The following is a 134,039-nucleotide window of genomic DNA, read 5'->3' on the forward strand; positions in this document are numbered from 1 at the left end:
GAATACTTAAAAACAAATAAAAATAGGCTATAATGGCTTACCTGGATGTGACTGTCTTGTAGTCTGATATAAAAAAAACTCCGACAACGAGCAAAGAAAGTATTTAATTTATTTAATTGCTTTATTTCTTCCAAAAGAATTAAAATGAGGAGAATAAGTCTTTGTTTGTCCATTTTCCCGCTTCTTGCTTGGCGCTGTCACGGTTGCTAGGCGACAGGATATGAGTAACGGGTGAGGGAGGGAACTGAAAGAAGGGTAGGCTGTCCAAATTCACAAACACCGACTTCCGGGTTTTGCGGACTTCGGAGGATCACTCCTCCTTCAACCGGGTAGGAAGGATCCTAAGGAGGATGCAGACCCTGAATTTGGACACAGCCCTCTTTACCTTTTCAGACCAATATGAGACCCCTGCATCGTTTTGAATGTTGAACAATTGTATCAATATATATATATATATATATATATATATATGTATATTCTATATCCCGCGATCCAACAGAGGATAAGAGGTACGGAGAATGGATCAGTTTGCATAGGGAAAGACAGCCTAGTTAAATGTTTAGCCAGGTCACCTCTGATTTTTGAACTAATCAATCATGTTAACAACTTTACAGCACTTGTTGTGAATTTCACTGACACTGTAGTAGGGTTGCTTTGTGAAAATCTAAATCTAAATGGTTAATTCTAGATCTAGTAAGACAGAAACTCACCTGTTCCCCACTCATATTGGTCTGAAAAGGTAAAGAGGTGTTTCAGGTCTCGGGAGACTAGCGTAAATTGACCTACAGCGCCATCTGCTGTTTTGGAAAAGAAAGTTGCTCAATTGCACTCGTGTGAGAAAATCAGCCTGTCGCATTTGTGAGAAAATCAAGCCAAGTTTCCTCATAAAAAGGCAAACGAGTCTCACAGTTGTAATACACAATACATATATTTGTCCATACCTCTGCATTTTCTCTCAAATAGAGTTTTGTATTTGAAAATCACCTTGCGTTTGTTTGAAAGTCGAGTTTTTCTTTGCAAAGCAGATTGGGTTTATTTGCAAAACACTGGATTTGTTTGATAAATATTGGCACAAAAATCGCTCCATATGACTGTCCCTTCATCGGTGCATGATAACCACTGTGGCCTGGATGCTTGTTAACCTGGATGCCTGAGAGATCCCTCTGCCTTGCCATTAGCCTGTCGGAATTCAAATCGATGCTCAAAACTCGCTTGTTTTCAGAATGTTATCTTTCTTTGTTAACCTCTGTTTATTTTGTCTTTGTTGTATATTACTTGATGTTTTTTTGATTTTGTTTTTTTCTCCCTGTATTATAGTAAAACTTATTATTATTAATTTCCGACTAGGAAGCTGGTATTTACGATAATTCCGATAGCATGTGAATGCAGCAGTACTTTTGGGATAAAAGGAGTCCAGCTCCCCAACCACTGCCTTCAAATCCTCAAGTTCTCTCTTCCGGAAACATTATTGCAATGAAGACAATTCCTGTAACACTATTGGTCAGCACTAGATGGCAGGCTTACTCAAATAATGCTTGTCCACGAATATTAGAAACATCTTTGCTTCTATAGTGTAGGGAAGGTTACTTTGGAAATGTAACAGGTTACAGATTCCAAGTTTCCCTATTTAAAATGTAATAAATAGTGTAACAATTTCAATCAAATCCAAATAGGAAATAAAACAGTTAGCAGTCAGAGCAATTCATGAAAGAAATCAATTAAATCTACGTGAATACAATTCAGATGTCAGATTTTCATAAGTAACTGTAATTTAATTACACTTTTTTTCCAGTAACTGTAATCGATAACAATTACATTTATTTTGTAATTAAATTACATAATTCTGCTACAACTACTCCCTAACACTGTCTATATAAAATCATATCATTGCATACTACATCCTAAAATACGACGAGTAGTGCATAGCATACACTCTCTGGAAAGAAAGAAAGAAAGAAAGAAAGAAAGAAAGAAAGAAAGAAAGAAAGAAAGAAAGAAAGAAAGAAAGAAAGAAAGAAAGAAAGAAAGAAAGAAAGAAGCTGTCAGTGGGGCGGTACCTGTTTGTACTTTATTTACCCCTCAAGGGTGCATATTAGTACCTAGAGCTACAAATTAGTAGCCTAGTGTACATATATTACCTTTTGAAAGGTTATGGCTGAAGAGACAGCTTTTGTAGTCTACCTTTGTCTCTGAGAGTATAGCCTAGGCTATATAAAGTCCAGAAGTTCTTCGTTAAATGCAGCATATCATGTTTGGTCGCTTATAACACTAGACTTGCTAACGTACTGTCATTTAAATGGTCTTTCTGCCAGTTTGGGGCGATAGATGGCAGCAGTTAATGCTAAATGAAACCTACCATCCTCACACTACTAAATAATTTGATTAAACGCTTATTAAAGAGCATAACTCCTTAAATATGTAAAATATACTGATTTGACTGTAGCTTAAATATGCTCATTACAGAAGCGCTGAGGTTCTGCAGTCGAGCGCAGTAGATGTGACCGGGATCAATGCGATCCAATGACTGAGTTCAGCGCACGTTCCGCCCTCGTCTGTTTATTCGCTCCATATGATCACGAGATAACGAGCTGATTTGTGTGAAACGGAGAGATTCCTCAGCTCTTGAGTGGATTATGACGCATGTCTGAGTGTAATGTCACGCGCGGCGGGGCTGCGTGGCTGGGACAGGTGTGTTACCTGTGGCTGTGAACGGAGGGAATGGGCACGGATCAGCTGCATGCCGATGAAACGCATCGCTTTCCTTGAACCGTGTTGTTGTTTTCCGAGCAGAAGCGTGTTTGGATAGTAGTTTGGATTGATCGCGAGCGGTTCGTGACGCCTTTGGAACGGGTGAAGACACGCAAACCACTCCCTGAGCACTGGACGCGACCAAGCTCGCTGTTTGATTGTGCATCCAGTGTGAACGGGGATTGCGCGCAGTTCTGACGCATTAGCGAACCGGGTTGCGGTAGTGTGTGCGAGACGGTGATGGCCGTGTCTCAGCTGGACATCGAGCCTCATCCACCGGAGAACGGCTTCGTTACCCCCGAAACTAATAAATCGCCCGATTTACTCTCGCGGATCGACGGCGGCGTTTTGCCGAGCGTGGGCGGCTTCGGGAGATATCAGAAACAGCTGATCGTTTTCACATGGATCCCAGCCATTTTCATTGGCTTCAGCCAATTCTCGGACACTCTTCTCCTGGCTGAGCCGACTTGTGTGCAAGTGCAGCGGAATATCAGCGATCCTTCGCCCAATGTTACGCTGCCGATATATAATATCAGCGTCAACAGTGCTCTCACCTCCGCTGATGCGTCATCACAATGCAACTGTATGCAGTCGGCATGCGAACTGCAAGTCGGACTAGAGCAAAATGTTGTCACCCAGGTAAGTGTATTTGTGTGTGTTCAACTCAGTTTGCCCTCAGTTTCTCAGGGATAAACTTGAGCATTGGGCAAGCAGACAGTTTCAAGCTCCCCTTATGATTGTACTACAAATAAAACCAAAAAAAAAACACGATTACTATAGTTAAACCACCATGGCACCATGGTCTTGCTACACTAACCATAGTTTAACCAGGGTATCTCTACAAATGGTAATAAATGTGCCAAAAACTTACTGTAAGCCACGTTTAATATTGGTAATTGACTTGTATAGTAGACAACCATGCAGTTGCATTTCACACATTCTTGCCATTTCCATCAGAGCACCCACATGAATGCATGTGGAAAGGTGAGTTTGTTTACAAAGCATCCAGGGGCCTGCATTACAGCGTAAAGGGACCGGCGCTCCGTACAAAGAATGGCATTGCTGACTGAGACGAATATGAGTCATCTGCATCAACAGCTGACAAGGTGCCAGCCATCACGGGTGTCATGTCACTGGGTTCCCTCATGCTGACCAGATGACATAACTGCGCTTAAAAAAACAACAGCACCCTTTTAACCATCTGCGTCCTGCCCTTCGGCCTCCATTAGCCTGTCTGTGCATTGTGCAATATGGTGAATATAGGTCAACAAACTCTGAGGATTACCCAGTCATTCTGAGCAGCCTGCCCTACAGAGATAAGAGAGCCACCGCGGGCCTTTTGAGTTTATCATATTAGTGTCACATTATGTCCTTCCCTGCTAATCTGGTATCTGGAGGAATGTTCCCTATTAATAACAGTTATGGATTCTGTAAGACTCAAATCTTCATCTGGTTTTTTCTGTTTAGATGCGTGTTTTATGACGTGATGTATCATGTACGAGCAGAGAGGCAGATTAAGTGCTGCTTCATACCATATATGCATAAAACGTTCGTAAAAAATAATTAGAAAAAGGCCCACAGACCTGTAAGCAGTGCACAGAGCCTGCCATGAGAGTGAATCAGCAGACTTGTACAAAAGCATCAATTTACCCATGGCTTTGCTGTTCTCTCTGAAAGGAAATCCTGTAGCTGTGTTGGCATGCATTTCCAGCAATCAAAAGTGAGCCATCATTATTATTTATTTATTGGAACTATTGAAAAAAATTTGTTTTTATGTTAAGGCATAATGTCCAGCATGCCATTTCTTTAGCTTTGTGTCGGGGTTCTGATCATTCTGTCAGGTTTACGTTGTGCATTTATCCTGTTTTTTTTATTTTTTTATATATATACATCTGGTAGAGGCACAACAATAAATGCTACCACAAGTTTGGGCCATTTAAAAGTCTTATGCTCACCAGGGATGCTTTTATTTGATCACAAAAAATACAGTAAAAATGGTGATATTGTAAAGTATTATTACAATTTAAAATATCTGTTTTCAATGTGAATATAGATTAAAATGTAATTTATTCCTATGGTCAAAGCTGTATTTTCAGCATCATTACTCCAGTCTTCAGTGTCACATGATCTTCAGAAATCATTCTAATATACTCAAGAAACATTATCAATGTTGAAAACAGTTGCTGCACAATATTTTTGTGGAAGCTGTGAAACCGTTCTACAGAAGGCAGCAAATTTCATGCATTTCAAGTCAGTTCAATGTTGTTTTAATTGAGTTTAGTACCAGTGTCGATGTTGTGATAGCATTTATTTTAAAGTTTTGTTTTTAAATATTGATCATAATGTTGATCAATTTAATGCATCCTTGTTAAATAAAAGAATTCATGTATTCAAATAAAATCTCATTGACCTCAAACTTTTGATGGGTAGTGTAAAATAAGGAAATAAATGGGAGATCATTTATTCGTATAAAATTGTTTAAAACGCAAAAACAATAATTTTAGGTGAATCTAGGCATCACAGCATTGAATCCCGAATCAGTTTTTATTGATGTATTTGGATTTGATAGTTTTTGTCAGTTCAGTGTCCTCATCTTCCACAGTTTCTTTGTGTTCAGTAGATGAAGACAGTAGATTTGTTAGAAGTTCAGTGGATTTGTTTAAGGTTGGAAACACTGCCATACAGTAGTCTTTGCTGGAAAGGGCATCTGTGAAGTCCTGAAATGACCCAATATCTTACAGATTCTTGAACGTGTGTCATACCATTGTGGCACCAGGTCTCATGTTTTACAGTCCACTAAGAGAAGTTGAGACAAAAACCAGTCTATCACCTTAAGGCCAACCTTGTCAGGCACTTTGTTCTGAGTGCATGCTTGGAAAGCTGAAACTCTTCATGACATTTCTAAAAACCAGTCTATCACCTGAAAAATTTGACTGAGTCTGTTATTTAAATGATGTATCTCATTGCACTTAAAAATAACTAGTAGTTCAAATGAAATAATGCATGTGACACCTGTAGACACTTAACGGTTTCTCGTTTAAACTTTCTTTTAAAAATAATCTAGGCTATTATAAATCTTGCACATCTGCTCAAAGCAATAGTCTTCCCTGTATATGAGCCATGGTTTCTGGTGAAGACATTCACTGTGCTCCCCACAAATCCCCCATGCAGCCAGGCCGCTAAAGCTTCTTCTTTCGAGCCTTTAGACAGTGTGATCTTTGGGAAAGTGAGCTGTTGCAGACATCTACTTTTGTTTTAAGACTTGCATGCTGCATCTTGTGTACGGATCGGTTATTGAGCATATGTGTGATTGTTGTAGTAGTTCACCTGCTTTAGCTCTAATTCAACGCATGCTTTGGATTTCTCATGCATTTCATGGATAGCAACTGGTGAAAGATTAATGTGTGGTGGCTATTGGTGTTTTTTGTCGACTTTACTGACGGTATCTGCTGGCACCATATTTTTAAGATAGGTGATCGCGTCGGTTATTTCCGTGTGCAGTTTTGAGCTCCTCTCATAAGGCGTGACGCTTGCAAATGCCAGAATGATCAATATTTGTTCAGATAGGTTGGCTTTGAGGTGTGCTTTTGTTTGTTTTTTTGAGGGAGTTTGTTGTCATACACTGATCATATGTAGGTTTTTATGGTGGTGTCTCAGATGTTGGTACACATTTGTGGCATTGTGCCGTTTAAAAAAAATAAAAATAGAAAGGTCAGATCTTGTGTGGGGGAAGTTAGTACAGCCCTACATATACATCAAGTGCTTAACATTAGAATAAGGTGCAAATTGGTAGAAAATTGGCGTCATTCCCCTCAGTAAACTGGATTGGTTTAGTTATAAGTTTATAGTACCCAGCGCTATATGTGACCCTGGACCACAAAACCAGTCTGAAATCGCTGGGGTATGTTTGTAGCAATAGCCAAAAATACATTGTTTGGGTCAAAATTGATTTTTCTTTTATGCCAAAAATCATTAGGATATTAAGTTCATGTTCCATGAAGATATTTTGTAAATTTCCTACTGTAAATATATCAAAACTTAAATTTTGATTAGTAAAATGCATTGCTAAGAACTTCATTTGGACAACTTTTTTTTTTTTTTTCTTGCACCCTCAGATTCGATATTCAAATAGTTGGATCTCGGCCAAATATCGTCCTATCCTAACAAATCACACATCAATGGAAATATGATCTATTCAGCTTTCAGATTATGTATAAATCTCAGTTTAGAAAATTTGACACTTATGACTGGTTTTGTGGTCCAGGGTCACACACACTAACCGATTACATGTAATCTGTATTACATAACAGGTTCCAAAAATGAACTGTTTGTAATTAGATTATATTACACTTTAAAATGCTCATAATCAGACTACAGTTACTTTTTTTTTATTGATTACACAATTACATATACACATAATTATCCTATTAAACCAAACATAATCTCAAAGTAATCAAAAAGTAGTCTGATTATAATACCGGAAATGTTTACTTACTACTAATTGTGTCATGTATTTGGAATCAGTAACAACTACAATTGGTAAGTAATCTAGCCAACACTGATAGTACCATCATGGAAAGATCATGATGCCTCACAAAGTCTCATTAGGTCAATGAGAGAGATTAATAGTATAATAACTCTAGAAGGGTTTTACCATGCTGACTGTTAATACACTAAAGTACAGCAAGCTATCAGCAAACTCAGCAACTCGGTCTGCATTTGCACCATAATTAAAAGCACAGCATTAAACTCTGTCGACCTCATAGTCAATCCTGGCACGTTCCTGAAGAGAAGCAGGACTTCTGGGACGATTTGCACCATGCAGATGAGACTGATTTTGACTTGTTTGGTCACAGTGTCAAATGTCACACTGGGAGAAAAGAAACTGATGGCTGAAAGGCGTGATAATGACCCAAAACAAGCAAGCAAATAGATCAGAATAAAGAAGTTATTGCTTTGAATGGTTGACTGGAGTCTTCTGCCCTGTGAAAGAGAGAAGTCCCTCTGATCGAGTTGAGCAAGTCGGAAAAGACCCTGAAAAATAATCCTTGTTCTTCTCCGATCTCTTCAGACAGCCTCCGAAAGTAATTTTCCATCGGGAGAGCCCTTTCAGATTTTGAGGACTATTCTAATTGCATTGGAGGCCCCACAGGCTTTTATTTTAATAAGATTAGGTAAAATGAATAGGAGAATGTCATCACTGGGAGACACAGAGCTGGGGAATCGTGCACATTTGGATCTAGTGTTGCATTCTGATGACAAGGTCAGGATCAGGCCTGAAGGGTTTTGATTCAAAAGCAAGAGAGTAAATAGGATGAAATTGGTCTCATGAACCAATCATCTTGATGAATGTTACGCTATGCATTTTTGATGAAGCTGATTCATTTTCTGAGCCATTTTCAATGTCTTTATCAGTGTAGGATAAAAATACAGTAGGTGCTGCTGCTGATCTACTGTACCTGAAGCTTTTTTTATTTTGTGAAAATATTAATGAACTCTGTGTGGAACATTCCAGCCATCCATAACTCATACAGGCCCATAAATGAATGTGTAATCAAGTATATTAAATGGAATTAAAGAAGTTGTTTGGATAATAGAAGCAAAGATCCTGTCAGTGTTGCCAAAATCTAATTTCTTATTAGCAGCTGTTTGATTAAATTACCTCTACAGCATGATAGATTTTCAACTTAAGTCAGCAAAGGAAACTTGAGGCCTGTCTTAAGGTGCACAGATTTAAGTGTGCTAAAGAAAATTCCACATAATCTGCCATTTTGAAAGATCTGTTCTTTCTGCGTTTACACTGGCACAAAAAATCTGATTTTTTTGCTCACATCTGACACCGATCGGAATTTGTTGCACACGTGTAAACACAAAAACCTGCGCGAGATCTGATTTTTTTTCGCATCCGATCTGATCCACTTCCAAATGTGGATTTTAATCGGATACACATCCGATATCTGGACATCCGACCTACGTCTAAACACACATATCCGATTCTCCACAGAACTCCCAATGTGACATTTTTAATGGCGTTTTAATGCCGGCGTGCTGTAAGCGCTCGCATTTTGAGATGGAACCTTTTTATAGGTAAGAAATTGCACATTCAGGTGCTGGTTTTCAACCCCTGCCCCGTGAATTTTGAAAATACAACCGCTAAAAGCTACACTATATTTCTCCACAATGAGGGGATAAATTAGCCATTTTTGTAAATAAACCGTCAAGCTTGTTCACAATGCTTCACAATCACTCACTCCCTCTCACCTGGGTGCATGCGTTTGTTTGTTCGTTCTTAATTAATGTAAACGCAGATATCGGATGCCAGTCGTGTCTAAAGTGAATGTAAGCAGACGGGCCAAAAAATCTGATTTGTACATTAAGACTTGCAGTGTAAACGCAGCCTAATAAACTGGAATAGAAGTTTTTATGCACAAAGCTACTACTGATTATGATAGTCATGGCTTAAAACAAATTCTTGCCATTTGCACCAAGCAGTTTAGTCATATATGGAGAAATTAAGAACCTGTCTATCAATATGCTTGATCAAAAATAGATTTGTATTAAAATGAATGACTATAAATTTGGCGTTTAGAACTAGGCTATATATTCAGGATTTATGAATGTATATATTCAAATGTGCATTTATATATTATGACTTATATTGCCTAAAGTGCTATATAAAAATAAAGTGGACGTGACCTAAAACTATGTATTCAGGATGTACAATTTGGATTGACATTTATCTCACATACACAATTCAATTTATATATTTTAGATTTTTATTAAAATATTTGATTAATTTAAATGTACTTTTTTTTTTTTTTTTTTTGTAAACTGAGACTTTTTCCTCACTAACTAGATCGAACGATAGATAAAAAACATTTGGCTATAATTTGCTGGCCTAAATATGATGATTTTACTTGCTGATAGTATGTAAAAGTTACATTTATTGCCCAATATGATATATATTATACATTCATATTCCTAGTTGTAATCTAAAGTATACTAAGCCTAAAACCTTGTTCCAGAAGTTGCTGAAATATTGAAATTATTCCATTAAAACAGCACGTCAAACTAGATTTTTACATTTTCTGAAGAATATATGAATATTGCTTGTCCATGCAAAACTACTGTGCTATTGGATGTGAGCTGAAATAGGTTTATGGCATAATCACTGATCTATAATGAGGTAAATTATTGTATGGGGTAGTGTTTTAGTGTGTTCAGTTCAGTGTTTTCAAGTCGTACATCTCGGGCATTTCCCAGATGGCAGCGAAGACAAAAGATGACGATAGGGGTGATTCGCATCTTTCAGAATGCTGCTGGTTCTACAGAAGTACCTGCATACTTTACGGACTGGAACCTTTCTTTGCGTTTTGTTCATTATTATAGATTTTGTGATGTTTTTTTAAAAACACATTAATTGCAAACTGAGCATTTAGTAAGCCAGATGTCAATGCTAGATCACCACTGTAACATGACACCGATCGAGTGGGCTTTTTGTTTGTTTGAGCTAGTGATACACATGGAAATGTGAGCTTTAGTTTTCTGCAGACACATTTGCACACATGCAGCATATGCATCTACCCACACACGTTGTATTTACCCAGCTGTCCGGCCTGAAGTTATTCAGGTCAACTCACTGTTTCTGTATCAGCTGGCGTGACTTGATCTTTTAGACGGAAACTAGAGCTGCTTATTCACAGATTTCCTTTCAGATTTATGAGCTGGACTCAACTGACCTTACAGAAGTATTTGACAGTATAGGTGTAACTAAAAGGTCTAAATACAGAATTATCAAACCTATAACCCAGCCTATTTGGGATTTTACTGATTCTGACAGTATAGAGTGGTGCTGGTGTTTAGTCAGAACAACGTTGGTTCCTTCAAGATTTTCCTAGGGGGTTTTATAATGGAGTTTTGCCAATTTATGTGTAAAATAAGGCCTGTGGAAAACATAACTTTGACGTTTTGTTCTACAATGTAAACCGCTCACACTCACACCCCAGACGGTCTTATCTACTTACTTATTAGAAACATACTGTTGGTTTTCAAAAATATATATAACTCAAAATTCACGTTTTTGGTATGGGTTCACATTTTAGAACGTCAAAGTATCTTCAAGTTCTGTTTACCAAAGGTTTTATTTTACTCATAAACGGAAAAAACCCATACCACTGCTTTATTTAGTAATATTCCCTTCCCTCATGATACTCTCATATAGAAATGATAACTATTTAAATAATTGCTTAAAGCTGCAGTCTGTAAGTTTTGCCCCTTTGTCACCATCTCTGTTTGAAAACTTGGAATTGCAGCTCTGTGCTTGCGTTGGCTGGACTCCGGCACGGCTTCAGCGCGGATGAATCTAATGGTTTGAGATGAATGTGTAGTTGTCACTCACTGCACTGGTGTGGATACTTGCTGTACTTAAAATTACAGATTCTAGCCTATGTCTTGGAATATATGACCCAAATAATAATTTTCACCGTATATTGCTATCTGAACAAGTAACAAGTCTGCCACATTTGTTCTGACCAACTGAGGAAAAAGCATTACAATAATTTGCACTACCAATGGTGATTTAATCTAACGATCAGTTAGCTCAAACCGTGCAAATTAATGTTAACAACATCAGCATTGCGTGACTGAGTATAGTGTGTATTAGCGTGTAGATTTCAATTTCTATACAGTCTCATCTCTAATTGTCATTCCATTCGAATTTCATATTAAGAAATTATCTTAACCCAAAAGGCAAACTATGCTCCCTTCAAACTGGTTTTCTTTAAAATGCAAATCTTGTGTAATCCCAGGCTATCTGTAATCGGAAGCACATTTAAAACTGGAATATAATTTAATTTCATTCACATGTTTCATAAACACAATCCTTTCTGGATTACAATCCGCCATCAAAATGATACATTTAATTGTTCTAGCTGCTGTGAGAAAAGGCTATAAACGATCCACCACCTGCAGGATCCTCACAAGTGATATAGTCTACTAGCCGGGACAACTTCTTTGTTTACAGACATGACGCAGTGCCATGCTCGAATTTCCCACGAAAACCTACCCGTACCACTCAAATTAGAAAACATTATTATAAGCTGCGAATCGGGCTAAAGGCGATAGTTTTGAACACCGGCTGGTTATGTACTTGCTCAAATATTGATTTCGGATCATTTTTAACCAAAAAAAGTTATGGACTGCAGCTTTAATTTAATTATTTCTTTGATTCGTTGGATTTTAAGTGTTTTTTTAGTTTTTTACTGACAGTAATCCATACAACTCTATGAACAGATTCAACTTTTATTTGAATCAACGATTTATTTGCGCATTTACAGTTATTAATCTCACTAAATGCAATGGTTTCTCATAGCACTATTGTACTTTGAGATTTGTACTGTGGCGTAGTAACACATCGTTACAATCAAAAGACAATGGGCCCTTTTTGCCCTCATTCTTGTTTCACCAGAAAAAACAATTCACCTTTCAACCCTTCACACAGTCGCTCTCTCTCTCTCGCTCTCTCGCTTTCTTTCTCTTGCTCTCTTGAAGACAGAGTTATGCATAACAAAGGCACACATTCCCAATCCCACATGCAGTGCAACTGTCCAAGTGCCTCAATGATCCCCTTATCTTTGTCTTTAAATACAGCAAATAAAACTTGATTTTCAGGTTGTTTTTTAATGTTTTCTGAAGATTTTGAGTAACCGTGCAAACCGTATTTGTCATAACCAATATGTTAAACCATGTTAGAAACATGCTAGTAATGTTAAATCATTCTAGCAACATGTTAAACATGCTAACAACTTGCCAAAACGTTATAAATGATGCTAAAAACATGTTAGCAACACAATGTCTCATCTTAACTATGTGCTAAAACATGTTTTATTTAACATTTGATTGTCTTTCTCTGACCCCCTATGAGGAAAGTCTTCAAGCATAAAGCTTTTCAAAGTTATTTTACATTTTCAGACTTGGCTTTGTCAAGCTAAAATCAAAGTTTGTCGTCAAATTTTATTCGTAGTTGTAAAAAAAAAATCTGATGCATGAAATCGGATTGTAATTTTTTAAAATTACGTAAGCTGCTTTGAAGCAATCTGTGTCGTATAAAGCACTGTACAGATGAATGTGACATGACTGGAGTGCCGAATTGCATATTCATATGATCAGATGCTTTCTGAGCTGCTCTTTTCTCACTGCCGTAGCGTGCAGCACATATTTACTGTAAAGCAGCAGCGTGGCTAGTGTTGGGATGTTTGCTAATAGTAAACCGCTGCTCAGGTATTTCAAGCTTCTTTTCCCCCTAAACAAAGTATGAAAAGGAAGAAGTTTGTTGTGAGTAAATCGGGGCCTTTAGGTTAGCAGTTAGTCCTCTGCACATCTCTACCAGTTCCTGTCATTGTATGTGCTTCCTCTGGTTGGCCCTTCATTGCTCTTCCCAGGACAACATCAGGTCCAGCATGATCACACCACTGTTTTAAAGACAGAGCCATTTGGTCTGTTTCATCTCTTCAATAAATTGGAAATGTTATGCAGTGTGTGAAGTTATTTGAAAGCTTGTCGTGTGTGTGTGGTGGGGAGAAGCGAGGGTTTCAGATTTCTGCACCACACTGGTCCATTACTTCAGATGATCCCAGACAGTCTCAGCCACCGACACCACAGACTTTAGAGGAACTGAAGCTTTCTCTGAACTGTTAATGAGGATCACAGAGCACGGCATCTGTGGTGTTTGGTTCACACCAAACTCATGCAAAAGTTTGTAATCGAGTTAATTTGTTATGCATGGAACGTATGAATGCAAGTACGTGATGGTTGAAAAATGCCCTGTTTTTACTTTGTAACATTCACATAATGCCAAACATTCTTGTTAGAGTTTCACACACAATTGATGACACTATTTTGCCATTTATGTCAAAAAATAAATAAGATTACATTTATTTTAATAAGCCAATTATTTTCTGGAGACAAAATATACTGCTATAAAGTACACAGTCAAATAAAGCTTGTAGATTTAATCAGACTGTATATTGTATTATATACATTACAATAAGGTTCCATTTGTTAACATTAGTTAACAGGAACTAACAAAGAAAAATACTTCTAAAGCATTTATTAATTTTAGTTAATGTTGACTCCAACATTTAATAATGCATTATTCTGCATAGCCTTTAGCATCACAAATTACAGTATATATTTCTGCCTCTCATGTGATCAGAATCCACATCCGATTGCAAACGTTGGCCGAAACATTTTCTCATATTTGAAAGGGTTTTTAAATATTAGCTGCCAGCAAAAATGGGAAGTGACCACTGGTAGAATTGACTATTTCTACAGTCCAGAATGGTGAATGTTGGTCTCTGCGTCCTGATCTCACTCTTATAATATAGTCGCGTGCCGCTCACATTACGCACATGCTCTCTGTCACGTGTGTCTGGCTCACTTCCTCTGCTTTCATTCCCGCTTTCATTTTGTTCTTTCCTTTGAACTATAAAGTAATAAATACTGGTGGAGCGAGGGCTGTGTGTGTCTCACACTGCTGGTCTGTTGCTAGGCAGAAACTATGCGGCAATCTCTGTCTCTGCCTTTCATTTTCTCTCTGGCTCTGATTCTCTTCTGCATGCCTTCCCTTTCCTCATTCACATAGCTGTGTGTAAGAAACACTCAAAGCATGCTGACCTTCATATACATACATTACTGTATAATATTATAAGGTCATCTCATGGGAAATCAACTCGTCGTTCTCAGACTCGCCGTGTTCAAGGTCGCCGTAATAATCATTTATGATCGGATGTCTCTCTCTGGAACCAGTTCTCAAAATAAAAATCAGTCCTTATTACTTCCCTTTACCATGACAGGTAGTTTACACCAAAATATCATAGTGAGTGTTTCCTTCCTTCCTATTACTGGTTGCACAAAATATATCTGCCATTTATTTCAACATAAACCCTTCTCTCTGGGTCACTCTTGTCAATATATAGATTTTGTGATTATCGGCACAGTAATGCAGTTATTGCTTTTCTTTAAACATTATCATATGAGCAAAATCCAGTATTGATTGACCTCTAATTTGTATATATTGATGTATAAGACGATTAACCGTTTTCAAAACATATGCATGTATTGAATAAAACATGTCTTTAGTATTTTAAACTTGTTTAACCAGTATTAAATCGATTATTAAGTGCTTATTTCAGTTCAGTTTTAGTTGTTGAATATGTGCTGCAGCCTGTTGAATTAAACAAGAATCTGAGGTACATGATTTAATAATAATAATTAATTTTACTTGTGGGCGCCTTTCAAGACACTCAAGGACACCTTACAATGATAAAATACATAATTAAACAGAGGGAAAAAACAACACAATAAACAGTAATACGACAAATCAATACCCAGTAACATCTAAAATCACTCAGGATAGGCTAATCTTAAAAAAAAAAAAGAGTTTTAAGACGTGATTTAAAAATTGAAAGACTAAGACTATTACGTATATCTTGAGGTAAAGTATTCCAAATCGTCGGAGCAATACAACTAAAGGCTCTACTTCCCATGGTAGTCACATGGTACAACAAGAGTCACAGAAGCAGAAGACCTGAGGGATCGGGTAGGTACATACATATAAGGCTCTTTATAATCTAGCACCTTCATATCTGAGTGAACTTCATAAGTAAAAAGTAAAATCTTAAATTGAATTCGATATCTGAGTGGAAGCCAATGAAGGTGCCTTAAAACTGGAGTAATATGCTCATTCAACGGTGTTCGTGTAATGATCAGAGCTGCTGAATGAAGTTTATGAATAAGTTTCTGTGAACACCACTGAGCAGAGAATTACAGTAGCCAATTCGAGAGGTAACTAATGCATACACAAGGACAGCAGTACCATTAACAGAAAGAGATGGTCGAAGACTATTAATATTTCGCAGATAGTAATATGCGGACCGTGTAATATTATTTACATTTGCCTCAAAAGACAGAGTACTGTCAAGGATGACACCCAGACTCTTGACCTGAAAAGGAGGAGAGATAACGGAGTTGTCGATAGTAAGTGTAAAACTTGCACAATTACACAGTTTTGATTTAGTACCTACCAATAAAATTTCAGTCTTCGCACTATTAACTTTCAGAAAATTGCATGTAAACCATGATTTAATTTCAGAAAGACAAAGCAAAAGGGAGGAAGACGGCAATACTGAATTAGGCTTCGAAGACATATAGAGCTGGGTGTCATCTGCGTAGCAGTGAGAATTTATATAAAATTTACGGAAAATCTGTCCTAGAGGCAGTAAATGAACAATGAATGGAAGAGGGCCCAAGACTGAGACTTGAGGCACACCACTTTACTGTATAGTTTCGTTCTCGACATACAGTATGCATTTTATTTCTCTTAAAGGTCCTAAGTCTTATATTGGATACTGTGTGAATGTTTTAATAGTAAAGTCTAGTTTTTCAGTCCCTACAAAATATTTATAAAGGATAATACGCTGAAATGTAAGCAGTGTGTTTGCCAGATTAGGTTTTTGTCCTAATGTTGTTGAATAAATTTATTCTTGATTGACTTGCCTGATTAACTAACAGTTAAAACTGCTGATTAGCTGTTTGTGTATGACTAGTTAATGTTTGTAAGGTTGGCAGCTGACATTGATCTGAAAGCATGAGTGATACTGAAGCATGTGACGGGAGCGGCTCAATCATCACACAATAGAGGAAACAGATCCTGGGCTAGTTTCAGTCTGTGTCTGAACACAGCAGGGGAAACCCAGGAAACCTTAGAGCTCATTCAGAAACCCTGATTAGAAAACAATACAACACAATACAACTAGTAGATTATATTATGTCCCTTTAGAAAATGTGATGTATAATTCATCGTGCCTAAGTTTTGTCTGTTTTGTCTCTTTGTATTTCCTGCTCTGAAAGTGTTTGTTCAGCATAATAGATTGCATAATAGATTTTTTGTGTTTGTGCTCTGATAGCACATTTTTACAGCTTAAAGTGCAGATTTGACAGAGTTTGACCTATAGAGTTTTGATAGTGGTTTTCAGATAGAAAGCGGGAAATGGTGTAAAGCATGATTTATGATTCACATTTACTTGAACACTTACTGGACTAAACAAACTTTGCCTGGTTATGAGTCATTTTTAGAAAAATCATGTTCAAACGTCTCAATTATGATCATCAGGCTTTTTAGGAATGGTTATTTATTCATCTCTGTGACACACATTTTATTGCATTGCAATATATGTTTTGAAACTACAGAGCTTTGATCAAATTAAACATTTTTCAAATATCATCTTACTTAGACATAATATTAGGATAAAGTGGCGACGATACTTATATATGTATTCTGTTATAAAAGCTTATTAATTTACATTACAAACTATCAGAAAAGGTCTGAATAAAAGTGAGTTGTTTGTTTTTCCTCCTTGAATGTGAGCCCCGTATTCTCAGGACACATTTAAAAAAATAAAAATAAAGGCAGATTTGTCCAATATTTTGTCTAGAGGTTCAGCTGTTCTTGATCCTATTGTATGGACAATCTTCACTTTTTTTTTTATGAAAATGAAAATAATCATAACCACTTTGCTAAAATCACATGCCCAGCCAAAGTCTCACCTTATCTTGAAAAAAAAAAACCCATTATCAAACTGTTCAGAACAGGTGACAAATACACCAGTGAAATTTCCCTTTTTCGTGATGCTGCATGATCCATACAGACAGTTTAAAATGTCAAACCCCATAATCACTGCTTTTTGTTGAGAACGGGGGTTTTCGAGCCATTCTGTCCTCAGCACTGTGCAGTATGGATGTTTCCCTCACTGGACACACACAGTTCAGGTCACAGAGCTCACTTCTCATCAGCTGATGTTAAATAAGGGAGATGTCCAAAATGAGCTGCGCTAGGGAGACTCTATAGGAACGGTTTGGAAATCCTGGTTTAGAAAAACAAATTACAACATTTACAACCCATAACATCTATCACACACAATAAAGAGAGGGGGAAAAATAGCACGTTACAAAGTACAGCAATACCAATGTCTCCACAGCTTTGACTGAGAGCATGTAGTACTAACATGTTAACCCGATCAAAAACTTTTTAAATGCGTTAATAATAACTCTCTTCTTTCATATGGTGACAGAAAAAGTTGAAATATGTCATATATTAATTAAAAGGCCTCTGTCTTTCTGTCCCAACAGTGGAAACTAATGGGTGACTCTGCCTGGATGGTTCATATTGCCAAATTCTCCCTGTTGGTGGGCTCCATCTTTGGATATTTGGTGTTGGGAATTCTGGCAGATTGGTGAGTATATGTCTAAAAATGTCTTACTTTCCCACATTTCTGAATCAATACTAATCACGTCACTGATTTGTAATTATTTTTCAACCATGAGATGATTACTTTGGGTCCCTCTGTGTAAATGCAGCAGCTTCATGTTCATGAACACTAGTGTGTATGTCAGGCCATAAATCCTCAAGAACTCTGCACAGATGTTTGCTTCGGTGTTGCCACTCATCGTAGTCCCTCTTATGAATCCTTTTCTGGATCCGATCTTGCTGTGAATGTCTGTGTTAGCTTGAAATCTGGATAAGTCTTGTTAAGGACTTGGTATGGATCAAATCCAATGATCAAAATGTTTTTGTGTGTGTGTTTTTGTATTCATCAGCATTACTTTATCTGATGGTCATAATAAAATATGGTTGATGTCATGTCTCTGAGCTAGATGTTTGAGTAAAACACCAACATGCCCTCTATAGCTTTCAACATGTATATTACTTCATCACAGGGAGCCATACTAGAAATTCATGAGCCCTGGCCTAAAATATTCAATGGATGTAACATGAAACCCATGAATTGACAGATAATTATGTGAGCCTTGTATGTGTGTGTGTGTGTGTGTGTGTGTGTGTGTGTGTGTGCTCTCTCTCTGAAGTGCTCTTAATGCATGCAGCTGTGCATGACATGCGAGCAGTGAAATGCTCTTGGAAATAAGAATACTTGTATAATGCAAAATTGACGTAAACACAGTCATCTTACAACAGAGGGGACAACACATCTGGTAGTCTGTTAGACAGTCTATTAGACCCGCTGCTGTCTGTGCTGTTATAAAACAGCAATAATTCAGAGGAAAAAGACAAATCACTCACTGCTCTTTTCTGGAAAACTTTTAGATACCTAAAGCACTCTTTGTTTATTGCTTGTGATTCTTTGTTGATCTTTATTACTGACTATTTACTTGTACGTTTCAAACTTTCTACTATTCTAATTATGTAAGTGCATAAATAGATCAAATATTTAAAGTAGCTAGACGGTTAAAAAGCAGTGTTCATGTTTTTTCAATTTGATATCAAGAATTATTGAATTTCACTTCATGTGATGCATCAAAATTTTTGTATTAAATTAAACCTTTGAATCATAGTCAAATCAAATCTTGGTAGTCATGAAAATAAAATGCTAACTTTTCTGATTAACTAATGATTATTTTAGCATTAATTGCTTTAAATGTCAAATTTTTCCATTCAGTTTATAGAGACTGGTTACTTGTTATCACAGTCTTGCTGCAGGACACAATGTAATGCAGTTCATAATATGGATCAGTGGTTCTGAACTGGTACCCAAAATCAGGTAAAACGGGTCTTTCTTATCAGTCCTGGGTGTTGCAGCTGGGGGGGGGGGGACTAAACTTTGGTATAAGCAAATGATAAAAGTGGATCTATATAATGATATTATTAAATTTTAACGTGAAGAAGAAAATATTCCATATGTTGACGTTGTTGAATCAAATTCAGTATTTTGGTGCAAATTCATCTGTTCATTAGTAAAAGCTAGCCAAACGCCAAAAATCTGGCCAGATGCCAACATCCCTGAACAAAACTACAAGGTAAAAGACTACATGCCATAAGGGTTCACATTCGATATGGACACACATTGGGTGTCATTCATTAACCATGCATGCACACGAACCTGTGTGTGTGAAATCAAACATTTTCATACAGATGAAGACTTCAGATGCAAAAACCTGTAAGTCTGTCTTAAATGAGCTTTGTTTTTTAGGCTCCTATGATTAGGAGTAATTTCACTTTAATTGCAAAGAAAGAAAAACCTTAGAGGTTTTTGCATCTGAAGTCGTCATATATAAATCGAGAGGAACATACAAATATACCTTTTACACAGAACTAGAATATAAATGCATAGCATCATGAATGCGCAGAATGATGAATGGCTGTAAAGGAAAAGTTACGCAGAAAGCCCTTATATGGGAATGTTTTGGGTGTGTTTTCTGCAAATTACTAACCTCGGTCACTATTTGTTTGTGAGAAGTTCTCTTATGCGTATGAATACAAAAAAATCCACTCAGTTATTACTGAACGAGTCGTATTGTTTGTGCCGAGCACAATGGGTAATGTGTGGTGAGGATAGCAGCTGCTGAGAGCATGAAATCGTCATGTCGATTCTCCTCTTCAGCATATGTCATGTTTATACTGTAATATTACCGGTCCCTATGCAGTTCATAACAATGTTAATGCATTTCAGTTGTAGCGTTTTTTTCCAGGAATTGTTCAGGACTTGTTTTTATATTTCTCCTTTAGTGAGCTGAAAAAGAAAAAAGGTCACAGCTTTAGAAAAACAAATCATTTTTTAAGTGACCTATCACTTTAAGGACTTGTTGGATTGCTTTTGTACTATAAACAATGCCACTGTGTTGACTCCCTTGATGTCTCATTATAATATAGCACACACGTGACCCTGGAGCACAAAAGCAGTCTTTAAGTCGCTGGGGTGTAGCAATAGCCAAAAATACATTGTATGGGTCAAAATGATCAATTTTTCTTTTATGCCAAAAATCATTAGGATGTTAAGTAAAGATCATGTTCCATGAAGATATTTTGTAAATTTCTTACCGTAAATGTATCTCAACTTAATTTTTCACTAGTAATATGCATTGCTAAGAACTTCATTTGGACAAATTTAAAGGCGATTTTCTCAGTATTTAGATTTTTTTTGCACCCTCAGATTCCAGATTTTCAAATAGTTGTATCTCAACCAAATATTGTCAGATCCTAACAATACATAACCATACATCAATGGAAAGCTTATTTATTCAGCTTTCAGATGATGTATAAATCTCAGTTTCGAAAAATTTACACTTAAGTCTGGTTTCGTGGTCCAGGGTCACACATAATATAATGTAAAAACCAGTTGAGAATCACTGCTATAGAGCATTTTGTAAATTGGCCTTGTTTTGTGTTTTCAGGTTTGGACGACACCCGGTCCTGATCCTGTCAGTCATCTTCATGTTAATTTTCGGCATGACGGTGGCCTTCTCCGTCAACGTCCCGATGTTCAGCACCCTGCGCTTCTTTGAGGGCTTTTGCTTGGCAGGAATCACGCTCTCGCTCTATGCTCTGAGTAAGTATAACGTCTGAGATGAAATGGCTTTGGTCCAGAAGACATTTACTGAGGCTTAATCCATCATTATTTGTGCATCAAACTTGAATAAATTGTTTCAAGGGAATACATTTACTTGCAATTGCAAAACAAATAAAAAAATATATATGCACAGCAACATTAAATATACAAAATGATACACATATTACACTATATGTACAAGTACATTAACAGACCAAATGCTCTAAGATAGAGATGCAGTTTGAATTTTTTGCAACATTTATCATTAATCACCTGTCTTTGCATATCAGCATTACAGTTCAACGCTTGATGCAATCAGCTTGAGTCTCTTGATCCTTGAGTATTACAAATACAGTCCTCTTCCTGATGTGGGTCATGTTTGGGAACCATGAAAAAGGATCAGGTTGTAGTTGTGTACAAAACACTGGGCTTGTGGATGGAGAAAGAGAAGTGCTGTAACGCAGATCTGGCTTTGTGAAAGTCACATGATGCTGAACACACTCGGTGGATTTCTCACAATGTTCTTGATCAGACAGTCATTGCTGCTCTAGAGGAAAGGCTGAGGATGTTGTTTTGGATTCTGAGAGCTTTGAATGGCAGTAATGACTGATTTACTCAACTCGCTCCAGTCCAGATGTGCTATGACTGATAACAGTTTTTTCTTTATATTTGCTCTTAATACCTAATAATGTTAAAGTGCTCAAAGTACAGTAGATATGCTGAATGTTTAACTCTTATTTGGTGGTCGTGTGTAATGATCAGGCCTATTTATCTAACGATTGTTGGGGAAATTTGATTATTGGCATCGGGTGATGATCATTCCTACTCAGAAGTTTTAGTTCCCCTGGTATTGATTCTGAAATCTACCATCAGCCTTCTCTGTAGGTGATAAATATTTCCTGATTTCAGTGTTTTTTTTTTCACTAGGTAGTGAATTTTGAGTAAATACATTGTGTTTGTTTGATTTCAGTAATTGTGTGTACATTTGCACCTCATTTGTTATTATTCAGTTATTTTGTATACAGTATATTAGTATTATATTATTATTGGCCACTCTTCTCATTAGAATTAATCTAGATCTTTTTGACAACCCAGCTCTGAGTCAAAAAGGGACAAACAAACCCAGTGCTTTATATGTGTGTATACAGATACAGATACACATACTAATATATATATATATATATATATATATATATAACGTTTTGTTTACATAATATATATCTGTGTACTATGTATATACAAATATACACATGCAATATATATTTTGAAAATATTTACATAGATTTACAAGTATATATTTATATTAATATAGTTTATATTATATATAAATATATTTAATATATAAACATAACATATTTTTCTTAAATGTATACGTGCATGTATGTGTATTTATATATGCATAATACATATACACAGTACACTCACATATATTATGTAAACAAAAACTTTTATTTTGGATGCGGTTAATCGAGAATAGTCGTTTGACAGCACTAATAAATATATAAAATATATAAATAAAATATATAGCGTTGGTTCTGGAAGTTTTTTTTTCCCCATAGGATTTGTCTTTGTTCATAAACTACTGTTCATAAAATTATTTATAAAAAAGTTGTTGATTGCATCTATGGAAATAATATAAGTTTATTGCAAAATATGCATATTTATACAAATATTAAATTTCGATAACATAGGGAGGCTGTGTCAGTTATGGCATTTGCGTAGTAGAAGCGGAGCTAAAAAGCTCTTTTGGCACACTTTGTTCTCTTTGACTGTAATTGGTGGAATTTTCTGAACAGCATTATGGGTAATGTAGTTATTCATTTCTATTCTATAAATAAGTTGAATCAATACACAAATCACTTTATCAAACGCATATATCATTACTTAACAACCTCAGAGCTCACAACAGGTCTGGCAGTTATTGTTAAAAATCAATTTCCCTATGGAGAAAATGAATGAATGAATAGTAGAAAATATTGCAGTCAGTTTCTCTCTCCTTTCTGCTTTGATTCGATTTAATTTATTTTCCACACACATTCCTGTCATGAGTGGATGGCAAAGTGGTGTCGGCACATACTTTGCTTTTGAAGCTGTGTGAAGTTCATGCTCTCTTTCCACGACTGCATTCCCAACCCAGCACTGTTGGAAAACTGATTATAAATGATTATCAGCCTAAATTGGGTCAAATCAACCCAGCTTCCTCACCCAACAGTCTCAACCCAGTGATGGGTTTGAGAAAATCATCCAGCCTGAATGTGTTTGGTTTGTGTCTCACATGAAGGTCTTGCCCTTAGAATGTCACAGAGGTTAATTGTGGTCTCTCAGCTCTATCGTACTGTCTTCTCAGTTTGTTAGAGTCATTCAGATGGATTACCCACAGACTAACAGTGACCTTCTACATGCTTAACAGGGAAGACATTTTCTGATGAGTGATAATCCTCTTTAGGTGATCGCTGCCATTGCCAGCAATGCCTCACCTGACTTTGTTTTCCTCCAAAAGCTTTAACTCCATCTTGTAATTGCCTTACAATAGGTACGGTGGGCCTTCATTTTCTCGACCCCCATCTACCTTGAAAAGCCTCCCCAGCACTCCCAAAAATTGACCCGGCCTGGACTATTGGTGTGCATTAAATAACTATTGTTGTTTTGATATGCTGTGCGTTGGGTCTCGTTTTATTCCCTCTAATCAAACTTTTAAAGGGATAGTTCACCCAAAAATGGAATGAGTAAATCTTCATTTACTCACGCTCATGTTGTTCCAAACCAGTTTCTTTCTTCTGCTGAACACAAAAGAAGATATTTTGGAGAATGTTGGTAACCAAACAGATGACGGCACCCATTGACTTCCATAGTATGGAAAAAATACTATGGAAGTCAGTGACTACTGTCAACTCTTTGGTAACCAATATTCTACAAAACATCTTCTTTTAGTAGTAAAATACCTTGGGTATAAAAAATGACAGAATTTTTTTTAATTCAAATTTAGCCAACTCCTAGTCAACTTGAAATAAAAAATTTATTAAATGAAGTGCATCTACTGTTATATAGTAGATTTTATTTATAAATAATATATTGATTTTTTTTTTAATAGACATAAATAATTTCATGACAGCAGGTGTCAAATGTTTGTTTTGTAATTGGAAGCATTGAATTTTGTATTTTTTGGGGCTGGATTGATTTTATTTCATTTCATTTTATTGATTTATTGTGCAACAGTAATGTCAAATTTGCCAATATGGTGTAAAAGCTCAAGAAACCTCTGTGCAGTTGTCTGACAGACACACACTGAAATGCAATGACTGTTTGCATGTATTCCTTATTGTTCATATTACTTTTAAATATGTTTTTAAGAATTTTTAAAATATCCTAAAGTTTTAGTCATTATTTATTACCCTTGTGTCATTCAAATTTTCTTCTGTGTAAATGATGCATAGAAAAAAATATATATATATTTAGGCTGCCCTTTTCATACAACAAATAGCACAGGGTGCTGTCAAACTCCAAATAAAAGCACTATAAAATATCATATTTCACTTGTGCCTTAAATTTGAAGTCTTCTGCAGTAATTTGATAACTTGGTGATGAGCAGACCATAATTTATTCACTGATAATCACCTTCCTCCAGTGCTCGTATATTGTTATTCAAACTTGGTGGGTGAAGAGAAGCCTCACCATTGGTTCTTACACTCGGGGCTGTTGCTATGCAAATTTCTTACTGGGCTAAAGCCCTGGAAACCCCAACCTCTGATCCGGATGCCACTGCATGAGACCAGGATGAGATTAAATACTGGAGATACAGATGGAAAGCAGCTGTGGAGAGTAGCCAAAAAGAAATTACAAAAACTTTTCTCTTAACACTTTTATTTTTTTTTAAAGTGAACTATGTTTCATGTGTAAACACGGTTTAGAACCTCTGAAGAAAAATATCCACTAGCATTCCCATTCATCTCAGTGACAGTTTCTGACGTGCATGCTGCCAGCTTTGCCCATGGTACGTTTTTAAGCCAATAACCTGAGCTGTAAATGCCATGTGACTGATTACTCTAGAGCTGCAGGACAATTACATCACGACAACACAAGAATGCACGCTTAACTAGTGACTGTCCTGAGATGTGATGCAAAAATCATACATAGTACACAGCATGAATTAATACACATTGATATATTTTTATTTCTTAATGATCATTATTGGAATTGATGGGAAGATGAAAAACTTTAAATGTATTAAACAAATACTAAAAACACAATAGAATGTCATTCCCTGCAAAACTGGGAAGTACAATAAATGATTTAGCTTAAAGAGAAAGATTGCAAAAATGAGCTTTGATTCAATTCAACAAATGTGAAATATAGTAGGGCTATGTGATATGTCCTCCATAATTTTAAGTATACTGTTCTGACCCTTCTTGGCATTGAGTGTACAAATTCACAGCAAACTGTCACATCTGTCCTGTTTAACTCCTGGAGGACGACCTCCTTAAATACCCTGATCATTAATGAGGAGTGTTGCTCAGCTTGTCCCTACAAAATGCCCTACAGAGTCCATACTACACACTGCAGGATTTCCCCTTGGGAGATTTATAATGTCAGTGTCATGTTGAGAAAAATCAGGGCCGGCGCTAGCTATAGGCAGAGCAGGCGATCGCCTAGGGCAGTGGTTCCCAAACCTGTCCTGGAGGACCCCCTGTCCTGCACATTTTGTACGTCTCCCTAATCGGACTCACCCAATTTAGTTCTTGCAGTCTCTACTAACGAGCTGATGACTGGAATCAAGTGTGTTAGATGAGGGAGACATACAAAAGGTGCAGGGCAGGGGGGCCTCCAGGGCAGGTTTGGGAACCACTGCCCTAGGGCCTTGGGCTTTGAGGAGGGGCCTCCATAACCATAACATCCCCTATACGCCAGTCCACCAGTCAAGACGGGCAGAAATACTAGCCTCATTGTTCATTGGATATAGTTGAATTGTCACTCATCTGCAATCAAATCAATTAATGTCGCGTAACGAACACATCCTTCGGATGCTGAAGCAAAAGGCTAAATAGGCACGCAAAGAAACACAGCTCCTAGGTGTGTGAGTGGTTGTCATCCAGGGGCGTAGTTTGTGGGTAACCCCCCAATAACTGTTGAATTGTTGATCTGTTGAAGATCTGTGTGAAGATGGGGGCCAGCTGGTCAGCACAGGATTTCAGACAGGCTGGTGACACACCGTCTGGGCCTGGTGCTTTCCTTCTTTTGTTCTTCCCGAAGACCTGGCACACATCATCTCCGCTGATTTGAATCGTAGGTGTGGGGGAGAGGAGGGTTGCTGGAGGTGTTAATGGTTGTGTGGAGAGGTGTTCAGGGCGGGTGTGGGGTGATTTTTCAAAACTACAATAAAACTCGTTCAAGTCGTCTGCCAGGTGTTGATTCTCCAGAGTGCTGGGGGATGGTGCCTTGTAACTGGTGATATCCTTCATGTCTTTCCACACTGAAGCAGAATCACTGGAAGATAATTTTTCCTGAGCTTGTCAGAATAATTCATGTTTGCCACTCGGATCTCCTTTTCCAGTGTGTATTTGGCCTTGTACAAGACTTTATCCCACTTTCTGTAAGCATCTTCTTTGGCCTGACGGAGCTGTCTGAGTTTTGCAGTGAACCATGGTTTGTCATTGTTGTAGATTAGATGAGTCCTGGTAGGAATGCACATATCCTCACAGAAACTGATATAAGATGTTACAGTCTCTGTGAGCTCGTCCAGATCGATGGCAGCGGCTTCAAAAACAGTCCAATCAGTGAGAGAGAAACAGGCTTGTAGATCCCACTCTGTTTCATTAGAATTACGAGATAATTTTTCATGAAAAAAGTTTTTGCTCTGTTTTTCTGAATTAATGACTTAATTATCTCAGAATTACGTCATTAATTCAGAAAAACAGAGCAAAAACGTTTTTTTTTTCATTAAACATTATCTCGTAATTCTGAGATAATTAACTCGTTAATTCAGAAAAACAGAGTAGATTTTTTTTCCTCAAGTGAATGCAATACGCTTCTGTAATTATGTACATGCAGTACCGGTCAAAAGCTTGGACCCATTAGTATTTTTAATGTTTTTGAAATAAATTTCTCATCCTCAAGCCTGCATTTATTTGATCAAAAATACAGAAAAGGCAAGGATGTGTTAAATGGATAAAAAGTGATAGTAAAGACTAGGGTTGTGCGAAATGACGATATATATCGGATGGACGAAATAAAAAGTCTAGCGTTTCATATTATGTTCTATCGTTTTTTTCGTGGTGTCGCAGAATACATTGTTTACGGTAATACTTTTTCATCATTTGGATGACTGTGATCTTTACACGCCACCACGGGGCCTGAAGGGGAGACAGAACCAGGTGGAGAACGACCAGAACAAAACGAGGAGCTCGTTCCTAAACGAGGGACTACATCTGTAGCATGGACATGCGTTTTTAAGCACTGCAGTTTTAAAACAACCGATTTTAACAACAGAGCTACATGCATGCTCCGTCTCTGTTTCTGTGTGAGAGGAGCGTGCGTTTTTTTGTTTGTTGTTTTTGTCTCTTTTTAGGCTTGTATTAGTTTGATACTGACATTGGTGACAAGGATTATGAAAATTCTGTGGTATTAAAGATTTTAATATTGTAAAAACATTTTTAAAAGAAAAAAATGACTATATCGTGATATATATCATTATCGTGATATAAAATTAGATCTTGGAAATAAAGCTTCATGTCTTTTAAGTCCATACGCAGTCAGCGTTGTTATGATGTATGCATTTTATTCCCTGATTCAGATTCCCTGATCTATTTCAGACTCTTCAAGACCATGCAAATTCTGTGAAGTTTTACTAGAATAACAGATTCGATAGGAGTTAAGTGTTATGTTTTTGAATAAATGTATTTAATAATTAACTGCTTCAAAATGCATGCTGTTAATAAAATCATTGTTGAAACATTTGCACTTATCCTATGGTATGAATAAAAACAATATTACAGGACAACATTATTAGACAAACACTGTAAATAACTGCAAGGTGAATATGCACATACATTACATCCTTATTCAGATTTCAGAATGCACACTTTTGCATTTGTAAGATATGTTGAGATGTCTCGTCCATCATCTGTTCTGATGTTTACTACTGGGATGAATATGAATGTAACATTTTAATAAGCAGGTCAAATTCCAGACTTTAAACGAATAAGCATTTACATGCTTAGCGCATTTGAAAGAATGTACAGGGAGACTTATGTTTTCTCATTTTAATCATGAGATTTCCTATTAATTCAGAATGCATGAAAATACTAGGCAATAACAATATGGTGGTGATAAATGAGCAATCCAGTTCTCTATTATAGATCAGTGGTAGCAACGCTTTTATGTTTGGCCTATGAACATCATGTAGCATAATTAATACTCATGAGCCTTGAGTGAGAGTTATTACAGCTTAAAGACTCAAACCATGTGTGAGGTGTAATGTTCTATTTATAGAAGTTATGTTGTTAATGCTTTAATAACATTAAGAAACATTATGTAATGCTTAACAGATCATTAGCAGCATGCAGCTTAAATGTTTGATTAATCATTTCATATTCATGAAAATTAGAATTTCATATTTGAATGTTCTGTTAAACTTAAAGTTGTTGTGGTGTTATGAATGCATTATGATGCATGATATCCCAGGATAACGGAATCAGTCACAAACTTGATTATTTGTGGTGCCTGAGACGACTGCTAGCTGTATTTCACACATCAGTGTTAAATTTCTCTCATGCTTGGAATCGTTAGCTAATGAGTGCACTGATTCAATCATGTGTGCATGCGCACAGAGCTCTCAATGTACATACAGTGTCCTAATATCCATAATGAGATGCCCTAGATAACAGCTCAATGGCTAGGGTCAGTGACAGTTTGAATCGTTGACGACAGTCTTTATGAGATTAGATTAGCAAAGACAGATGCTCGTGAAACAAGCATGCCTGTGCCCTTTGAAGACATCCAGATTTCAAGACTGCTTTTTCTATAGATTAACTCGCAGATTAAATCACAAATCATGATCCAGTGAAAATGCTTTTTAGATACAGAGCTACTGTAGATTTTGAGCTCTTGCTAGAAATGACTGGCCTTTAATTCAGCTCCCTGCATAACTCATAAATCGGTGTTGTGCATGAATTATTGTATTCCTAGAGAATACACATCTTCAATTAAAAATAAGTCTAATATATGACTTTTAAATGGCATCATTGTGCTCACAGCTGATTAGCTATCTGACCTTTATTAGAGCAAATCAGCCATGCAGCAAAGTTCTTTGTTATAGCAACAACCCAGAATTGTCTCAAAATAAACTCAGACTTACCTGGCTACCTGCTTAAACCTGCTTTTTGGGTCATTTTAGAAAACAAACATCTCTGATGATAAATGGTCAAATCTAAAAATGAAACCATTACAATTCAGTGCAATCATTTATGATTTATAGTTTTTGTTGCTTTTGTAATTAAAGGGATAGTTCACCCAAAAATGGAAAAAGTCCTCTTAATTTATTCACCCTCAGGCCCTCCAAAATATAGGTGATTTTTTTTTTTCCTCTCCAGTACAGTAAAGAAGATTTTTAGCTGAAACCGTGGTCCTCTTTTATACCATCACTTTGAGAGTCAAAAAAGCATCTCACGTTAACCCGTGGCTCCTGACGATATATTGAGGTTTTATGAAGCAAAATAAACAGTTTGTGCAAGAAACTGAACATTATTTTTAACATTATTACCTGTAATCCAGAGACTCAGGCAAACAGGGAAGTTCTGATTCTTTTCTGTGAACTGGTTCTTTCGGACAGTTCGTTATAGTGAGCTGGTTCAAATAACCGATTCGCCAGTTTGTTTACATAATCACACAATGATGTAACGAATACCAATTGTTAAAGCCCCCAGTAATGACGAGAAACATGGATGCTTTGCATGTCTAAGGTATGCATATAAAGTGAAGAAACTAGTCTTCATCAGCTCAACTTTTTACATAAACGGTGAGAAACCATAAAATCTTTAATATCACCCCTTCGTTCAAGTGTTTGGTTCACGCATGCGCATATCAGCGGCTCATCGGTCTTGGGTCCGAGTTAAACTGTTTTCTCTGAATCCGTTCATTCATTTGGAGTCGGAGTGACTGTCAGGCGTCTGAAAGTGAGGTTTGATCGAGTAACTTGTAGATCTGTGCTGCTCGAGCTGCAAACTGGCTCAGTCTGATTCAGTGAACTGAGTTCACCAAAAAGAACCGGTTCAAAAGAATGATTCATTTGATTTATATCTTTTTCATTCTTTGTTTCTTTCTTGTTTGTTCTCAAATCTTTAGCTCTGTTGTAACGAGAGAAGATGTGCCGTCAGTGTTTTGTATGCTGACTGGAGTAAAGTTCAATGGTTGTGCTGAGATTGTGTTCTTCAGAGCTGCATCAACAGCTGTTTATCCGTGACCTTTGACCCAGACCACCACATCTAACAGCAGGTGTGACACTGTCTCTCTCCCTTTCCTCTCTTCAGACGCAGACACACTGCTAAAACATTGTAAATCTGCTTACAGATACCAATAACTTCGCTTATCAGTCCATGCATTCCCTGGGAATCAGACTCATGGCCACGGCATTACTAGTGCCATTCTCTACTGTTTGACACTGATGGGGAAAGTATAAAATCAGTAACCCTCATGTCATTCCATGACACAGAAAGCCAGCAGTCCTGGCATGGAATGCATTTGAATATGTGACATACTGGCAGGAAGCCATGAGTGACTCATGTGACAGGGGAAGGTCATAATGTCAGCCTCAGGCTCAAACAGACAAACAACCCTGATCCCTCACGGCGCCCTCTGCTGGTGGACAGAAAACCAGTCAGCCACAGACTCCAAGTTCAATAACAGACAACTGTTGATATACCATCATGGTTTGGATTAGGATTATGTGTAGTCATTAGCTTTATTAAAACAATAGAAATGTATTGTATTTCCTCATTTAGCTAGTTAAGAGTGTGTGGAGCTGCTGAGCTGTGGGAACGTGCATGAGGGATTTGGATCAGATGGGTTAAGAAGCTTAAGGTTCTCTCTCTCTCTCTCTGGCTTTATTCCAAAACCTAGTAAACAGCCTTCATAGGCAGCATTTTAAGGGAGGATAGACGTGAAGGTTTTCCAAAAGCAAGAGAAAAGAGGTTCATTTAGGAGGTTCAGTTTCAGTTGAGACACTGACTTACAGTACTTGTCAAACATTTGCAAATAAATATGATTTTTGTTTTTAGTGAAGCCTTGCTGAAGGTAAGCTCACCAAGGCTGCATTTATTTGATCAAAACTACAGTAAAGCAGTGATATTGTGAACGTGTGTGGGGTGTAATGCATTACGAGTTATGTAATCAGATTACTTTTTTAAAGTAACTTCAGTTCCTTTGTTTTCCCATGTATTGACTGACAGCTCTGTTTCTGTGTTGAGAGAAAGTGCCGTAGCATTGTGTAAACATGATATTGTAGTCCTCTCACTTGCACAAAAACAGATTCAGTATTACTCCAAATTAATAAAAACAGTCAAATGCAAACTCAGATATGACACAAACCTGCAATAATTAAAAAGGTTAAATAACACTAGTGCGTTTTCATTTAAAAACGCCTAACATTTACACTATTTCGCCATTTTCTACCCTCGAAAGCGGAGACTTTTGAAAACGCTGCAGACCACGTTTTAGTTTGAAAACTCTGGGGTTGCGTTTCAGTGTAAACGGAATAAAACGGAGACTTTTGAAAACGATGGCGTAGCTGGCCACCGTGTAAACAATAACAGCATGCACATTATTGTACCCATAGATATGTATGGGCAGATTCCCCATTTGACCGCTCCAAGCACGCAGACGCATCCACCATCTAAATAATAGGGGGTCTACCTATACATGTCTGTGGTTGTACCTGCATGAATGGTCACGTGACATGCGTTTTCGGTTGTGTAGATGGAGATCGTTTCTGAAACGCAGTGAAAACACCAGTGTAGACGAGGATTGTTTTCATTTTAAAACTAGTGCAAACAGGGCCTAAGTAACGCAATTAGTTACTTTTTTTAGGGAGTAACGCAATATTGTAATGCATTAGCCTACTTTTAAAAGTAACTTTCCCCAACACTGATTCTAAAATATTATTACAATTTGAAATGCCTAATTATTTTAATAATTTTGCACGCAATACTTTCAAATTTGTTGCTCTTTCTGTCGTCTATTTGCTTCTCCCAACTTATTCAGTGATTTTCATATCGCATATGGTTGCAGTGAGGGCATTACTGATTGCTATTTCTGATATTTTATTAAGATTTATTGGTTACACATTTATTAATTAAGCAGACACTTTTTTCCAAAACAACTCGGCAGTGAGAAGTATAACTTTTCCCCCCACCGGTGAAAAGCACTTATGGCATACACATTTCCTCATTGCCATTTACACATTTGCACATTTCCAAGAGTGATGCTTCATCTGTAAGCTTCCTTCACTCTCAATAAAACACAATTTGTGGCCACACTTTAACATGCTTATAAATTGACATGATGGTAATTTATGCACAAACCTGCCATTTATTCTGTCACATAAACATGCTATGTGGCTATAATTGTTTACAAGCAAATATGAATTTCATTGTTTGTCTTTTTTGTGTGTGTATCATTTAGAGATTACATTAAGCCATACACTTTCAAGTCAGACCTTCCATTAACCTTTATTTTATTTTCAGAAAATGTTGTTGAAGTCCTTCACTGGGAATAAAAATGATGACAAATACAGATTTTTGTGTGTGTGGTGGTTTTTTCTTTTCTTTTTTTTCCACTGAAAGTGGTACTTGAGGCTCACCATTAACCATTAACTCATCTACAAATCCTCTTACCAAATCTGCAAAACCACATGCGCATTATCTGCTTTACACTTGCTTTGCAAAACTAAAACAAACTATTTGCAGTAGACAAACTATTCAGAAAGAACAGCTCTTTTATTTAGCTGAAATCACAATCTGTTCACTTAGAAATCAGAGCTATAAATAGGCTTCAGGATGCACTCAAATTCATTTTTATTTTTTACTTCATTACAGTATAAAGGCTGTTTGTTTACAGTATCCCTACAGTATGACCCTAACAGGGCTCCATACATTCATATCCTTCAGTTTTCTCTAGTGTGTAACCCAGGAAAGCAGTTTGATGAATGCATATTATTATCAAAATGACAACGAAAGATTGACAAGTCCTTTAAATGTTTGAAGATGCAGTTTTGGGGATGTCATATTTTAATTTCTTCCACTTTAATTTGAACTTTGGAAAGCAATGTTACTGTTCTCGGGCTTGTTATTGATAATATTTGCTTGTTGGGAATATTATGCATACTTGATGTGCTAAAATAACTTAAACTAAAAATGTAATTAAAATAAAACAAAAACAGTTCAAAATAATAATTATTGTAATAATTATACTAGCACTGCTGTGGACAAAGGTGTTCTGTGAAGTCTTTTCCACTTTTAAATCTATTAAAATTGTTCAGATTTCAGATATTTGAAGAAAGTTAATCTAAAATACCTTTTTGTAACATTCAGAGCATCACAGTTTTTCATGTTTCTATGATTCAAGCTCATACATTTAAAATAATTAATAGTTACACAATTTCAAACTTGGAAAAAAAAATATATATATATTTTGTGAAATGATTGATTAGAAAAAAATGTGATTTTTATTTTTACAGATTGGGTTCTGAGTTGGGATGTGTTAGTAATGCTGCTCTTCATCATTTGGCTGAGAAACAAAGTGCTTTCCCTGTCAGCTTCACGTCTTTGAGCACAGAGCATGATTCAGTTCCTGTGGGAAGTGCTGCTCATTGATATTCTGGGCTTTTCTGAAGGATTGTGCAGTTACTGTGTTCACGCCGGAGTCCTGTCACCTTGGAAAGCTCAAACCCAAAGCGCTCACCCATGTCAGGCCTGCTGTCTGTTCTGTGGTTTTGCTATCATTTGATATTGCAGTATTGGTCTGTTATTGAAGACCACCCGTGCTGTCTGCCATGCGCTTCTGCGTTATGAATACTAATGAGTCACTGAATTAACTGCAGACAGATGACAGGCCAGATGACATGCATGCATTACATAGTTGTTTTAAGGTCCCTTAAGTAAAGGAAAATCTCTGAAACCGTGTCTGTAGAACACTGAGCAGTTTTGGGTCTTTTACAGAAAAAGACTGTAATTTAATATGGCTTTGTTTCCATCTGTGTTTTAGGATACTGCATAAAAACGCTGAATGGAAATGATCATTTCCTTGATGTGCAACAAAAAATGTGACTTTGCCTCAACAGATCATTTGATTGGATGATTTATTGTGTAGGAAAGTATATAGGTATTAGCGCCAACTTTCGTTTTTATTGTTAATACTTTGCACCAGTGACAGTTTTGTTCTCTTGAACACATGGGATGGAAACAGTGTTTTATTTGCAAATGTTTTACGCAATGTTATAATTTTTTACACAAGTTAAATTTGCAACTTTGGAAGGAAACAGGTAATATGGCTCAAACTGACTAATGTTACAGTGAAATATGGCATTTGCAATGTGCCTTTAAGGGATAGTTCACCTAAAAATGAAAATGCTGCCATCATTTACTTGTTCCAAACCTTTCTTTAGTTTTGTTGTACACAAAAGAAGATATTTTGAAGAATGTTGGAAACTGTAGCTGGTACCATTTGACTTCCGATGTATTTTGTTTTTCCCCATACTATGAAAGTCAATGGCTAGCATCAACTGTCTTCAACAGAAGAAAGAAACTCATACAGGTTTGGAACAAGTGAATGATGACAGTTTTCATTTTTTGTGAACTATCCCTTTAAGTCATAAAATACACACACACACAATTAAAATCTTATTTTGCTTTGCAATCGCAAAAAGCGGGTGGTTTTAAGTAATAAACTATACTATTTGGAGAAGAATTATGGTGATAGTTGATAATTATAACAATAGCATTTAATACATTGGCATCTTTTATTAAATCATTATTTCATTTTTAGATTTGACAAAAGCTCAGTTTAAATTCCCAACACCCCTTCCCTTTAGAAAAATTACTTTAATTGTTGCAGTTATTAAGATCTGTGTATGAACTGATTCTATGTTGGATGTGTTTTCTTGTCTGCAGGGATAGAGCTGTGTCTGCCGGGATGGCGTTTCTCCATGACCATGGTGGCGAGCTTCGTGGCGTTGGCGGGGCAGTTGCTCATGCCGGGGCTGGCAGTCCTCTGTCGCAATTGGCAGATTCTGCAAGCAGTCGTAATCTGCCCTCTCTTACTCATGCTGTCCTATATCTGGTAAGCAAGTGAGATTTTTGTGTTTGGCTGTTCTCAAATCCAAAATTTGACTTGTTGACGATGATAGCGAGTTTACACTGACTCTGAAATTGCAAGTGCAATCTGAAAAAAGACATTGCACTACTGTTTCCACACTTTATTAAGCGGCAGAATCATTTCCAACTGCACAGATAATGCAGAACCACATTAACACATCAGAAGGATTATATAACACAAGGTTTTTATAGTAGTCTGGAGTAACGACTGCTGAAAATGGGCTTTGCACCACAGATAAATGGTAATAATAATCATAAAATTACATTATTTCACTCAAAAGCAAACGTTTTTGCTACTGAGGCACTAACTATTAAGCATGATTAATATATTATGTGAGCAATATTGTCTAAAATCAGGTTATCATTGTGTAAAATAAAACAGCTTAATAAAACCTCTAATATGGCATATCATCTCATGTCAGTATGCAAATTTACTTTTATATTACTAACAAGTGGTAGATGGAATAAGATCATTGCTTTGACAATATGCTATATGAAATAATCGTAGTATAAGAAGGTTTTTTAGTACTTTCACATCTAAACATGATCAAGTTGTTCTTACTAGGTGGCGTTTAGGTCATTCTTACATATGGTTTTTTTATGTAACGGCGAATAACCACCATCATGCCTTTCCTGTCAAACTATAGAATATATATATATAATTTTTTAATTTTTTTTAAGTATCCCCTGAATGTATTTTAGAATTTGTGTCCTATAATCTGTTAATTGTGCAGCTTGTTTCACTTTGTTTGTGCCGTGAAGTTCGCCTTGCTGTTGACATGGCATTATAAAATGAGCGAATAATATCAGTGTACATCATTTAAATGTACAGTACTATATGTAACTAATTTCTTATGTTTAATATATTTTAATTTCCAAAACATGATTTGTCTCCATATGAGGTGTGAAAAACTACTGCAAATCAACAAATGATCACATTATTCTTTAAACTTTATTCTAATCATTTAAGTTGCTTTGTTTCATTGTTTTAATTCTTTATTTAGCAGCTAACTTTCAGTGATAATGCTCTGTTTTCTGCTAAGTGTTTAGCCCAGAACAGATTAGATTAGTCTCTGTAGTTTGATATGATGTTATCATAATATAGTAAAGCAGCTCTGTTTTCGTTCATCAGGATTTTTCCGGAGTCTCTGCGCTGGCTGCTTGCGACGAAGCAGTACAATCGCTCCAAATGGATCATGGAGCGCGTCGCCAAGAAGAACAACATCAACCTAGAGGAGGACGCAGAGGAGCTCATGACAGGTCGCCTATACAAGCAAAGAGAAAACAAACACTGGACTTTTAGAAGCTTTATAATGTGAAAAATATGATTAGGTTTAGAACTAGTGACCCCAACAGCTTACAGCTTTAATAGGTTTTAGGTAAGGTAAGGCATGCTGCAAAATATTTGAACAAAAACTGAACAATCGCAAAATGACTAAAACATAATTTACCTGTCGGAGAAAGCAATCACAACCCAACCTGCCGTTAAAAAATCAATCTGTGTAGAATTTTTCTAGATTTAGTTACTGCAATGCAAACGAGTTTTTGACATCCTCAAAATACAAACTGTTCAAGGGTTAGTTCACCCCAAAATGATGTACTCACCCTCATGTCGTTCCAAACCCGTAAGACCTTGGTTCATATTCGAAACACAAATTAAGATATTTTTGATGAAATCGGAGAGCTATCTGACCCTCCATAGACAGAAAAGCAACTGAAATGTTCCCAGCGTGCGAATGCATTGTGGTACTCTCTAAAATGACAGAACATGTAACTCGGGGGAGAAGAATGGTTGAGTAAATTGATATTTTTTGTTTTCTTTGCGCAAAAAAAAAGTATTGTCGTAGCATTGCAAAACTGAAGTTGAGCCACTGATGTCACACGGACTGTTTTACTGATGTATTTACTACGTTTCTGGACCTGGGAACATTTCAGTTGTGTTGCTGTCTATGGAGGGTCAGAAAGCTCTCAGATTTCATCAAAAACATCTTAATTTGTGTTCCGAAGATGAACAAAGGTCTTGCGGGTTTGGAACAACATGAGGGTGAGTACATCATTTTCATTTTGGGGTGAACTAACCCTTTCAGATTCTATGGCCAACAAAGTGCGGCATATTCAGCTCATGTTTTCATTTACTAAATAATTCTGAAAGGTTTTAGGATTTTCAAAGAAAGGTTGATGGACTAGTCTGTCTTATTTTCCCAAAATGGGACAGTTAGTGGATGGTATTTCCACTACCGTGAAGTTAGGTGTTTTGGAAGGTTTTTTCACTTTTTTTGAATGTTTGTTTTAAATTCCTTGTTTTTATTGCTGTGATTATTATTTTTAATGACCATTTCACTTCCTTTATGTAAAGCACGTTGAACTACCACGGTGTATGAAATGTGCTATATAAATAAACTTGCCTTGCCTTACCGGAGAAAAATAATTGCTCAAGTGCCCGTGTGGTTAATCCGCACAAATTAGTGTAAACTTCATTTAGAAAATCCGTATATAATAAAAACAAAATTGCTTGTGATTCAAAATTCTCAGCGAAATGTGGCGACTGCACAACTGTTGAAATGTTGGCATGTTCCCTGTTTTTCATAATGCATTTAAATGTCAAGTGATTCACCATTATTTATATTCTTCATGTTGTTCAACACTGGTATGATTTTCTTCTGTGGAACACAAAACCGGTTTAGCTAACCAGACATCTGTCCCGTATCCTCCATTTCTTAAGACCTGAGTCACCGTCAGACAGAGGCATGCACAATCTAAAGTCAACACTTAGTTGTGTTCGTGGCTCTTACTGCTGGCAGTGCAAACATTTCAGGAGAAAAGTGCCCTACAAAGGCAAAACCTAGTAACTACACCTTGATTTTTGTCATTCAGCGTGTGAAAGCTGCAACCATTGATTGCATTAATTTCAAGAGAGTTTTTGACTTCATTCGGTGACAACCAATAGGAGCTGAAGTCAGCATTAAATCAAAATTGACCCTATTTGTTTTCTTAATGCATGTTAATGGGCTTATTTTAATGCAGTTTAATCCATGCATATGACCTCATTATCTTTGATCAAAATGTAATTCCTGTTATGTAACTTCAATCTGCTGACGTTTTCCAGAGTGCGCCATAGCTAAGCCAGTTTCATTCATAAGTGTATTCATTATGTAGTGCTTGCTTGTCTCAGTCCTATAAGCAGCAATGAATGAAACCGATTTTTCTTGTTCGTCACAAATGGTAGTAAAGTCGGTTATTGTAAACTTCCTTTTCATGTCTAATTTAAGACCGTAGAGCACACTGATGCATATCCTGTGAGATACTGGCCTGTAAAGCCATGTTAAGTGTGTTTGATTAATGCTTTGGTGATCATTGCACATGAAGTGATGTATTATGCATAGCTGCAATTAATATACAAAACTCTTTCTCCTCAAGAATGTGGTATTTTAATGTGAAGAAAACAGACTTCTTGTCAAAATGACTGAAGGCAATGTCATCCCATAAACCTATTTTTCTTTTTGAAATGTTTGATTAAGCTGTTTGTTTTCTGCATTGATTTCAGAGCTGAACCAAGCCCTGCCAAAGCAACCCAGGAAGACATGCATTGTGAAGATGGTTGGCACAAGGACCCTGTGGAAGAATATAGTAGTGCTCTGCGTCAACTCGTAAATATCTTTATGCATCTGTGTGACTGTGAAATAGGATGCTTATTAATTATTAAAAACATTCTGCTGATTTTAAATGGGTAGTTCACCCAAAAATGTCAATTCTGCAATTTCCTCACCCTCATTTCCAAAACCAAAACTTAAAAAATCTGAAAAGGTCATAAAATTATCCCTTATGAACTGAGCTATTGAATTAAAGTCTTGTGAAGAGATTCGCTTTATTTGATAAACTGTTTGATGACCCTTTAGGATCTTGTGAGTTTTAGTTACATGGTCTTTCAGTGGAGGGACAGAAACCTCCTAAGGTGTCATTAATTCTTTATTTGTGTTTTAAAGATGACATTTTTTGGGGTTTGGAAAGGCCGAGTGAATGATGGCCGAATTTTGATTTTAGGGAGAACTGTCCCTTTTAACTCTGGCATCCAAAAACCTCTATTGTCTCCGTCTTTCAGACTGACAGGTTACGGGATACACCACTGCTTTGCACGCAGCCTGACGGAAGACCAGCCGACCTCAGTGTTCTCTAATTTCTATGCCAAATACTACACCATGGGGGGCACTGCTATGGCATCATGTGTGGCGCTCTGCCCTGCTGTAGGCATGATGGGGCGGCGCGGGGGACTCCTCGTGTTTATGATCATCACAGCCCTGGCCTCTCTCCTTCAGCTCGGCCTGCTAAACCGTGAGAGAACACACAACTCACAAACACACAGGACGACCCTCTCCAAACAAACAGAATCACTGTCACACCGTTTAAGTGTTTAAGCGCTTTAACACATCAGAGTTTCTGCTGGAGAAGCCGGCTCGTGTGGCCATGTAAACATACTGTACATGCTTCATTCTTATGTGTTTTTAAAGAGCATGCATATGCATGGAAAAGACAAGTAACGGAGAAGTTTGGAGAAATTGTATGCAGATTGCATCTAATGTATGAAATAATGGTTCCATTTAAAAAAAAAATCTTTTTGGACAGTTTATTAAATCTTTAGGTAAAAAAAAGCATATTTCATACATCAGACTTTTATGGCTCACACAGTATAGTATGGTATATGAGACAACATATACATTTTATTCAGAGGCCCAAACTCAGCAAAAATGTGCAATTTGGTGCAGATGCTGATATTTTTATGACCAAAAAGTAAGATGGAATTGTGATGCTTTTAATGTAAATCAGTGACATCTTTATATTAGTACAACACACTACTTACATAAAACGATCAGTAAAATAAATATCACAATAGTCGTCACTCTGTATCTGCAATAATGGCTTAGTAAGATGATATTTAAATGCTTAGTTTGATCAAAACATATAATGCAATGCAACACAGTGATGATTGAGAGATGAACAAAGAAATATTTCTTAAAAGACTGATTGATTCACATTACTGATGATTCATATTTTAACGTGATTTTTCTAAAAATGATGTATCCATAACTATGCAAACCTGTTGCTTCAGTCCAGTAAGTGTTCATCTTGAAATATTACTAACAATATTAATAAATCTTATGTTTACTTTATAAAATTCAGTAGAGATTTCACAGCAAAAAGACACGAGAAGCTGAAGGTGGACGTTTTACTTGCTAAAAAGTGTTAACTCTCAATCAAACAACAGAAGGCATGAAGCAGATTTTGTACAACAGGTTTTCCAGCAGAGTTTTGATAATGTTGATATGTTAGAGGCTTTAGAAATGTGTGTATCAAATATGAAACCGTGGGATCTATAGGGTTAAGCAGTCTGTCTGGTGTGCATGTAAACATTGTGAATGCATCATATGCTCAAAAGCTGATCATTGATTTGCATGCTGTGCACATTACTATCCCGAAAGAACACAGCAGTCACGTGACAGCATGGAGAGGTAGTATGTCTGTAGTGAGTTCATACTACACATGCATTCTTTATAGAACAAACCTTTTTAATGGTCACTGAGGAAGTTCTTCATCAACTATAGTACTTACTCTACTCTACTTTTTGCTACAGAATTGCTTCCCTTAAAATTGCTCTCCGGTACTAAAATGCTGTTAAACCTGTTGTACCCCATCAGACTTATGGTTTATAAATGACAGAAGAGCATATTAGTGAAATGGCTTAATTGGATTTCATCCCTGATAAATTGAAGCATACTGAGATTTATATTCATATTTATAAGCACACATGCATATATTTCATTACTAGCCTTGTGCTGCAAACTACTTTAGTTTTTCATTTGTTGTTTTTTTGTTTTCTTCCTCCCTCTATGTGATGCGATGAATGAAGTGTTGGAGAAGTACAGTGTTCACCTGAAAATTGGTAAAGTATAAACACTATGCTATTTATGCAGGTTTCTCTTTACTGCTGTGTATGATAAGTAATAAAACACTATAATAATAAGTGTAAAACACTGTTGTGCTCTCAAAACCTTGCTCTTTGTTTGAGTGTGTGTTTGTTTTTTGACATGCATGAACTCAACCAATGCATTGAGTTTGGGTATAGACTATATGTACTTTGACCAATGGCAGACTTTGAGAAACCAGGTGTTATTTTTGCACAAGGCTACTGGTTCACGCTAAACTGGACAAAAGAAAATAAGTGTCACTTTGGACCAGATGTACTGAAGCATTTAGTAACAGCAATCAGCAGTTTTTCAAATAATATTTTTGTTTATTCACAAAAAAAAAAAAAATCAGTACTAAGTAGTTATTCGTTCAGTTATCAGTCTGCACAATTAGTACTAACCCTAATTTCAAGTGCATAGCAATGAAGTGACAAATAATAAAGGCAGAAGCTATTTGCACACAAGGACGCCACATCCAATTATATTAATATAAATTATTTGGCCATGCAACACTTTATTCCTACTCTTTAATACTTTTAGGCAATTCTGATATAATTGCATTTTTTAAATAAATTACAGTCTAGACTGTAATTTATATAAAAAATGCAATTATATCAGAAGAGTGTGTAATTCTGATACATCCATGGCAGTGTTTATATATCCCCGCTCTAATTTATTTAGCGTTGCATTTACGGACTAAGTTATGAAGAATAGCGATTTCTGTGTTGTACTTCTGTTGGCATAAGATGCCTATGATCCTTCGGAAGAGGATTGTTTTGTTTCAGTAAGCCAGCTGTGGTCTGTCTCTCTGCTCTTGCAGCGATTTGTCCTTTCCTCAGACTCCAGGGACTGTTATGTTCTCTTGTCTTTACACAGACAGGGATCTACAGTATTCAGAAATGTGATTTTTCCATTGTATTTCTGTATTTTCCAACTTGAGAAGTATGACCTGCAATAATTGTTTAAAACCAAGGGGAGAAATTATGCATTTTCATATACATTTGTAATAATTTATTGCATGCTTGGATAGTGTAGCGTCCAACAGCATTGCACAAGCTAGCGTTGCCATCTAGTGACTGTGTGCAGAACACCCTCAGCCAGGGCCCACTCTGCATGCGTGTGAATAAAAATCTGTTTGTGAGTATATGAAACGGTGATACTCACAAGTTCGCCGATAACTGGCCCTATGTTTTAGATCGTAGCACTGTGTTCATTTACACACGAGCAGCTCATAATCCGCTGCTTCCAGTGTCCTGGAGTGGATCACATCAGTTTGCTTCAACTTCACACAAACTCTGTAATTTGTGCAACTGTTGTGAGTTTTGATCACGTATGACATGGACTATCTTTCCAAACTTGAGAATAGTTCATAAATCTGTTGTCAACAAAACAAAAGCTATAAGATCTCAATATAAACTATAGAACCTCTACAAATTAAGACATTAGCATTGTCATTGTTACTATTAAATTCTTTATTTTATAGTAATAGTATTATTGCTATAGTAGTTATAGAGCAGTATTTAGGGAAAAAAGCCTTCAAGTCTTCCTGTCAGGTACTTAATTTGACAGTTGAATTTAATTTGTGTGGGCTTTTGTAATGGACACAAAAATAATTGAAAATAAAAACATTTAAAAAATTATAATATTTCAAGATCTACCCCTTTCAGCATTACTTCAATAAATATCATTACATGCACATTTGTATGAGCTATACACCATTTTTATATAGTGCTGCTTGTGATGTTTCTTTTTGAGGAAAAATAAGTAAATGACTCACCATGTTGTCTTTCTCACTCCCCACAGACAACTCTGTTACGCTGAACTCCAAATTTTCAATGGCTTTCTCCATCATTGGCATGTTCTCCTCCCATGCTGTCAGCAACCTAAGCATCTTTTTTTGTGCTGAAATCACCCCGACTGTGATTAGGTGAGCTAAACCACATGGGCGACTTTTAAGATTATGGGAAAAAATCTTTCTTGTTTGTATTGTAATGTCATTTGCATCCAATTTGTAAATCTGGGTGTGGCTGACCCTAGCGCTTATTTTCATAGTTGCTTTTTGTGTATATTTTATTCCAGTTATGCCAGATGATAAAATGTGCCTAAAAACCCCTTGATATTTAAAGTGCCCCTATTATGGATAATGAAAGGTTCATATTTTGGTTTTGGGAGTCCCCAACAACAGGTTGACATGCATGCAAGATCAAAAAACACTTTCATTGTCTTATAATATGCATTTATTTTTACCTTATTTGCTCAACAACTCCCAAACGATTCGCTCAACGATTCATTTTTCCAAACCCCTCTTTTGCGTGACGTTAATCTGTGGTGATTGGTCCAATTGGTTGATTTAATTTCCATTTCATAATAAAAGCAGCATTTGTGAGTGCAGTGCTGCTTTGTGTACAGCCATTACCGGGAAAACAGCTATTTTACCGCTCCAAAAGTGGCACCTAGTGGCAAAGAATGAATTTGCATTTTCATTCAGACCAACGCGAAAATCAAGTTTTCCCAGGTCTGTGCGCGCAACAAGTGTTAATGTTTCATATTGACGTCAACATGAAACGGCTTGGGATTCATTTCAACGATTGAGTCGACTCTTTCTTTTGAGAGACAATAACTTTATACACGGTGCACTTTCAGATTTAAAATTTTGCAGGATGTTACACACTGCATGAAAGGTAATTTTCAAAAATCCGTAATAGGGGCACTTTAAGGCCAGTGTTTTGATTTTTTTTTTTTTTTTTTTTTTTTTTTAACTATCTTTTCCTTGTTTTTTTTTGTGTGCTGTCTAGGGGTGGCGGTCTAGGCCTCGTCCTGGCCAGTGCTGGTTTTGGCATGCTGACGGCACCCATCATGGAGCTGCATAACCAGAAAGGCTATTTTCTGCATCACATCATTTTCGCCTGCTGCACTCTTATCTGCATCATTTGCATCTTACTGCTGCCCGAGACTCGCAATCAACCACTTCCAGAAACGTTAGCAGACAGTGAAAGCTACACCCGCCAACCGTTACTGCTGCCTCGCAAACCGGGCGAGCAGCACCTTCTGCTGACCAAGTCCGAGAGCCGCGAGTACGCGAGGGTAGGCGATACACCTCTCCACGAAGCAGCTGCTACTGCTATTTCCACTATGAACTCCACAGCCTCATCCGCCATTGATCTTCAGATGCTCATTGATGCCCCCATCCAGCAAGAGACCGGCCAGGCACAGTTGTTCAGTATGAAGTCATTGACTTCTACCCAAGAGCCAGATGAAATCCAGCAAGAGTATCCCAGATCTGTGTCCATGCCGGAAACCTCTGCCTCATCCATAGAGCATCCTCTCCTTGCCTCTATCCCAAACACTTCAACCCCAATCGCTATTAATTACATTCAGACACCTAAAGCAGAATCTCCAGCCGTTCTGCCGCCTTCAACTGCGGAAACTCCTTTGATCACCGATTCTACCCTGGAGTCCCCTACTTCTTCCGATCTCCAAACTCCTTCGCTTTTAGATATAGGTACACCAGCTGCTGAATTCCCCTTGCCAGTTGCTAATGATATCAACATCCTAACTGAAGTGGCCTCTGCAGGTCCCACCCAAATCTTTCCTCTCTGCGCATCCACTGGACAATCACCCACTCCGCCTTTAAACATCATTCCTCCCTCTTCCTCAATAGACGCTCCCGTTCACCTAGTCACTGAAATTCTGCCCTCTTCCCCAACAGAACTGTCTTTACCACCAATACCGGACCAGTCTGGTCAAGTTAATGCCATCCCAGCTCAATCCTTTTCTTCACCCATTGATCCTGGCACTCCATTGTTACATTTAGTCGCCCAACCTGCGATTAACGCCATAGAATCTGGCCCCCCTTCACCAGCCGTATTGGAGCCAACCTTAAGTAATGGTACTACTATTCTTGCCACTGTGGGTTCAGCTGCACCTCATGCCGCAACCACTGACTCTGTTACAGAATCAAACTTGACTGTTTCCTCACCTATTGACTCAGGTACATCTTCAGACGTGGACTTGCCCATCACAGAAACCAACGCTGCCAATGGGGAGACGTCTTCATGACGGACACGTTCGCTCCATGAGACTTGGTGGGCAGCCTTATTATCAAGAAGAAATTCTTGTCGTTTGGGCTCATGCTAGTCATTGTTAGAAGTATTTTTATTTTCCAGTTGCCATGACCCAAGAATGGCAATGCAAGGAGAAGGTATAAAAGGATTTGACTGAAAGGGAACAACCATAAGGGTCGATGCTCAAAGGGTTTTTACTCTCTGTTGGTTTCAATGACTTCTTAGGGGCCCGTTCACGCACAGCGCGTTTTTCCATTCCAAAGCGCTATTTTCCATAGTTTTTTTTATGTAAACATGGTAGACGGATGTGTATGACATCTCACACATGATTTTTAGCAATTTTGCTTTATTATGGTAGGACAGTTATTAGACAGGAAGCAATGTGGGAGAGAGAGGGGGACAGGATTGGGAAAGGCCCGTGAACCAGGACTCGAACTTGGGATGCATATAACGCAATGGTGCTATCTGTCGGCATGCTGCCCACGAGGCTATTGGCGCAGACTATCGCCACGTTCTTAAGATGAAGTGTCAAAAGAATTTCAACTTTTACACACAGTGCCACTCATCAATATCTGTTCCAAAACAGCGGACCAATCAGATGACCCCGGAGGCGGGGCAAGAGTTGCAAGCTTTTGTTGACAGTTGGCATTGCAATTGTTTTATTTGACGGAAACATTGCGGAGGCATGTAAAGACGCGTTCTGTGTGAACGGCCCCTTACTGTGGTGCCAGTAACTGCTTTTTGGGCAGCTAGATCCAGATTTTCATGTGTTATCATTGAGCTTGTGTTATTACGAACACTAAGATCAATAGTGACAAGTTCCCACTCTGGAATTTCATATAGTCTAGTAATTACTGATATCTGCTTGTTTGATGGTAATTAACAACAGGTAAGATCACATTAGTCAAATGTGATTAATTCTGAGTCATTTTCTCTCAATCATTTGACTATAAGTCTATTAAATTTTGCAATATCCAGGTGGGAATATGGCATCTGTGAAGAAGGGAATTTCTCAAAAGCCCAAACACTGTATATTTAACACTGGGAATGTTTGCCAATGTGTCTTGTAGTGGAAGGCAAATACCTCTATGAATTAGGTGTCGAAGAAACACCAGTTTCTGTGTACAAAAGAATAAGTGCAGACAGATGCATATTTCCAAACCTGATGTAAAATAGACACTACACAGAGACTGCTCAAAATGGTATTCGTGTGGTATGTTTTATTAAGCTAATGTTTTTTTTAAGCTAATCACTAGATTCTGGTGGGGGAAAAATAATTTTGAGGGATACAGATGATGTACTTCATGGCTGTGTGTCTTAACCACAATACACTCAATCAAGTGTGTGCAACGGACGTATTGTGAATGTGAAAACTTTTGTAATTTATGCTATTGTGGTACTGATGTACAGTGGTACTGACTGCTTAAAAAAAGATTTTCAATCTGTATCAATGAGTGTATGCCCATTGGTATTTTGTTACCATGTCTGTGGCACTTTATTGTTCACAGTGACAAAAAAAAAAAGGCATGTGAACATGAAAAAAATTAAACTTTCAATGAATTACGTTGGAAGTAATGAGAACAAATAATAATTTGAGGAATGACTATAATTGTCATCTTTCATTTGTGCTACATTTATACCCACAGCAATAATATAATGTGCGACCCATGCCATGAGTTTAAAACATTTCAGATTTTTTAAATAGTTAAAAATCAGTAAAGAATACTAATATTTAATATTTTTTTATTTGCTAAAAATATCCCCTAAAATATGGTATCAGGTGGGTGTGCTTATTCATAAGTCTGGCTAAAACGATTCATTTCGGACATGTACTTGGCACCAAACATAACATTACTTTGGATAAAATGAAAATAATGTTTTTCAATGATTGTGGCATATTCTTAATCATTCCAGCCAATATTTAGTTTCTTTTTACTTTCAATAAATAGTATTATTGCCCTGAAGTATGTAACATTTGTAGAAAGGTTTTTGATTGTTCATTTCAATTACAACTTTTGTATTTCGAGTTATTCCAAGGATGAGGCATTTTCTCCTCAAATATACCATTGCCACCTTCTGCTGTACCTGGTGACCTGCTTTAGCGTTTGCTACTGTTGTTGCATTTGATATATATACATGCTTGAAAATGAATGACTCATCATCAGGATGTTACATCAAAAGAACAAGCTGAAAAGAAAACATTTGCAGTCACAATGTGACTTGTTAGCATGATTTGGCTTTGAGATTTGTCCAAACTGTTTAAACAATAAAAGTCCAAGTCCCAAAGGGAGCATTCAATTCAATTAATTTCCTAGCCAAGAATTCTGGAGAAAGATAAGGCCAGAAAAATATTTAACACGAGTGTGCAAATACTGACGTGAATGTTCGGCCAATGCATGCTTAACATGAGCTCTTTTAACACTGCTCTTAATAATATTTATGAGAGCAATAGTTTTACCTTCAGTGCTTGTGCCATTGAACCACATTAGTTTCAAACATACAAAACTTGCTCAGCAATATTATTCAGACTGTTGATTTGCCATAGTTGATCTGAAAGAGTCTGCTATAATGCTTATGCATACGTGCAATCTAAAGTGTCCAGATTGTAATTCAAAATACAAAACAACCACACATGAAATTGTGCTTGTGTAGCTAGAATTATTTGTGTTCATTTACTTGGAGAAGGTATGTTTTGGGTCAAATCTCTTCCTCCACAATGTTGAATTCTCAGCTCACTATCTGACATTACACATTATGAATTCTTCATTAAAAACCACAGTCTTGCATTTTACTCTAATGTAACATTTTGAACAGGTTAAATGCCGTAGTTCAAAGTCTTAACACTTCAGAATACACAGAAGAAAGCTATATTGTGACGACTCTTCCATAGGCAACTCGCGCACAAAAGTCACCCTAACAAGAACAATATTTCTTGTTTTCAGGTGGAATCACTTGACATGCCAGCCTTATGCATGGCATGCAAAGGTCGACTGTTAATAAGAGAACAGGTGCAGTGTTTAACATTAGGTGCACTTCACATCTGCAGATGAACCACTATAGACAGATATGAACCACATCAAACTGACCTCTTTTAAAGCTAGTAAACTGATCTGTCTGATGTGATCTAGGAAAAATGAATGTTAGAGCCAATGCAAACTCTTTTAAATTCAAATTTGGGATATCTTGAGTATACCTCATATACTTGAAAAGGGTATTTAATGCAGGTATTCCCTCGGAATGTAAGAAACAAGAATACTGGCAAGAGGATGAATGTCAAAAAATTGATTGTTTTGGGGTTTAATGTACATTTTTTAACATAATGCACATGTATATAAAGTCATGTGTGTCGTAATATACGTTATTGAATAAAATATATTTATTGATATATTTATTGGTTTACTGATGAATGTGTAAATATGTTGGCTGATAAAATACAGTCTACAGAACATGCACAATTATAGGCTTATACACACACACACACACAGAGAGAGAGAGCCACAGATGGGATAGACACATTTCCACAGATGGATACGCAGTCCAAACAGGCTGTTTGCTTGTTGAATGAGCAACCAATGGTAACATCCAGTAATGCTAAATATTCCAGTAAATGGATATTTTCTCAAGTTTCTTGTGACGCATTGTGTGAAAGTCTATCAAAACACAGGTCAGATCCTTCAGTCATAGACACAGGATCATTATTCATTTAAGACATGTTTTACAGTGCATATACCTCAGGTTTAGAGTAATGTCTTGTTTAAGTTTGAATGAAAATGAGGCTGTGAGGGACTGGAGTGCAGTGTCCGATGGATTGTACTGTTGTTAAGTCTTAATTAGCAGGCTTCTGTTTTATTTGATATTTAACACCCAAGCAAGCTTTTCAACTGAATGTCATGTGCTTTACTTCGTAACAGCCAAATAAGATATATATATATATAATTCAAAATAAGATAATTGTCAATTTATGCAAAATATTTGAAAATAAATTTAAATATTTTTCACATTAAATGCTATGAAATTATTAAATACTTATGAAATTAGCTATAACAACACAGAGTTTTCTTTTTAGACAATGTATTCCATGCTTAAGCATTTCATTGTTTTTTTATATATATATATTTATCACGCCTCACCCACAGTCGCCCTATAGAGTCTCGCTGCCCTCTGCAGGAAAGATGCGGGAGTAAATAAATAACTATTAGTTTGGAATATGAAATAGAAACAAAACTAGGATTACAACTAATTTATACATCAAATTAATCAACATTTTGTGGCAGATGTGTGTGTTTTCTGGCGTTTTCACGTAAACGCAGAGTCAGCTTTGTGACGGAAGAACAGGCGATGCTGCAGCACGTCGCCCACTGCGTCAAACCCGCGACTCGTGATTGGCTGCCGGCGAGAGACAGGAGAAGAGGAGAGGAGATCCGAGCCGCATCAGCTGCAGACACACCGCATCCTGACACACAGCAGCACAATGAGGGAAATCGTTCATCTTCAGGCCGGACAGTGCGGCAACCAGATCGGTGCCAAGGTAAGATTATATACATCACATAAGCTTTAGTACATGTGGACGCAGTATCTTACATTTTTATCGTAAAATAAAGAATGGAAAGCGTTTTACGAATCGCTTTGCTATAAATTGCACGAAAATCCTTTAAGTGCTTGTGTTGTATGTGGCATCTGATCTGAATGGGTGTGGTGAGGGTCTGCAGTGGCTCTGTGCAGGACTCAAATGGGAAAACTGCTGCATCGAGTAACCAATGTGAATGGACATGATGTATTCAGCATTCTGTTGTAAGAGATTTTGTGCATTTCAGTTTTGGGAGGTGATCAGTGATGAACACGGCATAGACCCGACAGGCAGTTATCAAGGTGACAGTGATCTGCAGCTGGAGAGGATAAATGTTTATTACAATGAGGCATCTGGTAAGCAGTTGAGTCATTGATGTTAATCTGTATTTGCATTGAGTAATTTGATGAGATATACTGTATGCATTTATGATGTCATGGTTTTGCCAGCTCTGCTCCCCTGACTATAGACCGCAGCTGTCAGTTATTGACTATAACAGAGGCGAGGCCCATCTGACCGCCTTCTTACAGGCTCCATTACAGATTTTCAATTTTAGATTGGTTTAGGTTTCACCCGTCTTAATTACTGCCCATCTTTTTGTTCACGGTTTGCTTAAAAGATGACAATTTGACTTGCATTTCTGTGGTTTTAAACATCAGTCTGTCATCACCCTACGTGAATGCATTAATATTGTGGGATATTAGCACAATCATTCAGAAAAACCCAGATGTGCTTTTATGGTTGTAGAGAAACCCGTTTATCTGTAGCTGCTGTTGTCCTCAAAAGGGTGGAGCAGGGCAGGGGAGATGGATGATATTGCATTTATTTAAAGAGGGTCAGCATTTACTACACAGACATCATACCAAAGTAGTAAGGAAATAAATTATGCATTCTTTAAGTTCATTTATAATTAGTTATATGTATTAGATGCACCAACTGTAAAATGTAATTCATTTATGAATTTTCAAATTCATGAATATGAAGCCGAATCAGTTTTTTTAGATTGGATGTTTCAACCTTTGGATGTTTACACCAAACCTATTTTATTTCACAGGAGGCAAATATGTCCCGCGTGCCATCCTGGTGGACCTGGAGCCTGGCACCATGGACTCGGTCCGCTCTGGCCCATTTGGACAAATCTTCAGGCCAGATAATTTTGTGTTTGGTATGTTTATTACAAATTAATAATCCCATTATTAATCCTGTACAAATACAAGAGGCCGAAGACTTTAAACTATAAATCTCCTTCCTTTGTTGTCTATAAAATAATAAACTGGGCCTAAAGATGCTGAGAGTGATGAAAAAGCACCATAAAAGCAGCCAATGAAATTTGTGTGCAATATTCCATATCTTCTAAAGCTTTTAGAGCAGCACAAAATGAGAAAGACTAGTTTGCTTTTTATTCACTGAAAATCCTACACTGCCGTTGCTCTAACCCCTAAACCCTGTCATGCTTGCATTCAATCCCTATATTGCACATGTATAAGGAAAAAAAAAAAAAATTAAACCTTCTTGCCCACATCAGCAATGCAGCACGATTTTTCTATGTCGTGAACTCATGCACAAACAACAGCACGTGCTGGTAATTGAGTACTCAAATTGAAGGATCCACTAGATTGTGTGTGGACACATTCAGTGCATGCTTTCAAAGACTAAAGTCTCAGATATACTTAAGCGAGATCCATAACACATGGATGTATCAATTTTTAACTGAAAAACAATATTCATTTAGAGTTTGTTTTTCGGCTTGAAACTGCAAACTCCCTAACACTGCACAGTTCGTCACACTCTATTCAAGTCTTGCAATCCCTAGTAATGAGCTGATGAGATGAATCAAGTGCAGGAGATGAAAGAGACATCCAAAACATGCAGGGAGGAGGGTACCCCAGGACAGCTTTAAAAAGCATTGATCTAAACTCCACTCCCAACAGCGTAGGTGGCGTCGGATTATTCAAACAGTATAACGCTGTTCAAGTATTTCACATTTTGTTTACCACCTGAACGAAGAATGAAACCTTTGCTGTTGGTAAATTGCTGAATTTCCTCGAGATGGAGTGGATCATTAAAAAAAAAAAAAAACAAAAAAAAAAAAAACAGTACACCTATTTTTGAACAACTTCTGGTTTATCTTTTAAACCAGTTTATCGCTTACCCCAACTTGTCTTTGATGCATGCTCAAACTTGGTGCAACTTTACAAGCCAAATTTGAATGAGATTGGAGAACTTTGTGGAAGAGAAAACTGTGATCTAAATAGTGACCTACATTTCCATCTATTCCTCACACAGCCAGAACACATCGTCTGGACTACTTTTATGGTGCTGTTTTTGTCATAGCTCAACAGCCCACACCCATCCCCATAATGAAAAACTGTACTCTGTAGAAAATGTGTTCCACAGAGAGAAATGTCATATAGCTTTAGAGCAAGTAAATGATAATTCGACTAACCCAGGGTTTTCCAACACTCTTTCTGGAGGCACACTAACAGTATGCATTTTTGGATGTTATCCTTATCTGACCCTTCATTTTAGGTCTTGAAGTCTCGACTAACAAGCTGATGAGTGGAATCAGGTGTGTTTGATTAGGAAAAGTTAGAAAATTTGTAGTTTTGGTGTGCCTCCAGAAATAGGGTTGGGAAACATTAAACCAGAGATCTCCAACTGAGGCCCCATCCACACGGAGACGCATTTAGCTGTATACGTAAAAATGTTGTATCGTAATGCCGTTTCGTCCAGACGGATCCGGCGTTTTGGGAACGTGACCGCTATTTTTTGAAACCGGGTCCCAGAGTGGATAAATCTGAAAACAAAACCCTTGCGTTTTCGTGTGTACAGCCAATCCATATATTTTGTGAAACGATGCTATCACCCCACATCTCGCCCCTAGTCAGACACAGCTACGTCATGTAACAGCAACAAGAACAAACACTGAACAATTGTCTTTATTAACTAACATTAACACTGATTAATAAATGTATTGTTCCATGTTCGTTTGTGTACCGCGTGCAAAGTTTATGCGCATAGTCCAAGCCTGAAAAAGTTTCCAGTAGGCGAAGATAACAGCACAGGCATCAAAAACCATTTTTGAAAATCTTCACCTTGGCAGGAGTTTTCAAAAATGTTTGGTTTCAGTGACCTGGTGCAGCGTTTGCGTGTGGATGAACCGCCAAACCGTACAGGAAAAGCTGCGGTTTGGAAAATAACCACGTTCGTGTGGACAGGGCCTGAGAGTTAGCATACTGCAGACTTCAGTTCCAACACTACTCCAACACACCTGCCTGTAATTATCAAGTAACCCTGAACACTTTGATTAGCTGGTGGTACAGGTGTGTTTGGTTGGGGTTGGAACTGAAATCTGCTGAAAGGCAACTCTCCAGGAGCAGGGTTGGAGAGCCTTGAATTAAACTAATCCTCCTCCAACCACCCGGAGTTGTTAATTTTAAAATCAACCTGTGTTTAAACTGGGTAACGTGGGCTTTCTTTCAGGTCAAAGTGGAGCTGGGAACAATTGGGCCAAAGGCCACTACACCGAGGGAGCAGAGCTAGTAGACTCCGTTCTGGATGTGGTACGCAAGGAGTCCGAGAACTGTGACTGCCTGCAGGGCTTCCAGCTCACGCACTCCCTGGGTGGAGGCACTGGTTCTGGGATGGGCACCCTCCTCATCAGCAAGATTCGTGAGGAGTACCCTGACCGTATCATGAACACTTTCAGCGTCATGCCTTCCCCCAAAGTGTCGGACACAGTGGTGGAGCCCTACAATGCTACGCTCTCTGTGCACCAACTGGTGGAGAACACCGACGAGACCTTCAGCATTGACAACGAAGCACTCTACGACATTTGCTTCCGCACACTTAAACTAACCACGCCTACTTACGGCGACTTGAACCACCTTGTTTCAGCAACCATGAGCGGAGTCACCACCTGTCTGCGATTCCCAGGTCAACTTAATGCCGACCTCCGCAAGCTGGCAGTCAACATGGTGCCCTTCCCTCGCCTCCACTTCTTCATGCCCGGATTTGCGCCCCTGACAAGTCGTGGTAGCCAGCAGTACCGCGCTCTTTCAGTGCCAGAGCTTACGCAGCAGATGTTTGACGCCAAGAACATGATGGCAGCCTGCGACCCGCGACATGGCCGCTACCTCACCGTGGCAGCCATCTTCCGTGGCCGCATGTCCATGAAAGAGGTGGACGAGCAGATGCTGAGCATCCAGAACAAGAACAGCAGCTATTTTGTTGAATGGATCCCAAATAATGTCAAGACGGCAGTCTGCGACATCCCGCCACGTGGGCTCAAAATGTCCGCCACGTTCATCGGCAACAGCACAGCCATTCAAGAGCTGTTCCGCAGGATTTCAGAGCAGTTCACCGCCATGTTCAGACGCAAGGCTTTCCTGCACTGGTACACTGGCGAGGGAATGGATGAGATGGAGTTCACAGAGGCAGAAAGCAATATGAATGACCTGGTCTCCGAGTACCAGCAGTACCAAGATGCCACTGCTGACGAAATGGGCGAGTATGAGGAGGACGATCTTGAGGACGAGGAGGACGCTCGCCATTGAGATGTATTAGATGTAGATGTACAAGTAGATGTAGTTTTCAAAATCATTGCTTTTAGTTGATCTGAAAATTTCCATAGCAACGCAAACAGTGCCGCTAAGCCATAATTCAAAAGGTGCTACGGTGTTTAATTGATGTTCAGGAAAGGTACAAGTTAACAGTCATTCAGTGAACAGCGATCAATCCATCTTGGGGAACAAAGGGTACATTAAGACTTGTTTTGTAACATATGCTTCAAACTGCAGTTGCCAAATAAAATAAAGTGGTCAATAATATGAAATGGTCTCCTGTCAAAATGGTTCAATTCATTTTTACACACATTCATTCATTAAAGTCAATCACAAAAAATAAACAATTCTGACCTTTAGTCGGATGACTACAAGTAAGCCATTCATAGGTTGATTCCCCTAAAGCAGGGGTTCTCAACTCTGCAAGAAAGTAGACCACGAGAGTCAGAGTGTAGCTCCAACCTTAATCAAACACACCTGAACAAGTTCTTCAGAATTTTTAGAAAGTTACTGATAGGGGAGTTTGATCAAGGTTACAGCTAAACTCAACAGTAAAATGGACCTCAACGGCCCCCTGCCCTAAAAGTTTTACGCTGTGACTGTCACAACACTGCTGTTTGAGGATCCCGACTCACCAACGGCATAAGTTTGGGGGAGGAACAACCAGTTTGTCAACCAATGGCAGTTGGAGGGAGGTTAATGGGAAACTTTTCTTAAAACATGCAAACAAGAAAGCAGGGTTGTCAGGTCTGCAAAACCATCCCAATCGCTATTCAAAACTATCCCAAAACTAGACCAATCACATTTTTCTGTGGGTTTCCCCTCCGTCAGGGGTCTCCTCAGTTGGAATAGCATTCTGGGTGCGACTGCTTTAACCTGCTGCAAGAGTGTAAAATAATGCCTGGAAAGTGGCACGTCTGGTAACCTTAGTGTAAAGATAGCCCAATTCAAGAAAGCCACTTAAAGGGTTAGTTCACCCAAAGATTTCTCACCCTCATGTCGTTCCAAACCCGTCAGACCTTCGTTAATCTTCAGAACACAAATTAAGATATTTTTTATAAAATCTGAGCACAGAAAATACGTCCAGAAACGTAGCAAGGACATCTGGGATACTCTCCAAAATGGTGGAAAACAGTAACTTGGGGAGAAGAATTGATGAATAAATGTTATTATTGTTTTCTTTGCGCACAAGAGGGATACTCTCGAAAATGGAGGAAGACCGTATTCTCGTAGCTTCGTAAAATTACGGTTGAAGCACTGATATCACATGGACCATTTTACCGATGTCCTTGCTACGTTTCTGGACCTGGGAACATTGCAGTTGCCTTGCTGTCTACAGAGGGTCAGAGAGTTCTTAGATTTCATCAAAAATATCTTAATTTGTGTTCCGAAGATGAACGAAGGTCTTATGGGTTTGGAACGATATGAGGGTGAGTAATTAATGACAGAATTTTCATTTTTGGGTGAACTAACCCTTTAAGACTTGTTCGTGTTTACATGTACTGTTAGTGGCTACCTCTTAATACCTTTATACCAGGGGTGTTCAAACCTGTTCCTGGAGGGCCACTATCCTGTGGAGTTTAGCTCTAACCTTAACTGAACACTCCTGAACCAGTTAATCAAGGTCTTAAGACTCACTAGAAACTTTGGGTAGGTTTTGGCTAACCTCCAGGACGCTGGCCCTCCAGGAGCAGGATTGGACACTCCTGGTTAATACAGTAAATATTCAGCCTTCTCCCCCAGTTATTACTACCATATTATGAAATATCCTAGTCAAACAACTTAAGCTTGGAATGCACTACACAACGTTTGCCCAGATTTACAGTCTGGAGGAGTAGATGGTAGAGACAGAGATTTTGGTTACTCGAAGTCGACAGATTTTTGCAGAAAATTGCATAGTGTAAGGTGGTCACAAACACCAATTTCTTCAAGTCACAAACACCGAATAGACTTCAAGCTAGGATTCCACCTAGACATGTTTGATATTTTTATACAATTTAGAATGCATATCGTTTTAATTTGCCATGCATATTTTAGAAATAAGGCACATGTTTCTGTGTGAGTTTGTTGTGTTCAGAGCAACTTGAAAGTCTGACAGTGTGTGATCCTCAGTCATTAAGTGTATCATTTACATAGTCAGAAAGGGAATTTTTGTTGGTATTTTGTCCAATTGTTGATTGGATTGTGCAAAGTAAGCATCATACATCTGATTGTGATTGGCTATGTGGCCTTCCATATGTCAGCAGAGAGAAGGGAGTCATATCATAGGAAGACAAGTAACATTCGTTAAAGAAAAAAATAGGGTAAATTATGATTTCATGCCAACTTTAAAAACACAAATATATCTTTATTTTAAAATCTTTCAAACTTTATTGCACTGATTTAAAGAAATTGATCTTTAAATGTGTAAACGTGTTCTAAAAGTAATTCTATCAAAGACATTCTTGATTTTTCAATATAAATATTCAGCATTCAAGTGAAAAAAAAAATCCTATTACTTGTCTTGCATTAAAAAAAGATGTGATCAATACATAGTACTTAGCATCACTAAATTATAATAAAAGTACACAACCAAATGTGAAACCTAACCCAAAATAAGTCAACATTAATGGCAAATCAAAATATCAAATTATATTAGAATTTAAAAGCTACATTAAAGCTAGATCCTCTTAACAGTGCTTAATGAATTAATGTAACATTTACAGCTCACACAAACATCACACAACCTGATTGACGGTATATTTTTAAATTACCTTATAATTACTACTACACAGTGCACATTGGCCACTTTACTTATGAGATTCAATGGTGGCAAATGCAAATGATTGTCTCCGAGATCAATTTGATCCAGCAACACACACCATCTGTTTTATTCAACCCTAAATCCCTAGAGGGACAACACAGCAAATCCGATGAGGAGGTAAAGGAGCAGCTGGTTGGTCATGCTGTGATGGGGATGAGCGGAAGACTCTTACAATCACGACAGCTCGAACAATGGAGTGTCTGCTCTGTAGTGTTTGACCAGTGTAATACTGACATGCCATCAGATGGGGCTGTTCTCGTCTCTGGCCAACGAGATGACACTGCAGTCTGTAGAGCAATTACGCAACCGTGACTTTGTCAACATCTCACCGCTCGGACATTTCCCGTGGCCTCTGGAGAGACAGAAAACAAGAAAAGAATATCCAGCTACTGTGTCATGTGGGTTATAGTGGCATTCAGATATGCTAATAATTTTCTCAGACAACATGATTCTATACGTATTTCTAGGACTGTCTCCGTATCAGTGACTCCTGGTGTAGCTAAATCTGCTCTAATGGTGTAATCCAAGGCAATCACGGGTAAACCTCAAACCATACTCATCCATGCAGTGCCAAAGCACATCTGATATCATGTTCCTCAAGTAACCATGTTGCAACCACAGATGTCAGTAAAGAGCACAGAATTCCACATTAGACTAGATTACAGTGCATTCATGCATTTGGTAGACACTCTTATCCAAGGTGCATTCACACATATACCACAGTAACTGTAACAGGATTATAAAACACACCATACAGGAAAGATTGCCAGAAGAACATCCTCCAGTTATCAATTTATCTATAATTTGGTGATTTAAACTGTCCTGCTTTGAATTTGTGAACATTTCATATTATAAAAAAAAAATGTTTTTGCTCATGATGTATAGCATAGATTCAAATTACAACCATATTAGTTAGACATTTAATATTGTCCAATGAATCTAAAGAAAACGGACAGATGAATCATCAAAATAATTATGATTTACAAAATCAGGAACTCATTGAACTCATGTGCCTCGAAATCCTGAATCAAGGAAAACTTTCAGTTTTACATATTACAAATAATTTTGCTGTAAAGAGAAGCGTTTTATCAGTGGAGAGCAGGGTTATTATATTAAAACTAAAAACAGAATTTTGCTCTTGAAATTAAATAAGCATGAACTGAAAATCTGAAAAAAAATACTTAAAGCCAGTTGTCAAAGCAACATTTCTCGTTTTCATTTAGTTTAACTTGATGTACTAAAATGCCTAAAACTAATAGTGAAACAGAAAATGAATAAAAATTACAGACAAAGAATAATAACAAAAACTAATTTACTAAAACTTTTAAATTATAATAAAATCAGAAAACAAAAAAAAAAAAACAATTCAAAATGTTAATAAAAGAAAAAAAATGGTCTCTCAATGAAACTAAAATAATAAAAGTCCCGTTGGGTAATACTAATCAAGTTCAAAACACACTTGCGGTCTTCATACCCACTTTGCAAGTGTGGGGTAATGAGACGGGTGCTTTGGCTTCAAAAGACTGAATGTAGCACAGCAGCCTTTCATGCTTTTACCATCATGCATTTGTCCTCAATTTTAAAGCTTGACAACTGTGGTCTTTTACCTTGTTATGAGGTTGGAATGATGGAAGGGTAAATTCATGACAGAATTTCCATTTTTTAATGATTTGTGGCACGTGAGAGTACCTGCTGTTTGGAACGAGGTGCAGTGTGCGGTAGAGGTCAGCAGTGGAGGGCATCTTCACCGGGGCAGCTTTAGGGGTGGAGAACAGGGACTTGGACACGAGCGGTGGAGTGGACTGCAGTTTGGCCTCGGGTTCTGTGCCTAGAGATACACACACGAACTGTGAACTCCAACCACGAAATAAATGAAGAGTTTCACAAACAGAAAAGCAATGCATTTCACAGAATCAATCCACTGATCACCAGTGAGCAAGTGTCAGGCGTGAGATGTTTTGTAGGGTCTCAGGGACACTCACCGACTGATGATACACTGTGAGGTTCAGACAATGCAGGTCTTTTACGGTCTACAAATGGAGTCATGTTCAAAAACTGGGTCTTCAGCCATGCAGCTCGATCTTCTTCAAATGTTTTCCTCTAAAGAGGGAAGAAACTAACAGGCGTTAGGGGCTGTCCACAAAGAACATCTGCTTGAGTTAAAAACAGCCGAATGGAGTGTAATGACGCACCAACATGTCTGCAACCAAAAACGTAGTGTTGCAAGGCCAAAAAAACCTGACCATAGTTTAATTAGCTTCTTTTTTTTGCTTATTGTTAGAAATTCCAACAATATAAAATAGAAATAAATACATTTATACATTAAAAATTGTAATTAAAACAATAAGTAAAGAATAAATAAACAATCATCTCCTGGCCAGAGGAGAACTGGTCCCCGACTGAGTCTGGTTTCTCCCAAGGCTTTTTCTCCTTTCTGTCTCAGAGGGGAGTTCTGGTTCCTTGCCGCTGTCGCCTCTGGCTTGCTCAGTTGGGACACTTAATTTCAAGTGATTATTTGTCAATTTGATTCCACAGATACTATTTAAACTAAACTGAGCTAGACAATGCCATCTCTGAACTCAATAATGAAATGCCTTTAACTGAAAACTGAGTGTTTAATCTTATTTTTATACATTACTGACACTCTATCCTCCAATTTGATACTGTTAAGTGCTTTGACACGATCTGTATTGTTAAACGCGCTATATAAATAAAGGTGACTTGACTTGTTAGAAGAAGCTATGGACTTGAACATGAACAGATGTTGAGTTAGTTTGTTTGCTTATTTATTTATTTAGGCCATATCAGCCGCAAGGCTATCTTTTAGGCAAAAACAGATAAACAACAAGTCATGCAAATTACCAAAAATATACATGTATATAAAAATATATTTAAGATTAATACTAGACAAAAATGCTAAAATACATTCAGGTGATTCTTTAAATACATCTCTGAACATAAAAAACAGTGACAGTCCAGTCCTGTAAATAGCTTTGGGTCTTGTAAGTCTTGCATGACTTAAATGGCAACTTGATCATACCTAGATTTGAAAGTTAGATGTACTTATTTCCGTGGCATTCATCCCATTCCATCTGCCATACAAGTGTTTCTCGAAACCATTCAAGGAAAATTGGATTTCTAAATGCATGCCTCCTTTAATGTTAATTGTATTTGTATGTATTCAGTACCTCGTGTCCCAGACGAATAGCAGCTTCAGTGAAATTCTTCCTCTCTCGCTCAAAGTTCCTCTTCTGCTCATTGAAGAGTCTCCACTCCTCTTTGAGGCGCTCTTTCTCCTCCAGCGTGTAGCAGTCGTTCAGCAGAGCTGCCGTCTCCTCATCGCACGGCGAGCTCAGCTGCTGCTGCAAACACACCAGACTCAATACAGCCACACGTCTACAGGCATCTCCGCGATCGATCGCAGTTTGAGTATAGTTGTATAGTGTAAATACATAGATAAACCGCACTGTCAGAACGACAAAAAATATAGCATGCCAGTTGAGAAATGCAATAAAATACGTTTGTTATATTCTTTGAATATTATCCAGTGAATTATTCTTCACTCTTTAGCCTATTAAACAGCTTATAAACCTACTAAAACTGTAGTTAAAAATAAAGTTGATACGACTCCTGTCCTTTTCATTTTCTCCATTTGAAAACATTAGACATGCTACGTTTATATTGCTTACTGCTAATATTAGTGTTGCTGCTGCTGATGCTTTTTCTAAATAAAATGTTTTTTGTTGTTGTAATATGTAGATTAAATTTAACATGAAAGACCGCTAATTCTCAAAACATTTTTTTTTTTTTTAAGATGATTGAAAGGAGGAAAAACCAAAGTGAAGCATGGGCTTACTTCACACAGTCATTTATTTACTTTATAACAGTAAAATAATTGGTATCGGTAATAAAAAAAAAAATCAATATCGGTCGATCACTAATTTACACATCATACGGAGAGAAAAAGATAAATAAATAAAAGACAACTTGTTTTTAATCTTGATTTAAGGTTGTTTGGACATTTATATTGGGTAAAAAAGACAAGAATACAAATAAAACCTAAAACTTTCTGCTCTGATTTAAGACCTTTTCAGGCTTTAATTTGTGGAAACTTTAAAACAGGGCTCCAGACAAAAAAAATCGAGTAAGGAGCCATTGGCTCCTATAAAAGAAAAACTTAGGCGCCAAATTATTTTTTTAGGTGCCACAGAATAAAAGTGGTTTATTTTATTATTATCATTTTATTTTTCCCCCCTATTTTAACATTTCAATCATTTTGTCATGTGTTTGTCTTATCTTTTCTAGGCTTTATCAGCATTTTAATCCATCTTGTAGATGATCAGGTCGACCGGGGGACTAAGGTTCACTTAAAGTGTGAATTAAATGTCTTTTACAACTTGAAATATACAGTCACAAAGAATTGTTCGTTACACAGAATCTGTACCAATATCATGGACCATAAGCATCACTTGGCCACTGAGTGCAGTGCATCCTATAAATGTTGTCACGTCTTTCACACATTCAGTCTGTTTTTCTTCATTAGTAAAATGCAATTTTATAGGAGGAGTTGAATCATGTACAACAGAATAAGTAAAAATATTAATATGCAACAGTGCATGAATATAGCAAAACGCTCCTCTTTATAGTTATTTTTCTAGCTGACTGATGAGTTTATGGACACTGAGTGGTTATTCTGAGGTAAATGTATTACAATGCAATGTTTACAAGCTTTATACATTTCCTCAGTTTGAAACACTGAATGAGTACAACAGTAAGTTGTACTATAGGCTTTCTTATTGCCTACCTTTTGATCATGTTCATTTCATACTATAGTAGTAAATCGAAATATATAATGGGTTCACTTGCTGCTTTAACTGAGGTGCTAAAGAGATCGCGCCTGAGCATTAAGTGCGATACTCTCCGCTCGCGCGATCCGGACGCATACACGGACCGTGTGGACGCGGGGTACTGGTGTTTATATTACCCAAAGTGTGCGCTTGTCGTCCGCATTAAAGAGCACCCAAACCGCATCATTTGAATTTCGTAGCATTTTAAAGCTGATACTTTGTTTATTAAAAAGTAAGACAGCACAAAGCTTTTTGCGATTACTGGATGGCAAGTGCGCTTCAAATAACAGGAAGTCCATGCATTAACAGAACACAGCATATAGACTAAGATCTCGATAAGAAGATCGACCGGACAAGTGTAAATGCATCTGGTTGTTGAAACCACATATGGTAATTTTACTCCTCCCATAATATTAAAATAATAGACGTGTGAGAGCGTTTTATAGGCTATATGGCATGTTATAGTCAGATATGACAGCGCAATGCAACAAGCATCACCGCGGATGAGTAGCGGAGTATTTCTTCAGCAAGCGACGCGCAAACTGAATGAACCTGAAAGTAAGCCGCAGACGCTCAACACACAATCTTCTTCATTAAAAGTAGCGAGACTAGCCTATCTTTCCAGTGCTGATGCCGCGCGCTCTCTTGATATTGAAATTAGCTGATAATTAATAAAATTATCCGTTGCTTTCATTGACGTGAACTCCGTTATATTTGCATATGAAGCGGGAATTGAAGAACGGATTTATATCCGTTTTGCGAAGACACATTTATGTGGCCAAGTGTAAATGGGGAAACGTTTTAACAAATCATATAGATATCCGATCAGAGAAAATGCATGAAGTGAGCAGGTGTAAACAGGCCCTTTCAGGTCTCTCTCACTGCGTTCAGCAGACTGTGTGCGGCAGAGACGAGGACTGTTTGAAACTCTTTTCAGTAAAACTTTGATGCGCATCGTCTTATGTAAGTTTAATACGTGAACATAACAAAAGATGTGAGCGCAAAACAATCGGGAAAAAAGTCCTTTCATGCAAATTATATATAGTCGCCAGTGGCGACCTCAGCAAAAACTTCACTCGCAAATTAATATTTTTGGTCGCAAATGCGACCATTTTAGTCGCAGTTTGGAGCCCTGTAAAACCTGCAGTTTTGGCCCAATTTATGGAAGGGACCAGAGACACTGAATTGGATATGCTCGCACACAAAGGATCCATAAATCATCACACATAAGGCAATACACTGACAGCCTCTTTGGGTCCATTGACAGAATCTGATATTGGAAGTGATGTGAAGTGAAGTATACTTTGTCCTCTACTGTATATTAGTGTGAACAGACACTGACCTGTAAAAGCTGCTGCTGCATGTGGATGAACTCTTTACACTGCTGTAACTCCATTCTCATCCGCTGCATCTCCTCCTCGTGCTCCTTCCTGGACATCGCCTCCTCTCCCTCGCGCTCCTGACACGCCACCAGTGAAGCTGCAACACAAACAAGCAGTGATCATGTTCCCGTTACAAAAGAACGTTTTGTCTAGAATTCAACATCACTGCAGTTTGCAAGAACAGGACCAATATGTAACTATATATATATATATATATATATGAATTTTTCTAGTTATACTAATCTCATTTAATTTTAATGGTTAAATTCAATTTGAGTAATCTCAAATCATGTCTAATTTATAGAAATCATGAAACATTCACAATTTAACAAATGTAAAAAAAATAGGGGCCTATGAAATTCATAAATTTCTCAAATTCTAAATTCAAGTTTGTTTAATTTTTTCTGGATTCCATTTAATGATTCAATTAAATTTTAATAATCAAATGATATCTAATCAATTGAATTCATAACTTAATTTTTTTTTTTACAATAATATGAAATGTAGTTTTTAAAGAAATTCTGTGTTGTGTAATCAAATGGCAGCATAAAACATTGACAACTGAATTAATCTTTTAAAATCACATGAAAATTGAATGTTACATAATGATTTGAAATCACCCTGTTTGCGTCGTCACAATTTTCCTCTTACATATGCATGTGTAATCAAGGACATTTGCTCATTACAACTCTGTTCAATACTGCTCAGCATCTCCTCCAAAAACTAAATCACGCATATTCCTATAAAAGATCATACCATTTGAAGATTAGTTTTAATGAAGCGTCTGAGCGACTGAATGAGAAGGTTTTCATTTTATGTTTCATTTCACAACAGACCTCTTCTTAATGATTCTCACCGTGCTGCTGGTTTTTCTCAATATGTTGTATTGAAAGCTACAGCACTGCCAAGTATTTTGTCCCCGGAGGCAATTATTGTGGTTGCACTGGTTTATTTTGTCCATTTACTCCAGAACATATCTCCAGAAACATTTATAGATCTGAAAATGCATTTAAGAAGGAAAGCAACAGCCACACGTTGTACCTTGGCTGTCGAGTCTCTCCATGTGGCTCTTGAGCTTCCTCCACTGCAGGCGGATGCTGTTGGTGAGCTGCTCGCGGGCCTGTTCACACGACTGCTCCAGAGTCTCTCTGCTGGAGTCACCCATCTCCTCCTCACCCTCAGAGACAGCCTGATGATAAACGGATAGTTCATCCAAAAATAAAAACTGTCAATTACACGTCCTCGTGTCATTCCAAACCCATAAGACTTGAAACAAACATATTTTTAATTAAAACCTTTTCATTGAAAGTCCATTCCACCAACACAAGAAATTCATAAAGAGATTGTAAAAGTAATCCAAATTACGAGCAGTTTAATCCAAGTCTTTTAAAAAGACGCATTTGCGTCACATGAATGGATTTTTTAATATAAATATGAACAATGATCAACACACGTACTGCACATTTAACACAAATATGGTAAATAGAAGCTTAACTATTTTTTAAACCATATTTGATGAGCTCTTTGTATACTGATCAATGTTTATAAATGAAAAAAGCCTAAAATAAATCTGTTCATCATATAAAGCTCATGCATTTCTCATCTCTTTATGAACATTTTGTTTTTAACAGTAATCGGTCATGTTCCATTAAAATATCTCTGTTTATTAAAGATGAACAAATGTGGTTTTGGACCAACGAGATGGTGAGAAAATTATACCAAAATAAAAATAAAACATTATGTATATTGAATTATTTAATTTAGATTATAACTCCAGGTAAGATTTTAGAAAGACATTTTCTGCATTATCTGAAGTACAAAAGTAGTCAAAAGTTGCTAATTAGGTATTGGTTAGTCACAAAGGAAAGTTGATTCAGAAGTGGTGCCTTTTGGTTTCATGTTGACTTACGTTTATCAAGTTAAAATGACACTGTTTGATGCTTTAACATGCGATGCTATTTACAACTTTAATCAACATGGCATTGTTCACAGAGTGTGCGAGGAGATGTCTGACCTGCTCCAGGCTATCATCTGCTGGCTCGGTTCTGACGCAGGGTTTCTTTGGGCTCAGAATGGTGATCATGTCCTTCTTCATGTGCTGCAACACTTTCTTAAGCTCAGAGTTCTCCATCATCAGAGATCTCTGCCGCGTCTCATAATCACCCAGCAGAGCCCTGTACATCTCACCCTCATGTCTAACAACACAAGAGCAAATGTTTTACACGGTATTTCACTGTGAGAAATACAAATGCCATGTCAATTGAGCACAGGAGGTTACCTGGCCTCCATCTTGCCCGTCTTCCAGAGACCTCTCTTGCCATCTGACCTGCCCACATGGTTTGAGATTTCAATGGCTGAACACAAATGAAAACAGAGAATATAGAAAACCTGTGAACTTCAAATCTTTCTGGATTATGTGAATTGTGAATGTTTGCAGTCTAAAAAGGAAAATAAAAGAATTGACATCTGGCTGCTTCACTATATTAAAGCCATGTAAAGGTTGACAGAAATGCAAGCTCTCACAGAGTTTCTTGTCTCTCTTGTCCACGAGCAGCTGGTTGAGACGCTCCTTTAGTTTGGTGCACTCTCTCTCTTTGCGCTTGGTGTCGTGGTTGTACTGCGTGGCACGACTAGAGATGATGTTCTGCAGTTTCTGTACCTGCACCAGATTAATAACACATAGAAGTAAGGGTGCTGTATGATTGCTATGCAGGATATATACACAGTAGCCTACACTAAAGTCTTCAAAAATTTAATTACAAAAAGTGAATGTTGGTATATATTTTTTTGGTCATTCTTTCAAACTTACTTTACAAAATAAACACATATACACACACATATTAGTGCTGTCAAAATTAACACGTTAACGCAGGCGATACATTTTTTCAGATTAACGCGTTAATTATTTTACGCCTTTAAAGCAAGGGCGGAGCCTAGGCTTGGTCACCCCACTCATAAATGCGGTTTCTGTTTGTTTTTTTCTTGACAAGAAGTGCATTTATTCAGTCGCAGAACGTATTTACGAGCACATCAATCCGGAGATGTTTCAGACGCGCACTCCAGCTTCACTCGCGAGTCAAGCAAGCGTGGAAACCAGCGTGGAAGCCTTTATCAATTCATATCAAAGCGCGAAATAAACTACGAGCATGCAATGTCGTGGTCAGTTAAGGCATGAAGTTACCAAAAAGGCGATTAAAACTACATGCCTTAATTAAAAATTTAGTGTTTGATAACTTTATTCAATTTCTGTATATTTCTGCTGAGGGGCACAGGTAGCTAAATATAACATTATAATGGGTTTATGTGAAGATTGTTAGAAGTATATAAGAATAGAAGTTATTTTTAAAGTCTAATAAATGTTCAAATTGATAGCTCTTAATTATAATGTAAAGTTCAATGGCTATAGTCAATGGTTAAACATTAGGGGATACACGCAGACACAGTGGGCATTTTTGCATTTAACATTTCAAACTTTGTGTTTGAGAATCAAAATTGTAGTTTAGCTGAAAGAAAATGCTGGACCAAAAGGACATTATAGGGCAACATGATGGGGTGCAGTTGTCTGACCATGTGAATTGAGTTGCTCTTACTTCCTCTTTCTCAGACTTGAGGCAGTTCTGTAAGGTTTTGATCTTCAGCTGTAGCTGTCGCTCACCCTCATGCAGGCCTGAGTTCTCTCTCCTGGTGTGGTCCAGCTGATCCTGAGACACAATTACACAACGGTAGTACAAATTAAGAGTAGGCGGCTTTTTTTTATAGAATTTTACATTACTAACAATACTTTCCTCTTTCACTATTTTATGGATAAATTAGTAAACTCAGCACCACAGCACTGTGCAAAATAGATCTCACTTAGCAAATGTTGAATCTGTTACTGGTAAAAGTCATACTCCAGCCTGCAACTGAAACTGTGGCAAATTCATATATATTTGTAGCATTTTCTACCATTTAAAATTTAGTCATCATTAGCAAGACATCAAAACTTTGTGAAATCCGGTGAAAAGGCATTAATTATCAAAATCATTAAATTTCATATTCACTACAGAAATCTTCCAGACTTTTACAGGAAGATTTGACCCATTTCCCTGACTATTCCAGGCCTGGAAATCACATTTGAAAATTCCTTAATATTTGCAAGCCATTGTTTTTTTCTGGAGGAAATGTAGGAAGCGGAGTACTTTGAGTCTACAGTTGCTGTGCTGCAGATGCTCGAAGTCACTGCCGTTCTTCAGCTGCTGCGTCTCCAGCTCATGTAGGGCATGCTGAGCTCTCCTCTGCAGCTGCAGTACTTCATAGAGCAGGTTCACAACCGGCACAGCGCTCAGACTGCCTGATTTAGACTCCAAACTCACTCCAGTCAAGCCCAGTGAACACACCTCCTGAGGACAACAAGACAATTACAGGAAAAATTCAGTTAACAAGTTATGAAATTATGTTTTATGGTAGATATGGTATTATATGGTAGACTGGAACAGGTTTGGTTCCAGTATATTGGATAAACGCAAAAGAGTAATAGGCCATATGCCTAACAATAAATATTCAATAATGCATGTCCACCAAAGCACTTGTCTCTAGCTGAAAAATGCCAGGTGCTCTTCTGAAAACGGCCAGCTGGTGGTGCTTGAGAATGCTTTGGTGGCACAGAGTTTTTCCAGCTGAGACACTTCGGTTGCTATAAGGAATATCCATGGCAGTAACGCATTACTAGTATCTCATTTTGAAGAATATTACTGAATATAAAAACGCAGTAAAAATGCAAAATTTATGTAATCAATCTAATTATTATTAATATTTATATTACACTGAAAAGGTTTCCGCAACCTCTCGAGAGATCTCGGCAAAAAGTCCCGATTTATTTGCAGACCATGATGCATAATAGGATACACTTAGCCTCGAACACCATTCCAGAGCATTTTTTCGCTCTCAAGTGGGCAAGACTGCAAGTGTGGGTATGTGGACAAGCATTTACCAAAAGCATCTATGGTTGCAAGTTCCAGCATTACCAATAGAGTTCCATGGAACTTGCGACCATAATTAGCTAACAATGCTTTTGGGAAATGCTCCCCAGATCTCATAAAGAAGCTCCTCCAGGAGAGACACCAAATCTGAGAACAATATGGCGAAATGGTCAAAATGGTGGTACCAGCACTCTGTCCTCCCGGACCCTCAAAAACTGCCGGAAGCAGACTTAGTGGAAAAACAATCAGATGGACCATTGGCCGCACAGAAGCCAGAGTGTCCATCCCCAGAGGCAATAGAGGAGACAGAGAGAATGAAACAAGGTAATGAGCCGTTTCGCTCAAAGTTAACAGAGCAGATCCACTACTGCCCAGTCAAACCACTGCTGAATCAGACCAATGGTCTAAACATGCAAACTCCATTCTCCAGGCCTCAACCTGTTCCCTGAGAAAGAGCAGCTCCCAGATTCAAACCACCTGGGAGATGCACCGCCCTCAGCAACAGAAGCTTTGGAATGGGGCATAAATGCATTCCCACTAGTGTTTTCACAGAGTCCACTGATGTTGTCCATCCTGATGACCACATGACAGTCTCTAATGTCTGGAAGGAAAAGGTTCAAGGCTAAAAAAAAAACACCATCTCCATGTAATTTATGTGCCACATGAGATGATCACCTTTCAAGACTCAATAGACTGGATGTTTTTCAAAAAGACATTTATCATCTCCTTGCAGTGACAGACTTTGCCCAAAGGCGCAAACCGCCATCCTTTTTCAGCACTAGAAAATACTGAATGTAGAAACCAGATTCCCTCTTGGGAGGAAGCATTTTCTCTACAGCTCCTATCTTCTTACAGGGAGTGTATTTTCTGCCATAAAATATGAGCTTCCTGAGCTTCTGTGGTGAATAGGGCTGTCAAAATGGCTGAAAAACTCAATTCGAATTTGATACTTAAATATTATCAATATTCAAACACAATATTTAACACAAAAGGACCGAAAACCAATCATAGAGTACTTTTTCCATTTAAAAACATGAGATACAGTGGGATGGGGAAAAACCACCACAACGTCTCGAGACATGTTTTTTAAAAAGTTGAACTTACATTAATTTTACATGGCTTTTCTAAACACGCGGCTCTCTTGTGCGAGACACGAGTGCAACGGTGATAGATGTCCCTGTAGAAAATGCAACAAATGTGTGTTCTGTGTGAACTGCTTGGTTTCAGTTTTGACGTAAACATCATGTCCGCATTGATGTTCTCTTTTTCCGCAAAATTTTGCAACATAGCAGCACCGCATCCAGTGGGTTCAACTGGATAGGCTAAGAAAAACATTAAAATGCAACGACAATTACATCGTCATCGCAGCTTGTGTGCCACTGATAAGGCAGCCTGATGCACACCTAAGTATCTGGATTTTTATTTTAAATTCAACAAATATTCAAAATTCAAAAAAACAAAAACAAAAAAAAAACAAAGACAGCCCCAGTAGTGAGCAATGAGGGGGTAGTGCCAAAATTGGATAGTGCACCTCTTTTATATGGTTTGCAGAACCCAAGGAGACTAATTGCTGAATAAAATCGTTTTGTTTTCTTTGCGCAGAAAAAGTGTTCTCGTCGCTTCATTAAATTCAGATTGAACCACTGATGGCAGATGGACTATTCTGACCATGCTTTTATGGACCTTGACACTGCAATTTACTATGCAGTCAATGGGACAGTTACAAGCCTCCTGGTTTTCATCCAAAATATCTTAAATTGTGTTCCGAGAACAAATGAAGCTTTCACGAGTTTGGAACGACATGGGGGTAAGTGATTAATGACAACATTTTCATTTTGGGGTGGAGTACTATCCCTTTAAACGAAGGACTTCACTGTTAAATTATTGCAGTGTGAGATATTTAAAAAGCCATTAAGTGTGGTTGGAGCATGACAAAGACCCAAACTCTTAAGCACTTCTCATGTGTCCTCACTCATGATGAAACAAGGACACAGAGAAATATGAAGACATGGCAGAGGGAGGCGTTAGCGCAATCAGCCAATGAATCCACGCCATTCTGTACGGACTTCAGTCAACCGTCACACCTGGAGGGTGTTCCCATAGGTTCACTCAAAGACAGGAACATTACTCTAAATAATCTTAAGAGCTAGAATTATGTACATCTACCCTGTCCCTCAAATTTATTCAATGGGACTGAAGCACCACTTGCGCTGTTCGTTTGATGTTACATGTCCAAGACCACAATAAATGGACCCTTGGACAAAGTAAACGCTGTAATAACGTCACTTTGCTTTGTGTTAAATGCTAGTACGATATACATTTAAGCATATTTAAATCATTACATTAGTCATGTTGCTTTATTTTTCTATCACCATTCAGATGAAAGATTGAGAGTTTAACCCCTGACATCATCAGATCCAACATGTGAGCAACTCCTCTTGTAGTGTACCTGATTGATATATGCGATGCACTGCGATATGTTCTCCTCAGTGCAGAAAGCACTTAACATGCTGTAAGAGGTTTTGGGCAGAGCCATGGTGGAATGCAGCGAATGGTGCAGGTTTTGCCTGGAGGGAGACATGCTGATCCCAGAAATACTGGAAAGCTCTTTGGTGTCTGTATAGAAGACAAAAGAAAAGGCAGAGCCTGTTATTAAAGCCTGTCGAAACTAGACATGTCTCACATGACTGTTTTAACATGGTGTCGTGTAGCTGCAAAACAGCTAACCTGGGAGGGTTTAAGTTGAGGAAAAGTTTGAAAATAATAATAAATAAATACTTCAGGCAGTAGTGTTGCCAATATATTGAATAAAACACTATGCAGTGAATTTATATATTTGACTGAGTGATATGAAAATGGTCTGAAGTTTAAGGATTTCAAGATGGTCTGATGTTGATCTGTGTGAAATGTTTAAACCTATCAGACCATTGTCTGATCTTCACCACATGATAATTCAAAATGGCAGAAAATCAAGTCTGAAATTGAAACCATGCTGGTTTTGACTCTCTGCATTCAACTTTGCACAAGTTTTAAAAAAAAATAAGCATTTTGTTTCTAGGCCTTAAATTCAATTCACACTGTACAGACAAACGCCAACATACACCAACCAACTAGTCTGTTGGAGTTTGTTGGATCAGTGTGTTACCGCTGTTGGTGTTGGTTGGCGTTTGTTTTCACCCGACTGAACATGCTTAATCAGCGTTTGTTGGGTCGTGGAATGTCTCAGCAGCGTGAAAGGGTTTTCCAACAAACTCTGACTTGGCCATGAACCATTTCCATGACAATGCACGTATTTCACTTCAAGCGTGCTTCACCAATGGTTTTATTCGCTGTCTTTTCAGGCGAAGAATGACTCGCAAAGACATTGATAACAGTAAAATTTTGATTGTGGTTACAGGATCATCAGTTTCATCCCCAATCAGACTTACGCCATCTACACCAGACGCAAGCGGCGCGGTGCAACGCGACAAAATACAATAGAGGTTCTATTGATTATAATCAGTGACGCTGTCTACACTGGATGCGGCGCCATGACACAACTGTTGCTTGACTCTCTGTGACTCGAAGTTTGAGCCAACTTGTTTGTTGGTGTTTGTCTGTACGCTGTGAAATGGCCTTAACAGTTCAAACATTACTAGCCTCGAACATGAGTGCAGATTTGACCTTTTGGTGGTGCTAGAGAGTTTTAGACTGATTTCATATTTGCTATGGTAATAGTGTAGATTGCCGACTATCTGTGTGCAAAATAGGCCTGTCAAAATGGCTGAAAAACTAAATTTTGTACTTAAATATAATCAATATTCAAACTATATTTGAATTTAAAAGGCATAATTTCAATTAGGGGGGGAAAAGCTTTTGGCTTCTCTCCTGAGGCCACAAGAGGGCGCATCGAGCAAAATATTACTTATGAGCGTTTCTTCAAAGCAATAAAATAACACAACTATCTTTGAAAAAAGTGCTGTTTAAAATAATGTTTATAAACCATAGGCTATATAATTAATAAAGCTGCTTAAACAATTGCATCCAGTGGTTTCAACTGAATAGGCTACCAAAAACATTAAAATGCAACGAAAATTACATCGTCATCGTAGCTTGTGTGCCACTGATAAGGCAGCCTGATGCACACCTAAAATTTGAATGCAACGTTTTTTCATTCGAATGTGTATTTTTATTCTAAATTCAAAGAATATTTGAAATTCAAATTGAGTTATTAGTGGACAAGAATAAGAAAGAGACTGTGCTTCGGTGATCGGCACCTAATAAAAATAATTGTTCACTAACAACCAGATTTGTATCATTATTTACTCACCCTCATGATGTTCCCCAATAAGTATGCTATTAGGTTTCCAAACACAAATTTAATAAAAACTCACAATACTTTTCCCCCCCATACAACAACTAACACACAAATCTGTTAAGATTAGAAGTTTTGCAGATATGGTCACTATAAACTGCCTGTTCGATGGAAAACAGCTTCATGAAGACTCTTCAGAAATTACTCTTTTGTGTTCATGGAAAAAAGTAAGAGCATACAGGCTTGGAAATACATGAGGATGAGTAAAAATTGTAAATATTCTTTTTTTGTTAAACTATTACTTCCAACATATTACAAAAAAAAAAAAAAAAAAAAAAAAAAAAGAACAGGGAGAAACATTATTTTATATTGTAAAATAAACTACAATATAATGCAACACTTCACAGATTAATTAAAACCGTGCTCAAATTAGCTCAGTCTCTTAACAAGATCAAGCCGACTCTGTTCACAGAGTTCCAGACACAACATTTCCATGTTTGCAGCTCACCGAGAGATGGATCTGGCATCATTGTAGGAGTCCACCAATCTCCCATGTCAACCTTCAGCTGGAATGGGATTCTCCAGTGTCCCGCTCATCCAAAGGAGATGCAAGGCTGGACACAAGTGGCTGGGCCAGAGACAGAGGCTAGCACTCGGCCATCGCTCCTGAAATAGAAGAGAGGCGCACTGGATTACACAGCAGAAGGCCTGTGAAGCCGGATTAAACAGCCGTGGAATCCCACTGCAGGATTACCAGAAGAAGTGGGGACGGAGGGGGTGGAGATCGCAGAGCGAGAAAAGCATAAAGCACAGGAGGATTGATGTGTTATACAAGTGCATTTCCCCCCCAAACCAGTTAAGTGCAAACCCCACCCCACAGCCCATTTCATTGGTTAAGTACAGACACACACAGACACTTGTCAAGAAAAGTGAAGACTCACAGATTCAGTTCAGAATTCAGTAAAAAACATGGATGCATCCAATCGCGAAAAACAGTAAATACTTTGAGGAAATGCTACCAACAACACAAGTGTGAAGTAGACGATCAGCTCTGCAATTAACATGACAAATGAAATGCGTTTGAGCCTAAAAAAATAAATAAAAATAAATCACTTACACTGTAAAAATGTTTCTTACATATTTTTGTTGTTGTTGTTTTGCAGTGCAATTATCTACACATTTTCAAATCAAGAAATATTTACTTGAGAAGCAAAAGGATTTAAGATATAATACTTGTTTTCTGAAAAACGTATACAAATTAAGTGACTATACTTAAAATAACAAAAGTATCTGCCAACGGGGTAAAAATAAATAAATAAATAAAATTCAAAAGGAAAATTAGATGATTTTTCTTTACCCATTGGGATATCTTGTCAATAGAATGCTTTATATTAGATTTTATGTTAAGCAAAGGAGTTATGGCCCAAGACATTGTCCCTTTTTCCTCCTGGAAAATTAATTTGCATTCATTCATTTTTCATATGCTTTTTATCCACACCATCAAATCCATTGATATTTGCAAGGTACAATCTGTAAATACTTTCTCTTTTTTTTCCTTGAGTTATGTAAAAATGCATTCGATTTACTTTTTTACTGTTGTGACGAGTTTCCATTATGCATATTTAACAAAATATATTCTATATGAAGTGTAAATACTTAAAGTAAAATATTTAAGATACATAAAGGTGAATTATGGGTTTCAATTTGCACACTGGTCCCGATCCCAATTCCCCACTCCCTCTCTTGCCCTTCTTTCCAGTCTATACTCCACTGACTAAACTAATCCAAAAATAAAATGTGAGAGTTCAAAATGACAGGGTTTGGAAAAATCCTATTTGAAAAAATATAAGCGCCTGCTAATAATTGCTTATCTTAGCAAACACCACGATGTTATTAGGTGCTATTGTAACCGTTGGTGTTCTTATTCTTCTTCTGCTCTGGAAGTCTATGGCAGCCCATAGAACCGCTTGCGGGAAAGTTGTCAAATTTGGCACACTGACAGAGGATAGTGCCAATACTAACCACAGCAAATTTGGAGTTTCTATCTCAAACTCTCTAGCGCCACCACTTGTCCAATGTTTCACTCATGTTTATGCTAATAACTTTTGAACCGTAAGCCACAAAATGAAAATTCCTCTGAATTCTTGGCTCAAGCCGAGTCGAATGGAGTCCATAATGCAAAAATCGTAAGGTTTAGTTTTTTCGCTATTTTCAGTTGTTCGTAAAACCTACTTTTTCGAACTCGTCCCAGACGGTTCGTCCGATTTTCACCAAAATTGGCTCAGATCATCTACAGACCAGACGTTGAGACAGTGCCACCTTGTGGTCAAAAGCTATAATGAAACTTCAAATAATTGCTAATAGCTTTCTGTGAATTTTTTATTTTCTTTAAAAACTGACTTTTTCAAACTCCTAGACCATTGGTCCGATTTTCACCAAAATCGAATCATATCATCTTTAGACCATGCTGACAAAAAGTTATGGATTTTGTGTTGATAGATTAAATTGTTTTGTCACAACAACGAATTTGAAGCATGATGCCAAAATGACACTTGAGGCCGTATATTTTTCACTGGGTATCTGCAGGTTTTGTAGTTAGATTTAAAATTTAAGACCTTTTTGATGCAACTTCAAGTGAAATTTAAGATCAATTTCACAGTAACAAAAAGGCTAAATTCTAGCATTTCTAAGCTTTTTTGACAGGGTTTTCCCATCATGTTGTGCTTTGAACACTGATTCCACTGTTTGCATTCTTATAATGCACATTTAAATGACCATGTATACACCTGGCCTGTTTCTAATAATAAAATAAAGTTTATTACTAAGTTCATTATTCATAAAAAATGCCTTTTCTGACTACCTCAAGTATGTGGTTTCAGTGATCTGACCACAATATTTTAGACCTGATTTTTCCTTTGCTTTTATATGCTGTTTGTTCTGGCATACAGATTTATGGATGTGTGAACTAATATGTTACTAATTAACCCTCTATGCTCTGTTTCGTTTCCTTATGTTTTAAACTGTACTTTGTTTCCAGGACCTGTTATGATGTTAAATGAAAGACAACATTGCTTTCAGTAGTCAAGGTCATTCTGTTCTGAGAGGCTTGGGAGGTGGAGAGCGGTTTCATCAAGAAGTTATTAGCATGCTTAGGGAGAGAGTAGATATTATCTCCATGTCAGCAGCATTCTTCTGATTTCACAAGAGCGCTCATGGACGGGTGGAACATTAACTTAGATAACATTACTCATATAGCACATGTCAAATATCCTGTTCCTCAACAAAGGCCAGAGTTGATCACCTCAGCACAGTTACAGAAGCAATACAGGAAACTAAACAGTTTTAATTAGCCCACAAATCCAGTACATCTCAAAAAAAAGTTTTAGTTTATGTACACACATTATATAAAATACAAATGGAGTCTGGCCTACATACTCACTGTTTTATTATTACTTTCTTAAGAACTGCTGACGTCTCTATGTTGATATTATGCACCTGTTTTCAGACACAAATGAGTTACTGCTTCAAAACGAGATGACATTAGAGCAAAGCAGCCACATTCAGTCGGATTGAGTATCACTAGATGGCAGAAACGTGCACTGCGAGTAATGAACATTTGTATATGAAGGATTTTACCATCACTGCTAAGTTAAATCTGATTCTAATATTCTCAGTTCTAACATTAACGTTATGTATTTCACACACATTAGTTTATTCGCATTCCCTAGCATTCAGAGGGTCTGTTTTTAGTCAACTACATAGACAGCATTTTTGGGCGGATTTGAATATGTCTCCTCGCACCTAGACTCGCTGTCTATGTAGTTAGGCAGCACACGACAATTAGAGACGCGACCGGAGCTTTAGCGTTAGCACAGCGGCTAACACACACACTCATGCTAACATACACACAGGTTGACTTACATCAGCCACGGATCCAACAAACTGAGGTTTTTCAGACTGATCTGTGTTTAAAGATGCCGTGTGTTTGTATGAGATCATTCACCTGATGCTTGGATGATTTGAAGTGCACCTCTGCGCTACTAAATAAACAAGCACGACTCTCATTGGCCAGCCTGTTGTCAAGCAACCAGCAACTCGCCATTTGATTGGCTGGTCCTTCCTACCTGTCTGTGACAACACGCAACAGGTGTTTAGCGCCTTCCTACAGACAACTAACTGAAAACACACAAAGAAACTTTATTAATTTCTCAATTTACTTGATTTTTTAAAATATTTATTTGTTATAACTTTTATTCTGGATGCGATTAATTGTTTGACAGCACACAAAAAAAACACACAACTAAATTAATAAATACACAATAGACAAAATAACCTCTCTCTCCATAAAAATTGTATGCACATTTTAATTCAACTTTATAACTTTTTATTAATCGCTTTGCTCCTAAATATTTAATGTTGTGTCATTAATACTGTTTCACCATGGCCTATAACATACGTTTAACCATGTTTTACAGCAAGTGACTGGTTATCTGCTGCTGACGTCAGGAACTCAAGACCAGAGTCTGAGCTGACAGAGAAACACGATCATTTTTGTTTTGTCAGTTTATTGACAAAATTGAATTGCTTTCTGAGTTTACGACTGTTTGCAGAAACCGTATGAACAGAAGAAAATGTCCTTATTCTCAATAAAAACTCAAACCACTATTTTTACACGTTTTTAATTGTGCTTTACGTATTTTATTTCATATGTAGCTTGATTTATTTATTTTAATTAATTTATTATTGTACACTTGCTATAACATATTATATGTTTCATCTTGCCAAGGGAACCATATATAATAAATTATATAATAATACATAAGTTAGTTGGATGCTACATCAGCCTTTATAGGAGCTGTATTTGGCTCCTCCCAGAATCATTCTTTCCTTTTCAATTCATTAGCTACATGCAATGTGTGCAGGCAGCACGTTAACACAACATGTGGCAATATTTTTCTCCTCTCTTTCAAAATATGCATGTTTTATTATTGGTATTAATTTTTTTTTCGTGCCGTCCATGATCCTGTAAGAAAAGACCTGCGGCCCATTTCTGGTCACGGCCCACCGATCGAGAGCCATTGCAATGCATGAGACGCTGAGCAATTCAGTTTCAGGTGCAATTCACACAAGGAGCACAAAGGCACCAAAAGGTGGAGGATTCCTTATCCACCATGTACTTTCCAGAGTTCGGTGGGTCTTTGCATTCAGCTATGAAAGCCTGCAGCTCTGATAGCGGCGCTCCATGCTTCTGATAGTGCTGCAGGTAAAGAGAGCAGAGTCATGATGTGTAATCATTCACTGTGCTTGCTAAGACACACGGCCAGTGTTTGGGACTGACAGCTGTATTCTGCTGCTGTGTGAACGAGGCCCATCACTATTACTCACTACTAGCCAAAGTATTAAACTTCAGCACATAACTTAATCACATCCTAGTAATCATGTATCAGTGTGTGAGCTCACCACAAAACCAACTGGCAATGTGCTAAAAACCACTTAGTTATCATAAAACCAAAGCATTGTGATGGCAAGCTTGCACAGGAAATCGAAACATCTACTTGCTATTTCTTGCACCACACACAGCTGCTGTTGTGGTGTATTATAGATGTGCTTTATGAGCAGCAGACTTTAATGGACTCACCTTGATGGTTTCATAGGTGTCTGTGATAAGGGCAATGAAGAGGCTCAGAATCATGAACGTAAAGAGCGGGACGAAGGTGTAGATATACATTCTGCTGAACATCCACACCAGATCATTCTTGTCTCGGATCTTGGTGAAGGTTGAATAAACTTCATCTCCGTTAATCATGGAAAAAAGGCAGTTAGCTACCATATTAAATGACCGAAACTGTGGAGAAATAAGCATTATCATCATTTTCTTCATAAAGAAGGAATGTATTTGTTTTATTTTATTTAAATGCTTAATTTATTAGGCTTAAAGCCACTTAATAAATGGGTAGCTTATATTAAATAGTCATACTCCATTAGTAAACAGCAGGTTAAGCCCTTTATTTGCACATTTGCATCAAAACAGTATTAACTGAATGACGCCATACTAATAATAAAAGAACAAAGAAAAAAATTATGTCCACTGCCCATGTATAGAATAATGACAACACTATACGTATACTGTGATTATATAAAGACAGGACATTATATAATAATGGAAGGAGTATAAGCAGAAGCATGTGCAACAAAACTTTTCCCAGTTCAAGCTGGCTTTGGTATATTATAGTTTTGAATATATATTTTAAATATTGCTCACATTTTCATGGTGTGGCCCCAAAACGATCCATCCGCAGAAGCAGTAGCTAAGAAAGATCATAACAGCGCAGAGGGAGAATCGAATGACGTTAGGAAGAGCAGCCTGCAGGGTGAGGATGAGGATCTGGAGACACAAGGAAAAAACACTCATCACTGTCTAATATTAATGACTAAATCCACTGAAATCCACTAAAAAAGGCAGAAAAGGTCATGCTTTGTTTTAATGCCACTTACATTTTTTTTTTAATGTGGCTTAATGTCTAAACACCAAAAAAACGGAATAAATGAGTGACTCACATAATATTTCTGAAAGAAACTCAGGTAACGCATTACTCCAATCCACACGAGCATTGTTGCTGTGCCCAGTAAAATACTGCACACATCATAATTGGTCAGTTCCTGAAAACAAGACAATTACTGAACATTAGTGGATGCATTTACACTATTGTGCCTGTCAGCTCATATGATGAACAGAAACAGTGACTTCTTTCCTTTTAAAGCCTCTCTTGCTCACCTTGCTCTGAATGCATATTTTGAGAACTGATCCTGCAATAGTCAGCGTGTCACTGATGATGACGAGAATGTACCAGCCGTTGATGAACTCCAGTCTCTCAGACCAGCAAACTCTTTTACTGTGGTAAATGGATGCGAATGTGATGTACTCCTGATGAGAAAGCACATGCATATGACATGTTAATAGCAGGTATTTATTGTTTTTTAAAGTATGAAATTACTCATTTAATGTTTACGATATATACAGGGCTGTGCTGCAGTCATTTTGGATAAAATATGTCATTTGGGAAACACTTTATGGACCAACTCTCACTATTAATTAGCTGCTTATTAGCAAGCATATTACTGGCATATTGGCTGTTTATTAGTGTTTATAAAGCACATATTAATGTCTTATTCTGCATGACCATATTGTAGATCCCTACACAAACAACCCCAAACCTTACTACTAATAAGCAGCAAATTAAGAGATTGAGGCAAAAGTCACAATTAATTGTTAGTTATTAGTGATAATTAGTCCCCAAACTAAAGTGTGACGCAGAATATGGTTGTAAAGTCTTTTCCATAACCTACTGACTTTAATTTCTTAATTTTATGACTTTATTCCTTCAATATTTCACAACATTACCATTTTATTATTGTGTACCTAAACATAGAATAGAATAGAGCCATGCTTTTTTGGGCTTGTAATTGTAGAGCTACACTTAAAGGGATAGTTTAGCAAAAAATGAGAATTTGCTGTTAATTTACTGCAATGTTCAGTTTCTTGTGCAGACCAACCGTTTCACTGTTTAAGACTTCAATATATTGTCAGGAGCCACGGGGATTAATTGAGTGTTTTCTGCATGTGCTTTTTTGAGTCTCAAAGTGCCGGTAGCCATTGACTTGCATTTTATGAATCACCAATGAACACGGTCTCAGCCAGAAATCTTCTTTTACTGTTCTACTGAAGAAAAAAAGTACATCTCAAATGGCCCAACGATGAGTAAATTAACAGCAACTTTTCGTTTTTGGATGAACTATCCTTTTAGTGGGACGGCCATATCAGACTTACAAACTGCAAGAGCATGCCGTTGTAGACTGAGCGCGTGCAGAGGATGAGCGAGAGCAAACAGGAGCAGATCACCACACAGTCGAACAGAACGATGAGCTGATAGTGAAGGTCTGCTGGAACAAACACGGAAAAACACACTTTCAGACATGTTCTCACATACTATTAGTTAGTTGTTACATGGACAGCACAGGTAAATCAGTGACTAGAAATGTATTTATCATCCTCATTTTTATTTGTTCATAACTGATCCCATGAACATGTTGGGGGGCTGGATGGCATGTGTAGTGGAAGACACACAGATGGTCCAGCTGAGGTATCGAATGAAGCTACAGAGGCCCTAGAAAGAAATAGTTTCTATGATGTGTCACCGCACAACCTGCACATCCCATAGATTATTTGTTATTAATACCATATGTAAATATACTGTATATTTGACATGGCAGTGGGTTATCTCGTTGATAGTACACCTGTTAACAATCATTGATATAATATGCCTATAATGCATCCTTAAAAACATTAAACATCTCAGTAGTTCAAACACCATAATAAACTACCTTTATATAGCCCTATTAATAAATTCACATTAAAACACTGGTGATCTGAGAGAGCTTATTAAATAACTTTATATGCATCTTTCACAACATATTTTGCCTATGTCACCATGCATCTGTGATTTTCTTTCGTAAAATTATATATATATATATATAGTATATGTGTGTGTGTTTGCTTGTTAGTTATTTTAAAAGGGCTTTGATGTTCAAACATAAGTAACACTGTAAGAGCATTACTAAATAAGTAAACCTAAAAATGTACATTCTGTTCGTATATTCTGTAAATTATTATTTTTCTTTTCTGCATTTCACCTCTGCTATAGTTTAAATAAGCCTGGCATTGCATAATAACTATTGCTGGCTCTGTGACAGATTGTTTCTGTTCCTAGATTCTTCCACGCTGACGGCCGTGCTCTAGAGTTGGAGCGTATCTCCTGTCGAAGAGCATCTCTAGACATTATGAACCATATGACTAGTAAGTAATACCTCAAACATACACTGCCTAAAGTTTAAGGGTCAGATTTGTCATGTATTTGAAAGAAGTCTTTTATGCTCACCACTGCTGCATTTATTTGATTAAAACACAGTAAAACAGTAATATTGTGAAATTACCATTTTTTTTCATAACTGTTTCAGTATGTTTTAAAAAGTGATCAAAGCTGAATTTTCAGCATCATTATGCCTGTCTTCAGTGTCACATGATCCTTCAGAAATCATGCTGTGATTCAGTCAGAGAAGTTTGTTTTTCAAGGCACTTATTATAAAAAATTACCAGCACACAACTATTGATCTTGCCACAACGTCGCAGTTACGAACTGGCAACGTCACAAAGTTAAGTCGTGGAGACGTATATGCACCTTTCACTTTCACCTTTCACGTATTTTTGTTAGCTGGGTTTTGTGTGAGGGGTAGGAAAATGCAGTTTGTACAATATAAAAACCATTACAACTGTGGAGAGTCCCTGTAAAACACGGAAACCCTGTGTGTGTGTGTGGGGGGGGGGGGGGGGTCCTATATATATAGACTATCACAACTTACTTGAGCCAGAAACATTCCAGTCCTTGCAGACTTTTATCTCAACATCACTGTTTAGAGATATCTTGATTTTTCCGCTGTGTCCATGGTTGTCAAACTTGATCTGTAATCAAACGCAGCAGATTACCCACTTTATCAAATTAACTTTAACCTGTCCAAAGGGAATTCCAGCTCTGACTCAGACATCCTCTGGTTGACACCGAGAAATACAGAACTTGAGAGCTCATGTCAAAACAGCATGAAATCAAGGAACAAAATGATTGACATGGAAGAAATGAAAACTACAAAGAAGGAGAAGAGGGAAATGTCTAGTCTTCATGTGACAAACCTCTATTAACCAATCCTGGAAACTGTGGTTATGGCATGGACTTTTGGAAATGTGCTTTTTGAAACCTAAAGCAGAAGCAGCTTTTGATGTTAAGCAAACAGAGAATCAAGAGTTTCACGACAGTTGCACTTTAGACTTTCTACTATCTAAGTAACTTTGTACACTACATGTCGACTAACTCTCATTAGAGTATTAGTAGACTGTTAGGTTAGGTTTAAGGTTTGTAGAATAGCATACTTGGAAAGTTACTTAAAGTCAGTATATGTGTGTTGTTGGACCATCAAGATAAAGTGTTGGCAGACAACCAACTAATGACTGCTGGTTGACATGCAAACATGCAAAACAAAGTGTTATCTTAAAGACATGCATGTGTGAAATTTGACACTTACATTAATGGTAAAGTCATAGCAGTCCGGTAACTCCTTATGACGTACTGTTTGAAGGTTGATAGCCTTGACTTTGAGATAGATGTTTACTGCTAACAACCTGCAAAAGAACCAAAAATAAGGCGCAAACTGAATTCAATTAAACTGATCAATGATTTCAAAGACAAATGTAGCGTACACACCTTTGAAAATCTAAAGTCAGGTTCATGTCATTTTCCAAATCATTCTTGTTGTAGAGTGAAATGGGGCAAATAGAAACACATTCTGCAAATTAAATAAATAAACAACAAACAAAAGCTATAAATCCAGAGAAAAAACATTTTGATAACTTCTCTCACATACAGCCTTTGGTTTTTCATCTTAATGTGACGGTGGATGATTGCTATTTAGAAAATTGTGTGCAATAACTGTATCGCTTCTGTCATCCTCACCACAGTAATTAGGCTATATAGCTGTATTATTATGACAGATGATGTTGTACCTGTCTCTACATGTGGATCAATATCAAAAGTCTCATTGGCTGGTAAAACGCTTGCATGTCGATATAACTCTTGACAGATGGAAAGAGGAGTGAACACGTCATCAATCCTCTCAAACGCGTGATTATCAACCGTCAGGTTTGGTAGGTGTAGATACTAAAATGAATCAGATGCAAACAATAAAAGAGATTAAATCACGCCACCTTTATGAAATATTTACTCAAATGAAACCCAGCCGTATATAGGGCTTGATTTGCTAATTTACATGCATTTCGTGATTAATATTTAGCAAACTCCACAGGTCTGTGTAAAACTTAAATTAGAGAACAATGTTATCCAGCATGATTTCAGCAAATTCCAACATTCGTAGGAGATGAGGCGTTGAAGTAAAAACTTCATTTAAAAACTGCATGTTGTGTTTACTTGTGTTATCTTTGATTAATTTTTAAATTTGTTTGATCTGAAACATTAAAGTGTGACAAACATGCAAAAAAATAAAAAATCAGGAAGGGGGCCAACACTTTTTCACACCACTGTATTTATATATATATATATATATATATATATATATATATATATATATATATATATATATTGTCTTTAGATACAAGCCAAAATGTTACATTAAGTAACATTTTGGCTTGTATCTAAATAAAATAAATTAAGTTTATGGTTTTATATTAAATAATCTTTTTTCTTCTTATTAAATCTAAAACCAAACCATAATTATTATTTTTTTTTACATAAATTATGTTTTTTTTTGTCCAAAGTATGCCTCTTGTTGTCAGTGTGTAATCCAAAGCACTTACCCTATTGATTATGTACATGATGTGGTCATGAACCTCGTGTCTTGTGTACAAGGCAAAGTCTTTATTTCTGTCCTGGTAATTTTTCAGGAAAATGTTTTTGAAAGCGATGATATTTTCCTCTTTGAAGGTGACCATCATCTCGTTGCTCAATCCAAAAGAAACTAACTGTGGAACAAATACAACATGCAGGCAGATGATAATGAATTTTATAATCAATATCATCAAGAACTGCTTATACTAACAAACTGACAGTAAACGAAGTGTGAAATTGAGCTTGTTTAAAATGCTTTGAAATAAGACACATGGACACGGTCATATTTCCAGTTTTACGAAACAATTGAAATTTAAGGATGGTGAGACACACGAGAAACTAATACATTTTAAGTGTAAGGCACTCAAGATTTTCAATGGTTATTGAATAAAAAGTAATCTGTGTAACTTAAAAGATTCTCCTGATGTGGCAGACTACAACTAACAGACTACTAAAAAAATTGATTACTTATGAGTAAATATTTATAATAACATGGATTTCAGCATTAAACTAATTTATATTGACCATTCAAAATGCAGTAGTTCTGGAGTAAATCACATACCTGAAAGGTAATAATGGCAATCTTGAGTATCTGCAGCAACATGTTCCATGGCTTACGACCTCTGGCTCTGTACTTCTGGCATGGACTCATGAAGAAATATTTCAGTTTTCTCCTGAAGTTTTCCACAGACTGAGGGTCCATGTGTGATTTAGCTGTCCTGTGGCATGCTGGGTGATTATTTGGACCACCAGACAAAACAATCTGTCCGTCAGACATTGTGCCAGCTCACTCTGAAATCAGCAGGACGGACTGACTCGGCACTTAACACAGACTGGGTTTTTCCATGTTTGAGGAACTGAAGCTGTTATATCGTGTTTGCAAACTGGAAGAACCAGAGCTCATTTTCAAGTTGAAGTGCTGCTAAAAGTTCTATCAGATAATTTCACATGTTTTAAATCGCTCCAATGCTCATATGCAGATAAAACATTTCTGAGCAGGTTGTGCAGCATTCACTGCATTTGTCTGCCACTATTTGTGGGTGTGGATGTAAAGTATATATAAAAAATGCCGCAGTAACTACATGATGTATCATCTTTAAATAAGAGGTAAATAATTATCTTTAACATATTTGAATACATTTTGTAATAATGAGTGGAGTCAACCAAGCCGGGAAAAGGGCTTTATAATAATACTTTATAATAGTTTATAATAGGAATTAAGTGGTCTCTTCTTCACTCCAGTTGACGTGTTTTCACTCATCATTTGACATTTTCCCCCCAAACACAAAAACGAGTGTTTACACACAGGGTTTCTGTCACTGTTCAAAGCATGCTAGCATCTAGCCGCAACCAAAGGCATTGAAAATGTCTAAAAACTGTAATTCTAAAAATCGTTCTAAAAACGGTAACATTATCCAACTTTTTCTTCAACGCGGAAGTAAGCCTATGGATGAGACTTCCGGTAACTAATGAGAAAGAATAACAACATGCAGTAACCGGTAAAACTTTTTGCACTACAAACCAGTGTGTTCATAATTATTAATATAATACATTAAAATAATATGGTAAGACACACCCATTTTCAATATCAAGCAGCAAACGAACAGTTTCGTACAGCTAAAAAATAGCTGGACACGGATGAGACCGGAAGCTAGACCTATAGAACATCACAATGGCTCATTTTTACGGGAAGTAAAAGGTGGATAAAACAGCATTATTTCACACTGCTCAAGTTTGGCACAGTAATACAGTGTGGAACTTAAAAGCTGATCCAGCTCCCCGTTTCTGAATTACAAGTGTGAAACGTGCCTTTAACCGGGGTTAAACGCGGCAGGACGATAACCTCGGGTTAAATGCAGTGTGAAAAGCCCTAACGAGTTCCTGTATCATTTTAAACTTGCTTTTGAATTCATCAGTGAAACATGTTGTTTTTCAAACATAATACTGACTGAAATGTCACAAGCGTGGCAGTCCATAAAAAGTTCTTTCTTCTTTTATTGTAGGAAACTTTTAAGGTGTTTTAACACATTTAACAAATTTGAGCATTTGTGTTAAACAAGTGCACAAATAAAACTTTGTTTAGCTGATACATTCATGTGACTATCAGTATGAAACATGAGATTTAGCCTATATAATGTCTTTGAGTAAACTTTGTTAGCAGTGAGTGCTCTGACAGCATATGCACAAGGGACACATATTTAAAAGTTAAAATTAAAATAATTATTCACTCAACCTCTTTTTTATAAAACAAAATGAAGTATAGCATAATCTTCTTTGTAGAGTGGATGACTAGTGAACAGTGACCTAAATTTCAATAGTTTCCGCACACAAAGCTTCATTAGGCTTGATGTGTAATGCATTAATGCAATCATATGGACTATTTTTAAGCTATTCTTATCCCTTTTTGAACTCCATAAAAATAGTTTTTTTGTTTTTTTGTAACCGACTTAAGTTACAGCCAGTCTTAAAGAAAACATATAGGCTATAGATGACTAAATTGCAAGACTAGTCTACACATTTTACGCAGTTGGACACAGGTCTTCCTCCACTTTCACTTTATGGAAGAGATTTCAGGATTTCCAGAAGTCAGACAAGTTATATAATTTATTAGTTGAGTAGACAAAATTAACAAAATGCTCAAAGTTAAGCAATAACCAGCTTTTATCATTATTTCAAGGATCCTCAGTAATGCACTGTAAAACTGATCCATAGAATGTTACAATTGCACTCAGTTTATTTGGGTAGATTTAATCCCATGTAAAATCCAGCCAAAACTACACATACTTTAACAGCACACTACTTAAAGTCTAACATTTGTCAATAAGTTACACACCTGTTTACATGTAAGAGTGAGTAATAGGAACTTTTGACTTTTACTGTAGGCTTAAAACAGTTTCTGTAGTCAGCATAGCAAATGTTTGCAGTGAGCAACTCTACACTGATGTTATCATTATTGCTCATTGAGTGGAACATCATACTATAAACCTTAAATCATGGATCCACCCACAACTTAACCACGAGCTTTACTCTTCAGAACAATGGTAACCACAAAAACACAATATAGAAACTCTTTAAATGTCAGCATAACAGCATTAAACACCAACAGGTTTTTCCTTTTACTCAGAATAACACATTTTACTCTCCTATCAAATAAACAAGATTTACTGTCCTGATCCAGCCCTATGCAAAACATGCAGGGAACTAAAAATCCACTGCCCAGTTTGAGTTAATGCTAAAAAAAATAGTAAGAAAAAGCAAAAACACTTTACTTGAAGCCTTATTTTTAATGCATTAATTATGCCTTGTAATGCACTTTATAATGCATTGTATGATCTCATTAATAATTGTAACCAGTTATAATACAATGCTTTTCTATTCGTTGTTACAGTATAACACATGACGCACAAGCCTTCAAATATTATAATGCATTTTAACTTAACATATATTTATTTACATTATGAATACCTTTTTAATGCATTATAAATAAAGGCATTAAGTAAAGTGTTAACTAAATGAAGTAAAATTCAGTTCTACATGACTGGATACATTTAAAGTAAGTAGAAACAAAATGTTCAGCATAAACTCATTTTAATTAAGCAAATGTAACAAGCAGAAAAACAGTGAGACAGTGCTGGTGAGTATTATTTTGGAGAATGTTCTGCATCTCACACATTGAAGGAATGCAGGTGATTGTGTCGAAAGCTTGAGCTACGCCATGGTAGACATCAGAGACAAAGAACGTGAGCGCAGCGGCTGGAAATTAGCATCCCCGCTACTTCCTGAACTTCCACAAACAGCAGCATCTATATCCTGAACGTCCATATCAGGCTCCTCGGGTAGCGCTGGAGCTCCAGGGTCTCCAGGTTTAGGCAGGCTTGATGAGACGGTGGAGGACACATTCATGCTCCCAGCGCCTCCGCAGATCGACAGAGCCTCGTTCCCTCGACCCGAGCCATAACGCAGGTTAAAGGATCCCGTAGCGACAGAAGATGACGGGCTTCGTTCTCCTTCTGGATGATAGCATATAGTGGAGTACTTGTCATAGTCCGAGTCCATTTTGGAGAAGTCATTGGTTGCTCCTTTTGTGCTTGAATAACCTGAATTTGCAGAGGACCCTGCTGCAATTCATGAAAATATTAAGAAAACACTGATCAGAAGAAAACAAGAAACTAATTACAAACACTTTATAAATTACTCTCATCAAACCATTAAACAACTTTTTTATTAACCACAGTCTCCAGATGTTGAAAGCTTTGGGAGACAAGGGTGATATATTGTTATACTCATTATTGTAATTTAAAAAAATTATATTATGGATTTCATAATATAACCCCTTTAATAAACATGTTATTTTTTACCTTTTAAAGCTTCCAGTCGTTCATTTTTCACGCGCTGCACCTCATCAGTGATCTTTGCGATGATGAAGTTGAGCGTTCGGCCCCATTTGATGGACTCGATAAGCATGTCTAAACCCTGTGGGTTTTCTGCGAGGATGTCCAGCAGCTTGCTAGTGCGTTTCCCTCTCGTGGTTCTGCAGCTGATCTCCTCTGTATCCTCTCTGGTCAGGATTTTCTTCGAGCGCAAGTAATCAAAGTGCCGCTCTGCGATGATCTTATCCACCAGGTATGGTCGTAACCTGTCTATGGCCTATGATGAAAAAGACACACGAAGACAAAATATTTAGTGGTGAGCAGTTTTTTCTTTGTTTTTTATTCCACCATCCACTACAGGATGAAAAAAAATTAAAAATGTTTTTTCTAGCAATGCTGAGTTTATATCGCGCAAGAAAAAAAGTCCAAATTTGCAAGGCATCAACTCACAATTGCAGTCGTAATAAACTGGTAATTCTGAGAAGAAAAGTCTGAATTGTGAAATATCAAGTCAGTATTGTGAAAAACAAAGTTCAGCTTTTGAGATATAAACTCAGATTTGAGAGAAACAAGGTCTGAATTTTGAGATACAGTATACAGGTACATCTAAAAAAATTTGAATGTCATGAAAAAGGTCAATATTTGTTGTCACTCATTTCAGAAAGTGAAGCCCATATATTATATAGATTCATTACACAGTGAAATATTTCAAGCCTTTATTTCTTGAAATTTTGATGATTATGGCTTACAGATGAAAACCAAAAGTTCTGTGTCTCAGAAAATTAGAATATTACATAAGATCAATAAAAAAAGGATATTTTAAACAGAAATGTCAGGCTTCTGAGAAGTATGCTCATTTCTATGCACTCAATACTTGGTTGGGCCTCTGGCGCTGTGGCACTGCTCAGGTGTAATGGAAGCCCAGGTTGCTTTGATAGCGGCCTTCAGGTCATCTGCATTGTTGGGTCTGGTGTCTCATCTTCCTCTTGACAATAGCCCATAGATTCTCTATGGGGTTCAGGTCAGGTGAGTTTGCTGGCCAATCAAGCACAGTAACACCATGGTCATTGAACCAGCTTTTGGTACCTTTGGCAGTGTGGGCAGGTGCCAAGTCCTGCTGGAAAATGAAATCAGCATCTCCATAAAGCTTGTCAGCAGAAGGAAGCATGAAGTGCTCTAAAATTTCCTGGTAGATGGCTGTGTTGACTGTGGACTTCAGAAAACACAGTGGACCAACACCAGCAGATGACATGGCAGCCCAAATCATCACTGACTGTGGAAACTTCACACTGGACTTCAAGCAACATGGATTCTGTGCCTCTCCACTCTTCCTCCAGACTCTGGGACCGTGATTTCCAAATGAAATACAAAATGTACTTTTATCTGAAAAGAGGACTTTGGAGCACTGAGCAACAGTCCAGTTCTTTTTCTCCACAGCCCAGGTAAGATGCTTCTGACGTTGTCTCTGGTTCAGAAGTGGCTTGGTAGCTCTTTTCCTGAAGACGTCTGAGCGTGGAGACTCTTGATGCACTGACTCCAGCTTCAGTCCACTCCTTGTGAAGCTCTCACAAGTGTTTGAATCAGCTTTGCTTGACAGTTTTCTCAAGCTTGCGGTCATCCCTGTTGCTTGTGCACCTTTTCCTACCAAAATTCTTCCTTCCAGTCAACTTTGCATTTAATATGCTTTGATACAGCACTCTGTAAACAGCCACACCTTTCAGTAATGACCCTCTGTGACTTACACTCTTTGTGGAGGACGTCAATGTTCATCTTCTGGATCATTGCCAAGTCAGCAGTCTTCTCCATTATTGTGGTTTCAAAGAACAAGAGATACCCAGAATGTATACTGTAGGGATGGTCATTAATTGAAACGCAAATGTAAATATTCTAATATTTTGACATACCGTTTTTTGACTTTCATGAGCTGTAAGCTCTAATCATGAAATATATGAAAGTTTCACTTTTTGAAATAAGTTACAAGAAAAAAATGAACTTTTTCACGATATTCTAATTTTTTGAGATGTACCTGTAAACTCCAGAAATTCCAGAAACAGATTCTGCGGTAAGTGGTGTATAAAAACGTCCGAGAAGTCATTGAATGATTGTCATTAGTCTTTTTGCCACATTTATCGGTTCGGTCGTGTTTATCAGCGGATCAATAGAGAACTGGCCCCGCTTTCACTTCCAGCTCAATCCAGCGCAGCACCTGGCAAACCCACTAACATGTTCACATCTCTGATCTGTTTAACCCACTTTCATACTCAAGATACTTACTTCCTTCTTTATATCGGCCATTTCGTCCTCCGTCAGGTGAGTAACATCCATGCTGTTGTCTGCTTTTCACCTTTTTTGAGTTTTCAACTAGTTTCGGTAAAAAATCTGACTACGAACTCAACATTAAAGACGGGAAACGCATGAAAAGGCTAGACTTTTTGAACACGCGATGGCGAAGCTTGAACTGTTTTTTTGACCGTACTATCTAATAGTTCTCTTAAAGTAAAGGGGAACTACCGGATCTCAGACTTCCTGATTTGATGCACGCACAGGCGCACGCGCGTCATCACCGGGCAGCGCTTTATGGAGGAGTAACTTACACGTGAACTGCAGCATAAGTTATGCACGGTTTATTCCGCAACATTTCACCGAGCTGAATAAAAGGACTCACCCAGAACTGTTCATAGGTCAGTGTGCAACCTTGGGTGTTTTTTTTTGTACATCATGAATCATATGAAGACTCATTTGATGATTTTTCTGACACTTCTGAATGTTCTTCTGATAATTCGATCTGTTCTTTTTATGCCGTATTTCAGGATTCATTATTTATTTACATACTTGGAATATGGCAAATAGGTTGCATGCATGTCTTTGTTACAGTGTAATTATTAAATTAAGTACTGAGCAACACGTGCTTACTATATAGGGTTAGATGCTTATAATTATGCATATTGTTATTACTATAATAATACTAATAAAGTAGCAGACCAAAACTTTCTAAAGATTCAGTCGTGGGGTAACAATGTCTTTATCATTTACACAGACTGTTCACTCGCTCTTTCAAGATGTTCATATACAGAAAATATACATTGCTATTAAAATTGCTTAATTTATTTTTAAATAATTCAGCATAGGTGTTGCAATGCTTTCTTTAAATTATAATTGCACTTTAATAAATTATTTTTATTTGAATTAAGCATAGCATTAAGCGTTTATGCAAATGTGATGCAGAAGTTCAGATATGACGCAATGTAAAAAATCAATTATAAACAAACGGAAGGTTGCAAGAGGACAATGGGCTCCCCCTGCTGGGCTGTGATTCATTGCAATGTCTCTTTTTTTACCTTCATCATCATCATCATCTCACAGGCTGCTGTTGTAACTCATTTAATGTCTCTTGTGGTAGTGTTGGGGTACATTTACCAAACACTCGTTGCATTATTTTATCATTCCTTGCAATTTTCTGATTTGTTTTATTTTGGCACTGGATAGTGAAGATTTCATTATTATGGCAGAAATGTTTAAGTAGGCCTACATCTGCAAATATTCAAGGAGTTTTATCCAAGTGTGGTTAAATAGGATACTTACAGATTAGCACCTTATTGTTACATGCATTAACTTTTTTGGTAACACTTTATTTTAAGGTGTCCTTATTACATGTACTTGCTATTATAATAACAATAAATTATGCATAGTTACATGCAAGTAACCCAAAGCCAAACCCTAATCCTAACCACGTAGTAAGTACATGTAGTTAACTAATATTACTCAGTACTTAAATGTATAATTACACAAATTAAATGGGAACTGGGACATTCTTAAAGGGTTAGTTCACCCAAAAATGAAAAGTGAGTAATTACTCACCCTCATGTCGTTCCAAACCCGTAAGACCTTTATTCATCTTCAGAACACAAATTAAGATATTTCTGATGAAATCCGAGAGCTCTCAGATCCTTCATAGACAGCAACACAACTGAAATGTTCCCAGACCCAGAAACGTAGCAAGGACTATCAGTAAAATAGTCCATTTGACATCATTTTGACAATTTTACAAGGCTATGAGAATACTTTTTTTGTGTGCAAAGAAAACAAAAATAACAAATGACATGCTTTATATTAGCTTTTCATTGCTGCACTAAACAGATCTAGAATGTTTTTGCTTAGATATTTGAGTAAACATGCACATAATTGAATCTGCAGCTACCTATGTTAACAAATAAATTGTATTTCAATAATCACTTAGATAGGGCTTTTCAGACTTTTTTGTCTGCCAAACTCCTTTGGCCTAAATGAATTAAGCAAAAATTTTAAAAATGTAATGGCACATTTGCATGTTTATTTCAAAAACATTTTTTTTTTTTTTTTAAATCTGAATAATTTTAAACAGCTAATTTTATTAGAGATAAAATGGCATGAAAATTTCATATGATTATTGAGACCAAAATAATCAGTTATCAATATTATCATGGTAATGTGCTGGACATGTTCAAGTACTACTCATACACGCAGTGAAATTATATTAAAAAACAACAGATTTTAAACAAATAAAAAATACTGGTTGGGTGACTTACAACATGTTATTTACTAACATGTACTATACTATGTGTTCAAATGAATTTTGACAAAAGTTTTATAAAATAATAAACCTCACTTTTGCTCCATAAACAATTCTACATGGGCTACTTTAGTACTGAAGTGTTCAGATTTTTAGAAAGCACATTAGTTTGTTTTTCATCTAACGGTTTTACAACAAAATGTTGGTCCTGTTTTCTCATTGGTCTGAACAAAAACAGCAGACAGGCTGAATAAGTGTAAATCCACTCTCTGACAGCAGGTGGCGCTTATGGAGCATCAGAAATAGAGCTGTTTCCATGGTAACTGCTGTAAACAAACCAGCTGCGCATTTCCAAAGACTATAGACTTTTTTCCTGAGTAAAGGTCATTGCACACTTAGTCCGAAATTTTTGCATGCGTTTTTCCGTTTCCCCCATCCTTTCCTATCAAAATGCATGCTATGGATGCGAAAACGCAGAAAATCGAACCTGATCCGAATTTTTTTTTGACGGACGAAAGTTTCGGACACAACGTGAGGTCGTATTTATTTTTTAACGTGCAAAAATTTCGTACTCAGTGTGCTATGACCGTAACCGATGAGCGGCGCCATGACGGATTCTAACTTCCGTTTGGGTGCAAAAAAAAAAAAAGATTGATTGAATTGAAACTGTTTCAGTATAACTAGGAGGGGAGGGTTAAGCTGTGCTGTTGTAGGCTGCCACAGTAACGGTAATAAGCTAAGGAATTCCTTTAAAAGTACTTGTTTTGCGTACCAGAAAATCTGTCATGTCCGGTGCTGTATACATGGCTTGCAGCGCTCAAGTTAAAATACAGTGTTAAATAATAAAATGTTAAAATGTTTGCTCTTATCATTCTGTGGTCAAAATCCCGTCAACTTCGCCCCGATCGGGAGCTGTATGTGCGCTCATCTGTTTTCAATGCAGCTTACCTCGCGTCGCTTCATGTCATCTCCGGTCCTTTACTGCAAAAAGACGGTCATTGCGACACTCTAAAGTGATGAAACTATGGCGCCGCATGATCGAGTGAAATGACTTGTCTTAAAGGGACTTTGGCATTTCAACCTTAGATTTTAAAATTATTTATTTAAATTGTATTTATAAAATATTTAATTTTATTATTTAATTACATTTCATTTAATTAATAGTTTGATATACCATTATTAGGACGTGTTTATTCACTATGTTTTTTGCACATAAAATACTGGCAATACAAAATAGATGTGGAATAAATGTTTATAATCTATTAGTGGGGAAACAAAAATGATAAGTGTACAAAGGTACACAAAAGGAAAAATTGTCGTCACCTGCTTAGAAACATACCAAAACCTTTTTATGAAAATCTTTCAAAATGGAGATCTTTATTATTACAAAACAGTTTTTTGTAGACATCATATATGGCGTTTCATCTGTCAAATCTGTCACTTTAGCCAAATGTAGGCTTCATTCTACAATGATAACAGTCCGTTTCAGGGAGTTAACAGGACGTTTTACCATCACAGCTGCTCTCCTCCTCAATCTCTGGTCAGAACTGAAACCTCTTCTAGATGCTGACGCACAACGCCATCCAGGACTTTGCTGAGACCTTTACATGCCGTCATGGCTGCCTCTATTAAAGCGTCCAAGTGGTCCTGGTGGAGCCGGGCGTCCATCTGCAGCAGGGCGATGTTTCCACTGCGGGGGAGCAGGGCCAGCGCCAGAGACGTTCCTCCTCCGCTCTCCTCTGCGTGACACAGATCGGCCAGCGGTGTGTCCTCCACAAAGCCGGCAGTGCAGGCGCACACATAGTCACGCATGGGAATGCCAGCGTCCACCAGAGCCAGAGTCGCAGCATTCACACAAGCGCTGTAGTTCCCACCATCTGCCTGCAGAATCTACAGCACAGGACGAGAGACGGGGGTTGTGGATATTATAGACAATAAAATGTGAATAAGATCTGAACTTTGTATTTTAAGTGACTCTGGAAAGAGAGCAGCTGCTAAAATCTACAGGAAGAAATTTCTTTGCAATCTTTTACAAGTTGTGTTTGATTAGTCATTCATCTTTTAAAAAAAACAAATGTGACCCTGGAGCACAAAACCAGTCTAAAGTCGCTGGGGTATATTTGTAGCAATAGCCAAAAATACATTGTATGGGTCAAAATGATCCATTTTTCTTTTATGCCAAAAATCATTAGGACATTAAGTAAAGATCATGTTCCATGAAGATATTTTGTGAATTCCCTACCGTAAATATATCAAAACTTCATTTTTGATTAGTAACATGCATTGCTAAGGACTTAATTTGGACATCTTTTTTGCACCGTCAGATTCCAGATTTTCAAATAGTTGTATCTCGGCCAAATATTGTACTATCCTAACAAACCATACATTAATGGAAAGCTTATTTATTTCAGCTTTCAGATGATGCATGAATCTCAATTACGAAAATTGACCCTTATGACAGGTTTTGTGGTCCAGGGTCACAAATGTAACAAAATAAATAATTTGGAAGATACTCTCTAGGATATAGGCCTACACAAACCAACCAGTGCTACTGTAGTTAATGGGAGGTGAATAAAGGTATTAAAAATCAATAAAGACTCTGCAAATAGTCTCTGGATAAATTGTAGAAACCACAGTGGGTCAGTTCTTAAAGGAAAAAACTTGTACTCTGTATTAAGCCTTTACATTTTTTTATCATCATTATTTTGGCTGTATTAATGCAAACAGCATAAATTGTGAAATGTGCATTTTTTAAATTGAAATTCTAATATTTCACCCTCATTTCCTTTAAGAATCTATTTTACTATAGGTGCAAAAATAGTTAGGAAAAATGCACAAGAAATGACAATGCATCTAAATTCATGTTGTTGCTAATCACTGACATATCCAAGACTATAATAACTCCCAAAAATGCTTGGCATGGAGCATATGGAAAAAAAAAAAATTGCGTTTTTCATAAAAAACAACAGTGACATTATGTAAACAAACTGACATTTAAAGGGTTAAAATCCTGAAAATTAATGAATTTTAGGTACAGGACTGATGTTTGCGCACAAAAAATATTAAATAAAATATAAAATATGTCAGTGAAAGCAGAAAAAAATCCTAATATATAATACTTTTATAACTACAGGTTAGCACACACAATTAGAACGTCTAATTTACGTTTAGTTTAAGTTGAGTGCTCTTACCTTGACGTAGATGTCGATTTGTGATCGTGGGTAGAGCTCGGTGAGCACCGCAGCTTCAAAGGTCTGTTTGAGATGAAGGCTCATCTCGCTGGACTTGCGGTCTCCGTGTGGACGTCTCTTCCTCTCCGCCGTGCTGAACGTGGCCATGCTGTACTGACAGTTAATGACCGCACGATCGTGCAGAGATTTACTGCGAGAGCCTCGCGTCTGCAGGGAGCCAGAGAGATCAAATGTGAGGACAGTATGGATAAATGACCCAAACAGCAGGTTTCTTCATTTGTTTTTGAGTAGCTGCTGACACATTGTCATCATGGATAATACTGAAAATGAGAAAGACTTGTAACAAGAAATTACAAAAACATCTAAATAGTAAACCCAATAACTGTGACGGTGCATTCGAGGAGCTTTGAATCTTGTTGCAGTAGTTGATCAAATCCTTGAATCTTCAAAAAGTTCTCCCATCATAACTAATAACCAGGACTCTCCTGATCGATCAATATGCAAGGTGACCAGATTTATGAAGTGGAAACTGAGGACATTTATTTTTTATGAATTAAAAAGCAAAGGTGTCCCTGCAGCACAAAAGCAGTCATCAGTAGCACAGGTATATTTGTAGCAATAGCCAACAATACATTGTATGGGTCAAAATTATACATTTCTTTTATGCCAAAAATCATTAGGATATTAAGATCATGTTCCATGAAGATATTTTGAAAATTTCCTACCATAAATATATCAAAACTTCATTTTTGATTATTAATATGCATTGCTAAGAACTTCATTTGAACAACTTTAAAGGAGATTTTCTCAATATTTAGATTTTTTTGCACCCTCAGATTCCAGATTTTCTAATAGTTGCATCTCAGCCATATATTGTCCTATCATAACAAACCATACATCAATGGAAATATTATTTATTCAGCTTTCAGATGATCTATTAATCCCACTTTTAAAAAAAATTGACACTTAAGTCTGGTTTTGTGGTGCAGGATCATAAATTGCAATCATTGAAAATACCAGATTCGAGCAGTATTATAACAAGATTATGAGTTTACAAAACATTACAAGCTAAAGAAATATAAGAACATATAAATAAAACTGTATTTAAATGTGTTAACATGTTCTAATACCGTCATTTTCACAAATATTTAATAGTATTGTATGCAACAATTAAAACTTTTTAAACGTTATTTTATGTTTGTGCTTTAGAAAATGAAAATTTACTCAAACTAATTATGCCAATTTTGCATTTTAGCCTCATTTTGAGCACAGCATTGTATCTGCTTTCAGCAGATGTAACATTAATTGTTGAAAATGTAATTGTATAGTTTTAGTTGTTTTTTTAATGCATCGCCCGGATGGCGACGTGTATTTGTTAATTAATTTACAATTGTGTTCAAAACAATGCTGTTCAGGTCCTGCTATATAAAACAAAAGACACTGTTTAAATGATATACATGGTGATATACTGGTCTATGTGCCAGACATGATGCGCTGATGTAAGGCCTGACCTCATGCGGTCCGTACACCACGGCCAGTGCTTTAGTGTTGCCCTGCTCCAGGTACGCGGATCCGTCCGCCTGCGCGAACACACTCATGCGGGCCTGCACCTTGCGCAGCTCGGACGCTTTCCGTCCATCGAGCCGGTATCCCTGATCCGACAGCAACTCGAGCCCCGCCATTGAACACTGCTCATTCAGTTAAACACACGCGTTGGCTTCTTCACTGATCTTCTTCTGTTGTTGATCTCAGTCTCGGAGTTGTAAATGCCTCCACCTGCTGGACTATTGCAGGTTAGTATTGAAGTCTTTTCTCGGGATATTTGATGCATATGTTGCATATTGATGGTGCACTACCGCTCTCTACTGAGCTGGAGCGTGAAACAGATGCCTACAAAAAAAAAATCGTTTCTAACTTCCTTTTTAAGACCATGCATCTCCTATGGCTATTTTTTTTTAGTCTGCAATGTTGTTTTTTTTATTGCAACAAGCCATGCAATGCATCTAAAATTTTTGTAATTACCACAGACTTTATTTCAGGTATTAAAAAGAACAATAACAACAACACTGACTTCAGGACGATGGAGCTAGAAGTGTGCTCTGTTGAGTTTATAGGACCTGTGTTTTTAATATAAGAAAATTTGATCTGTTAGTGGGTGAAAACCACTCCTGTATAGTGATACAAATCTGAATTATTTGACACTTAAGTGATATTACACAGGCTCTTCTTTTGCATACTGTTATATCCATATTAGTTTAATTATATGACTTGGATAAAAACAAGAAGAAAAACCTCCCTGTAGAGGAAAACACAGTCCAGGAAGACCATATGGCACATAGAAACAAACATGAGACAAGCCATGTGCTCACACCAAACATGCCTATACAAGAACACATGGCCAATGAAAACAACCACAAGCCATGAGCTCCACAAAAACAACACACAATACTGTACAAGAGCACATGGTGAGAGAACAAGGTAAAAAGCCATGTGCTCACAGCAAAACATATTTCCACAAAACCAGGGTCAATTTTTTTCATCTGAATAAATAATCTTTCCATTGATGTATGGTATGGTTTTATAGGACAATATTTGGCTGAGATACAACCAGTGGGGTGCGGTGGTATCTTAAAATGAGGAGGCAGATATGTATATATTATATATAAGAAAATAAAGTGTTTACACTTGTGCAAATAGCTATTCTGTACAGCTAGATTTTCTGTTATCTTTACTACTTGCAAACAGTGGCAATTATCTGCACCTCAGTATTGTAGAAACAGTATGCAGTATTAATATGTTGAGTGTAAATTATCATTTTAAGTCCAATTATTAAAAGGATGTTACCTTATTGGGACAATAAATCCCTCCCTACACCTACCCTAACCCTACCAGATGATTTAAGTTCAGTTTTTAGATGAATTCCTTCATTATTAAGCCTCCGCTGTAATTTTATCTGCAGGTGTCACTGTTGGACAGTTATTTTATAAATACTAGTGACTTTATTTACTCATATTTAGTCATATTTGCACTGTTTTATTTTTGTAATATCGATTATTTTCTCATCCAATTGTGAGGAAACGCCCCTGGATGCAACTATTTGAAAATCTGGAATCTGAGGGAGCAAAAAAAAAGAAAAAAAAAGAGAAAATCACCTTTAAAGTTGTCCAAATGAAGTTCTTAGCAATGCATATTACTAATCAAAAATGAAGTTTTGATATATTTATGGTAGGAAATTTACAAAATATCTTCATGGAACATGATCTTTAATTAATATCCTAATGATTTTTGACATTTTTGGCTATTACTACAAATATACCCCAGCGACTTAAGACTGGTTTTGTGCTCCAGAGTCATATTTCTGTTTTACAAAACATATTTGTATGGCATCAATTCTCGATTAAGCATGTGTCCAACCATTTCATTTCATTCTTTATTGTTGATGCAATGATTCCTATTAAAAGTCAAGTATTGCTTAGCATCTTTCAGGTTTCTATCAGATATTTCAGAAAATTCTATTAATCCTCTTCGTCCCATGAAAGACATAAGGCCGGTCTATCAGATACGATCGTGGACAATTTGCTTTCATGATCTCTTGATCTTTATGATGTTGGAGTAGCTGAGTTTTAATTATGAGGTACGTCTTTCAGAGGAGACAGAAGACGCTGTGGGATCCATGAGCAAATTAGTTTAATGTGGCAAGACTGGGGTCTGAAAACCAGTGAGGATCAAAACCAAAACAAACTGCTCATACAACAGTCCAAATCACGAGAATCAGAAATCCAAATAAACAGACAATATCCAGTAACAATATGAAACTCTCAGATCTGCAGTCCAGAGAAAGGCAAGAGTGAGTGAATCAGAGAGTCTGTTTATCCGGCTTGTAATGGCGAATGAATGAATTTCAAGCGTGAGGGAAGCAGGAAATCAAAACTCTGCGGAGAGCTCTCTCGTGTGGGAATAATGCATTTCATTTTCCTCGACGAATCAGCCACACACATTCACTATAAACTATACAATTAGATACTTGTTCTCTCTTGTATGACTGCTTCCTCTGTGATTTGTATCTCTTTAATAATGCAAACTAATGTAAAGTTTGGACGTTGCCTTAAAATATCCTCCTTATAAACAAGGTTAAGGAAATCTCATTCAAAATAATTCATCCTACCAGACAATTTCTACAAAATTTAAATTGTAAAAATGTCCTATTTGTTTTGGTCCTATACCAAGATGCCCAGTGTCTTTTGGAAAAATATTTATTGCCAACAATATTTTAAAGGCATTTCATTTATCCTATAAATTATCATATAAATCTAATCATTACAATTTATCCTGGTTTCATTATTCATTAAATTTTTGTGTAAATTCCATATGCATAAATGCAAATTTATAAGTTTTTTTTAAGTACTTGAGAAAATGTTCAAATGTGCATAGATGCACATATGTCAAAATATAAAAACAGTAAAGCAACTATAACAGGTGCAATATGCTTTTTAACATTTTTTATATGAAAATAATGCTTAATGGTGCTTAATCCCCCATGTGCATTTTTATATAGGCCTAATAATTATATTATAATGTGTTATATACATTTTAAATCATTCTATTTAATACAACTAATGTGCCATTTCTTTTATTAATTTATTTTTATTTTTTTATTGATTTTTTTCTTTTGCTTTTTGCTTTTATTTCTGCTGTGCTATGATGCATGTGAAATGTTTCCTTGATGTAATATGTGATTTGTTCTTGTACATGCTATTTGTTTATAATACAGCATTTGTAAAAAAAAAAAAAAAAAGGTTATATGTTGTTATTGAACCGACAATCTGATTTTAAGGTGTATTCTTAAGTTCTCTCAGGAAGTAAGAACATTTGAAACTGAATTCCTGCACTTGAACGAATGGGTTTCTCTAAGCTAACGGGAGATTAGCAAACTAAAATGACACTTTTAAAAGTTAAAGTGTCAGTTTTGAAAATTGTCCCTCAAAACATTTGCATAAACACAATAAAATGGCTCATTGCGCTGGGATGTGGAGCACAGCTGCAGGCCATGGAGATGGTGACCAAAACACAATAATTGTGAGTCAAATTTTTCTTGACACTGATCCTGTCTTGTATGGGGACTGTCCCGGATTGTGAGGCGTCCCTGGCAGCTTGTTCCTGTCCTTCCGTATCGTTACACGTCTGCATGCTGTATAATTTCCAGGAAGCCTCATGCCACACCAGCAGCCGCTGTATTGTTCGCCGTGACATAATCTATTTGTCAGCATCCACTCCTCAATCTCTGCGCTGCGTTTCAACCTGACATCGCTTACTAGCTAAATCTGCCAAACGGTCAGGATTCATGTAAATACAGCAGTCAATAGTGTGATTGTTGCGGGCAGTACACAAATATACACAAAATACAAAAACCAAATAAACAGAGGGATGTAAGCAAGATGCTAAACCAAATGACCACAGCAAGGATGTCACAAAATATACTATCTCCCATTTACTGAGATTAGCATCAAGTGTTCTGTCAAGCTTGTTTGAGCGACTCTATAAGTCACCGCTACATGAATGTCTTTCTCACTACTGACAGAAACTATCCGCTTTTAAGGCGCCATTTTGTGACAGACTTCTTCCAACCAAAAATGTTGTTATGATTTACATATAAACATGCAGAAGAAACACAGACAGCATCAAGACAACTAGCAGAGAAAATGTGTGGGAGAAGTAAACAGAAGGCAGTTTGTACAAAGACAAAAAAAAAAAAAAACATAATAAAAGTGCATTTTAAAAATTATCTAAAAAAAAAAAGTGGAAGAAACATATTGTATCTTTTTTCTTCTAATGGCATCAACATTTGAATCTATTTTTGTTTAAAACAGCAAATGAGGAGTATAAGTGCACGTACGGTTTTACTTGAATTATAATGACTGATAATGTTCATTTGTTTGTTTGTTGTTATTAAAATTAAATTTTTACTTTTATTTGTAAATCATATTGAACAAGCCTATTAATCACCTCCTATATGTGATAAACTTAATAGTTTGGAATTAGCAAGATTTTTGTTTCTTTGTTTTTGAAAGAAGATGCTTATGTTAGGTCTATATAAACCTTATTGATTTGTGAAAAAGTGCTACTTGTTTCATTATAAGTTCGATTTTTAAATGATGAAAGCTGGACCTGCTCCATATAAATCTGCAGTGTTTAGTGTGCTAGTAAGCAGGATTCTGCACATAAAGCGGTTTAGTGATTACAGATAACTATAGATTCCAGTCCCTGGAGCACATTCATTTACAACCGGAGGCTTGGGATCACGCTTGGACTGCTAAATGTAGTGAAAATGTGCTTTTAAATGGGTCATGAATTGTGAAATCTAATTTTCCCTGATTTTATGAAATATAATAGATACTCTGTGTTGCTTATGATGCATTTAGGTTAGATCCTAGGCTTATTCCCGGTTCATCCCTGTCTAAGAGTGTCAGACCCGACTCTGTTCTTGGGTCCCTGGACGTCTTATGAAAGTGTGTTTTAGGAAAGGCAGTAAGGTGGATTTGTGGCTGTGCTGATGCCTTACACACACTGCCAGTAATTTAGTATTCTGTGACTGGGAATCTCCTCCACCTGCAGCATTACTCCAGCCAGGACACAGATGAAGTCACAGGTAGCCTAAAAAGTACTTTGATTATGAGTACTTATTATTTATTTATTAAAGATAAGCTTTTTACATTACAGTAAGTTATTTAAACCAGTCTGGGAAACCTAATGTCATTGTTTTATCATGCGATCGATTTTCATATTTTCAGAGTGAATGTCTGGGATATAATCTACACGAGTGGAATTTATATACAGTACATGGAATTTGAGGAAACTTCCATCCATTTATCATCCAACTTGTGAACTGCTTGAAACAACCATGTCATTTATTTAACCTATTTTGTTTTTAAATATATATATATATATATATATATATATATATATTGGTTTAATCCAAAACCATGATTTAAACTTGTTTTGCTCAGTGCGTCTAAAAACAAATAACAGTCATTCAGAAAGAAACATCTTTGCTTAAATAGTATTTTTGATTGTGTGTTGATGTGAAGAACACATACTGGCTTTACTGGCTGCAGAAACTATTGTGGGTTTTATTGATTTTTCAGTTTTTCATTTAATTTAATTTATATTATAACACACACACACACACACACATATAGACACACAGTGCCCTCCACTAATATTGGCACCCTTGGTGGCGGCTGTGAGAATAAATCTGCATCGTTGACCTTTTTGATCTTTCATTAAAAAATTCACAAAAATTCTAACCTTTCAATGAAGTAAAACAATTGAAAGTGGGGAGAAAATCTCATGATGAAATAAATGTTTTTCTCCAATGCATGTTTGCCATATTGCCACCCCTACAAATTCTTATAAGTAAAATATCTCTGAAGTATATTCCCATTCATATTCCCATTTTTTAGCACACCAGGGTGACTAGGAGCATGAAATTGAACAAAAAGGCCAAATTCAATTAATCATCCATCACAAGGAGTAAAACGTAAAAATATAGTTCTGATGTGCAGAACAAGATTGTTGAGCTTCACAAAATAGAAAGTGGCTGTAAGAAAAGAGTTAGAGCAGTGAAAAAAAACATTTCCACCATCAGGGCAATAATTAAGAATTTCCAATCAATTAAAGAGGTTACAAATCTGTCTGTAAGAGGACGTGTCTTAATGCACGGTGAGAAGGAGAGTTTGAGTGGCCAAAGACTTTCCAAGGATCACAGCTGGAGATTTGTCGAGATTAGTTGAGTCTCAGGGTCAGAAAGCTTAATCAGAAACATCCAAAAAACGCTCATCCAAAAACAAACTCCAGCATATTCAGTTATCAGACACAACTGGAACTTCAAGTGGGACTGGTTTCTATGGTCAGATGAAACTGAAAAAGAGAGCTTTTTGGCAACAAACACACCGGTGTAACAGAAGTGGTCAGAACACAGAGGATGGTGAATATAGCAGGTGTTTATTGATTCGGCAGAGGGGTTATGGCAGAGGCAGGCGAGTAGAAACTTGATACTGAACAGGTAGTTGAAAGGATATACTGTGGCTTGGTGTATCTTGCCAGAAACTCATGGAAGACGGGAGGCAGCACACACCCCAGGATGACGATGGGGACTGATTGCAGGAGGAGGACAGACGAGGGAGACACGGAGGATCAACGAAGGCGAGGAACTGAAGGTAAGTCTGTTAAGCCGGTAGGTATCAGGGAATTACAGCGAGGAGCTGTGAGAGTCCACTTTGTAAGTTTGAGATCAGACAATGAACTGGAGTGGGGTGTGTGCTTAAGTAGTGCGGGATTGATTGGGTGCTGATGAGGTGCAGGTGGCGTGACAGAGATCGCTGTGATGGGTTGGTGCTGGAGCCCGGCCGATCTGTGACAACCAGATGAGTTTGGTGATCAGGAATAAAAAGTACCCCATGCCCATGGTTAAATATACTACTGGATCTTTAATGTTGTGGGTCAATATTTCGTCTGGAGGTCCTGGACATCTTGTTTAGACACATGGCATCATGGATTCTATCAAATACCAACAGATAAAAAATCAATAAGTAACTGCCTCTGTTAGAAATCTTATAATGGGCCATGTTTGGATCTTCCAACCGTACAATAATCCAAACACAAACCTCAAAAACAACACAAACATGGGTCACTGAGCACAAAACCAAGCTTCTGCTGGCCATTCCAGTCCTCTGACCTGAACCCTGTAGAAAATGAGTGAGGTGAACTGAAGAGAAGAAGCACCGTCATGGAGCTGTGAATCTGAAGGGTCTGGAGTGATTCTGGATGAAGGAATGGTCTCTGATCTCTTGTCAGGTGTTCTCTAACCTCATCAGGCATTATAGGAGAAAACTCAGAGCTGCTATCTTGGGAAAAGGATGTTGCAATAATTGTGGCCAACATGAACTAGAGAAAGCATTTATTTCATCATGAGATTTTCTCCTCATTTTCAGTTGTTTTACTTCAATGATGGGTTAGAATTTAGTGAATTGTTTGAATGAAAGATCAAAAGGATAAACAATGCAGATTTATTTTTACAGCTGCCTTTGCTCATATTTACCAAGGGTGCCAATATTAGTGGAGGGCACTGTATATACTGTATATACAATGAAAAAAATGAAAAACACAGATTGCACAGTTGACTAAATCATATTATTTGTGATTTACACAAGAGAATTGTGTTTTTGTTCCGAATGTGATTTTTATTTTTTTTCAATTAATGCAATTCTCTAAAATGTGCAATCTATTAAATTATAATTTAAATGTAGTTTAGTAGTTAATAGTTAATTTTCAATGACATACTGTAACTGAAACTAGTTCCCAGCATGTTTTGCATGGGACCTATTGTAATATATATATATATATATATATATATTTTTTTTTTTTAGAAAGATGAGAAAAGGGGTTCAATTATGTTGAGATTTAGAGCTGTTTCCATTTCACGGGGCAACCATTGCGGTGAAGAGAAGCTTTTGATTAGGCTGAGGACAGATTATTTGCTGTTTTTTTTTATTATATGCTGCTTTAAGGAGCAGATTTAACATTCAGAATTTATATCTCATTATTTAGTGCAAAAATGAAAATTAATTCAGCCCTGCCCAGAAACCAATATAAAATCCCTTTGAGACTACTCAAAGAGGTTACTCTCAATTATGTGGAGCAAGTTTGTGTTACTTGCTGTAATTGATTCATGTGGAACTGACGCACATGATTAAATACTGAAAATCCAACACATTTTTTAGTGTCTCCAGTTCATCTGTCCTGCTTGTCTTTGGATTGCGGGGTAAACTGGAGCACCCAAATTTTCAGGAAACTAAAACTTTTAGACTAAAACTCATCTTTGCTGCCTATATTTATAACAGAGTATCTTTTTAAGCATATCTTCATGCATTTGACTTCCTAAGTCGCCAGCTTCATTTGCCCCTCAAACCAAAGGAAACATTGCTGTGGGCATTTTGTATTTAGCAAACCATGTTGGTTGCATTCTAAATAAGGACAAAGAAAAAACATTAAAGAAAGGTTTGGCTGTGTAACAATCCAGCTTTTGTTGCAGCAGTCAGGAGCTCAGCTATGAGCGTCCCAGGAGGAGTGGATAGTGAGCGGTGAGAATCCAGTGTCCCGAGCGTTTTCCTTGGTGTACAAGATTTCCAGTCCTCGGTCTGCGTCTGGCATCTTACCCACGGCACATCCTGTAGCAGAAGAAGCCTGGTTTGAAGCAGAGGGTCTGCGGCCACATCAAACAATGGCTTTCTGTTGTAAACAAAGACAGGGCAGGCTGCCTGGGGCCCCGTCTCTCCCTCTCCTTTCTGTGTTTCTCTTTTACCCCACACACCAGTCATTCTCCTTGTGCTCTCTGTCTCTCTGCTTCCAGGCCTCTGGACGGCGTCCAGCCTGCTTCCCCATATGCCACAGGTCCCAGCTGTCTGTCAGACAGATCCACACTGGCTTTCACTTTTATTTGTATGCATAAGCCTATCTTTATGACAGACTGTATTGCCTTCAAAATGTTCAGGTTTTAAGCTTTAAAACTAAATTAAACTTCAAATTATTTCAGATTGAAAACCAAGTTTTGAAACTTTTTAAAACTTTTTGGTCAGGCTTTCTCAAGCCAACTTAAAGTTTGTCTTGACATTTTTTTTTTATCCTTTGAAGTCATAATTGTTCAAAAACAGTTATACTGTAATTTACAAAACTATTCATTACTAACAAAACTATATCAAAACAACATAAATATTACTCTGGAAAGTTTTCAAACAAAACAATTTAATTTTACTTCCATAAACTTTCACTCACAGATGAAAAAAGTGATGTGTTTTTCATGCTCCAATGGTTTACTACACACATTCATATTTATGAACAATATTCCGTCCCAAATGTGTTCAAGATATGGGGAAAAATACAATATGGTACAACATGAGCAAAATAGAAATACAGACACTGTCTGTATTCACTTTTAAGATTTTATTTTTTGACAAAAATTGCAGTTGAGCTTTTATTTTGAAGGAAATCTCCAGCTTCAATGAAAACATGCTTACAAAAACATGCCTCACTTCAAATCTAGTGAAATGCTGTAATCATCTGCCACGAAAATAAAGCATAACTGAGCTAAACTCAGAGTTGACTGCATTCATTGACTGTGACCGGAGCCGTTCTGAGGCACGGAAAACACCGGATCACGAGCTGATCGACTTGAGATTAAGACATATTGTGCTTTCGGTTTTAATTCTGACAGATAGCTACTACGCCAAAGCATAATAGCCCAAAACACAACTTTAAAGACCTTTTATATTTGAATAAAAAGTTTAAATATATTTTAAAAACTACACTTTTTGCCCTGAAGACCTATCGTTTCAAATCGTCATGTGACCACGAAAATATCGACAGTTTTTTACGATATTGATAATACTGTTACATTCCTACGATGTGGATATTATCTTTACAAATCACTGGAATAATGTGGACATGTGAGATTATTTAAATGACACTTTTATGTTATTATAAAGTATATTTGACACTAGATCTCTCTATGTGAGACTAGTTAAATAATCCCTTTACTTTGCATTAACCTGAACATTGTAGCCTATAAGCATTTATTTCATGTGTCATTGAATGGAAGAAGAGGTTCTCCGGAGCGTGCATAAACATCACATCCCTTTGCCTTTCCTGGCAAAAACGTCCCAAATCCTTTACATAAAAATCAGACTTCATGCTTTCATAGACAACATAGAAACAGGGGAAGCTCTTGTTTTTTCAATTTCATTACAAGCTGGTCTCACATCAGAAATAAAACGTAGTTAATACGGTAAGAAATTCATCTCCTTTAAGGAACATCAGTGCAATTTCAAACAAACTGGGGCAAACTAAATATTTGTTTGAGATTACAATATGCTTTCCCTCAATGGATAAAATTTGTATTTTTATAAATATACCGTAAATTGCAAAATTATTCATATTCAGTATGTTTACATATTATTATATATGTGCCTGTGCACTGTCCCTCATTAGAGCCCAGATCTGTTTAAGTCTTGATGAATCTGTTCTTTTCTCAAGAGATGCTTATGAGCACGGTTAATTTACAGCACATCTATGCTTTTAAAACCTTACATGTACGCTGAAGTCCCTGGGCTCACGGTGTCGTGGACACTAATATGTGCCTGATTCAGAAAAGATGAATCACTGTCTGGTTTAATTAGTGTTGAGTGCAGCATCACAGTTTTCAGACATCTGAGGGATAGAGTCGACTTCAGCAGCAAAGAATGTGATTTCAGAAGTGGGTTATGAAAGCAAGCTTGTGGGTGGACTGCATGCCATGTGCTTTGTCTCCCATTAAAAGGCCCTGAAATGTGTTTCATTAAAAAACATAGTCTTGACGGAGAGTCATCCGCACAACAGTGCATGCATCTTTTTTGTCTCCCATCAAACCAATGACTCTTTTACCGCAGATATATCTTGCTGCAGTTCTTCTCCAGCGCTCTCTTATTAGCGGTGTGACACTTTCTGACAAGTTCTCAGTTCTTTTTGAGGTTTTCTCAGCATAGAGAACAATATGTCTAAAAGGGAAACACATGTACGAATGGAGAGAGTACAAAGAGGAGGCTGATGAGAACATTGGAGCCTGTGCATGTGAATGGAAAACATTAGATATTTGCCTGCTGGAATCTGTCTTTAGCTGAACTGAAATGCGTACATATACAGAATACAATCAGTATCTATGTTTATTTGACTGGTTGTTAGTGACAAATAAGATGTTTTTCAAAATTATAAAAAAAGCAATATATGAATGAATGTGACAAGTTCTTAGAAGTGATATATATTTTTCTTTATGACCATATGTTGGTTTTATATGTTTTTGGGAGAAAAACTAAGTTTGTTTGGTTTGAAGTGCTGTAACCATCACATTAAATATTTTTAACTTACATTTTGATTACTTTGACAAGGCTGTATTCATTTAAAAAAATACAGAAAAACAGTGATATAGTGAAATAATATTGCAATTTCTAATATTGGTTTCCTATTTTAATACCTATACTTTGAAATAATATTTATTCCTGTGATCAAATCTGAATGATCAGCATCATTAGTCCAGTCTTCAGTGTGCCATGATCCTTCAGAAATCATTATAATATACTGATTTATTATCAATGTTGAAACTGTTCTGCTGATTAATATTTATTTGGAACCTGTTACTTTTTTCTTTGATTCTTTGATTAATACGAAGTTTAAAAGAACAGCATTTATTCAAAATAGAAATATTTTCTAACAATATAAGTCTTTACTATCAATTAAATTTTTTAAAAAAGTATCTTTAAAAAAGAAAGAAAAAAAATTCTGACCCCCAAATTTTGAATAGTTTATATTGTAACACAAAGGTCCCAAAAAAATACTGTATAAAAAAAAAAGAAGAAGAAGAAAAAAGCAGTACATTTCCAACATTGATTAAAAATCAGCATATTAGAATGATTTCTAAAGGATCATGTGACACTGAAATTCGTTGATATTTGTGTATTGAAAATGCTTTTGATTGATATTTATGGTCTTTATTTTATTTGGGCTAGTTAAATTAATTTTCGGGCTACCAAAATCTGAAGAGTACCTGCCCGGAGGGCTACCAGGGATTTAGACATTTTCTGAGCCCTGATATATATATATACATTATTATTTTTTTTATTATTATTATTTTTTTTTTTGGAAAATATATTTAGTTTCAACCTTCATACACAAAAATTTAAATAATTAAAAATGTGTTTTGAGGCAAGAAAAGACTTTTCCAATCTTAAAGTAGCCTACATGTAGGCTAAATGCAAATGTGGATGGAAGAGCTTACTAGAGATTAAAACTAGATTTCTAATGATTTAAGAATGTTTAATTTTTTAATATATATATATATATATTGTAATTTATTTTGGAAAATGTTAAAGTATATGTTCCTTGCTGATTTCAAATGTTTTATATGTTCACATGCAAGACAACAAATAAGGTTTTTCTTCAAATGTATTTGAAGTGTCTTTTATGTGGAAGGCAAAATAATGCCTTTAAAAATATATATTTATATATTTAATTTTTTTTTTTTAAATACACAAAAATGGCCATACAGTTTATTGTTATAATATATACAGTATCTATATAAAATTATTAGATATATATTTTTTTACAATTAATTGTATATTTTGAAATATATATTTTTGTTGTTTTTAGTTATTTTGTTTGAAAAACTTGCATGCATTTCACATTCTGTAGCTATTTCATTTGCTTACATGCTGCATTTATGCTAATACCAGAGTGTATCAAATTTAGTTCTTCCAAATGTTCTAATTGTGCAACTGTAGATTGCATTACAGTGGATACAATTTAAAAATAAATAAATAGATAGATTTATATATCATGCATATAAGACACACATTGCACAAGAAAACTGAATATAATGAATGTCACCATCTCTTTGCATTTTCTTCTGTTCGTTCAACCTACAGCTTAAACACAGTTTTTTTTTCCTCAAATTACAATGTTACACCTGTTTTAATTTATTGTGCTATTCTTTATTATGTAAAATGATGTCTATTAATAAATGCGTGCACACCACTAATCCACTCGCTTTGCACCTTGTGAATCTGACCCAAATTCATTGCTTCTCTTGTGTGCCTGCTTTCCCTTTTTAAAATATTATTAATATTGACGCCGCATATAAAACATCTGACCTGCCTATGTTCTTGTGATGAAAAAAAGATGGAAATTCATCTTTTTTCTGAAGAAGAGCAAAACTTGTTGTATTTACATAAGCGCAGTAGCAAAATGAGTTCTGGTTCAAATGAGAAAATCTCAGCTATATAGTGGTGAGGAAATGAAGATGGTGTGTTGAAACAAATCTCTTTACTTTTCTCATGCTCTCTTCACAGCTAAGACTGGGCTTCATTTCTCAAAATGAAAACCGTTCTTGCTTTTTTTCGGAGGAATTCTTGTCTGAACAGGAATCGCAATGATAAAAGCCTCTGCTATGTTTCAATAACCTGACTATAGTTTCAGCACATGTCATTTGTTCCCTCGGCTGGGGCCCCAGAGCTATTACTCAGGGGAGATACTACTGACACCACCGGGAACAAATGGCTGGACAAACATTTTTTTGTTGGGTGAAGTGTTGAGATGACTGCATGCGGCTCAAGTTACCACTGAGTCTGCCTGATTCATTCATCTCTGCCGTTCTGCTGCCCACTTCCTGCTGATCCCACTCTTCTCCAAACCTCATTCATCACACACACGGATTTGTCCTGAATTTCCTCCTTAATCCAAGAGAAATCACGCAGCTCCGAATCAAAGGGACAGTGGGATCAATATGTTACAGTATAACACAAACAGATTGTGCTTATCAACCATAATTGAACTAATATAAATCCATGTGAACCGTCACTTCATTGCACTGTAAAAAGTGGACAAGTGTAGATATTTATTTTTTAAAGAGCTTTTGTACCTAATTTTAAAATGCTTTAGTTGTGGTCATGTAAGTAAATACTCTGACTTTGAATTAAAACCAGTATATTTAGATGTTAATGCTTGAGGCTTTAGGCGACAGCATGGGGTGTTTGTCATGAAAAACGGTTCGCAAACTAACTGCATTGGTTGAATTGAAAATAAATTAAAATAAATAGTACCTTATCTCACTTTTATAATAGATGATTCCATACAAATCAACATTTTTTCCAATTACTGTTAGTGTTACTATGGTAAAATAATTGTAAACTGATTACACACTTGTAATGTGTCTGTAATTGTCGTTTATAAGGTAATAAATACACTGTACAGATGGGCTACAGATAATACTGGCAGGGTTATTATAGTTAAAGTAAAATTTTAAAAGTAAAATAAATATAAACTGAAATAAAATATCAAAGAATTTTATATTTCAGATTGTTGCCAAGTAAACATTTCTCATTAAAATTGATGCATTAAAATAACAATCAAATTACATAAACACAAATAAAACAAAAACTGACAAAAAAATCTACAAAAAAACTTAAACATAAAATAAAAACTGATTGAAAATATTAATAAAAACTATTTATAGTTGTAACTGATTACATATTATCACATGTAATCTGGATTACGTAATCCGATTCCAAAAAGTCATAAATTATATCACATTTAAAATACTCATAATCAGATTACAGTGGATTTTTATTAGATGCCATACTACATTACAAACCTCAGTTTGGGAAACCCTGGCGTACCGTAATGTTAAAAACACTTCATGATGTTGATAACGAAGAATGGAATAGATTTTCTTGCATGAATTAGATAAAAAGTAATCAAAAAGTAGGCATAATACTAAATACTACCATTGATGTATGGTTTGTTATGATAGGACAATATTTGGCTGAGATACAACAAAATCTGGAATCTGAGGGTGTAAAAAAATCTAAATATTGAGAAAATCTCCTTTAAAGATGTCCAAATGAAGTCCTTAGCAATGCATATTACTAATCAAAAATGAAGTTTTGATATATTTATGGTAGGAAATTTACAAAATATCTTCATGGAACATGATCTTTATTTAATATCCTAATGATTTATGGTATAAAAGAAAAATGTATCATTTTGACCCAAACAATATATTTTTGGATATTGCTACAAATATACCCCAGCGACTTAAGACTGGGTCACATTTGTGTAATCCAATACATTTATGTTACAAACTACAATTATGTAATTTGTAATCAGTAACGGATTACAATTTTTAAGTAGCCTAATCTATCCAGCTCTGTATATAAAGACATGTCTCAATATATGGCTCTGTACACAGAGCAGTGTTTTGGAGGAAGTCAGATTTTATATCACCGTCCCAAGGCAAACTTTTGGCAGTGTTTGAACAGTTGTTGAGAAGAGAGACTTCCATGAGGTTTATGGCCCCTCGAATGGGGTTGAGTTTGTAGGCCAGGTGCCGCTCCTCTCCAGTCCGGGTTTTCCAGCGCGCCTCTGCAGTGAGACACGCAGCCGGCTCGACGCGCAAGCCGTCTCTCTGCTCCGGGATCGCGGTGCGCTTTCCGCAGTACCAAACGAGTGGAATTTCCTCAAGTTTTCAGAAAAAGCGCACTCCTTCATCTGAGTGTGCGTCTCGGTATTGCACACGGGCGTTCAGAGGGAAACCGGTCGGGCCATCGCGACGACGAAAGGGCGCATGGCTTTGATTTAAACGCGCATTCACTGCGCTCTGCTCCAAACCGAGTATTGCATGGAGCGGGACAACTCCGGCTGTTGAAAACGGCGAAATGCTCCTTTCAAACGTGACTTGGGTGTTCGCTTGTCTCAGCTTTCCATATTCGTAGGCCTAATGTGGTTTGCTTTCTGGACTGCGCGGATCTGCGATCTACCTGAGCGCGCGATGAAAGTCTTTGTGCGCTGATTTAGAGGTGACTTAGAAAACCTCGCTTTTTATTGCGTCAATAGATCTGCTGGGACTATTCCTCAATCCGTGAGTATCATTCACATTATCCATATCACCGTTTTACGCACTACGCGTCCGAATACCGTGTTTTTGCATTTCTACACATCCACAGACTCGGGTGTTAAAACACTGGGACAGAGAGCAGCAAAACTGCAGGGGTTTTAAACGAAACACTTGGAGGATCAAGATCTCACTTAGCCTACTACTTTTTAAAGATGTAATTTAAGGGTTGAAAGCATGCAGGGTCAACTAATTGTGCGCGCATTGTTTCAGTAATGCATAAAAAGGGGCACTTTATCTTAGTAAGACTTTTTTTTTTTTTTTTTTTTTTAAAGAACAGGATGAGGGCCAGATGTGATTTTCATTGGAGGCAATACATCATGCTTATCTGTCATTGAATTATCCCTATAGGAGAAATATAGAGACCTGTGCAATAAAATGAAAATTTATGGTGCAAAAACACTATGAGGGACAGTATAGTGTGTGTGTGTGTATATATATAATTGCCATGCTACAATATTGCCAAAGCAACTAGCATAGTGTGTAAAAGTTTCAGTAAAATAAAGGAATAGAGTAGTTTAACACTGTGGCTTGTTATGACTAGTTCAGAATGGGATATTTTGGGACAAGCCCAGTTGAATTTGTTTTTGTTTGGTTCATGCACAGCAGCTAAATTAAGATCATTTTACTGCACATGCATTATTAACCATGCTATGAGCTGCTCATGTCACAGTCGCTCATGAGAAACACTCATGGAGCTCGTGTTTGTCATCTGAATCTGTGCGGAGCAACTGATGGTGCATCTTCTGCTGTGTGCCACGTACAGGCAATAACACACAATCAAATTTGTAATGGAAACGGAAGCATTTACACAATTTGCCTCATATTACTTCACTTTAAAAAATGCTTATGGAAGCTTCAGTTTGGATCTTAAATAAACAGCAACATGGTTGTTAAATTTGAATTCGGATTAGGTGTTCACACAGGACAATGAAAAACAGTAAACTGGAGCAGAGCAAAATAAACCTGAAAGCAAGCTTTCACTTACAACGACGTGATAAAAAAGGACTGAAATTGAAGGAAAAAAAAAGAACCAAATGCATTTGTCTTTAATTCAACAAGTATGTGGATAACCTGAATATAAAAATAAATAAAGGACTCGTCCACGTGGAAACCCCCGCAGTTTACCTTTGAAATGTATGGAATGTTCAGCCTCAGATCTGTTTTATGAGTCATTGTTTAGTGCTCGTTCATTTGAATGCAGAGTGAACTCACATGAACAAATGCACAGTTGTGGCGCGCTCCATTTGTTGTGCATGTCTTTAGAGGAAGTGCCATCTCCGCTCACATCAACTGCCTGTGATTTCTAGCGCTTCGTCTCCAAGCCTGCATCTACATAACAAAGTGGTTGAATCTCAATTGCTAAAAACTTGAGCCACCAGCACCCCCTCCCAAAGTATGGCTAAACCGTTGTATTCTTACATCTTTGAAACATACTGTTTTGCCATTTATCATACACTCTAAAAATAATTTTTCTTTATTGTCATCCACAGTTCCACAAAGAACCTTTAGCATCTGTGGAACTCTTTCATTCCATAAAAGACACTTTATAGCGGAAAAAGATTCTTTAGTTTTTTTTAAATGTTGTAAAAACTGTTAAAAAAAAATTCTTAGGACATCACTGTCAAAATGCTCTTTTGGAAGGCTTTTTTTTTTTTTTTTTTTTTTAAATGTATACAGTGATTCGGTTTTTCATTGAATAAATTAGTTAATTTCCAAATGTAGGGTAATTATTATTATTTTTTTTATCTCAAATGTAATTAGTTTTATCCTGGTTGCTTAACCATTCTTTTATCCCTGATAAATTCCTAGTCAGAAAGTCTTAAAGGCTGTGTACAAAATCCAGATATCCATTGTCTGAGGTTTTAGGGTGTTTTGGAATGTTCTAAGAAAGGTTTTATTTTTTAAGTTATTTCACTGTCGTTTGTGGATTCTTAACGCTTCACCAACACTCTTTGGCTGCTCTATCGCGATTTGTAGTTGAAAAATAAAATTGCAGTTTACTTGTAGTAGATCTGTTAGACTGTAACCACACTTTTCACCAGTATAGTCATCTCAAATTTCCTTGTATAGCATGTTTCGCTATGCACGTTATTTCAAAGCAGCTTTACAAAAAAAAATAAAAAATCATGATGTTAATGTTTCTAATATCTTCATGCTGTATAGTTGCAAGCAGGTTAGAGCTGGTCAGTAATATAGCATATTTTGATATAAAAGCGATCAGGCAGTTACTACAGTAAAACAATGGTACTTCGCTACTAGACATTACTCTCATCTGAAAAGAAAATAAATGACTGATTCTTAAACTTTTATTAATTATACATTTTAGATTTTACAGTCGTTGGTGGAAACTGGTTTGTAATTCTAACAGACCAACAGTAATCTGAGAAATGTGTAAGTTTTTATCTATATAGACAGTTTTAATAGCAGCAGTTGACCTGATTGATTCTCTTTCGGCAATCCACCGGGATGATTAGTCTATTGATTGGACGTTTTGATCTTAATCATGCTCTGTAACACACGTAATGAGTTGTGGCTCACATTGAATGCAGTCTCACACTCTGAAGGTGTAAAACGGGCCGCTTACTGTTTTTTCTGAAAGAAGGCTGTTGTCAGAGTCGGTAGCATTGTGGGTATTTCTCCCACACTTTGCACTTTGTTCAAGTCCCGGCTTGTGGTCCTTTTCCTGATCCCGTCACATTGAACCGTCCTGTCAAATTAAAGCCAAAGAATGCCAAAATGCATATGCACGCTTTGAACATAGCCGTTCAGAAGAAAACTGCATTGAAAAGAGCATTCAGCTATATCGTATTACACCACTGGTTTCTTTTACCACTATTTACCGACTCCATCCGCCAAAAGACTTTGTCTGTCGAAAGCAATAACGGCTCAAGAACTTGGGGCGCAAGGCAGAAAGGGGTTAGTACTCGGAGCTGCTGGAAAAAATGGTATGGAGCCGTCTGCAATGAGGAGCGATGCATCTGGAAAAGTTCAATGATGTTTTTGCAGTGGAAAAATTCAGTTGATGCACTTCATGCATAAGGAATGTTGATCATTTTTAAATGCTTCTTATATTACATCAGAATGAACTGCAGCCATAGATCGTTAGTTACAATCATTAGGATTATGAATTGACAAACGTGTGAATGAGGATTTCTTGTCCTAAATTGGCTGTGAGTCCTGTCCCCGTACATGTGTTCACAACAACCTTTGATTGTATTGAAGTAATAACAGTTTCCAGAATGCGCTTTGAATTTGTTTCACTCCTTAAATTCCTTAAAGTCTAGTCGATGAATGGAGATTGATCTCTAGTTTGCTAAAATCCCCACAGAAATGATCCGGATGCTCAAGTGCTTGGTGTATCTTATTTCTGCTGTCCTAGAAAGTCTTGTTTGTTTCTCGCGTTACTGCTTAAACTTGCATTCGTGATGCTGCATGCAAGCAAGCTGCTTCAATTAAGTGTTATACAAAAAAAAAAAAATCAAAATGTGATTCACTCTCAGAAGAAAAGGTACAAAAGCTGTCGCTGGGGCAGTAACCTTTCAAAAGATACTAATATGTGACCGTGGACCACAAGACCACAAGGGTCAATTTTTCAAAATTGTGATTTCTACATCCTCTAAAATCTGAATAAATAAGCTTTCCATTGATGTATGGTTTGTTATGATAGGATAATATTTGGTTGAGATACAACTATTTGAAAATCTGGAATCTGAGGGTGCAAAAAAATCGAAATATTGAGAAAATCACCTTTAAAGTTGTTCAAATGAAGTTCTTAGCAATGCATATTACTAATCAAAAATTAAGTTTTGATATATTTACAGTAGGAAATTTACAAAATATCTTCATGGAACATGATCTTAATGTCCTAATGATTTTTGGCATAAAAGAAAAATCAATAATTTTGACCCAAACAATTGCTACAAATATACCCCAGCGACGTAAGACTGCTTTTGTGCTCCAGGGTCACATATGTGCACTTTAGCTACTACTGTTTAGCTTTAAGGTACCAATATGCAACATTTAGGGTTAAATAAGGAACAAATTTGTACCATTTGAAAAGGATGCTACCCCAGTGACAGCTTTTGTACCTTTTTCCCCCCGAGTTCAGTTGCTAATGATACTTTGTAGTATGGAGTATAAAAATGTAATATTTCTAAATCAAATGCTATGAGAGCCAATCCATATTTATGGCAGGAAACGGCACACATTATAGAGAATATCAATAGCAAAAGTGCTTTGACCCTCATGAGGAGTCTATACAAAAAAACAGAGGAGGTCAGGAAATGCCAAGCTGTAATTGTGTGGTTGAATTTGCATGGATAGAAGACACTGGCACACACAAGTAACTTTATGCAAAAATGCAAATATATGCCTGCCAACCAATAGCATTTGCAATATATATATATTTTTGCCCTTGTAAGATCATACAATTGTGTTTTTGTTATTTAATATTTAAACTAAAATCCAAATGCATTGTGTATGTGGTGAAAATATTTTCCAGATATAATCTAATTTGTGTTTGCTCCATCGCTGATGTTTTGGCAGGAGTTTCTCAGTCACTGGTGTTGAAAGCGTGAGGCTGAAGGTGGATCTATCTGAATCAGGATTTTTTGGCCATCATACTCACATCTGATTGATTTAATTACACACAGACAGCTTCGCTCAGCATAGTTCCTCTGACAAAATGTTGCCTCTTGATTTCTTTAATTGTAAACTTAATATAGTAATATACCTTTAAAGCGTGTTTATAGTAAAGTAGACATTTTATTGATTTGATCGTTTTCAAAAAAAATTAAAACATTTAATTATCAGCGAGTAGCTTCATGCAGTTAATATATTAATATTTACATTTAATTTGCACTTATACTTTCGTAAATCTTACTTTGCATGCACAAATACTTTAGCAATCATTTAACTTTCATTAAAATTGTAAATAAAAAAAAATTGTAAGAGATGCCAAATCCTCAAGGAGCTTTTTGAGTGACGATGAGAAATATTGATCATCTAACAATGTTTTTTTGTGAACAAAGGCCGTTAAAATAGTGTTTTTAGAGAGCTCTGTCAAAAACCTCTCTTGTCTTGGTTATTAGACTGCTTTGTATTACAAGAGGCAGAACAAAGCTCTACAGATCAGATTTCTTTCTGATCTGAAAAAAGACAGAAAGGGCGCTGTCGTTCAGCTGGTAAAGCGTGCTGCTAGAATGCCACAGATTCCTCTGAAAACACAAACTGTTTGCATGGCCATCGTCACTCAGCGATGAAGGTTGAAGAGGAAAAAGTGTGTGTTCCTGTAGAAGTGTTTCTCAGCTGCTAATGTGTGTGAAAACAGATGGGAGAAATGAAGCTAGCGCTGCATAGACGATGGGAATGCTTTTGTTCAGTGTTTTAAGAGTTGAAGTGATTTTGGTGAAGCTGGATTTGTAAGTAATACGCTTGCTTGGACGTTTGGAAAGACACTGAATGGAAATTTAATTCAAAATGTAAGTAAAATCAATGTTGGTGAGTATGAAATAGTGTCACTTGCCAGTTGGCCGATAAGACTTTTTAAAAAAATGATTATTAATTCTGACAATTCATGAGCCGCTCATTCTAACAGTGTCTTATTCACAGTAAATACGGCTCCACATAAACTCCATCTCTGAGTCGCATATAATGTTCATTACAGAAAAGAAAAAAAACATGCACCAAATATCTTCCCAAAATTGTAATGAGACTGGTTTATGAATTTGTCAACAAACAAGGTATTTCAAAAGAGACGCTTGGAGCGAAAAAAAAACAACAAACAGCTAAAAAATGTTTTTTCTGTAGCGTGTCAGTAGGAAATATCAGTTTATACTTCACGAAACCTACCTGCAAAGCTATCTGAAAAACAATGCTCGAGTTCACCGAGAGCAAAAGCTGCTAGAAAAATGCTAGAAAATCTATTTATGACACAATTATTGACAGCATCCTCATTTTACAGCATTTTTACACAAGTGCCTAAAACTTTTAACAGTATTGTAGCTTTGCAGATATATTAGTACTAATTTATTGTTGTTCTTTACTGTTATTATATAAGTTAAAGTTATGAAGTATTTTATAGTTCAGTGGTATCAGTATAGTAGAATAAACCTCTATGGATTTGTACATGTTTCTGAAGCTGTACATGCATAAAACACTGAATACCAATGAACCATGTTAGTGAGATGAGCTTGGGAGATTACGGTGTAAAAGCAAACTTCGGCTAATGATTTGAACCCTTCTACTCCTTTTTATAATCTGAAGATTTTAAGTCATGTACAGTGACATTAGCTGTGTTTCCATCCACTTATTTTTATGGGCATTTTGGAATATCACATAAAAAAACGCTGGATTGAAATGCCAAGATGCGCAAAAGACTTATACGCACAGTTGAGTAGGATAAAGTTTTTATCCGATAAGAAAAAATGTGCATAAACTACAATGGAAACAAATTTACTGAATAAATTCCAGCATGCGCATCAAAAAAGTCATGTGACTTTGCACGATGTGACGGGATAACTTGAATAACCAGTGGACTGATCTCGTTGCACAGCATCTGAAATGCCTGAGCAAAGTCTTTCATCAAAGTATTTAATTGCCTCCCAGAACGGTCTACCACGACTGCATTCCCAAACAGCAGCATCCTGCTCCGAAAGAATGTAACGCTCTGATGTGCAAGTCATTTCTAATATACGAAAATTATTATTCAGTGGCTTCTCCTAGTTTTCTTAGTGATATTTAGTGGCAGTTTGCCAAGAAGTGATGATTTTGTTCTTTTTGACTCGTAGGATGGAAACGGTGCTTAATTCGCAAATGAATTATGCGATATTCCAATTTTGCGCATAAGTTAAATTCCAATCTTTGGATGGCAACATAGCTATTGTGTGTTAAGTGAAGCTGTATTACACGCATAACGTAACACTGTGTTGGCGAACAGGACACATTAGCAGTGTTTTAAGCACACCCTGCTGGAGCTGCCAGCTTTGAGTGATGGATGGTAGCGAGAGGCTTTCTGCTCTGTGGATAGCAGGGTGATGAATGGTTAAAGGCCTTGTAGCTCCATCTATCAGGGATTAGCATTGACCTGTGAGACTCCGGCAGCCCCGGGCTCCTTGCGCCACAAACGCCTGCATTAACATAGAGAGAGACCACAGGCTCTTCAGAGGCTAGAGCGATAATATATTTGTGCTCCTCTGAGGGAATTTCTAATTAATTTGATTATGTTGTAGCTGAGAGCAAGCACACACAGATATTGGCAGGGAATGTTGTGTGTATATATATATATATATGTATATATGTATATGTCGGTCAAGATAGTAGTTGTCAAGTACCCCAGGCCATTGTTTTTCCATTTTTGAAGCATAAACCCCATAAAACCGATGCGAGCTTCGGATCTTCCAATGTTTCTCTATGGCGCTGAAACCTAAAGATGTCCGAGTTCCGCTCCCCGTGCAACTGATACTCGACTGCCATTGGCTAGTCTGCGTTCGAGGGGCGGGGCTTACCGATAGGTCAATTGCGACCGTTTTGATTGCATACGCTCCCAAAATGTAATCTGCGTGACTCAGTTCACCCAAAAAATTAAAATTACCGTTATTTACTCACCCTCAAGCTGTTCCAAACATGTATGAGTTTCTTTCTTCTGTTGAAGACAAAAAAATATATTTTGAAGATGTTGGAAACCAAACAGTTGATGGCAGCTATTAGCTTCCAGTGTATTATTTTTCTTTTCTATACCGTGGAAGTGAATGGCTACCGGCAACTGTTTGGTTAAAAAATGTTTTGCAACCTCTGTGCATGTTCCCTATCAAAGCTGTCACTGTGACGTACACTTTCAAATGGTAGGAATATGTACCATTTAGATAGTAATATGAACATTTTAGGCACTAATATGTAGTTTTATTGTACTGATGTACACCGTTTAGGGGTCAAGAGTGACAGCTTTTGTACCTCTTTTTCTGAGAGTGTCGAACAAAATTGGCTGTATTTTATGTTTTAATTGTGACTTATGTTTAAGCAGATATTTATTTGCCACTTGTGCTTTTCCATTGCCCTAAATTGATGCGTAAATCTAAGGTGTCCTCTATTTCTTTATGTATGTGAAGATGAACAGATGCAGAACGCTGTGGTGTTTAATTCCTTCCCTCCCTCTTGATTGGTGCTGATTCGTTCCATTTCGAACAGGCGTGTGAATGAGGCATGACCGTCCTGCTATAGATGCGATGCTAAAGCGAGTGTGTTGATCACCGAGGCGAGCGGGAGCATGATTGCTGATTGCTCGGGGTTTTAATTATGGAAATCATGAGCTGTTAAGAGTGCTCAAAGCTTTGAGCTATTTGCTAATGGTGAAAGTCATAAAAATAGTACATTGAGTTTTGTTGCACTACACTACAGTCCGAGATTTGTTTCATGCTTGCGGTTGTATATAGTAACATTTAGCATACTTGGAATTGAAAACTATTTCTGGATTATAATTACAGACAACGCATTATATTATAAAGTAAAGGTAACAAAAACACGTAGCCTATTAAAAAGTAACAAGTGTTCATTTGCTGTGAAAAAATCTCTCATACCCAAATTAATGTGTGCTTTTTAGGGTCACTTCCCTTATTCACTGTTGCAATTGAGGAGCATGTTTTCTTGTTTGGTGTGCTGTGATTTAAATGAGCTTCATTAACAGCCAAGATGTTGAGAATGCAGCTGATACCAGTTATTGGACAAATTAATACTTTTATGCCCCCCTCCCCCCATTTTTATAAGACTGCTTTAAACATCTCCCAGGAAGCTTTTTTGTCATCATCGTTGTTTTATGTGTCATACATTGTATTGGAAATATAGGTTGTGTGCTTTATCACTGCCACCTATTATTGGTTGTCCACTTAAACATTGCAAAGATCAATATATCGGCCGATATTTGGCATTTCGTTGTTATCGGCATCGACCAATAATGTAAGTGTGACTTTTATGCTTCCTCTTTTTTTTTTTTTTTTTTTTTTTTTTAACCAATTTCTCTATTTGTGAAATTCTATAATAGACTTACAGAATCCAAAAGGTTGCATTAAAAAAAAAATATTTTTTTAATTTCTTATTATTTTTTAAATATATTATGTAAAATAAATATAAATTAAGCAATTGTTATGCATGTAGTTTTACTATTTGTAAATAAAATAGTGTGATATCATATCAGCCCTGCTCTCTAAGATATCGGTAATCAAAAATCCATATCAGGTTTTAGCATTGTTACATGCCATATTAACACACTTTTATGCTATTTTACAGCTTTTTACCACACTTTCCGAAGCAAGATTAATTAAAAGGTCTCCCAGGCAGGTTTTTTATTTATCTAGCGGTTCTGTTTTTTCTTTCTCTCCAGAAAATACATCCTCATCTTGCATTGCTGAAGCTGAAAAAGCTCTTGAAGCGGTTCATACAGGTAGTGATACAGACATGTGCTTGGGACGGTTTCACCGTGACGCTCTTCAGTTTAAAAACTTTAAGTCAGGCATTTTAATTACTTTGCAAGTTAGTGTAATCAGTCTTGGTCATGCATCCTTTCCTAAGGTTAGGAGAGGACTAAATATTAGGCTTGCATGATAATGGTTAAACCGTTGATCATGACAGTTTTGCTAAAAAAAATCTAATTGTATATTTTTATTTTTCATCAGAATTACTGCACTTTAACATAAGCACAAATCAAGAGAACATCAACATGGTTTGCTTGCAGATTTAGTTACAGCAAACGACAACATGAAAGTCAACAGTCTGGCTGTGCTCTTTTATTTGAGCAGAATATCTCAGTAGAGATCGCTAAACTCCAACTTATACAGTGTTTTCAGCTCATCAGTGCTTTTTCTGTAATGTAGAGAGAGCGTGCGCATGGCTGCAACATTGGGAAGATTAACTAAACCACTGGGCAGAAAATATATCCATTTGGATTTATACTCTTGTTATCTGGCAACCACAACCATGAAAGCTTGTGGAGGCTTGTAACAAATGCAAGATAATACAAATACCAAATTAAAATTAAAGTGTTTTCATGATAAATAACCAGCAGGAAAATATAGCAAATGACTATTAGAAGTCATGATCACGATTAAAATACGATCGATTGCACAGCTATATATATATATATATGCATATGGATCTGATCAAGTCTAATAATGAATTGCACTGATCGCTTCCTTTTTTGCTTTCTTTAAAAAAAACAGACCTTGTTCTCATCTTGTCTTACTCATCTGGGGTTTGTTATACTGCTTTTTTCCTGAGCTGTCACAGGCTATGCTAACAACCAAATAGTTCTTTTAGTTAATGCTACTAATGAGTGTGAAACATTGAATTATTTGTTTTTGACTGGGGCGCGCTGCACTGCCTTGTTCTCTCTGCGGTAACTCAGGGAATCTGTGCAGACACAAGAAGGAATTGTGTTCTGGGGGACAGAAGAGGGAAAAGCAGGAGTGGAGGATTGGGAGCAGAAAATGAATTCGAGTCTTGCCATCCAGCAGAGGCTACTCTTTTGTCCATTTATCATGAAAGTTATTTTCTTTCTTTTTGAATTTCAGTTCAATAGATATAAATCCAATGAAGCTGCACTTTTGTTATGCTTTTCTTTGGCATTTATGAACAGAACATTGTTGAAAGGGAAAAAGAGCAAATTATCTGAAGTACATTTGAAAGAGTAGTGTCTTCATTATTAATGTGAAATGTAATGCATTGCTTATTTACTCTTAAAGATGTTAAAGTTTTGGTAACACTTTACATAGGTTTCATTTGTTAACATGAACTGACAATGAAAAAGTGCTTCTAAAACATTTATTAATCTGAGTTTGTTAAAGGATAGTTTACCCCAGAACGTACATTTGCTGTTGTACTTACTCTCAGGCCATCCAAAATTACATTTTTTTTTTCTTGAGTAGAACAATAAAGAAGATTTTTAGCTGAAACCGTGATCCTTGGTGATTCATAAAATGTAAGTTAACTGCTACTGTCACATTGAGAGTCAAAGAAAGCATATCAGGCAACACAAAATGAACACCCATGGCTCCTGACGATATATTGAGGTCTTATGAAGCGACGCAATCAGTCATTATTTACAACATTATTACCTGTAATCCAGAACCTCAGACAAATGTCCGGTTCACGAGTGAATCATTCTTTTGAACCGGTTCTTTTTAGTGAACTGGATGAATCAGTTCATCAAATCAGACTGAAGCGTCTGAAACAGTTTGCAGCTCGAGCAGCACAAATCTACAAGTTACTTGAACAAAATTTACTTTCGGACGCCTGACAGTCACTCCGACTCCAAATGAGCCAAAACAGTGGTGAATCTGATCCTGGGATGAATGAACTGATTCAGAGCTCCAGTTCCTCCAACAGTCAGTGAACTGAGGAAACAGTTAGACTTGGACCACAGACTGATGAGCTGTTGATATAGGGCTGCATGATAAATCACAATGAAATCGCGATCGCTGTGATTGTCATGCGCATCTTGTCAGTGAAGCACGGTTCTGTGATCAGTAGTAAATCTCCATCTGAAGGCCAGAGAAACTCCAAATACGCCCCGCAGAAGAAACCCAGGAAATAGTGGTAGCTGAATAAACAGAAGATTTAACTGCTTTCATTGATTCAAAGTGACTAATAAACACACGAGTCACGACTATGGCAATATATGGTTTATCTGAGTTCTTATTATTTTCCTTATTATAAAGTTTATAATAATGTTCTGCTTAGAATAATACAATATTGCATAGTATTCTGTGTAAGAAGCCACATCCTCTCACAGAAGGATTTATTTCAAACACTCGACTGACGTTATGAAGTAAGTTTGGAGTAAAAACAAGTTGGTATTTTCACATGCTTTCAGACGGAGCAGCATTTATTAAAACAGACTGTCTAAAAGAACCAGTTTGTGGAAAAGAATCTGATTTTCCCGTTTGCTCTTTGCTTCCTGAGGCTCTGGATTACAGGTTATAATGTTGTAAATAACTGATTGTTTCATAAAACCTCAATATATCGCCAAGTCCAACACGCATTGTAGTATATAGAGTCCATAGTTGCGCACAAATATAAATACCATGGCTTATTACAATTGGAAACATTACAATGACTTTGCCAAAAATCACTGCTGTCCATCAGCTAAGGTGGAGCTGGGGATTCATAATGTATGGCTGATGAATGAGGAGGAGTACATTTAAAGGGTCACTGTAAGAAGCGTCTAAAACGGATTGGAACGCATCAGATGAATAATGTGGCCTGCCAGACTTAACGCCATGCTTGATGCATTGCAAAAGAAATAATACAGTTAGAATCCAAACGTTATATAACCAGCGTGAAAGCACTTGAATTTGTGCTGAATAAGACAGGTGAGCTCATAAATTTGGATTAAGTCGGCTTTGTGTTCTGTTTGCGATCTGCTTACACAGTTTCCCACGAATCGAGCAATATTTCATGAGTTATTCCACCGCACTGCGCATGGAAACTCTCATTTCTCTTCCACAATCCTCACTCGCATCTCACCAGCTGTGTTTTTGGGAGGGATTTATTTATACGTTTATTTTCTTCCTTTCATTCACTTTTAATCCCAGTATTAGCATTGTTAACTGTGGTAAGGTAAATTAATGCCATGGACCAGGTACCGTTTTACTTGTCAAAACAACAAAGCATGATCCGATATCGAGCTTGAGAGTGCAGCTGTATGTACGACTGATGGTGCTGCTAATGCTGAATTTTAGTATTGATTATTTTAAATCAAACTCATATGTAGGTCAGGTTGTTTATATTGTTTGTGAACTAAAAGGTTCTCTGTTGATCCCATTGTGTGAAACTGCTGAATGTGGACATTTGTGTATAACTATATGAAATTTACAAAAGAATTTCCCTGCAGCATTTTAAACTGTTTTTGTGCATTATTCTTAAAATTTAAACATTTTGTCCCATCTATTTTATATGTTTGTGTAGTTATTGCACGTTTTTCTTCAATATTTCTTGTTTTATTGATGGTATATTAGATTATTTTCACTTTTTTGCACACTATCAGTAAATTTGATATTTAGGCCTTATGTCAATATTTAATAGTGCACTTGAAGGAAAAAAGCTACAAAAGCTGTCATTAGGGTGGTACATTTTCAAAGGTATTTGCATTTTAGATGCATTTTAATATCTAAATGGTACACTTTGGAAGGGTATCACCCGTGACAGCTTTTGTACCTCCTTTTCTGACTGTGCTTCTGAATCTGATTAATGCTGGATAGCTGACATTAACATGATGTCAGACTGATATTTAATCTATTTATGCACAATCATGTCCTGTGCTATAAAGCTGCAAAAAAGCAATGATCCATCAATCAGTACTTGATTTACTTAAAAGTACTTTTTAAAATGCATAAATCAGTAATGCATAAAGGAAAGATTTTATTCTGAGGAAAATAGAGATGCACATTTTGGTACATTCTTCTAATCAGATATAAACCAAGTATTTTAAATAGTTAATATGGTTAACCTACAAACAATAATTCAGGGATGGACAATCCTGGTTATATATTAAATGGAAAACTAAAGCAAAATGAGATTGTGCAGATAACATTGGGCACAATGGCATTTGTCCAACAAAGTAAAGAAACTAAACTGTCTACATCTTTAGACCATAATGTGTTGAACACACTGATCAAAATCCCATTGATGTTTTGGATTAGTTGTGCTAATTTTAGAAATCCATGATTGATGGAGAAAGACATTTCAAAACTATTTCTCACATTCGCATCTTGAACAGAATCTGTGTTCTCTCAAATGTGAAGTTATCGTGTCAGTATTATGGCAGTTGGGTTACTTTTTGACACTTTTATAATCCTCGTTTGAAAACAAATTAAAAATACTGCTTCATGACTTTAATTAGCTGCGTTTGAGCTTAATTTTGGATGCAGCTTTACATCTCATTTGTGCCCGTTTCGCTTGCTATGCATGCATTGTGCATTCTTTATTTTCTCCCATCTTGGTCCTGGCAATTGAAAGTAAATGAACAATCCAGCTCTTTATGTTCTGCTACTTTAAGCCTGTCAAGAATACTTGGAGACGAACCCTGAGAGGTCAAGCGACACTCACTAGTTGTCAATCTTCCTGGTTGACCCGCCCACCCTTTTCTTTTGCTTTTCCATTCTTCCCCGTTCATTCAGTTCCTCCCTGTCTTAGAAACTCTCAGGCATTCTTTCGGTGGGCTCTGAGACAGGAAGCTCTGGGATGAATGTCACACTCACAAACACAGCCATATTTGATCTCGAGTCCTCCTGGCTGCCATTTCCCCCCACCTCTTCATTTTATGGAGCCAAGAAAACATAGACAGAATCAGCAGAATTTACTGTATAACGCCAAATGTCATGGAATTTGACAAATTTTAACAACTGATTTTGATTTTAAGCGAAGTTCTTTAATGAGTTTATTAATAGTATGGAAAGTGGGTCTTTATGACCAGTCATATTTATCCAAGAATTTTCAAAACTTTGCGAAAAATAATTATCAAAAATTTCCAGTATTGTCTCCTTGGTATGGCATCAAATGCTTGATATTGACTCACCGTGCATGTTTCTGTTATTTCATATCTCTCCTTCATGCAAAAAATCTGGCCTCCGTCAGGAATGGTGCAAAGCTCTCTAAAGCTAATCATTTAATCCTTTTATTTCAAGTCAGAACAAATCCAGTCTGAAATCTGCAAAACATAAGGGTGTTTATGGGGATGATAATGCTGGGCTCCTGTGATTTAAGCCTCCAGACGTACAGTGAGCATGTTTCCCAGCAGTGTGAGGGTTTGAGAGGAATAAAGCATGTTGAGAGACTCCTCCACGCCGCTGGTCTGCCAGCATCAGCGTCTTCAGTCTCAGCGGGTTACGTCCGAGATCACTGAAGCTCCCTGAATATACAAGTGGGATATTTGTAATCCTAATCCCATAATGCAGTGCGCTAAATGGTTTCCTACATGAATGCACAGTAAGAGATAAGACTGATTATCTTTATATGATTAGGCCTTGATTCAATTAAGTGTATTAGTGAGATGTAAAAAAATTAATTCTTAAAGGCATACTCCACCCAAAAATGGTTTATCTAATCGTTCACTCAATCTCATGCCGTCCCAGATGTGTACGGCTTTCTGTCTTCAGATGAACACACACCCACATTTTTATAAAAATGACCCATCATATAAAGCGAGCGCAGTGCTAGTAACTGATTACACACAATCTGGATCACAGTCAGATTGCAAAAATGAAGTATTATTACATATTTACGTGGTCACACAACGTGCAGGTAAACAGGAATAATATTTCATATTTTTTATTAAATGTTTTATTTTGATTGTTGTAATTGTAAAAAGATTTATTTGAATTTAACATTTGTATGATTTAATTAATTATTAGTGTTTCATTAAACTTGCACACGCCCCCTCCCGTTCATTCACTAAAACTAATATTATATTTAATGCACTTCATGTTGTTAATAACAACGAATGAAATACATTTTCTTTCTCTTTGTATTTTAATAATAATATGGTACAACATTATCCTATTTAAATCATTGGTGATAAAACAAATTAGGTCAAAAGTAGTCTGATTATATTACCTGAAATGTGTAATGTAATGGATTACGTTACTAACTACAATTTTTGTCATGTAATCTGGAATCAGTTACGGCTTACAATTTGTGAGTAATCTACCCAGCTCTGTGCGAGTTTATGGATCCCTCAAAGCTGATGCTTCAAAAACCACACAAAACAAACACGATGGGAATGCATATGACCCGATTTGATGAATTAGTGTCTTCTGAAGAGTTAAAAAAAAATTAATCGCAATTATTGTCACTTATTGATAATTATTATTTTTTTTTTCAGAAATATTGCTCTTTTTACATGAGCACAAATCAAGAATATCATGCATGGTTTTCTTGCAGATTTAGTCACAGCAAACAACAAAATCGGTCAGTAAACAGATTGGCTGTATTTCACCTTTATTTGAGCAGAATATCTCCCTACAGTTCGCTAAACTTCAGTTTACAATTTGCAGATGTTTTCAGCTCATCAGAACTTTTTCTGTAATGTAAAGAGAGATCATCTGTATAGTTGCCAGGTTGGGAAGTTTAAGTAAACCACTGGACAGAATATGTATTCATTCAAGAGAAAGGGGGATTTAACTGTTGACATCTGGCAACCATAACCATGAAAGCTTGTGGAGGCTTGTTACCAATTCAAGGTAATGCCAATGCCACATTATAATGAAATGCAGACAATTATGTTTAAGAACTTAAGAGAAGCTGAAACAATGATCGCGATTAAAATACGATTCATCATGCAGCCTTAGATGTGTGTGTAAAAAAGACATATGACAGTTGACCGTAAGGGAAAGGGAAGAGGTGTGTGGCCAAGTATGGTGACCCATACTCTGAATTTGTGCTCTGCATTTAACCCATCCAAGTGCACACTCAGTAGTGAACATACACCCGGAGGTGAAAAAGTTTAAAACAATAGTATTTTTTTTCATACACACCTACTGTTTTACTTCAGAAGACATTTATTCATCAACTGGGGTCATATGGGTTATTGTTGTGTGGCTTTTAAAGCGTCAACTTTGAGGAAACGATGCACTTGCATTATAGGGACTCCGAGATGGATTATTTTTCCCAAAAATTGTTCAGTTGAAGAAAGAAATTCATACATTTAGGATGCATGAGTTTGATTAAATTACATGAGAATGAATTTTTGTCTGGAGCATCTCATTAATTCTCTGGGTGCTTCAGAATTTACAGTGTTGTTGTTCTGTGTTCAATGTGCCCTTGCTAATTATTTACCAATAAACGTGTTTAATTAAGTACAAGTGTTTGATTTCTTAAACAGCACTGCTTCTGAATGCCAAGGTTGACGCTGTGCAAAATACTGTTTGTTCTGCACCAGCGTCTGATGTTAAATGCATCTGCAAGAACATTTCCTGGTTTGAGACCTAATTAATTTTGTCTTATGTATGGAACGTTTTGTTCAAACCGTCTCTCTTCATCCATATCTGTAGAGAAGTGAAATTGGCACAGTGTTTATATTTGGGTTCATTATAAAATAATCAGTGCACTTGATGATGAGGGTGCTTTGATGAAGCACACTTCAAAGTGCACCATTGCACAGGATTCCCTACCTGTGCCGTAAACGCTGCGCCAGTGCAGTGTGGACGTTTTGAGGAAGATGAAAGTATTATATAGTTTGAGGGTGGGTGTATGTGTGTTTGTGCACATGCACACGTCAGTGGGAATGAATTTATGAACAAAGTGAGCGTGACATGTCATCTGTCTTCAGCGTTTGGCATTGTGTTATAATGAGCTCGGGCTCCCTGATGTCTCAGATATTGCCTTCTACCAAAGCGGGCAAAGAGTCTGAATGTGTTTGTTCCCGTGAGATAACAGGAAAATGCAAACACACACAAAAGAGAGGTGATTTTAGTAGTTTATCAACTGAACCTGTTGCCACAGTAATTATGATGTACCTCAGGGTGAGCCGAGGGATATGAGAGTATGATCTGTCTGTAATCTTCACAAACACAGTGGAGTTTAAAGGTAGACCAGATATATGTCAATTAGAGTTACTAAGCTTGAAATCCATTGCATCCTGGAAAATAAAAATATGGTATTATGAATGTTGCACATTGATTGAATGATTGACGACTATCTTGAGGCCTACAGTAAGATCCAATTCAAGTTCAACAGAACATTGGTAAAAAATTATGATTAAGATGACGTCTCTTCTGCTCACCAAGGCTGCTTTATTTGCTCAAAAAATACAGTAAAAGCAATAATATTGTAAAATATGAATATACAATTTAAATAATGGTTTTCTGTGAATACATGATAAAATGTAGTTTATTCCTGCAATCAAAGCTTTAATTTCCAGTCTTCTAATCATTCTAATAATTACTGATACTCAATTAATAATGGTTCTTATTATTATCGATGTTCAAAACAATTTTCACTGCTTTATATATTTGTGAAAACTGTGATAACTTGATAAATAGAAAGTTCAAAAGAACAGCACTTATTTAAAATGGAAATATTTTGTAACATTATAAATGCTTTTACCGCCACTTCTGATCATTTTAATGCACGCTTGTTTGAATAAAAATAGGCTAGATATAATATATAAATTTTTCTCACCCTAAACCTTTAAATGGTAGTTTTTCACACTTATCACAAAAATATTAGGCAGCACAACAGTTATAATAATTAGAAATATTTCTTCAGCATATTAGAATGATTTCTGACACTGAAGACTGGAGAAATGATGCTGAAAATTCAGCTTTGATCACAGCAATAAATTACGTTTTACATTATATTAGAATAGAAAAGAGTTATTTTAAATAGATAAATTATTTCGCAATATTACAGCTTATACATAAAGTATATTCAGCCATTGTGAGCATAAAATACTTCAAAAACATTTAAAATGAGTAATTATTTCAAATTTGAATTGGCAGTATAAACCGATTCCAAAACAGATAAGAAATGATTCTGCATTAGGGTATTGCTGTAAAACAGCCTCTTCTTCTGAAATGGTGCCGGAGTCATAACAGCCTAGTGTTTTGGCTGTGAGTTTTGAAGCAGCACTTTCTGGCTTGTAATTGAGATCGGTTTGCTCTCTCCAAGCCTTTCTCACACTCGGCTGAAGTTCAGAAACATTTTGGTATGAGATGGCTTGATACGAGACGGTTGCTTTCTTCTTGCGTGAAGTAAAACAAGTTGGATTCTCAGTATTCTTTTGTTTGTTTGCTTCTGTTGTATTGGTTGATGAGTTGATTTGACAAGGTCTATTCCTGTAAACCATGTCGGTTTTTGGCTGGTAATGCCGTTTTTCTGTATCACTGGCGTTGGATATTTAATTTTGCGCACATCCTCAGTTTTTACAAGTAGATTTTATCTTTGCAGTCATCTAATGCTCACTCTTAAACCTTGATGTGTTAATGTAATTCTGATTGAAGTGGGACTTCGAAGAGCTCCTCCCTTTTTGAAAATATCTAGTATTTCATTTACATTTACAGCCTGGCAAAACTGCATTCGATAGCTTGTGACAGCCACAGTCCTGTTAGATTCTCTCTTTAGATTTGATATAAAACTGTTACTAAACAGCGCTCATTTTTAGTAATGGTTATGATGTGTAGTTTGATAAGCGAGTCTGCATGGCATCAGTGTTAGCTCTTCTTGTCAGTGCTGTTTATAATGCAGAGGATGTTTAACGGTTTGAGATGTTTGAGCTCCTCCAGCGCAATTTAAAACGCATTCTGGGTAGAATTCAAATGGCTTGGATAGGTTTGGTGGTTATGATTAGCTTTGTGCCGTCTCGTCTCTGCAGCAGGTTGCGTGACAGACTTGGAAAGCGTAATTGCACTGGCTGAATCGTTCACTTTGGGAATAATTTTACAACTACATGTCGACTAACTCTCATTAGAGTATTAGGAGACTGTTTTAGGGTTAGGGTTAATAGAATACGTTGACATGTAGTTGCAAAGTGACTTCTAGCTAGTTGAATGTCTGAAGTTGACTATCAAGATAAAGTGTTACCAAATAGTAAAGGTGTAAACAAAGGGGCTTTTAAATTCTATGCAGTTGTTTTGATAGAGGGAAACAAGCTACAGTTCTTGTTTTAACATTATTTATTCTTCAGACTTTCCCCTTTAAATACAAGAAGCATAAGCTATATGCAAAGTGACCAACATTTGGTTTTCAACTGCTGAAAATGGGTATTATTAATTCAACAATCTGGACATGGAGTTGCATTGAGATCCCCATATCTCTGGAACTGAATGAAATGGGGCCTTGAAAATTAGGATTCAAAAATAAAAGTTTATTAGGAACCAGAATCTAAAAGGATATCAAGATAACTTTAATACTTCTTGAGCTACATGCACACAAACTACAGGGGGAATAATATTTACAGCACGCAGACAGGTTTGTTCAGTGCAAATGATTTGATTGAGGGAAAGAATATATCTCTGATTTCA

At 36.8% G+C, this 134,039-nt stretch overlaps 6 protein-coding genes across 10 annotated transcripts; 2 read left to right on the forward strand and 4 right to left on the reverse strand.

Moving 5' to 3' along the window:
- The first annotated feature begins 2,558 nt into the window (after positions 1-2,558).
- Positions 2,559-48,916, forward strand: LOC306881900 (solute carrier family 22 member 23-like). Its single transcript, XM_079436252.1, has 10 exons — positions 2,559-3,387; positions 17,935-18,038; positions 20,992-21,146; positions 35,303-35,471; positions 36,639-36,766; positions 39,051-39,153; positions 39,606-39,835; positions 41,409-41,441; positions 43,270-43,393; positions 44,262-48,916. The coding sequence occupies exons 1-10, from the start codon at positions 2,989-2,991 to the stop codon at positions 45,523-45,525; spliced, it is 2,709 nt and encodes a 902-aa protein (XP_079292378.1). The 5' UTR covers positions 2,559-2,988; the 3' UTR covers positions 45,526-48,916.
- Positions 48,917-49,701: 785 nt separating this feature from the next.
- tubb2 (tubulin, beta 2A class IIa) lies at positions 49,702-54,928 on the forward strand. Its single transcript, XM_079435964.1, has 4 exons — positions 49,702-50,058; positions 50,345-50,453; positions 51,152-51,262; positions 53,581-54,928. The coding sequence occupies exons 1-4, from the start codon at positions 50,002-50,004 to the stop codon at positions 54,651-54,653; spliced, it is 1,350 nt and encodes a 449-aa protein (XP_079292090.1). The 5' UTR covers positions 49,702-50,001; the 3' UTR covers positions 54,654-54,928.
- A 2,055-nt stretch (positions 54,929-56,983) lies between these two features.
- Positions 56,984-76,999, reverse strand: ssx2ipa (synovial sarcoma, X breakpoint 2 interacting protein a). 4 transcript variants are annotated; one of them, XM_079434692.1, is made up of 14 exons: positions 76,865-76,999; positions 73,452-73,609; positions 71,099-71,265; positions 67,870-68,070; positions 67,282-67,392; positions 66,215-66,350; positions 65,970-66,045; positions 65,706-65,886; positions 64,733-64,880; positions 63,652-63,788; positions 60,651-60,824; positions 59,445-59,562; positions 59,152-59,290; positions 56,984-57,814 (listed from the first exon to the last, which is right to left on the reverse strand). In XM_079434692.1, the coding sequence occupies exons 2-14, from the start codon at positions 73,495-73,497 to the stop codon at positions 57,703-57,705; spliced, it is 1,746 nt and encodes a 581-aa protein (XP_079290818.1). In that variant the 5' UTR covers positions 73,498-73,609; positions 76,865-76,999; the 3' UTR covers positions 56,984-57,702. The 4 variants fall into 4 exon arrangements, with proteins under 4 accessions (XP_079290818.1, XP_079290819.1, XP_079290821.1 ...); XM_079434693.1 differs by having other exon boundaries at positions 76,947-76,985; XM_079434695.1 differs by having other exon boundaries at positions 56,989-57,814; positions 60,651-60,821; positions 76,947-76,982.
- A 171-nt stretch (positions 77,000-77,170) lies between these two features.
- On the reverse strand, positions 77,171-85,798 carry mcoln3a (mucolipin TRP cation channel 3a). Of its 2 annotated transcripts, none has more exons than XM_079435982.1 (12): positions 84,953-85,798; positions 84,360-84,524; positions 83,553-83,706; positions 83,254-83,335; positions 83,075-83,171; positions 82,361-82,460; positions 80,772-80,884; positions 79,719-79,868; positions 79,502-79,603; positions 79,206-79,328; positions 78,582-78,788; positions 77,171-78,200 (listed from the first exon to the last, which is right to left on the reverse strand). In XM_079435982.1, the coding sequence occupies exons 1-12, from the start codon at positions 85,166-85,168 to the stop codon at positions 78,054-78,056; spliced, it is 1,656 nt and encodes a 551-aa protein (XP_079292108.1). In that variant the 5' UTR covers positions 85,169-85,798; the 3' UTR covers positions 77,171-78,053. The 2 variants fall into 2 exon arrangements, with proteins under 2 accessions (XP_079292108.1, XP_079292109.1); XM_079435983.1 differs by having other exon boundaries at positions 80,772-80,881; positions 84,953-85,249.
- A 1,178-nt stretch (positions 85,799-86,976) lies between these two features.
- Positions 86,977-91,329, reverse strand: bcl10 (BCL10 immune signaling adaptor). The gene is made up of 3 exons (XM_079435984.1): positions 91,035-91,329; positions 88,749-89,037; positions 86,977-88,508 (listed from the first exon to the last, which is right to left on the reverse strand). Exons 1-3 carry the CDS (start codon positions 91,083-91,085, stop codon positions 88,099-88,101), a joined length of 750 nt encoding a protein of 249 aa, XP_079292110.1. The 5' UTR covers positions 91,086-91,329; the 3' UTR covers positions 86,977-88,098.
- A 3,152-nt stretch (positions 91,330-94,481) lies between these two features.
- exosc4 (exosome component 4) lies at positions 94,482-98,250 on the reverse strand. Its single transcript, XM_079435985.1, has 3 exons — positions 98,012-98,250; positions 96,501-96,707; positions 94,482-95,199 (listed from the first exon to the last, which is right to left on the reverse strand). The coding sequence occupies exons 1-3, from the start codon at positions 98,180-98,182 to the stop codon at positions 94,840-94,842; spliced, it is 738 nt and encodes a 245-aa protein (XP_079292111.1). The 5' UTR covers positions 98,183-98,250; the 3' UTR covers positions 94,482-94,839.
- Positions 98,251-134,039: the final 35,789 nt, after the last annotated feature.

Source organism: Barbus barbus (assembly GCF_936440315.1).
Source record: "Barbus barbus genome assembly, chromosome: 15".
Classification (NCBI taxonomy): domain Eukaryota; kingdom Metazoa; phylum Chordata; class Actinopteri; order Cypriniformes; family Cyprinidae; genus Barbus; species Barbus barbus.

Coding starts and splice junctions, on each gene's coding strand:
- bcl10 (XM_079435984.1), bottom strand. CDS start 91,085: ATGGATGTTACTCACCTGACGGAGGACGAAATGGCCGATATAAAGAAG. Junction 89,038..91,034: donor TGGCCGATATAAAGAAGGAA/GTAAGTATCTTG, acceptor TTTTCATCATAG/GCCATAGACAGGTTACGACC. Junction 88,509..88,748: donor ACGACTGGAAGCTTTAAAAG/GTAAAAAATAAC, acceptor CATGAATTGCAG/CAGGGTCCTCTGCAAATTCA.
- ssx2ipa (XM_079434692.1), bottom strand. CDS start 73,497: ATGGGAGATTGGTGGACTCCTACAATGATGCCAGATCCATCTCTCG. Junction 71,266..73,451: donor GATGCCAGATCCATCTCTCG/GTGAGCTGCAAA, acceptor TCTTCTATACAG/ACACCAAAGAGCTTTCCAGT. Junction 63,789..64,732: donor GGAGAGACTCGACAGCCAAG/GTACAACGTGTG, acceptor TTTGTGTTGCAG/CTTCACTGGTGGCGTGTCAG.
- exosc4 (XM_079435985.1), bottom strand. CDS start 98,182: ATGGCGGGGCTCGAGTTGCTGTCGGATCAGGGATACCGGCTCGATGGA. Junction 96,708..98,011: donor TGGTGTACGGACCGCATGAG/GTCAGGCCTTAC, acceptor GGCTCCCTGCAG/ACGCGAGGCTCTCGCAGTAA. Junction 95,200..96,500: donor AAATCGACATCTACGTCAAG/GTAAGAGCACTC, acceptor CCTGTGCTGTAG/ATTCTGCAGGCAGATGGTGG.
- LOC306881900 (XM_079436252.1), top strand. CDS start 2,989: ATGGCCGTGTCTCAGCTGGACATCGAGCCTCATCCACCGGAGAACGGC. Junction 18,039..20,991: donor TTGGGAATTCTGGCAGATTG/GTGAGTATATGT, acceptor TTGTGTTTTCAG/GTTTGGACGACACCCGGTCC. Junction 21,147..35,302: donor GCTCTCGCTCTATGCTCTGA/GTAAGTATAACG, acceptor TCTTGTCTGCAG/GGATAGAGCTGTGTCTGCCG.
- tubb2 (XM_079435964.1), top strand. CDS start 50,002: ATGAGGGAAATCGTTCATCTTCAGGCCGGACAGTGCGGCAACCAGATC. Junction 50,059..50,344: donor GCAACCAGATCGGTGCCAAG/GTAAGATTATAT, acceptor TGTGCATTTCAG/TTTTGGGAGGTGATCAGTGA. Junction 50,454..51,151: donor TTATTACAATGAGGCATCTG/GTAAGCAGTTGA, acceptor TTTATTTCACAG/GAGGCAAATATGTCCCGCGT.
- mcoln3a (XM_079435982.1), bottom strand. CDS start 85,168: ATGTCTGACGGACAGATTGTTTTGTCTGGTGGTCCAAATAATCACCCA. Junction 82,461..83,074: donor GCTATGACTTTACCATTAAT/GTAAGTGTCAAA, acceptor GTTTGATTACAG/ATCAAGTTTGACAACCATGG. Junction 78,789..79,205: donor TGGGGCCACACCATGAAAAT/GTGAGCAATATT, acceptor ATTTCTCCACAG/TTTCGGTCATTTAATATGGT.